The sequence below is a fragment of the Dipodomys spectabilis genome, unplaced genomic scaffold (assembly GCF_019054845.1).
Source record: "Dipodomys spectabilis isolate Male_0828 unplaced genomic scaffold, ASM1905484v1 ptg000213l, whole genome shotgun sequence".
NCBI classification, from domain to species: Eukaryota; Metazoa; Chordata; class Mammalia; order Rodentia; family Heteromyidae; genus Dipodomys; species Dipodomys spectabilis.
The window spans coordinates 180,770-324,528 of record NW_024870890.1 but is presented as its reverse complement, the minus strand read 5'-3'; the positions used below and the strand labels follow the sequence as shown (position 1 = coordinate 324,528).

The 143,759-nt window shown below is 48.8% G+C and overlaps 1 protein-coding gene across 1 annotated transcript; it reads left to right on the top strand.

The window, feature by feature from the left end:
- Positions 1–27,215: 27,215 nt before the first annotated feature.
- On the top strand, positions 27,216–113,874 carry Bmp5 (bone morphogenetic protein 5). Its single transcript, XM_042696954.1, has 7 exons — positions 27,216–27,844; positions 72,590–72,782; positions 82,332–82,480; positions 106,442–106,636; positions 111,697–111,773; positions 113,087–113,197; positions 113,648–113,874. Exons 1-7 carry the CDS (start codon positions 27,355–27,357, stop codon positions 113,795–113,797), a joined length of 1,365 nt encoding a protein of 454 aa, XP_042552888.1. The 5' UTR covers positions 27,216–27,354; the 3' UTR covers positions 113,798–113,874.
- Positions 113,875–143,759: the final 29,885 nt, after the last annotated feature.

The window sequence follows — 143,759 nt, the reverse complement described above, 5'->3', positions numbered from 1 at the left end:
CCACAGCCCCCCACAACCCCCACAGCCCCCACAGCCCCCCATAGCGCCCAGAGCCCCCACAGCCCCCACAGCCCCCATCCCCACAGCCCCCACAGCCCCCCACAGCGCCCAGAGCCCCCCACAGCGCCCCACAGCCCCCACAGCCCCCCACAGCGCCCCACAGCCCCCACAGCCCCCACAGCCCCCACAGCCCCACACAGCCCCACAGCCCCACACAGCCCCACAGCCCCCACAGCGCCCAGAGCCCCCACAGCCCCCACAGCCCCCCACAGCCCCCACAGCGCCCAGAGCCCCCACAGCCCCCACAGCCCCCACAGCCCCCACAGCCCCCACAGCCCCCCACAACCCCCACAGCCCCCACAGCCCCACAGCCCCCACAGCCCCCACAGCCCCCACAGCCCCACACAGACCCACAGCCCCCCACAGCCCCCCACAGCCCACACAGCTCCCCACAGCCCCCACAGCCCCCCACAGCCCCCACAACCCCCACAGCCCCCACAGCCCCCCACAGCCCCCCACAGCCCCACACAGCCCCACAGCCCACACAGCTCCCCACAGCCCCACAGCCCCCACAGCCCCCCACAGCCCACACAGCTCCCCACAGCCCCCACAGCCCCCCACAGCCCCCACAGCCCCCCTCACCCAGGGACGTCAGCTGCATGTTCAGCCTCCAAGTTCCCCGCCCTCTGTCTCTAGCACCGATGCATCATTTGCTTTCGCAGGGTCTCGGCTCCTCGGGGAGGGAGCTGTCCCCTGCTGGCTCCCCAGAAACGTTGGTCTAAGCGTTTGCCACCAATGACAATGGATGGCGCTGCTAGTCCCGCGTGAGGATAGGACTTGGTCTGGGAACGGCTAAATAACCTGCTCTGTGTTATTCAGACACAAAGCCCTCGCAGTGATTTAGTTCTCATGGCAGCTGCAGCAGGTTGGGCTGCCTCTCCAGGACCATGGTGACGAGTGGACAGACGGCCTCTGCCACCGCCTGGCCTCCACTGCCCGGCCTCCACCACCACCCAGCCTCCACCACCACACGGCCTCCACCACCACCCAGCCTCCACCACCACACGGCCTCCATCACCGCCTGGCCTCCACCACCACCCGGCCTCCACCACCACCCAGCCTCCACCACCGCCCAGCCTCCACCACTGCCCAGCCTCCGCCACCGCCCGCCTCCACCACCACCCAGCCTCCACCACCGCCCAGCCTCCACCACCGCACGGCCTCTGCCACCACAAGGCCTCCACCACCGCCCGGCCTCCGCCACTGCCTGGCCCCTGCCCGCCCACCGTCTGTCTTCATCCCCCAGCTCAGCCTCCCACAAGGAGCGCAGGTGGCGTGGTGGCAGTGACAGCCGCGTCCATCGCCTGCATGCACCGCTGCGTGGACCGGCCTTCCCGCTCAACAGGGAGCCCACCCTGGTGAAGACAGCCCAGGCCTGCCAAAGGGAGGGAGTGTCGGGTAAGGAGTTCAAATCCTGATCTTGGACCTGCAAAACAAGTCCAAGTCTGAGGAGGGGCTGAGAGGCAAACAAGGCGCTCACAGGACCTGGGCTGCCACGTGCAGATTTGTCTTCCATCTGGACGCCAGGGATTGGGTGACGTCCACGGCCGCACACACTGTCCACGTCGGCACAGTGTCCACGTCTGCATGCGCCCCACCCACGCATGCTGTGCTGGCCAGGTGTGCGGTGTGTGCACATAGTGCAGGCTGGCCCAGCATAATGCCAAAGCCTACTTGAAACAGGAAAGGCCCACACTGACCCTCATGGACTGACACGCTCGGCCGAATTCCCTCTGCTCGTGGACTGACACGCTCGGCCGAATTCCCTCTGCTCGTGGACTGACACGCTCGGCTGAATTCCCTCTGCTCGTGGACTGACACGCTCGGCTGAATTCCCTCTGCTCGTGGACTGACACGCTCGGCTGAATTCCCTCTGCTCGTGGACTGACACGCTCGGCTGAATTCCCTCTGTGCAGCCACCTCAAGGTGATGGAAAAAAGGGGAAATGACAAAAACACACAGAAAGGCCGGAGACATGGTTCACACGGGAAGCTCCGCGCTCGCAAGCAAGAGACCCCAGTTCAAAGTGGAGTGCTGCCCACACAGCAGAGAACGACCCAACCCAGAGACAGGCGGCAGGCCAGGCAGCTGCCCACCGCAGCCACCTCCTTCAACAGCTGGCCTCACAGACTCCCACGCGCTCATTTCCATGCGTTTCTCGCGGGAAACTGCGCCAGGGTGGCTGGAGGCCTGCGCGTGTAACGTGGGTTCTCAGAAGCCCACCCCCGCGCTCTGCGCTCTCCTCCATTCCTTCCCCTGAGGGGATGGAACTCCTCATCTGCCTTGTCTTTTCCTCCTTCTCTCCAGGAGAGGCGAAGTCATTTGTTGAACTAATCAATTAAAGAAAGAAGAACATGGAGTGAGGGTACAGAGAATTCAGAGAGCTCAGCTCAGCTCCCGTCCTGCCACCCCAGAGAGCACACTTCCTGGCCTCCACTTCCTGGCCTCCACTTCCCATCCTCCACCTGCTCTCTTCCCATCCTTCACCCCTCTCTTCCTGTCCTCCACTTCCTGTCCTCCATCACCCAGTGTGAGTGGACAGGTCTGTGTGCTGCAGTTTTGAGTAAGAAGACGTGTTTTGAGTTTCTCACTGTAGCATTTGTTGTACCATCTGGCAAACATTAGGAAGTAAGTATAAAAAAGTTGAGGTTACAAATTACACATGGCATGATAAAGCTTGCTTTTAAAGCCAGTATTTGGAGTGTTGGACTTCAGTGTGTGTGTGTGGTTTTGGAGAATTTACTGCTGCTGAGGCTGGACAGGGGTAAGGCTGGGCAGGGGTGAGGCTGGGCAGGGGTGAGGCTGGGCTGGAGGCCCCCGTGCCGTGCCTGCACACCTTCTGCCCAACCTAGGAGGGCCAGGTCCATCGCCTCCAAGCCCCACTGGGTGTGGGAAGCTGGGGCACTGTGTGGCCAACCACTGGTCTCCTCCTCCTGATCTCCACTGCCCGACCTCCGCTGCCTGACCTCCACTGCTGACCTCTACTGCTGACCTCCACTTCCTGACCCCTGCTGCCTGACCTCTACTGCCTGACCTCCTCTGCCTGACCTCCACTGCCTGACCTCTGCTGTCTGACCTCCACTGCCCACCCCCTGGATGCACAGGTGCTGGTCTGTGGTGTACCCGAGGAGCATGCACACCTAAGCAGTGTCTGACATTGAACGTGGAGGTGAGGCCAGCCTCCAGGAGCTCAGGACTCAGCAGAACACACAACACAGCGTCTTCTCCAGCAGCCTGTGTCACCTGCTGAAGAGACGTCCTGCAGGAAGTGTCCACTTGTCCTTGAGACGCCGCACAACAGCTGCTTCTGCTCAAGCCCTGGCTCCTCACATGACTTCCCCCGGAGGCACTGGAGGGCTAATGTAAGGCCTCAGATAGAAAGCTAGGTGTGGTGGCTCCTCCTGTAGTCCCCGCTGTTTGAGAGGCTGAGAGGAGGAACATGTGTGCTCCTGTGTGCAAGACTGGATCGGCCAACACAGTGAACCTGGCCTCAAAACCAAGCGAAAGACCCCAAACCCACACCCAGTCCCTGGGAGTCACCGTCCACAATGAAACAAACTCCCGAGTGAGTGTGAAGAAACAGGAATCCAAGAAGGCGTGCTGCCATCAATGATCAGCTAGAAAGTGAGCCGGATGAGCGAGCTGGAGAGGAGCCAGAGAAACCTTCTATAGAGAAAAACGCAAACTGTGAAGTAGAAAGTGGTGGGCAGCGGACTGTCACCCCAGACGCCTTCGGTGCTTGGTCGGCTCTATTTGGTGCGTTTCTGGGGGCCGTGTCCTCGTGGGCAGCAGGTGAGGATGCCCTTCCACGTGCGGTTCTCAGACAGCCTCTGGAGATCTCCCACAAGCAGTGCGTGAACCCAATTTGGTAAGTATCGCCAATCCTGGTGAACCTTTATTTGTGTTTTTAATACTGACTTTGTTAGTCTCCCTTAGTGATCTTGATACATTTTTTTGCAGGATGTGTTTCAAAGATAACATTTTTATAGGCGATGCTCAGTTGGAACGCCTTGCTCCACCAAATTCTCAAGCTGCTAAGCAAACAGGGAATTCCAAGGTGACCATCCCAGGACAGCACGGTGCTCCAGGAGACATTCCCACACACCGGGGGCAGACTCTTAGCGACTGACCGTTTCCATGTTGGTCTGGTTTGGGTGCATTGGAGTCCATTTGTCTAGTTGTGCAATGTATTGACATCTGAGCCTGAGTCTAACCTCCCTGGCCTAGATTTACCATCTTCATTGCTCAGAACAGGAACGACATAGAATAAGAGTGAAAGGCTCTGGCCATGCTCACCACAGTGCTTACCAGACTCATTCTTAGAGGACATGAGAATAGAAAGTCAGGATATGGAGAATTGCCATACAATACGAAGAAGAAGGAGAAGAGGAGGAGGAGGAGGAGGAGGAGGAAAGAAGAAAGGAGGAGGAAGAAAGGAGAAAGAAGAGGAGGAGGAGGAAGAGAAGGAAGAGGAGGGGAAAGAAGAAAAAGGAAGAAGAAAGGAGGAGGAGGAAGGGGGGGCACTTGGAATACCAATTTTGTTATGCTTTTCTTTATAGTCCAGATCTGACTTGCATGGAAGGTTGAAGACTCACATGTTGTGGCCCCCGAGAAGGTTTCTCTGAGTTGTCAAATGCTGGCTCCCCATTTCAGCCATCGCTGCAGCAGCTCTTTCTCCTGAGCCCCCGTTCCGTTTTGCTTGAGTCCTGGTGACGGAAAGGTCTGCGCAGGCTCTTGGAATGGTTTTCAAATTGGGGCAAAGCTGAGAACCATGGAACTCTCACTTTGTATTTGGTTCTTCTGAGTTTGTTCACTTTTAGTTTCAATAAAATGTGAAACAGAACAGAACTCTCTAGGGTACAAGCCTGTTTATTTTATTGTTCTCTGTTTAGTTATTCAAGAAAAAGAGTTACAGAAGTATAATGCTTGCCATCTGTTGTACTTGAGCCGAATCTAGCCCCAAAGTCAAAAAAGTCATGGCAACAACTCACAGAACAACTGGAATAATATCAGCTCACTATGGTTACTGGCGACACTTTATTTTTCTCGCAAATGAAGTAAGCTTCCTTAGAGGGTTGTTTTAGCATTTGATTTATATCATTATTAAATGTGCCTCCAAAATCATCAACATCTCTAATAACATTGTTATTTAACTCCCTGTCTGATAGCAGATTAGCAGACTTTTCTGTCAGTCTCTTGTCAAACCTCACCCACACTCTGTCTTTGGAGAATATTAATTTTAGGAACTTCTTAGCATAAGATTTTAAGGAAAAATTCATGTGTGGATGTAGACACATTTTCCCATAGTATTAAATAGCTACTGCCACCCACAAAATCAAAAAACTTGCATGTAAATTAGGTCAAATAAGGGTCTGCTTATGGCCCCAGAACTTCATATTGTTTTTGTTGTGTTTCCTTTAGAAGTTGTAGTTATAAAGAAACACTACATGTTCTTCAAGATAGACAGGTTTTATATGATTGCCTTCTCTGCTGGGAACAGAGTGAAATACATTGGCTCCTGTGAAGTCAGCCGGGCTAATGTGCAAGGCCACCATTGGAATCACTCTTGCGTTCACCCGGTTTTCTGAAAAGGGGCTCTGGTTACCTCCAGTCAAGGAGAATGGAAGTTGTGCTGCATTCATACACATGTATTTTTACTTCACAGACTTAACTTTTCTGAAGGAAAATACATGAACTGTGTCGTTTAGTGATTTAGCTTTTTTCTCTGCTATTCTAGGAATGAAATAGTTATAGACATTGAAAAACTAAGTGATCCATGAGATTTTCACTACAGACATGAAATTATGAAAAATTCTACTAGCAAGGGGAAAGCAGGAAGATGTGTAAATAACAATGCAAACTAAAAGCAGTTAATCCTTGTCTGGGTAGACTGTGGTTTGTTTAAACGTTCTATGGCTGTTCGATATACACACAACTTCTCAATCTTTATTATTAGAAGTATCTTTGTGTACAAAATTCTGAGTCACTAATGTGCTGCAAAACTTTAAGCATGTATTTACTTACAAAAAGAAGTAGCATCTTAATGTTTTAAGTAAATCCTTTTCTTTTATATAATTGCAAAGAGGATTCCTTGTGACGGTTTTGCAGACACGCGTGACCTGACATCGTGGTGCTCAGTCCCCCCATTCTGCCTTCTCACCACTTTTCCCAGAATAGTACCTTACGTAATCCTATGGTTGTAAAATCTGCATTATTAAGATCTGAATTAATATGATTGATTGTATTGGCAGGATTTGCATGCCCGTGTGTGTGTGTGTGTGTGTGTGTGTGTGTGTGTGTGTGTGTGTGTGTGTGTGTGAGCTAGTAGCAAAGAAAATGTATAGGAGAAAAAAAGTATTCATTTGCTTAAGTCACATAAGAATTCACAGTCAGAAGACTTTGAAGAAGAGAAAGAACACCTTTGTCCAGGAAGGTTTCATCAGCGGAGGTGGTGTTGGATGATACTTGGAGCCTGGAGGTGGCTACGCCGGATATGCAGGACTGAACCCTGCCGAGTGGGTGGTGGATGCCAGCAGAGCATCTGGGTGACAGATTTGCAGGAGACAGGGCTTCACGTAGGGATGAGGGCCTCCCAGGGTGCAGGGGCGCATGGGGTGCTAAGTGGGACCTTGGGGATTCGGAAGCATTCAGGGTCCTCCCAGACGGCAGAGTGGTGTAAGGAAGGGGTCAATTCTCGCGTGGCCCTGCCGAGGCTTTGCCCGGCCTGCATCCCGCTGTGGTAGTGTGTTCAGATGTGAAGAGGAGAAGCAAACACTGGAACCAAGTGACTGGCGCTCAGGGGTGCGCGCGGACTTGCGTCCAAGGCCTTTGTCACGGAATCGGAAGGAAGTCGGAGCGGGCGCAGACCTGTGGGAAGAGGTGACCAATGTGGCTTGAACTGGGCGGGTCTCGCAGGGGCTGCTCTGTGCTCGTTGGAGGCGCAGGCCTGACTGCAGGCCAGGACCGAAATGCTACCCAAGGTGGGACAAGACGACGACGGCAGGAGAGCCCGGGCCCTCCAGGAGCAGTGGGGGGGGGGGGGGACGCTTGTCACAGGCCGATGATGAGCACCTGGCCAGCAAAGGCAGGAAGGAGCAAAGGAGCGGGAAAGCAAAGCAGGAGGCGCGTGCAGTAACAAGGAAGGCTGCCGGGTGGCTCCACTCGCAAGGGAAGTTGGCACCGTAGGCGTTGCACAGCACTGGAGGGAGAGCCGCCCGGATTTCCTGGCATAACGGATGCAGGATTCAAAAGTCAGCAAGCCCCCGGGAGGATGGAGGTTCACCTCCGAGGCGAGGGGAGGCAGGCCCTGGGGGAGGAGGAGTTCATTCTCAGTGGCTGAGTCTCTGGTAAGTGGCCAGGTCAGACCCAGCTTCACAACACTCCTTGAAGAAACACTACAGCAGCGTCCCAGTTGAGTTCACCACGTTCTTTACTCTCAGTGCAAACCTTGCAGGTTACCCTGCCCAAGATACTGTGCTCTTCATAAGTGAGGCATGTTTATCAACCAAACCTGCTTCTGAAGAAAACATCCTTTAACTTGTATTTCTTCTCTTACTATTGAGGTATTTTTAAAAATCATCATTAGTGCTCATCTTCTCCATGATGGCGGGCCCATATTCTTCATAAATTTCCCACTGAAGATGTGTTTGTGTATTTAGCAAAGCTCTTAGTATGCTTTGATGGTTGATTTTCCCCGTGTTTTCATGATTGATTGTTTAAGCATTAAATTCAACAACCCCTTTCCCACTCTCCTAAGTTACAAAATCATAAATAAAAAGGTGTGTGTGTATGTGTGTGTGTGTGTGTGTGTGTGTGTGTGTGTGTGTGTGTGTGTGTGTCTCCCGGCCTTTCTTGTCAAGAACAAGAAAACACGGAGAGGCTAAGAAAGGGAAGCCAAGCCTCCAGTTCTAGAATTTCAGTCCGTGTAAAAACACCTCCAGAAGTTCCCTGCTGATGTTCCCAAGTAAGTCCTCTGTTTTGGTATCAGCTCCCAGGAGGGCTAAGGCTGAGGTCAGTGGTCAGGCCTGGTTGTGGGGTACCTGGGAGGCCGAAGGCCTGGTGAAGCTGGGTGGTGACTGTCACCCAGTGGTGGCCGGGAGGGCTGCGTGGGAAGCTTCTGAAATCCTGGGACCAGAGGAAGCCGAGGTCAGCCCTGGAACGCGAGTGGGAGCTGGAGGGTCTCAGCCTGTCGCCGTGTTGAAGCTGAGACGTGGCCTCTGCTGGCCGATCTCTTGCCTCTGCCTTTCGGTGGGGACGGGAGGGGAATTCCGGCGCGGTGGGAGTGCTCCTCACTCCCCGGCCTCTCTGCCTGCTGGCGTGCTGGTCTCTGCGCTTCCCTGGCTCATCCAGGGCTGAGCGTGTGGCGTGCTCCGGCTTTGCCCTGTTCCTCTATCCAGTCCCTCCGGTGTGCTTGTCAGCGCGTTCCTGACCAGCCTCCTCTATCCTGCAAGCATCGGCGGGCCATTTCCCCGAGAATGTTCTCTCATTGGTACTGGACAAGGTTTATGTGTAGTCCTTGCATTATATGTGTTTTAATGTTACTTTATTTATATTGTCATTTCTTTGTTGACTCATGATTTAAGATGTTTAATTTTTGAATAAAATAAAAAATGTTTTTTTATTGATGGATTTTTTAAATCTATGGAATTCTGATCTGAGAAGTGTGTGTGTGTGCACGTATGTACGTGTGCATGAGTCCTGGGGCTTGAACTCAGGGCCTGAGAGCTCTCCCTGAGCTTGTTTGCTCAAGGCTAGCACTCTACTCACTTTTAGCTTTCTGATGGTTAGTTGGTGGTGAGAGTCGCACGGACTTTCCTGCCTAGCCCGCCTTGAATTGTAGTCCCCAGGTATCTGCCTCCTGGGTAGCTAGGATTACAGGTGTGAGCCACCAGTGCCTGCTTGAGAAGTTGTATTAAACCAACTTTTTGAGATTTGTTCAGTCTTGTATATGGATTATTAAATGTTCAATCACCTGTAGTTAATTTAGTCAGATGTGTGTTTCTTAATTGCTAGTTCAAAATTTTATGTAATCTCATTAGTTGAATATTGTTGAGTTCTGCTGTTCAAATATTCTGCATGCTCACTGACTGATTTACCCATAAGCCAGAGCTGCATGCTAACTGTTCCTACCAGTGGTGATTGCCTGTGTGCATGCTCACTGACTGATTTACCCATAAGCCAGAGCTGCATGCTAACTGTTCCTACCAGTGGTGATTGCCTGTGTGCATGCTCACTGACTGATTTACCCATAAGCCAGAGCTGCATGCTAACTGTTCCTACCAGTGGTGATTGCCTGTGTGCATGCTCACTGACTGATTTACCCATAAGCCAGAGCTGCATGCTAACTGTTCCTACCAGTGGTGATTGCCTTTGTGATGCTCTAAATTTTTGACTACCCTTTTATTAAGTCCATAGAATTCTACAGCTATTTTACCTTCCCTGTTAATTAAAATATTATCATGTGGCAAGTCTGATTGTACATTTAGCTTGAAACTTCATTACAAATAGAGTAGTATCAAAATTTCACAATAGATGCATGATTTTTTTTCTTTTTTATTGCCAATCTTTTTTGTTTATTAAACTTTAAAGTATCTCATATAAAATATTTAGCTTTACTCTGTGCGTGTGCGTGTGTGTGTGTGTGTGTGTGTGTGTGTGTGTGTGTACTAGGGCTTGAATTTAGGGCTTAGGTCTCTTAGCTTTTGTTGCTCAAGGCTAGAGCACCACCACTTAAGCCACAGTTTACTTCTAGCTTTTTGGTAGATAACTAGAGATGAGAGAGTCCCATGGACTTTCTCAAGTCCCATGCCATCTTAAAGCCACGATCCTCAGATCTCAGCCTCCTTAAAGACCACGAAACATCCTTGGAGACCATTAGCATGGTTTCATTCTTACCTTTATTACTGTTCTTTCAAGTTAAGCATTAAAGTTTCTCAAGATCAGAAGTGTTTCATCTTAGTGTTGTTTGGGTTCGGGTAGTTCTAAGGCCTTCTTGACACCCTGGACAGGACCGCGTCCAGGTATGAGACTGTTCTTTGGGCCATTAGCATACGCTTCCTCACCAGTTTTGAGTTGTTTCTGGTTCTCAGTTCTCCTTGCCCTCAGGATCCTTGTTTGATCTACCATCAGGCAGGTCTCAGAAAACCCCGAGAGCCCGGCCGGCGGGGCCTCCTCTCCGCACCCCAGGCCCGGGCACCCTCGCCCCTATCTCTTTGGAATGGGACCTTCTCTACACAAATAAGTCACGTGTATTGAAACCTTACCTTTCGGCCTTTTCTTTCTTCTTTTGCTTATTTGAGACCTCATGAAATCTGAGCTGAGGGAGAAGAAAAACAAATACTCTGAGCTTTCCTTCCTAAGAACGAGTTGGCCGTCTTCTGTGCAGACACGACGGCGTCATGTCCGTGTACGGAGGCCTCTCCCCGCCTCTTCTAGTCCAGAGTGAACCGAGGTGTTTACAGCCATCCCTCATTCCAATGGGAATGCACTGCTTCCTACTGTGACTGCGATTCTCTTGTTAATCAATATTATTCATTGTATCAGTAATGCTCACTGTTGCTCTCCTTTTATGTGCGGAGATGAGTGGAGCCATTTGCGTAATTCTGTAGGAGATCTGGACTTGCCAGTGAATAACCAAACAACTCCTCTAGGTTTGTCATTGCTGTCTTTGCAGTCAGTCAATACGCATATTTGAGAGAGGGGACACCAGATGGGAGACCAGGCTTATTTCTGTGTCTGCCAAGTGTTGTGTGTGAAGGTGCCGAGCACCACTTCATCCAGCGTGCTAAAGTAACATTTTATACAATTACATGTTGATCGCACAGATTTCAGAATCTAATCAGCAGGGATGTCTAACTCAGAGGTACTGTGGGGAGAAATGGAATTGTACATGAGAAACTCAGCTTACTTCTTGAGCCACACTGCAGTCAGTGAATGGCATTTCTCTTAATAGTCACAGAAAGCTGTACAATTCCTAGACGATCAGCATGTAGGTGTGACAGTATAACGTGTAGCGTTACACTGACTAGGCAAAAATAATGTAAAGTCACGATAAAATGAACAGTGCATGCCGATGCATTGAACAAGCTCGGAGCATCTCCTAGGTAAGTGGTTGCTTTTCCTCTTTCTTCCTTTCTTCGTTTTGACACAAAGGCTCCCTGTGTAGCTGGGGCTCTTGGGAACCCACTGTCTGCCGCCTCCAGGGCTGCGATTACAGGGGTGTACCCCACAGCCCACTCACTTTGTATTTTTATGTAAGGTGAGAAAAACAAAAGTCTATTTAATTTTGGAAATAAGTGAACGGATTCTTTCAGAAAAATATTCAAGGAAAATGCACTTGAGACATGGAATGACCATTTCTGTTTTCCTCAGTGTGCTAATGTTTTTTAGACAGCAGAACTTACGAGCTTAGAAAAATTTGAGAAAAGTACCCTTAGAAATGTATAATTTATGTTGAGTTATAATGAATTACCCACTTCTAATCTGTCAAAGAAAGATTAGGAAGTTTTTGTGTTTGGCAGCCTGCACGTACGTATCTTGGTCAGGACTGACTATGTGACTAGTGGATTCAAGACCAGCCTGATGTCCATGTTCCTCTGTGATGTGCTCCATGGCATACAGAGTGCGCCACCTTCTCTTCCATGGTTCTATCTCACACATGGGTGCTTTGAACTGTTGCTCTTTGCACAAGTTCACCTCTATCAACATCCTAGTCTTCTTTCAAATTTTAACTCAGGTCCAGGAATCTCCTCTTGTCCAGGAAATGATACAGGAGACAGTGCAGCACTTTGGCTGTTGCCTGTGATCAAGTGCTGTGCTAAATGAGGAGGTTGGGGTTATCCAAGGCCTGTCTGAGATGAACAAACCAACCAGAGAGAAATTATATCATTCTGTTCTAAACACAACTCTGCTTCAAATGTAGCCAGGATGGGAAACTCAGCTTTTGCTTTCCTTTTATTCCTCATTTTTTTAATATATAAAACTGTTATTTCAAAGTGTGTGCTGCTTTCCAAATGTTTTGAAATCTGCTTTTCATCCAGACTTCTCCACCAGAATTTTTAAGACAAAAATCTTTCCCAATCTCTCCTGGCTACACGTGGCCAATCACTCCTAGCTTTTATCTTAATTGGCCTACTTGATAAGGGTAGTCCATCCACCCTTTTGAACTGCTTCTGTCTTTGTTTCTACTCCTAGCACTCAGGATCTGTAAAGAACAATATGCATTGTGTACACTACAGTTTCCTTTCTGTTTTCGGCCCTTAGAACTCTAATTCCACACTTACACCTCATTTCTAGGGTTCTGTAAAGAAGTTTTTGCTGAGCTCCTCCCTTGGCTGGGAGTCTTGTTGGTGAACCTCAACCTTGTTCTTCCTCCTGAGGTCTGGATCACAGATCCACCCTTCTGTGAGTCAGATGCTTTCCTGATTGCCACTCGGTCTGTACACAGCTGTTGCTCCTTGTTCTCCCTTCTCCTGGAACCTGCTTTGACTCATCTGTCTTCTGCTTTGTTGTTTTAGTTTTTATGTTCTTCCCACCGTAGTGAGAGCACTCATCCTGGGAGTCAGGCTGGATTCTGCGTTTCAGCCGGTGAGGGCCAGGCAGCTTCCCATGACACCAGGTGCCCCTGGCTGTGCTGTGGAACTAAACATCTGTGATGAAGGAGTGCAAGGAAAATCTTGAAATCACCTTTTAGCAGAATTGGCTGAGATACCATGATGACTGCCTGAACTGAAGTACACTGCAGAAAATGGATGTTTCATTTTTGCTCACTGGAGTGTAAAGCTGAAAGATATGGTGTAAATTGGTCAAATTTTTTAACTTACTTCTAAATATTTTTCAGAAGTTTCTTATAATCTTCAAAATAAGGTCCCAAACTTACACTATGGGAACCAAGGCTCTTACACCCTGGTTAGTGGTCGGCTCTCCAGCTGCTCTCCTGGCCAGAACCACCCTTGCATCTGAACTCTGAGTAAATAATGCTTTCTCCATATTTACTCTTGCTTTCTCTCTGTTCCTTGGAGAAATTCACATGGATTTGTGACTATTTGTGGAGATACAAACATGTTGTCTGGAATGTTGTCTCAAAATTGTCTGGAACTGAAGAAGACAGAAACGCCTCTGTAGTCAGTAACGATGGACACCAGAGACCAGGCTATCCACAGGACACTGGTGGAGACACAGGTGCAACCCAGGAGTGGTGGGGAAGCGGGGAATGAGAGAGCCGTGAGTCAGAGCGGAATTCTGTCCATGCTCAGAGCGTGTTGCCCTGTGTTTCATCTGGGGTCTCTTCACTGGGGACCGGTTAGTAAAATTCTAAATCAGTGCCAATGTCTGAAGTGGGGAACTTGGGAAAAATAAACCCAGCTGAAGTGGGTCCTTCAGCAGGGCCCAGGCATTCAGTTCTGAAAAGACCTAGAGATCACTGGGCATGAGGTTGAGTTGTGTGGCTAGGAGTTTGGGAGCACACAGCAAAAGCACCAGAACCTGGCTGGTGAATTGTGTTTTCTTCAGGACCTAGCACAGACATCATTCTTTGAGAAAGTCTTCTAGAAAAAGCCCTTGGGTTTGCTATAGGCACAGAAATCTGGACTGTCAAATGACAGTTGCAATGAATATTTCTTTCTTCTAGGCCTACGGGAAGGGGGGCACTGTCTCCTGGGATGACAAGCTTATCTTAGACGTTAATAGTATCCTAACAGCGCCACGGCAACTGCCGTGCCTGCAGCACCCACTGCAGAACTCAAGGACTCAGAGTCTGAAAGGAAACACGTTTAATTTTGTACCTGTTGACATCCAGATGCCCTCTGGTGATACCTTTTTAAGATCCTGGCAAATGGCTAGGTACGTGGGACTTGGGGCTGAGGAAGAAGTCAGGACTAACCTCCTAGTTTGCTAATACATTTCAACGTGCCATTGGTTACAGTCTGAGAAGTAGATTTCACTTGACTGTGTACCCTGGTGTACAACACACATGGAATAGGTACTACTTTTTTTGGATATTAGAAGAGCAAAGGAGGATGAAGAGCTTATTAAAAGACACAAGTGAAGAGGGAGAGTTGAATAGTCTTTCAAGAGAAAAGTCTCCTGCCAGTGTTGTTAGATGTTGTAACTGGGGTGTGGAATGCTGCTGACAGAGATACAAGGAAACCCAAGAATAGAGAAAAATCCCATTGTATATTGTAATTAGGAGACCAGAGCTGCTAGGTCAGGAAATAGTTCTCATTTAAGTTTTGAAGATAGAAACTTAACTACGTACAGTTGACAAAGTATATGGCGATAAAAATAGTAGAAGTCTATTTATTTTTAATAGAGCTGGGGTTCAGCTTTGGTCCTAAAATGTCAGAAGGTTGAATGATGAGTTAGGAGCTGGCGGGTAGAGCTGGCGGCATGGCTGTCGGTGGCATCCACAAGGGATCTGGCCCAGGAACCCCCTGCACCCCTGCACCTCGATAGGCAGCAAAGTCTGGGCTCTTAATTTGTGTACATCAGATAACATAGCGTTTGTGCTCCTGTGTGTGCTTAAACATCCCATATCACTTATAATTCCTTCTACAAGGCAGATAGTTGAGATTCTGTACTGTTAGGGGAAAGTGGCCTATGGTGAGTACAGCTGCTTGGGTTTTCCTCAGCATTTTCCAGTCCACGGCTGGCTGATCTGTACTCAGACGTTGGGGAGGAGGCAGAGGGAGGGGAGGGAGGCCTGGTGGGGATGGGTCACTGGGACCAGACGCAGAGATGACAGTGATGGTGTGGTGCTGGAGGACTGGACTGGGCCCTGGTGAGGTGGGTCGGAGCACTTTCCATCCACACAGTGAGCAACACGCTAGTGAGCAAATGGCCTGAGAAATATGCATGTGACCCACACTGAACACAGGAACAAAGGTGAATTTGGTGGCCATGGTCTTGTTTCAATAAGGATTCCCCTATTTGCTGGGAGCGGTGGGCCTTGGGCTGCCGCAAGTGATGTGCGGTGTCTGTGCTGCACTTGCTTGATGGGGTTAGGACTCAACCTTAATTTCTAGGCTTGGGGGATTTATTACTGCTTGTAAGGACAGTGTACCGTGATGATTTCTGTCTCACTTTTTGTATGTGTGTGTGCCTGTCCTAGGGCCTAAACTCTGGGCCAGGTTGCTATCCCTGAGCTTTGTTGTTAAAGGCTAGCACTCTACCAGTTAAGCCACAGCTCCACGTCTGACTTTTTAGTGGTTAGAGATCAGAGTCTTACAGACTTTGCTGCTTAGGCTGGCTTTGAACCGTGATCCTCAGATCTCAGCCTCCTGAGTAGCTTGGATTATGGGCATAAGCTACCAGTGCCCTGCTCTGCCTTATATTATAAGGGAATTCATTTTTCCCCATTGAGATCCTCAGTTCAACGCCAACATTGCTGTTTGTCCCTGGACTGTTCTGCGTGATGATTTCTAGTCTTCCACTCATCATTAAGGAGTCTCTTATTCTTTAAGCCTTTCGTAGAGATCACAGGTTCCAAATCTAAGACCGCGTATGTGCAAGGCTATGGTTTTACATGCCCACATGGCTGTGGTCCCTACACACGCGGCTGCTGTCGAGTAAGTGTGGAGTTTCCATTTCTTCAGCTCCCTGTCTCTTTAAGTTCATTCATACATGTCATCTTATTGAGTGCTGTTTGCCACTTGTTTTTGTGAGTGCTGCTGAGCTTCTGGCTTGTAGAACCAGGAGGTGGCAGTGTTTTATCGGCTTTCCTCTGGAATTTCATTTTTCTTGAGGTAAAAATTTCAGAACTGTATACCGCTGATTGACTTTTAATAAACAGCAGGAAATGCTGAGCAATAATTGTAATTGCATTTTTTCACAATGAGGACATTATGGGATTTCCTGTAAGGAATCCGTCCAGCCAACACAAATAAACACATAATATTTTTAAAAAGAAATTTAAAAAATCAACAGATGAGTGTTTCACATCAAAGATGTTTTCCAAGTAAAGCCTCTCTGGGGTTCTGCTTTTTGATACCAATTGATTCCTTTTGTAACCCTGTACATGCTGTGACTTGCTTCTAGCTGAACGAATTAATAGAAGGAAGCATTTCCATCACTGTGATTGCAGGTTTTCTTCAAGAAGCAGATAGTGAATATTTCTGGAGGATGAGAAATTGAAAATACATGCAAATACATTTCTAAGCTATCAGCATTATAACGAAGGCAACAAAACAAATAGTTGAAAAAGAATTCAATCCTAAATTCTAAATCTGTTCCAAAACTTTGAAGAAGAAAAGTGTACTTGAGGCAAATATGCTTTTACGGTCTATTTGAATATGGATTTACTGAACAGTCAATTATTAGGTTTCTCAGTTAAACATCGAAGCTCCCGGCTCCCCTTTTTACCCTGAAATCAGCCACGTCTCAAGGGCCCTGCAGATCTGGCGGGGGCCTGTTCCTGCTCATGGGCAGAGAATATTTGTGGAAATACTCAGTTGTCTTTTTTTAGAGCTTTGTGAGAGTGAATTGTAATTGTGGATTGTTACTTGCTTTTGGCTTCCTTAGCTTGACATCTAGCTTCAGCCAGAGCGGAAGCTGCAGGACTTTGGATTTGCATTTGGTCTGAGCACCAAAGGGCTTTCAGCTTCACTCCCATAAATGTGTGAACAAACGAACTCTTCCATCTATCACCATGACATGTTTGAACCTGGAAACTTGATCCGTGCCCATCTACTTACCATATAGAAAATACATCTGGCAAATTGTAGAAAACGTAATGAATTCTGCATAGCAATTTTAATTTTAATTCAACTTTTCACAAAGACTTTGTGGATGAACCCAAATAAGCTTTTTAACTGATTTTATGCAAATGAAGAGCAGGGCATTTATCTCCCAGTCATCCGTGTGGACGCAGTGGCAGTCTTTTTAATGACTCATTCAGTTAAAATTCTGTTACCCCAAAACCCTACCCAGAACAGATACAAGTAGTTTAATTTCATCTTTCATCTACATCTTTGCCTCCCCAATGAAAGAACTGTCAGTGAAAGAAGAAGCGAGTCTTGAACTGTTTTAATGCCTTGCACTGCTGTAATTATAATGTCTTTCTTGTATTTCTCACGAATTACAAATACGCACACGTGAAACCAGTATCTTTTCAATGCAAGGCATCTCCTACCAGCATCTGTTTCTGGTTTCACATTAGTTACACGTCAGCTGCTCTGCTTGAATAAAACACGGTTTAGTGCTGTTAACGTAATGTTGGTGGAGGGAAATATTCTTTAGATGTTTTGATCTGTTTAGCTATACATAGGTACTCACATAGTATTTTCTAAACAAGTCAATGCCTGTACGTTCTACTGGCATCTATATACCAACTTAGAGTTAGGCTTGGAGATTTAATAGTTCATGAGAAGACTGTTCTAGCCTCTAGAAAAAAGCAAATCTAGTGGCAACAGACATTTATTATTTATTAGTCAAGCTCCATATTGCATATTTGTCTTCCTAGTCCTATGGCTGGGTCCCAGGGCCTAAAACTTGCTAAAGAATTACTCTAGCAGCAAGCTATTACCCACCCCCAACCAGCCAAAGTCTACAGCTTGTTAATTCACCTGGTCTTTATACGCACTTACACAACAAGACCTACCATTCTCCTGATTTTGCAGTCCAAGAGCTGAGGAGGAACACAGCTACTCAGCTATGAACGTAGGTCCAGGAATCAAAGTCAGGCTGATTCTGGGAAGACTCGCTGGCCACCCTGTTATCTTGCCTCTCCAGTTGTAGGAAGAGGGGCCAGCTGGTGCTGACTGTTGGCTGAGATGTTGTGTGCCACAGCAACCAACCCTGACCGTCAGCAAATGCTTCATGGTAAGACTTGCTTGGGAAATGCTGCATCCAAGCTCATTCTTCTCATGACCATCTTGAGCTCAGGGCCTTGGACAATCTTCCTGCAGAGGTAGGGAAATTAAGTACCTCTCAGCACTTGAATAACATATTTTTAAAAATCAGTATCACTCTCTAAAATACATTATTAATATCCACTTTCCAAAGAGAAGGAACACACACAGAGATGTTAAAAGAGTTTTGTTAAAAACAAAGGAGTGACAAAACCAGTAGTTCAATTCTTTGACCTAGGACCTAATCCTCTCAATCATGTACACAAGCCACACCCTCCCAGTGTGGTGCAGACGCTCTTTCCCAGTGTGTGGCTGGGTACTACATACCCACCTGACTCAAATCAGACTGAATCAGCTCTCTCCACAGCCCCATGTCCCTATACCGCCTCCCTCCACGGGAGTGTAGTGCTCCAGGGGAAAGCCACGCTGAGTTTGCTTCCTTGTGACTTGAGGAGCAGTGAGCAAGCCAAGCCCGTTCCTCCTTTCTAATTCTGCCATGGCTGTGAGACTGTGGCATGGGACAGAGTTGAGCTAGACCCATGAAACTGTGAGGGGCATCACCGCAGAGAGAGTGCAAAGATGCCAGGAGACTGTGAGTAAGGGAACAGCGCTAAGTCCCTGGTCTTGTCTAACGTTGCAGACATAACAACCAACGTTTTCTTTTTTGTAGAAGAAAGTCCTCCACAGGCATGCTTGGATCTTTCTGGCCCCATTAAGTGACTGCACAGAAACACAGGCATCAGGTCTCCCTTTGCTGTGCGTGTGGACCAAGAGGGGAAACTTCAATTTTCCTAGATCGTTTATCTTTCATGATAAGTTATGAAATACTGACATATAAGAGGCATTTTCTCACAACCACTTCACAGGTGGAGGTTCGGTTCGGGAGGTGACTGTTTCTGGTCACTGTGAAGTTGGGTGTGACTCCACACCGTGTCTCCCAGGTCAGACAGGAAACGGTGAAAGACAGGCATCGTCCTAGGGAACGGCTGCTGTAAAGTCCATGAGTTTCCATGGGGTTCACAGGGCTCTGGGATCCTCGACCTGTCTTCCATAACATGGAGGTGCAAAGACTGCAGGCAATAGGCCTGATAGATTTTCACAGACAGGAGCGCGTGTGTTACAGCGTCGCGAGCCTCCCCTTCATGTGTCTGGCCATGCTTCGATCACCTCTGAGCAGCTGTTTCTGGCACACACGAATGGTTCATGGTTCCATTTACTGCGGGATCCTTCCAGGGTATTCTTGGACTGGTAAATACAGGGGCCAGTCACCTGCTGAAATCTAATTTGTTCCAGAACAGGCTCAGGACATTTGAACTGCTGTCTGTTCCCACGGAAATAATTTTTGCCACCTAGCATGTTGACATGCATTCTGTCCTGCTTATTGGAGAATTTCCAATTGGTCTTTGTCTAGTGATTCTTTCTCACTTATTTAGCAAGCATGTTTGAATATAAGTGAAAATGACTATCATAACTATAGATGAGAACCTCTGAGTTAAAGTGGAAATTGTAGACACTTTGTCTTTACCTCCCTAAAAATGATTAGAAGATAACATTCAGTCCATAAGCATTTTATTTAGAGAGTTTTTCTAAGAAAAGCTGGTTACATAAAAAGCTTAAAATGTATTTTAGAAAACAAAGTATATTGGACTAGACACTTCCAAATCAAATGTGTCTTAAGACAGATTATAAAAATACTAAAAGTGAAGAGGTGTTGTTTTGGACAGAAGGATAATTATCCATCACACTAAGTATGGCTTGACATGAGGATCTAATTTTAGTGGTAATAATGTACGCTATTTTCTTGCATTTTTATTATGATACTATTTCATTAAAATTCATGTTTTGTTACTGCCATTACTTTGTTTTCTCTATGGATGCCCCTTTGGCTAGAAGTATTTAAACATTTGTGAGTACACTGAGAATCCCTGCCTTCTCAAGTTGGGTTGCCAAGCGATGATAAGCATCCAGTTCCTCAGCAGCATCTAAGAAGTGGGTGAGCACATCCATCTGACACAAGAATGTGGTCAGACTGCTGTTCAGTGTAATCACCACCTCGACTGCACAGCAGACACAAGCTTTCTCTCAGGAAGAAGAAAGCTCCAGAGATTAGGAGGGCCGCTGGGTAGGACAGGGTGGTGAAAGGGGAGAGATAAAGAGAGCAGTTACATAGCAGAAAGAGAGTTCTAGATAAGAAGACAGACTGGGTGAGGCTTTTAAGCACAGAGACACAGAGATACAGAAGCACTTTGCAGTGGAGGAAGAAAAAGGAGAGAAGCGAGATTTCACAAGCAATAGATTGTGCTTGTGGAAGGCCAAAGGGAGGAGGGGGAAGAGAGGCAGATAAACGTGCACACACGGTACACAGCACACAGGGAATACACACTACAGGCACACATGGCACCCCCCCACAGGACACACACACACACAATACACTCCCCTCCACACACACACACACTGCACACCACACACACACTGCACACCACACACACACACACACACACACACACATCCAGAATTGTTTGAAACTTGTTCTGAGAGGAGATCATCATATTTTTGAGTTGAACTTTGAAGTTATGGAATGGGAATCTTTATGATTCACATTGTATTGTAACACCAACAGTTCAGCAAAGATAAGAAAGCCATGTAAAATGTGAAGGCCATTTTGAAAAACATATTTCTGATATAGCAGCACTTTGTGTTTAAGACACTAAATTTTAGTCAGTGCTCAAATACAAATATCCTAGCAGTTTTCTAGAAAGAACTGGCCCACATTGGAAGTGACTACTGCTCGATGTTGAACTAGTACTTAATATATAAATAGCATGGAAGGCCAGGCGCTGGTGGCTCACGCCTGTAATCCTAGCTACTCAGGAGGCTGAGATCTGAGGATCGCGGTTCAAAGCCAGCCCGGGCAGGAGAGACCGTGAGACTCCTATCTCCAATAAACCACCAGAAAACCGGAAGTGGCGCTGTAGCTCAAGTGGTAGAGCGCTCGCCTTGAGTTGAAGAGCTGAGGGACAGCGCCCAGGCCCAGAGTTCAAGCCCCACAACCGACCAAACCAAAAAAATAAAAATAAAAAAAATAAATAGCATGGAAGGTATTAAGGCATTTAGCATTTGCTTAAAAAAATCATTTATTACATACTGTAGAATCTGGCCAAAATCAAAGAGAAATAAAAAGAATCTTGTTCTAATTTGGAAATCATTATGATACTGAAAGTCGTCTTTTATGTGTGTTTATCTACAAAGTGCCCTCTTTGTTCAAATGATAATCAGTACTTCTTTTTTAATCTCTTTCCAGCATTTCTTACTTGATTTGCCTTGTGCGTGTGGCCTGATGATCAACAGCTCATAAAATGCTCCTGTGATTTGCATTTCTAATGTGCTGCCAGGTCTGAGGTCCGTGTATCATAGGGATGCTTTATGCTTGTGGTCAGATGTTAACACCGAGCCCCATCTTCTTCGTTATTTGTTGTGCATGCTCAGTCCATGATGTGTTGGAAACACTGTAGTTCATCCACTCTCGTACTATAGAACATTTGTGGATCATTGATCATACTAGCATCAGTCATTTTCATTGCAAATGGACAATGTCTGTGACAAATCTGAAGCTGATTCATGAAGCTCCAACTGTATCCTAAAGATGTTTGAGAGGAATCTTAGTTTCCTGGGACAGAAGGTAATAGGAAACTTCAGGGGCTTTTAATGAAAACAATACAAGCATGTCATACCGCTGACAGTCATTCTGAGCACAGAACTAGTGAAACTGGTAGAGTCATTTTCCATTGGGGATTGTTTTGATGTTGTTTGGAACTAAGAGGATAAATTGGCATGCATGTCTTTTATTGAACTTTCTCCATTTGTCTGTCTGTCTCTGTCTTTAACATACACACGCAGGTTAGGAACTTGTCCATATGTAGATAAGACACCTCTAATTAATCAGATGTCTAAAAATATGAAGTATGAAAAATGTGTTTCCAAATGTTTCTTTGGTGACGTCCTCAGTGCCTTCATTGGTGCCTTGTTTCACACCCATCTCATCCCAGGGCCAGAGATGGGGTGAGGGCTGAGGCTCTCAGCTGAGCCTTAGCAGGTATCCTGTTAACTGTCAATGTGAATCTAACAAAAAGTAGTCATTTACACAGTGTTTTGCATTGTAACAGGGGCCATAGGAAAAAAATGCCACCAAAGCAAAACAGAGCACATAGAATAAGCTACTGTCATGGGAAAGAATGAGGAGCAGACATGGAAGTCCTGTGGGTGAGGGCAACTTGAACCCAGCCAGCCTCCTGGTAATGACAGAGCAATGGTTCTTCAAGTACAGATGCTGCTCTTGAATTCCTTTCCTTCTGCTTCTTGGTAAGAGGCTGACCACCGCACAAGTCTGTCTTTAGATGCATAACCAGAACTCAGGTGGTAGGCAAAGTTATTTTAGCACAAGGGAGTTTTAGTAGCAGTTTCAGGTTATATAATGGGAGTCTACTATGAAATACAGCATTTCTTCAATGACTGAGCTTAGTGAATCCTTCTAACTGTACTTCAAGAAATCCCACGTAACTGTTCATCTGTGACGGATGTGTTATTCAATGCATGTTGAACTGCCAATGTGTGCTATTGCACTTGATAACAAAATTAATGTGTTCCCGAGTTTCAGCTTGTGTTCTAGCTAGTGTCTCAATGTGAAAATAGAACTATTTCTTGGTAAATAACTCCCTTTAGGTAGTAATTTTACGCTCTTCAATTAACTTAAGTATTAGTTCTATACAATTGTAAACCCCATGGAAGACAAGAGCCATATTTGAATAGTTAGATTGTATCAAAAGCAAATATCACACAATGCTTACTTCGCAATCGCACAATCAATATCTGTTGATAGTCCAAATGATGGGTGAATGAATTTTAAATAATAGTAATCTTCAAATAAAGACTTTTTCATAGTTGACTATATCATTGGATATTGACCATTTACCTAATTATTGAGCATCTGCCAATACCGATGATGGGTGAAACACATGGCCCAAAACTTAAGTTGAACCAATGTTGGTCTACTAGTGTCTAGCTTTTCATTTTTAATGAGCATCTGTTGCTTATTCTCACAAGGTCATATGCAAGTTTTAGAAGCAAAGCCTATTCTAACTTCCTTTACTTAGAACTATTCAGCATGTCACCGTTCACTAAAATGGGATTCCAAAGATGACCTTCTTCCTTACTCACGCCGACGTTTTCCTGAGCACTTGGCGATCCAATCGATCCAATCGAGGGCCGGCCGCCTCCCTGCGGAGGCTCCCGCTGCGTTTCTGGCCCAAGGCGAGGCGCCATGGAGACCCCCTCCTGGAAGGCGCCCACCTCGGGGCTCCTCGGCCGGAGGCCGGCCTGCCTGTCAACCTGCCCCGGGTCCGCGCTTCTTCTGCTGCAGAACTGCGCGTGCGCAACCCCCAGGGGGCCTGCGCCCCGGGCCGGACTGGGCCCCGGAGACCCCGGGCCGGGCCTGCGCCCCGGGACGGGCCGGACCCCGGAGCCCCCGGGCCGGGCGGACGTCCGCTCTCACGGAGGACGTGAGACGGAGACGGAGCTGAAGGAGGAAACCGCAGCGGGGAGGAGACTCTTCCAGAACCCGACAGACTAGAGGCGCGTCCAGCCCCCGCTGGTCAACGTGGAAAGCAAAACCGGAACCGGAAGTGCGCTGCCGGCGGCCCCGGTTCGCTCCGTCCTTGGCTCTCCGGGGTCACGTGCCGTCCCACGGGCCATCTGCGGCGTCAGGGCGCAGGCCCGGATCGGCCCCAGGGCGCATGCTCAGAGGCCCAGGGCGCAGGCCCGGATCGGCCCCAGGGCGCATGCTCAGAGGCCCAGGGCGCAGGCCCGGATCGGCCCCAGGGCGCATGCTCAGAGGCTCCACGAAGACACGCTGAGGACGCGCAGCGTTCTTGGCGTCTTCGTTAAAGGCCAGGGCCGCGCGGGAACCGTGCCTCTGACCGGCCTCAGGCGGGCCGCCCGCACGCGGGCACCAGGCCACGTGGGCTGAGAGCCGAGAAGGAGCAAACGCGAAGCCACGGCGAGCGACCGCAGCCAGAGGACCCGTGGCCGGGCGTCGGGTCAGGGGCGGGGCCAGCGCGGGGCGGGGCCACGGGAAGCCCCGCCCAGGAACCGCCCAGCCAGTCCCGGCGCGCCTCCCGGGGGTGGGGCCTCCCTCCCCGCCCGCCCCGGCTCCGCCACGTGGCCGGGCCCAGCCCTCTTCCTGTCCGCGTGCTCGCGCAGGCCCGGCCTGCCCAGGCCGCGGGGCTGTGGGCTTTGCGGTGAGGCAGGCTTTCCTGTCGTGGCCAGCCCTTCCCCTCGTTCGTTTTTCTCTCTTATGTGTTGATCTTGAAAAGTGCGTGTTTGCCAATTCCAGACGGAGTTGGAAGCGAAAGGAAGGGAAAAGGAGGGTGGGCGGAGGGGGGGGCGGGTGGGAGGGAGGGAGGGGGGACGGAGGGGAGGGCGGAGGGGAGGCGGAGCGGGGGGGGGGGGCGCGGAGGGGAGGACAGAGGGCGGAGCGGGCGGAAGGGAGGGAGGGGGGACGGAGGGGGGTGGAGGGAGGGGTGGGGGGCGGGCGGAGGGGAGGGCGGGCGGAGGGCAGAGGGGGGAGCAGGCGGAGGGGGGGACGGAGGGAGGGGTGGGGGGCGGGCGGAGGGCAGAGGGGGGAGCAGGCGGAAGGGGGGGACGGAGGGAGGGGTGGGGGGCGGGCGGAGGGGGGAGCGGGCGGAGGGTAGGGGGGACAGGGGAGGGCGGAGGGAGGCGGAGGGGAGGGCAGAGGGGGTGCGGGCGGAGGGGAGGGGGGTGGAGGGGGGGGGCGGAGGGGGGGGGGCGAGTCTATGGCTTGACCAGTGACGGTAGCAAAGGATTTCCAACATAAAGGAACGATGGAAGCCTGTGTAAGTCGTTAGGCACGCTCCCACTGTGGGGATCATAAGCCATCCGTGGGGATCGTGACACCTAGTCTCATTTCTATTTTTCACATGATTAGGAGAAAAATTGGTCTAGGTGAAAGAAAATCAGAATCGTTGTTCCTCTAGTGCAGCCAGTTTAAGCTTTGCAACTGCGCTGTAAGGGGTGGGGAGTAAACTCCTCACTTTCTGGGTTTGTTTTGTTTTTTAAATCAGTAGATGGAAATCACAGCCTGCTGGGTCTAAGGGTAAGCTTGGAGGAGAAGCTTTCAGTTTTAAGAAAAGGAATTGATCTTAAATCTGCACAGGAGACCAACACTTACCAGTTTGTCTGGATATGATATAAACAAGGCCAATAACTTCGCGGGCATAAACCATTTCTTACGAGGCTATATTGCTTCCCTTACGGATGGTCTTGGTTTTGCAGAGGTTTTCAATGTATGCCACCATTTAGATCTGTTACTGAGACATCCTGCAAGGTTCTCCATCAAGAAAGACGTTTTAGCAAGGCCCGTAATGAAAAGCATCCTTGAATTCTGCTGCAATGAGTTTGCATAGGAAAAACGATGTCTACAGTAAGATTTCACAGGTCCTCTCAGGGCCTGGACTGCACAGAGCAGCTGAAGACTTGGGAGGAGGAAGGCTTTGCTTTGTCCGCTCAGAGGGGGCGAGGGGGGCATGGAGGAAGAGGTTAAACACAAAACCAAGGCCTCTAGGTAAGGAAAAACAAACATTTCTGAACAGTTCTAGAATTTGCTCAATGAATTCACATTGGTATCAGAAAGCTTTCCCAGACAGGGGCTGGACTGTGGAGTAAGGGCTGAGTGAGGAACTATGAGGAGAATGATAGCAGCACTGAAACATTGGAGGCTTCTAACCTTGAAAGGAATTAAACTAGAAGGATAAACACGTACTTTGCTCATTTCCTTGGATTTAGTCTGGGGTTTTAGAAAGGTGTGTGCACTTCCTCATTTTATCCATCCAGTTTCACAAATGCAAATCTCAATTTGCATGTAGTCACAAAGAATATTTGAAAACCAGCCAGACCTGTGTTTACTGGTATGGGTTACAACAAATCAAAAGTGTTGAGTACAATTCATGGGAAATATCTAATTTGTGATTCCATCTACATTCCAAAGAGCCATGATAGCACGCCTTCACATATTTGTGCCTCAGTTGTACTGACTTAATAAGAGGAGGATAAATATACATTTCTGCTTAAAATTTTGATATGTAATGACATTTAAAGCTAGGTTTTCTAATACATTATATTAGAATTATTGTAACTAACACTTGGGGAACTGAAATATATTTACTGGTGGTCAATTCTCCATGTGTTTGTTTATACTGGCTAGCCTGAAGAAAGAGTGAATGAACCCTAGTTTTCAACGTGTCCTTTCATTTTCCAAGAAGCAAATTTTAGTGACTTCAAAAAACTAGAAACAATATCAAATATAGGAAGGAGACATGTCATGCTAACTTAGTGTAACCTGAGACTTGAAATAGAAGTGTATTAAAAGCTTGCCATTAGAGAGAGAGAGAGAGAGAGAGGGAGGGAGGGAGGGAGAGAGATCTGAAAGAGCCCTATATAAAATGAGTGGCAAAATATCCAGGCTGCTACTTGAAAACCGACTTTTATTCCCCCTGCAAGTTGTATGCTCCATACATCACTGTTCTATGTCAGATGTGTGGTTATAAAACTATGAACATGGAGGCCGTGCTGGCACCACAAGGGTTAAGTTCTTTTTGCTTTTCCAGTCTCAAGTTACAATGAGAAGCCTCTTCTTCCCCAGCAGGGTTGCGCTTACATTTCTCCTTAGATCTCCCTTGAAGAGGGCGGTGGACTTGTGCCTGCTGGAGGTGGAATCAGCAGTGAGAGGAGGAAGGATTGAATGGACTAACAGGAAAGGTTTCAATGCAGGGACACACATTGACTTGCCTGGTACAACGTTGGGTCTTGCTTCACACCCAGAGGACATAAAGGATGCTCAGGTGATCAGCTGCTGGACAAGCGCAGAGGTCAACCCCCAGGGGCAGATCAGCATAGACCGGGAGCTCAGAAATCAGGGCTTGTCCTGGAAAGAGCTCAAGGGTTGAGAAGAATTCAGGAGCACTTGAAGAGAACTTGGGAGACTACAGTTGAGGAGAAGAGAAGATCCGCTTTCGTTCATTCCAACCCCAAAGGCCTGCTTATCTTCATTTCACATAGGAATGCCTGGGCCATCTGGTCAAACAAGATTAGCCGTTGCTCGCTACGTGGGTGAAGCACAACCTCTTCACAACTGTGGATAATTGGAAGCCCGAGGTTCAGCTTTCTTAGAAGTGACTACTCCTGACACATTCCAAAATACTTCAAGTAGGACCGGAAAGCCAGTGAGGGTGCTGAGCTCGGAGAGGGCTCTGTCATGAAGAATAGGTAACTTTGTCTCTGCAGCTACTGACAACGTGTCTCCAAAGAACTTAGAATTTGTTTTTTCATATACTAAGTGGACAAGAAGGATTGAAATCTCAACTTTTGCTTTTGGACAAAAATGCATCTGCCTGTGTTTTTACTTGGGGGCATTGTGGGTTTCCTGGGGAGCGGCTGGGTTCTGGTGGCCAGTGCAAAAGGAGGCTTGGGAGAAAATCATGTTCACTCGAGTTTTATTTATAGAAGACTCCGGAACCATGAAAGACGGGAAATACAGAGGGAGATTCTGTCCATCCTGGGCTTGCCACACAGACCACGGCCTTTCTCCCCTGGCAAGCAGGCATCCTCTGCACCTCTCTTCATGCTGGACCTATACAACGCCATGGCCAGTGAGGAGAACCCCGAGGAGCGGGGGTACTCGGTGAGGCCATCCCTGGCAGGGGAGAGCAGAGGGCCGAGAACGGGGCCCACGGCCTCTGCGAGTGGGTGTCCGGGCCACACGCAGCTGTCCCGAGCAGCCCCGCTGACCACCCAGAGCCCCCCCCTCCCCAGCCTGCACGACACCAGCTTCCTGAACGACGCAGACATGGTCATGAGCTTGGTCAACTTAGGTATGTTGTTCTTTTATTTCTTAGTCTGCCTTCTTACCGCACCGATGGTTTCCTGATGGCAAAGTAGCTGCCTGGTAGGTGGTCCTGTTTATATAAAGTCATTTTCTGTAACTCTCCTCTCTAGCTTCTGTTTCCTTTCTTTTACTGACATCATGTAAGGTTGTTTTTGTTTTTTTTGTTTTTTTGCTTCCGGAAACCAAGTCTATACTAATTTATATATATATATATATATATATATATGTATGTATGTATGTTTAATGTGAACAGCTAAAATCAAACAATCATAGTGTGACAGTGTGGGTAGATTTGGGTCTTTTCAGATATTGTAAAACTTTCAACCTCACTTAAATATATACGAATAAAAAGCCAGTGGTCTAAAACAGGGAAATTTATGAGGATAACAGTGCTTTGGGCAAAGAAGAAAAAATACAAATGAACACTTAAATATAGACAGCCATTCCTACTTAAAACCTCTCATGAGGAAGCTGCTACTGTAATAATATTGATACGAAATTTACCAAGCTCATCCAGTACAATAAAGTGTGATCACCAAGGAGTCCAGGATGGGCTTCTGGAATCACATGGAAAAATATGTTAGAGAAGAAGTCTCAATCTAACATTTCTTCACTTTAATGATGAAGGGATGCCGTACCTATTTGCTTTATTCCACAAGCAAGAGAAAGCTAAAGCATGCTATGATGGTCTTTGCCTACGTAGAACTTACTTAATACTTGAGATGGTATTTTTATGTTGAGGTTTAAAGTAGCAATGACAATATTAGTGAGTAATTTTTAAAGTTGAATTTTACTCAATGCCTGGTTCTTTTAAAATACAACATCAAATGATATTTAATGTCTAGTGTTTCCTTTCTCAATGACATTAGGGGCTTACCAACTTAAAATGATTTCACCAAGGCTGTAAGTATTTTAGTACAAACTGAAGGTGAAGGTAGTGCCTTCAGACATTCAAAGGAAAATAACACTAGAACATACCTAATTTTGAAGACTAAAATTTTTACCCACAAACTGAACCCACGGGAAGGAACTGAGAGTTTAATAATGTGCCGTGAGTTTAAAAATGCAATCTGCACTGGCTTAAAGTTAATGTGCTTTATTATGTATTTCAGTTAAAAGTCTCCTCACCTATCGCCTCTTAGTCTTTCAGAGGAAAGTTAGCCCCTGATCTTAGTGTCACGCGGATGTTTTTGCAGTATTTGCTTAATATCCCCTCTTCATTTTTGTTTACAGTGCTGTCCTGGGGTGCGATGCGTAGCCAGCCGCTGGCTCCCATGGTTGGGAGGCGCTCCGAGCGCAGGGGCCGGGCTATTGGTTGCACCCATCAGGTGCTGTGGACCTTTTCTCTCCACGTAAATAACAGGCTCAGTGGGAACTTCTAAATGTAGTCAGTTCCCAACTAGTTTCATTGCTTCTTCCTGCTGTAAGAGTGATGGAGATGTGGCTCATGGAACATTTCACTTTGCAGCATTTCTGAAATACTATTTGCGGATTTCAGTTAGTTTCACTGTCGTCATAGAAAAAAATCCAACTTAGTGTAATTTATGCATTCAAAAAGAAATCACAAGGAATGCCATCTAAAATCTGACAGCAGAATGTGCTATAGTTCAGCCCTGCACTTGTCCTGATAAAATTTTATTTTGACCATTTATAATCCTCTATGTTGTAGAAAGGTTTTAAGTACAATTTTTAAATTTGTATGCCATTCTTTCTGATATGAGTATATAATAAAGGACATTGATCAAGATTCGTTGTACCCATAAACTAACACGATAAACTAAAAACCCAGAGAACAAAGAGTTTTATTCAGTAACGTTTAGAATCTTTTTCTTAAAAAAAAACTTGATTAAGTACTTGCGCTTTTAAATCAATACATTTTCTATTGTTCATATTATCACATAGCGATTCATAAGTTTATGGCTTATACCAAGAAATACAGATTTCCACTGTGGCCTTGAGAAGTAATATTGGTTCTAAACTTTAGAAAACATTACTTCCACCTTGCCCATGTAATTTTAACCCCTCTGTACAGTATTTTCACAATAAAAAAGAGAAAACATTACTTCCTTCTATCATGCTTGCTGAGTAGTGAAATTCTACAAGAAATGTCTGACAACAAAAATGACTGCAAAACTGAGTCTGAGAGTAGGCAAATGTCTGCTAGTAGAGTGGGGGAGAAATGAACCCCGGTTTTATGACCCTAGAAGAAACCTTCACAGAACTCACAGCCAGTCACTCTTGAGAAAAAACAAAAAGATTTAACCTTTGCGTTTCTCCCAGAGTAAACTAGAGCAGAAAGAGGAAGAGGCAGCCAGACTCCCCGAGCCCTCTAGTGAGGCGTCCCTAGCCAGCGAAGGGCTTCACGCTCCAACAGGACTCGGGCATTCTGCTTTCTCAGTGTCTTAGGCGAGGTGGCTGTGGGGGGGACCTAGTGGAGATGAGCCAACCAGCTAACAGCCAGTCGGGGTTTGCTCTGAGGGCACGGAGCTGTAACTGTGAGGTAGGGGTCTGTGGACATCAGCCATCACTGGAGGAATCAAGTAGAAAGGATCTCCTAACAGCCTTTTTGAAGAACGCCTGTTTTCAAGTCAAATGACAGATATTCTGCATTTATTTCCTCCTTCAGGAAGACTTTTCTTTTCCCAGCCTAAGTTTTGCAGAACAAGAACAATCGGCCTTAATCCAAACTCGCATTCGTATTTACTAAGATGTCTTCTTAAAATTCAAGTGAGATTGATTTTGTGTTCCTAAGTAAAAAGAATTATAATTCACTAAAGGCAAAATAAGAGGCAAAGAAACTGACCTAACGCATATAAATATGTAAATATAACATCAAACATGTTACATATTTTACCTTAAAACTACTTTAGTCTGTTTTAAAGAAATCATATAAATGATGAATTGTGACTAGAAACTTTCCACTCTCTCATACATAATTCCTAGGCCAAATTTTGGCAATCATGTATTATAGGCTGGCAGACTGAGCTCTCTCTCTTTTTTAAACTAGAGTTACTGAATATCAGTGGGCTTTTTATTTAGTCACTACTACTTAACTTTGTTAATGATAAAAATAACGTGGTAACTTTTTTTAACAGCTCTTTTTCAAGTGTCTAGTTGGTTGGTGTATTAAACACGTATGCAGATGAAGAGAAGGATTAGATTACATGCCTTTCATACTGAAGTATATTTCCTGTTTACCTAAGCATGTTGTGAGTTTCAAAGAGTCTTTCATAATTGGAAAATAATTTTTTATTAACGTTTCCTGACACTGGAAGAAAAACTGTGCTCATGCCTTAGGTTGACAGATATTGAAGAGGAGTTTGTGTAGAGATCCACCAGGAAATGCTCATCTCCGTAACGTCTCCTGCAGAGCCAGTAACATGCATGTGACATACACAGACACACGTGCAGCATAAATACACGCAAGGCATTCTGGGAGGGGCTGGTTGACTAGGGGTCACCTGACTTTATTAGACAGTGAGTTCCTGGTTATACCAGCAAGGCCAAGGTAACAAGGACTAGTGCTGAGTTCAACAGCAATCACTCTTTCCAAACCTGTGCCTTTTGCAGAGAAGGATGTCTCTGAAGGTAGAGAGTGTGCCCGCCTCCCAGGGACCCGTGCATTGTAAGTGTGAGCAGGAGGTCTGTGGATATACTTGAGGTCCAATAGCTGGCATGGATCCCAAAAGTTAACCATCATTGTTTAATAAATTTTTTTCTTAAAGAAAATTTTAATAGTCATAGGTAGGCAGTTTCAAAATTGTAATAACAAACAACAGCCGGAATTAGAAAGTATGAACACAGAGGCCTGGCCACGTGGGCCTCCGCCCCCGCCCCAAGCCTGGCACCCTGCTGTGTCTCGCCATCTCCCCTCCCTCTGCATTCCTGCCTTCCCTGCTCCACACCCCTGCCTTTCCTGGGTGGCTCACAGAGAACCTGGCACCCACCTCCCTCCCCCACCCTTCCTGGGGTTTGCCTTTGGTCTTCATTTCTTCATGGCCAGAGGCTTAGACCACTTGAAAATCAATTTGTAACAGTTTGAGACTTTGGGTACCATCTCCTGCCTGTTCTTCAATGGAGAAGGTTGGCCAAAGGCAGCCTCCACCCACTGGAGAGCATCCCATACCCATCCCTTCCCCTCCCATCCCATCCCCATCCCATAACATCCCATCCCATAGCATCCCCATCCCATAACATTCCATCCCATAACATCCCATCCCATAGCATCCCAACCCATCCCATCCCATCCCATCCCCATCCCATAACATTCCATCTCATAACATCCCATCCCATTGCATTCCAACCCATCCCATCCCATCCCATCCCATAACATCCCAACCCATCCCATCCCATAACATCCCATCCCATAACATCCCATCCCATCCCATAACATCCCATCCCATAACATCCCATCCCATAACATCCCATCCCATAGCATCCCATCCCATCCCCATCCCATAACATTCCATCCCATAACATCCCATTCCATAACATTCCATCCCATAACATCCCAACCCATAACATCCCAACCCATCCCATCCTCATCCCATAACATCCCATCCCATCCCATAACATCCCATCCCATCCCATAACATCCCATCCCATAGCATCCCATCCCATCCCATCCCCATCCCATAACATCCCATCCCATCCCATAACATCCCATCCCATAACATCCCATCCCATCCCATAACATCCCATCCCATAACATCCCATCCCATAACATCCCATCCCATCCCATAACATCCCATCCCATCCCATAACATCCCAACCCATCCCATCCCCATCCCATAACATCCCATCCCATAACATCCCAACCCATCCCATCCCCATCCCATAACATCCCATCCCATAACATCCCAACCCATCCCATCCCCATCCCATAACATCCCCATCCCATAACATAACATCCCATAACATCCCATAACATCCCAACCCATCCCATCCCCATCCCATAACATCCCATCCCATAACATCCCAACCCATCCCATCCCCATCCCATAACATCCCCATCCCATAACATCCCATCCCATAACATCCCATCCCATCCCATCCCATAACATCCCATCCCATAACATAACATCCCATAACATCCCATAACATAACATCCCATCCCATCCCATCCCATCCCCATCCCATAACATCCCATCCCATAACATCCCATCCCATAACATCACATCCCATAACATCCCATCCCATAACATAACATCCCATAACATCCCATAACATAACATCCCATCCCATCCCATCCCATCCCATCCCCATCCCATAACATCCCATCCCATAACATCCCATCCCCATCCCATAACATCCCATAGCATCCCATCCCATCCCACCCCATCCCATCCCATAACATCCCATCCCCATCCCATAACATCCCATCTCATAACATCCCATAACATCCCATCTCATAACATCCCATAACATCCTGTCCCATAGCATCCCCATCCCATAACATCCCATAGCATCCCATCCCATCCCACCCCATCCCATCCCATCCCCATCCCATAACATCCCATCCCATCCCATCCCATAACATCCCATAGCATCCCGTCCCATCCCACCCCGTCCCACCCCATCCCATCCCGACCCGTCCCATCTGAAGCAGGGCAGAGGTGCAGCCAGGGGAGAATTTGCTTCCCCGTGGGTGGAGACACCGCCACCCCTGCTGTCTCCGCCTCAGCCCCCCAGGGCACAGACCTGTCTCTTTTTTTTGCCTTCATTACTTTGTAACATAATAGGAAATGTGAAGGGGGAAATTTAAAAGGGGAAAATGGAAAGAAAGAATGCCTTCCTAAACATAAATAATACAAATCAACCCTTCAAACAATTGCCCTCCAGTTGATCGAGTTACTGAGGTCCTCGGTTTGACTTTGTTAACTCTCTTCACTTCCCTGAAGAAGTCGTGTCTTCCATCTTTGTGCTGGGAGCAGAGGATGCCAGGATAGACGCATCAGGTAGGATTGTTGGAGGCAGACACAGGCGTGAGGTGGAGGGAGACGGGCGGTCAGCGAAATGCAGTGAAATGTCCTGGAAGTCCGGCCTTCGAGTCCTGCCAGTGGAGTGTGCAGAGGCCTCAGTTTGCCGTGTAGCCGTGTGTGTGGTGTGTGTGGTGTGTGATGGTGTGTGATGTGTGGTGGTGTGTGGTGGCGTGTGAGGGTATGTGGTGGTGTGTGTGATGTGTGATGGTGTGTGTGGTATGTAATGGTGTGTGTGGCGTGTGATGGTGTGTGCAGTGTTTGATGTTGTATATGGTGTGTGGTATGATGCTATGTGTGTGTGTGGTGTATGATGGTATGTGGTGGTGTGCGTGGTGTGTGCAGTGTTTGATGTTGTATATGATGTGTGGTATAATGCTGTGTGTGTGTGTGTGTGTGGTGTGTGTGATGGTGTGTGTGGTGTGTGATGGTGTGTAATGGTATGTGGTGGTGTGTGTGGTGTGTGATGGTATGTGGTGGTGTGTGATGGTGTGTGCGGTGTATGATAGTGTGTACAGTGTTTGATGTTGTATATGGTGTGTGGTATAATGCTATGTGTGTGTGTGGTGTGTGATGGTATGTGGTGTATGATGGTGTGTACAGTGATGTTGTATGTGGTATGTGGTACGATGCTATGTGTGTATGTGGTGTGTGCGGTGTGTGATGGTGTATGTGGTGTTGTGTGTGTGGTGTGTGCCAGGGGCACACAGAAGGCTGCTCGCATCCCCAGCCATAAATCATGGAATAGCTAGCTGTAAGTGCCCTGCAGCTTAAGGAGGAGGCACCCTGTGTGTGCATGGAGGGCTGGAGGAACAAGGGGTCCTTGTTCTGAGCAGTGTCTGTGGGTGCGCTCCGCACCTCCGCTTCGTGTCTTACGGCTGAGCCGCGGCATTTCCCGCTTGCCCATCTCTTAGAATAATAGCCTTGGCCGAGGCACCTGCCGGAGCGCCTAGCTGCTCTGGCAGTGGCTGGTTTCTTTGGAGGGAAGCGGCTTGCTTGGTCTCTGCCCTCAGGTGGGGAGTGTGAGGCTCGGCTCACAGAGCTTGACAGTGAGGTCCAAGTGATAGCCAGTCACCTGCTTCTCCACAGCCCCCTGTAGAAATCACTCTTGGCTTGCACGTGGTTTACCCAATCCAGGTGGAGAGATTATATTCTAGAAAGATAGAAACAAAAACGATTAAAGTAGAAAATGTTTAGAAACCACTTTTAGATCAATTAGAAACTCTTTAGTAGGTTGAGAAGCAAAGAAAACAGCATCAATCAGCCTCCCTGTCCAGAAAGACCCGTCCAGAAAGAACTTTACTCTCTGTTCAGCGTTAAACCACCATGATGCGATGCTTAGATACGGAAACAGCGCATCAGTCTGGAGAGTTTATAGAGATCCTGCCATTTGACAGTTTCTGAGACAGTGACCACCCTTGTTTTCATAATGATAAGTCCTTTCATTTTTCTGCTCATAAGCCATGGGGAGTTGGTGTTGGCTTTACAAGAAATAGTCCTGTATTTTAGAAGCAAATGAACCTAATATATCTTAGATATTATGTTTATTTAATTTCTCTCCATAAGTAAATGTTGACAGCCTATCTGGTTATTGTTAGCCGGGTTTTCTGGAATTGTTAAGAAGAAAATAGCTTACAAAGGTCAGAAGTGACAGACAGAAGCCTGACTTAAATTGTATTCGGAACTCCGGGATAAGTCCAGGTTGGAGAAAAGCCTTGATTTTTGTAAGGTTGGTAAAATCCATCATCTATTGTGTGACATCATGATATAAAGTGTTCAGTGTTCCTTAATAGGTGTAGATCTCATTCCTGGCTCTCCAGTCCTTTCCAGCATCTAACGCTGAGAATGCTTGGCTCCTGCCCTGTCTTCCAGCTGTAAGTTACTATTAAACTGAATTAATTCCTTTTCTGTGTCTTCAGTACGGAAGTAGATTGTAGAGAGGAAGCCAGGACGCCAGATTAGAGTCCTCTATCCTGTTCTTTCTAGCAGTGTGACTTTGAGAAGGAGACTTGAGCTCTCTGTGCCTCTGGCTCTTCACTTGAAAAGTATGGCTAAGGCCAGCCCCTTTCTCCTTGGCTGTTGGATGTATTGAATGAAACACAGTAAGACCCAGTAAATATCTGTTATTGTTGTTAGAATTGTATTTATATCCAACATCTGCAGCACATTTACAGGAGTGGCTATATAATCTGTGAAGCCCAGTGCAGAATAAAAATGTGAGCCCTGCATTTAGACATCATTAACAATTGCAAGACAGTGACCAGGTGTGCAAGGCCCCCTCGCACAGCCTGCTCACGCCACCCCTGCAGGCCTGCCCGTGTGCGGTGTCGGCCGGGCCTCTACCCTGTGGTGTGCAGGGCCCCCTCGCACAGCCTGCTCACGCCACCCCTGCAGGCCTGCCTGTGCGCGGTGTCGGCCGGGCCTCTACCCTGCGCCTCCCGATTTGCTAGCAGGAACCATGTCTTGCTCTTCCTCTCCCTTCTACCACCCTGGCATTGGTTTGTCGTGGCCTGGAAGAGGTTACAGGCACTGATGAAGTCATCTGAGGAGAGTTTAGCTAGTACCGTGATGCGTCTGTTGTTGTTGGCTCGACTTTATAGCAAGCTGCAGGGACAGCGTAGGCCCTGGACCATGGAGGCTTCCGTCTTCCGCCCGGCCAAGGGGTAGATGGGGACCTGGGACCTTGAAGGAGACATGTCTACAAAGATGTCTGGATGGGAACTGTGGCTTTGCCAGACGCCATGCAACCAAGCTGTAATACTCAGCAAGGGGGAAGACCAAGGACAGAGCCTCTGTCCTGCTTTTCTGCCATATTTTCTATTTGTTGACCTTCACAGACAGCCACAAGGTCAGAGACCCCCTTGGCACAGCTCCTGAAGGCCTGCCTCTGGTTCAGAGGCAGAGTGGCGAGCAGTGCAGGGGGGACTGTGAGACCCAAGTTACAAATGTCCAGCAGAAGTGGGTGCATGTGAATCAGACGCTCAGTCAGTAAGAGTTCTAGACTGATCCCAACATCAGTGCAAATAAGGGATACATACTTGTACTCTTGTCTTACTTTTATGCTAAATTTCAAGAGAGAACCACAATTTATGATAGGAGATAATTAGGAATTGAAGTAAAATGATTTTTTAAAAACGCACCATAGTTTACTGAAAAATTATGTAATTTATATGAGTCAGTAATTTCAGTTAATACAGTGTGTGCATATATATCTATGTGCATATATATGCACATATATACACATATATACGTATATATGTGTATATATACATATATAGGTATATATACATATATATGTGTGTGTGTATATATATATATATATATATATATATATACACACTTAAGTCTTTAGGACTGGTATAAACTCTGCACTACCTGAAATGATTCAGTACTCCAGGTTAAAGCTCTTGAATGCTGGGAAGAATTATAGGATGTTCTAACAGGCATTCTTTATATTCCACAGTTAGTGCTGCAAGTAAAAATAATGTTAGCGTAGGGTGAACTGGGATTATTGTCTTTCTTGTTTACTACCTTCGCTGTCTCCAGGCACTTTTTGTGAGTCAGGAGACAAAATTTAGTGGAAGAGCAGACATGCCAGCTGTTTGGCTGTCATAAATCAGCCGCCGCTGGACCTCCAGGCAAGCACCATCTCTGCCCTTTGACCCCAGAGGAAGCAGAGGCTTGCATCCACGCAGGGTGGCTTACCTTCTCCCTCAGCTGCCGGCGATGAGCCTCCACACTCTCCTGTTTCCTCTGTAAGTGTTCAGAGCAGAGGCAGGGAGAGTTCCACTTGAAGATTATGTGGTTCCTCTGTCACGCGGGAGGGAGTAGGAGCCGTGGATTAAGTAGGTGCTGTGTGGACGGGGAGGCCGGCTGGTTCATCATCACCAAGTGCTCCAGTGGGGTTTACGTGTAAGGGCTGCAGAGTCCAGTTGTGCAGCACATCAGGGTTGAATTAGACAGAAAACTGTTTTGTCTCACACACACACACACACACACACACACACACGGAGATTATGATAGAGAGATAGTGTGGGTATGTGATGAAGCATTTCGGAGGCCTGCAAGCCTACATTCAAGGAAGGGAGAGGAGATCTCTGTTGAGGTCCTAGGCCTTGGCTAACAAACACCTCACGTTTGGAAGATGCACAGGACGTTCCTCTACCCAAAAGCAAATGAATCCTGAATTTCACTGGTGATCTCCAGGTTGGCTGTGAAGGGTTCTCCCGGCTAGCACCAAGTTGCCAATAAGAGCAGGCTTTGGAAGTAGTGGCTGGGGCTGGCCCAGGAGCACGGGGCCGCCAGGAGCAGGAAGGTTTCTCACCTGTGGTCCACATGCAAGGCGCGCAGGAAGGTCATTCACGGCTGCATCTTACCTTCCCTCACCTATGCCCAGAGATAAACAGTTTTCCTCTGTGTGTGTGTGTGTCTATGCACACATATGCACCCGTTGGGGAGAGAAAAGGGTAGGAGACAGAGGCAGGGCAGACAAACTAACCACCAATGCTTAGCATGAATGATACGGTTGATAACATCGAAAAAAATGACACCCAAAACAAACCTGGTGCCGATTCGCTGATGGTCACCACCAGGACTGGGAGTTCTGACAAATGCTGCAGATCTCCACTGTGGACAGTTACCATCCCTACGGCTCACCTAGAAACTGGAAAAGTTACCAAAAGACACTGATAGGACTAAACAAGCAGAAATAAACCCGAAGATTGAGACAACAAATCTCTTCACCTTAAACCTCCACCTAGCGAGGAAGAGGAGGAAGGCCGCACTCCAAAAACAAGCACCACAATTATAGTGTAAGAAGTTAATTGGGGCTTCAAAAATGTAAGACTTTCATGACTAAACATTATATACATAAAAAAGTATAAATCAATTCTAAGACCAACCAATTCCTCAAGAAGAAGAGAGATGTCATCTACAGGTTACCACCAATCTGACTAGCTCTCACTTGGCTCTTTTTTGGGTCTTAACCAAAACACAAAAAAATTGAATTTGAAATAAAAAAGTAGTTAATTACTAAAGGAACAGGAAACTTACTAAGCTTTATACCAAGTCATAATGTAGATGATAAGACTCTCCAAACTGTTACAACAGCTTGTAATGCTTTACTAGTAAAACAGGATAGAATTTGGGATGAGCAGCATTGATGTCCGGACGGAGGGTATACAAGCAAGCAGTTCAACCACATACAGTCACCTGGTTTGCTGTAAGTGCATGCTTCCAAATGAGAGCGGAATCAGCGTTTAATTAACCATCATCTTTATTTCAAAGCACTCACGGGAAAATATCTGTTCTTGGAATGGAAATGGAAAATTCTTGGAAACAAGATAGCTAGATTTAGCTAGATCACAAGTGAGGTAGCTCTCAATTTGTTTTAAGAATAAAGGAAACAATTTGAAAGCTAACAACCAATTTGATTAAGAATGTTTACTGGACCGAGTATAAAACATAAATACTGGCTGACAAATGTATAATGAGCTTACATAAATTAATAAAGTCGTAATTCCTTATTAGATAAAAACATCAAGTCTGTACTGACATTTGCTTGAGCTCCGCTGAAGGCAGGGATGACTTTCACATCTGTTTTGAGAATGAATCACAAAATGCCTGAGGAGAAATGAACCAATATTCCTGTTAGCTTAGTATCCGGGAAGAAACTTTTTTCCTATCCTTCTTTGTATGTTTTCCTTCAGTATTTTTGCAAACCATAGGCATCAATCTACGTATCATCAGTCTATAAATCTATCAATCAGTATTTTTAAATGTCTACACCAGTATTTATTTTGTAAATTTCATGTAAGTTCTAGAGTTTTGCACTGATACTGTTTTTCACTTATTTTTAGATGTAGCACCTACAATTTACCAAGCTAGTTTTAACCTTGCATGCTTTCTGAATTGGGCTGATTTCAAGAGTAGGAACAAACGTATACACAGAATAGCATTTCTAATTTATTTATTTTTAGTATGAAATGCTTGGCACATTAAACATTTCTTTGTTTTTTGAGCAAAAGAAAGTGTAAAAGTTAATACCATTCCATCTAGAATTTACTGAAAAGTTAATAAATCTTCGCCTTTCTTCTAGACTCATGCATTCAAGATATCTTTGTGATGAAGTATACTTCTCCAAAAATGGACAGTCCAAATCTAAACAAAACAAGGCTTTGCATAAATCATGATAGGAAGTCACAAGAAAAGGCAGAAATTCCCTGCAAACTCCAGGCTCTGGGAACCCTTTGAAGTCAATGCTTTGGTGCCCATCCCCCAACCAGCACATTCCAGCTCCCTGGGGCCTGAAGCCCATGGTCCCACAGATGCCTTCCACCTAGGGAGGACCCCCAGGACTCACCCAGGGCGTCTCCTGCCCTGCCTGTCTCTCAAAAGCTCTGACCCCCCCCCCCCCCTCCCAACACGCACAGCACAATCTCCAAACAACATTACGCTCTCTGCCCAACCTTCACTCTCTGTCTTAACACAAGGTCAGCCCCTGCAAGAAAAAGTAGCACCAAGGATGGCTTCCGGGCTTAGAATGAGGAAGGAAAGTGGCAGGCAAGGCCCATAGCTTCCTTTTTCCTTGTTCTATTAAAATAGTGCACAGTTCTAACATTTCTCTAAGCTTTGTGCTGTAAGGAATATTAAAGATAAGACAGAAACGCCTTTAAGATGTGCCTCACTTATCCCAAGTTCAAAAGATAGTGCTGGAAATAGCCACCTTTTATTGGTCCTCAGCTATGCAGGCTCCGAGAGCCTGGTCACTGTGCACCGTGTGATCATTTAAGCCATCCTGAAGTCCTGCGTCCTATCCTGATTTGCAGATGAAGGATTTGAGCCCTGGGATGCTGGGATAAGGAGATGGCTTCTTCATGGAGCCAGGCAAACTCTGCATACATCGAATAGTGACACATACATGTCCACAAAACAGTCGATGGGCACACAATCATAACTTATAAAATGTGGGAGTGCCATGTCAAACAAGCACAGGGGCCAGTACTTTGTGGGGGAAGAGCGGGAATACTAGAGTAGGCAGAAAAGCACACAAAATGAAGCCTCCCATGGCAGGATGTATGGCATTAGTAGGCAGAAAAGCACACAAAATGAAGCCTCCCATGGCAGGATGTATGGCATTAGTAGGCAGAAAAGCACACAAGATGAAGCCTCCCATGGCAGGATGTATGGCATTAGTAGGCAGAAAAGCACACAAGATGAAGCCTCCCATGGCAGGATGTATGGCATTAGTAGGCAGAAAAGCACACAAGATGAAGCCTCCCATGGCAGGATGTATGGCATTGGAATTGTGTGGAGGGGTGCAAATTTGAGAGGATGCATTTGGGTGAGGGTTGGGGGGGTCGTAGCTCTGTGTGTCGTCTATCTTCGATCCGTCTATTTAACATCGATCTAATCATCATCTCCATCACGTCTAAAAGTGTGTAAATGCATGTTATAAACATGCACACTTATACATGCATAAGCATACAGACATGTGTGCACTCCTTGACTTTTGCCATGGTCATTCTAAGCCATTAATAAGTCATCTCATCCTGCAGCAACAATGATAAACATCATTAGTAATCTCCATTTTAAAAACAAACACAACAAAGCATAGGTAAGTCCAGGAAGTTTGTAAAGGCTGTGCAGCCTAGATAAAACCAGGCAGGTAAAACCCAGATGTATGAATCCTGGTTATCCAAGAAAAGGTGTTGCTTTTGGGGTAGGCTTGAAGTTCGGTCTAGGTTTAGGTCCAAAACAAAAAGGGAAATACAGCTCTGTCAGACTGTAATTAAGAAAACACATGCAACAAACTTTCAGGACTGCAAGCTCAAGGAAGAATAAACATCAGAAAATGTACTTCAAATTTGGGGCTTTATGGATAGACCAGTCACAATCAGGAATAGACAGATGCAGTTCCACGCATGCCGAGAAATCTAGAATTATCTTTGTTTTCTCCTTGTGATTTAAGAGATGTCTAGAGAGCCATCAGGAGCGTGAGCGCAGGCTGCCTGTGTTTGAGCGTAATTAATGAGCGCGTCCCGCACTAATTATCCGGGACTCCCGGAGGGACTCTGGATGCTTCCTGTCGTCCAGAGGACAGAGCCCCCAGCTCCTTCCCCGCTCTGTCACACAGGCCCTCCCTGTGACTGCTTTTCTGGCCAGCACTCCTCCTTTTCTCCAAGCGGCCCTGCAGATCAGCAAGTCCGCCGAAGGTGGGAGCCAGGGACACACCAGGGCTGCTCTCCCTGCCATCCGCCTGCCACCCGTGTCCTGCATGCTCACGCCCTGTGTGTGCGCGCGTGGGGTGTGTGTCACGCATGCAGGGCACAGTGTGGTGCGTGTGGCGTGTATCTCGTGGTGTGATGCGTATGGTGTGTATTGTGTGCATGCTTGTGCTTCGTGTCGTATGGACAGGACCCTGTCTTACAGGTGTGCATGCTTGCACGCAGAAGAAGGCACTTAGGAAGCCTGACCTGGGGCACACGCGTCTCTCTTCCCAGCCCCGGGCATTACACTGCCCAGTGGAGCATGAACTCTTCCCGAGCAGGGCCGTGGGCGCTGCAGCCGCTGGCGTGTGGCAGCTCACAGCGCGCAGTCTCGGAGGCAGCACGCAGCTGGCCGGAGCTCGGAGAAGGGGAAATGCAGCGGACAAGCGTTGCCTGCAGAGGGGTGCGGTTAGTCAGTCTGCAGGGAGCCACAACCTCGTGGCGATGTGTAGGTTAAAGGTGAGCCGGAGTGAGCCCGCGCCTCCGATATCACATGTCTCCTCTCACATGTGAACGAACAACAGTGAAGGACAGGCAGGCAGGGGCTGTGGGGGGCGGAGGGGTGAGGGGGCCGGGCAGGGAGAGGCTGTGGGGGGCGGAGGGGTGAGGGGGCCGGGCAGGGGGAGGCACAGGGGCTGTGGGGGGTGGAGGGGTGAGGGGGCCGGGCAGGGAGAGGCACGGGGGGTGTGGGGGGGGTGGAGGGGTGAGGGGGCCGGGCAGGGAGAGGCACAGGGGCTGTGGGGGGTGGAGGGGTGAGGGGGCCGGGCAGGGAGAGGCACAGGGGCTGTGGGGGGTGGAGGGGTGAGGGGGCCGGGCAGGGAGAGGCACGGGGGGTGTGGGGGGGCGGAGGGGTGAGGGGGCCGGGCAGGGAGAGGCACAGGGGGTGTGGGGGGCGGAGGGGTGAGGGGGCCGGGCAGGGAGAGGCACGGGGGCTGTGGGGGGGGCTGTGGAGGGGTGAGGGGGCCGGGCAGGGAGAGGCACGGGGGCTGTGGGGGGGGCTGTGGAGGGGTGAGGGGGCCGGGCAGGGAGAGGCACGGGGGCTGTGGGGGGGGGGTGGAGGGGTGAGGGGGCCGGGCAGGGAGAGGCACAGGGGGTGTGGGGGGGGGGTGGAGGGGTGAGGGGGCCGGGCAGGGAGAGGCACAGGGGGTGTGGGGGGGGGTGGAGGGGTGAGGGGGCCGGGCAGGGAGAGGCACAGGGGGTGTGGGGGGGGGGGTGGAGGGGTGAGGGGGCCGGGCAGGGAGAGGCACAGGGGGTGTGGGGGGGGTGGAGGGGTGAGGGGGCCGGGCAGGGAGAGGCACAGGGGCTGTGGGGGGTGGAGGGGTGAGGGGGCCGGGCAGGGAGAGGCACAGGGGGTGTGGGGGGGGTGGAGGGGTGAGGGGGCCGGGCAGGGAGAGGCACAGGGGGTGTGGGGGGGGTGGAGGGGTGAGGGGGCCGGGCAGGGAGAGGCACGGGGGCTGTGGGGGGGGTGGAGGGGTGAGGGGGCCGGGCAGGGAGAGGCACGGGGGCTGTGGGGGGGGCGGAGGGGTGAGGGGGCCGGGCAGGGAGAGGCACAGGGGGTGTGGGGGGGGCGGAGGGGTGAGGGGGCCGGGCAGGGAGAAGCACAGGGCTGTGGGGGGCGGAGGGGTGAGGGGGCCGGGCAGGGAGAGGCACGGGGGCTGTGGGGGGGGGTGGAGGGGTGAGGGGGCCGGGCAGGGAGAGGCACAGGGGCTGTGGGGGGGGCTGTGGAGGGGTGAGGGGGCCGGGCAGGGAGAGGCACGGGGGGTGTGGGGGGGGTGGAGGGGTGAGGGGGCCGGGCAGGGAGAGGCACAGGGGGTGTGGGGGGGGTGGAGGGGTGAGGGGGCCGGGCAGGGAGAGGCACAGGGGGTGTGGGGGGGGCGGAGGGGTGAGGGGGCCGGGCAGGGAGAAGCACAGGGCTGTGGGGGGCGGAGGGGTGAGGGGGCCGGGCAGGGAGAGGCACAGGGGGTGTGGGGGTGTGGAGGGGTGAGGGGGCCGGGCAGGGAGAGGCACGGGGGGTGTGGGGGGGGCGGAGGGGTGAGGGGGCCGGGCAGGGAGAGGCACAGGGGGTGTGGGGGGGGCGGAGGGGTGAGGGGGCCGGGCAGGGAGAGGCACGGGGGGTGTGGGGGGGGCGGAGGGGTGAGGGGGCCGGGCAGGGAGAGGCACAGGGCTGTGGGGGGCGGAGGGGTGAGGGGGCCGGGCAGGGAGAGGCACGGGGGCTGTGGGGGGGGTGGAGGGGTGAGGGGGCCGGGCAGGGAGAGGCACAGGGCTGTGGGGGGCGGAGGGGTGAGGGGGCCGGGCAGGGAGAGGCACAGGGGGTGTGGGGGTGTGGAGGGGTGAGGGGGCCGGGCAGGGAGAGGCACGGGGGGTGTGGGGGGGGCGGAGGGGTGAGGGGGCCGGGCAGGGAGAGGCACAGGGGGTGTGGGGGGGTGGAGGGGTGAGGGGGCCGGGCAGGGAGAGGCACGGGGGCTGTGGGGGGGGTGGAGGGGTGAGGGGGCCGGGCAGGGAGAGGCACAGGGGCTGTGGGGGGGGCTGTGGAGGGGTGAGGGGGCCGGGCAGGGAGAGGCATGGGGGGTGTGGGGGGGGTGGAGGGGTGAGGGGGCCGGGCAGGGAGAGGCACAGGGGGTGTGGGGGGCGGAGGGGTGAGGGGGCCGGGCAGGGAGAGGCACGGGGGCTGTGGGGGGGGTGGAGGGGTGAGGGGGCCGGGCAGGGAGAGGCACAGGGGCTGTGGGGGGGGCTGTGGAGGGGTGAGGGGGCCGGGCAGGGAGAGGCACGGGGGGTGTGGGGGTGTGGAGGGGTGAGGGGGCCGGGCAGGGAGAGGCACGGGGGGTGTGGGGGTGTGGAGGGGTGAGGGGGCCGGGCAGGGAGAGGCACAGGGGCTGTGGGGGGGGCTGTGGAGGGGTGAGGGGGCCGGGCAGGGAGAGGCATGGGGGGTGTGGGGGGGGTGGAGGGGTGAGGGGGCCGGGCAGGGAGAGGCACAGGGGGTGTGGGGGGCGGAGGGGTGAGGGGGCCGGGCAGGGAGAGGCACGGGGGCTGTGGGGGGGGTGGAGGGGTGAGGGGGCCGGGCAGGGAGAGGCACAGGGGCTGTGGGGGGGGCTGTGGAGGGGTGAGGGGGCCGGGCAGGGAGAGGCACGGGGGGTGTGGGGGTGTGGAGGGGTGAGGGGGCCGGGCAGGGAGAGGCACAGGGGGTGTGGGGGGGTGGAGGGGTGAGGGGGCCGGGCAGGGAGAGGCACAGGGGGTGTGGGGGGGGTGGAGGGGTGAGGGGGCCGGGCAGGGAGAGGCACAGGGCTGTGGGGGCTGTGGAGGGGTGAGGGGGCCGGGCAGGGAGAGGCACGGGGGCTGTGGGGGGGGGTGGAGGGGTGAGGGGGCCGGGCAGGGAGAGGCACGGGGGCTGTGGGGGGGTGGAGGGGTGAGGGGGCCGGGCAGGGAGAGGCACGGGGGGTCAATGGTGTACTCTGTCCCTACACAGGAATACGGATAGCAAAAGGAGAGGGCCCACGGGGAAGGTGGAGAGAGCGGCCTGCCCGGCCGCAGGATCTCACAGTGAGACCCCGCGGTGTTACTAATGGGTGCCCAGAACATGGGAGCGTGAAGCAAATGTGGAGCACGTGTGTCTCCCCGGATGGAGCAGGGCATGTGGCAGCGGTCTGTGCTCTGATACAAAGCGTGGTCAGGCGGGACAAGGTGTGCCCTTGATGAGCTTGGAGGAGCTTGCACGCGGGCGCCGTGAACTTGGCTGAAGGGGCTCTCACCTCTCGCCTTTTGCTTTCTGTGGAAAGGGAAACCCTCGGCCTCCTGGGTCACGTGATGCCCAGGTCACGGTCAGAACCCTAGTGTCGTAGGGCCAAGAGACCAGAAATCACACAGAAAACCATGTGGAAACGAGGAAGTTATTTTATCTCCAGGCAACGAAGCCCACACAGCCTTTCACAGACCGCAGAGTGAATTCCAGCGCCCCCATCACCAGTAAATATTTAGGAAACTCCCACGACATCCAGGGCCTGTTTTAAACACTGGTGTCACAGCAGCGCACAAGGTAAACCAGTCTTGTTTCTTTCTCACTGTGGTGCTGTCCTTCGTCTTGCAGCTGGACTTACACAGGTGCGTATGAACGTTACGGTGTGTACGTTGGATGTATGAATTGGATGAAGAGATGGAAGTATGAGCCACTTGCCAGCCTGTGCCCCCTCCCCCACCAGGCTGTGGGGCCTGGCTTTTGTGTTGGTTATGACTTCGCCGTCCTTTGACCCTGGAGGCCAGACAGCAGTGACGAGTTGGTCCGTCAGCAAGTGGGAGTCAGCTTAATTTTTTTGGGGGGATATTTATTCTTACATTAGGGTGGTCTTCCAGGAAACAGAACAACAAACAGGACATTTTATAAGCAGTGTTAGCCCAAGGATACACAAAGGAAGCATGCTGGTTCACAGCAGAGACTTCTGACCTCACAAGCAGGAGCTGTAAACGTAACCCAGCTACAGGAAGAGTTTGGACAAGGAGAGCAAACAAGAACTTCTAAGATTGTCTTAAGAAAATAATGATCGCTAAAGAACCCAACTGCACGTGTTGGAAGCATCTGTTCTTCTTAGGAAGAGTGACTGGAACATAGTAAAGTGTTCATGGTGAGGATGCAGCCATGCTGCCGCGGCCTGGAGACGCCATCTTGCCTAAACTGCTGTGAGCGTGGCCCTTCCCTGGGTGACGTGCGTGTGTCTGCAGTCAAACCCGCGACTGAATCTCCTCTTCTACTCCACTGTCAGCATCCAGTCTCTGAATAATACATTGACGAGTGAAACGGAGGCAGGAAGTAACTTCAGGACAGACCTCTCAGGTCACTGCCGCAGGTGGCCCTGCCCTTGTTGAGTTCGCATGATCTACTCGTATTTCAGCTAAGTTCCTGTGAAGCTTCTTCTAAAGAATGAACAATTTACCTTCAATAAGATCTGGTCTGCTGGGCCTTTCAGATGCTGTGTTGGGCCTCAGATTAGTGGGCTTAACTCATTTTCACGGAATTCCAAGGCCCCACGAGTTTCCAAACTCTGTGGGATCATACCACTGCCTCCAAGGTCTTCCATGCGTAGGAAGAGGTGTTGGGAAATAGGGAAGGTTCTGGAATGAGAAGGGCCGCATTTGTGTCTGTGTTCCTAAATACCTTCTAAAAACCTAACGAGAATGAGGTTTGAAAAGTGGTTCAGTGCACATTTTTTCAAGAATACTGACCTGGGAAAGCTTGATAAACAGAGTAGGAGGGCTTACAGCAGCACAAGCTCCATGCCACAGATTTGCAGAAGGCCTATCCCCTCTACGCGCAGGAGAGAAGCCAAGCCTTGCTGCATTGTTTCTCAGGAGTTCCGTGGTCTGGTCTAGTCATGAGGCCCAGCCAGAAGGGGGCTGACCAGCCAGCACACTGTGTACACTATCAGGAAGTTTAGGGCAGCCGGGCATCTGTCCCTGGGGCTGGCAAGAGAAGAATTTGGGCAAGACATGAACATAGTAAAAGTGATAGGAATTCGATGGCGGAGAGCGAGAGCAGGTGGTGTAGACAAACCACAGGCAAGGCAGCGGGCCAGCATACCCGCATCTTTCTTGTCACAGAGCTTGGCTTTGGCTCAGACGGAGAGGGAGAGCCTTGAAGATGGCTTTCTGATTGGCGGGTCTCCTTTCTGTTTCTTGTAAGGCTCGGGTGCCGAAGACTCAGCGTCCATCCTCAGCCCCTCATCCCTCTGTCCTTTGCACTTCCTTGTGCTTTTGTGGCCCCTGGCTGCTTTTGGTCGTGGGTCAGGTTTTGTTTTATCAGCACATGACATCTGTCAGCTGTGGAGGCCAAAATTCCAGCAGCATTTTCTACTAAGGACCGTGCATCCGCTTTCTAGCAATCCAGCCTCTTGTGTTAATGTGGATTTACATAGTGGGCTGGCAGAAAACCTGAAAACCCCAGCACCCAAGGACATGCATAGTAGATGGGATACCAGCCCGGCTGTGGGAAGCCCCGTTGCGCACGGAGGAGCAGCGCTGCGCACGCACGCCATCCATGGGTACCTCACACCACCAGCCTCCCGGGGCCTGGCTACACTCACAAGGGAGACCAGGGCTCGTTTTAGGTTCCAGGTGAATGCGGTGTGTCGTGATTCATGCACTTACAGATGGAAGGTCGTTTGTGTGGTAGACAGCTTGCTTTTCATCGTCTCAGCCTGTCGGTTTAGTTGGGAAGCACAGGTTCCTTGGCAAAATCGAACTCTCACGACTCAAGTCCGTTGCGGTAAATATGGCAGCCCTGTTTCCTATTCCGCCCATGTGCGGGCAAAGAGAGCTGCGTAGCTCTTGCTGCATGTCCTCTGGAGGATTTCAGGTTTTAGTAAGTTTCAAATCACAGGCAGAGCAGCATTTGTTTATGGTTTTGCACACGCACAGGAAGTACTAAATATAAGTGACAGTCAGTGTGTATGGTGAATTACGCTTGAGTTATCTGATATACACAAGGTGCCATTTTTTTCCCTCTGCTTTTGAAATGAACTGAAATGAATTAGATGTGACAAAGCCAATACGACCAAAATGTAGATTTTTAGATAAACATGTAACTCTCGTAGGGATATTTGGCTGGTGGTGAGCTGCATTACTGCTTTCTAGGTAAGGTTGAATTTTTGAATATTTCATCTACATAAGATCATCAGAATTATTCTGGAATGTTTCCAAAGTGCTTATGGCAAAAGTCCAACTGTACTTACCAGATTTTAATGATCAAGAAATGAAATTTTCACAAGTAAGGCGGTGCTACCTACTCTTCCGGTGGTAAACTCAGCTCTCCTGCAAGGATTCTACCACTTGGTCCAGGCCCTTGATCCTTTTGCTTTCAACCTGTTTGTTCAGAGAGGGTTTGGGGTTACTTTTTTCTGAGCTGGCCTTGAGCAGGATGCCTTTGCCTATGCCTCCAGAGCTGCTGGCGTGGTTTGTAAGACACTAACTTTTCCCCCACTAACTTTTGTCAGAACTGTCCCCGATCTGCAGTCCCCGGTGCTTCTGCCTCTGAGAAGCTCAATTACAGATGTGGACCTCCACATCTGTCTCAAGAGGATGTAGCTTATTAATTTTTTAAAACAAAGGTATTGACCTGTTGAATTTCAATGATGGGCTGTAAGTTAGAGTCTCAAGTTTGAGGAACAATGCAGTCCTTGCTGCACTAACCTTGAGCACAAAAGTTCAGGGACAAGTTTAATTCGAGTCCTATGCTGGGCACACACACAAAATAGAATTTAAACATTCGTAATTAGTAATGCGATTGTTTAATTTCATGATAGTGTATCTGACCTTTATTATTAGTCTGTGCTTTTTGTGTTTCAAAATCTTGCTGCCTTTTCATGGACGTCCTAAGGAGGCAAATTTGGCCATGTTTTTATGTTTTTATTTGATTAACCAATTGGTGATGAGATTAGTAAGAGACTGGCCCCGGACGGCTGGGAGGAGGGCAGGTTGACCAAGAGCCGTCTGAAACTCTGCTTTTCCTCCTCCAAGCCCTGGCCTTCTCCGTGAGCTACTCCCTCACTCTGGCCCTCCATGTATGTTTCTGTGGAAATGCAAATGGAGCTGTTTCATGATGGGTACTTCATCAAAGTTTAAACAAAGTCCCCCTTTAATTAAACAAAAGGGTTCATCTTAATGCTAAAACTGCTCAGAGAATTCAGCTTCTCTGTGTAAGACAGAGTAGTAAGAGTACAAAGTTTGGAGTCAGGAGCCTTGCATTTGACTGTGGTTCAGGAATGACTAAAAAGCCTGGTTCATTTGCTCAATTAATACCACAGTGTGTCATACAATGTACTTCACATGATAATGCACTAGTCCCTCCTCTTCAGATAATGTTTCCCTTTTAAACTCAGACTCCTTAAACTCCACTGTCCAATGGGTATTCCCTTTATTCTACTTTGAGATACAATGATTATTTAAAGCCTTACCTCATAAAGGACCTACTTTTTAAGTTATCGTGAGAATAAAAAATCTGCCAACATAGAAACAAGCCCAACAGTGATGTGCATTTTCAGTTACTAAAATGAAAGAGAAGAAGAGCGAGCCCTCAGATAGAACAGGTTTACTCATTGCTCCTTCATATAGTGACTTAGCCTATCGTGGGCCTTTCACCAGAGTATGTTGGTAGCATATTTTAAAGTCTATTCCCAAATGTCTTCTCTGCTCGTAGAAGATGCAGCTCATTCTTCAGGGATAAGGAAGGGCAGACTCAGCAACGGGAGATTTAGCCCCCTCCCAGGTTAGATTAATGCAGATAGTTATATGTCCTAGCTAGCAAGAGATGCTGCAGAAGAATTAACATGTGTTTCTACATGGAGTAACCATGCAAATCATTCTTCCTTTTCTTTAATTTTTTTTCCCATTTTGAATATTCTTTAATAGATTGGTTCTCCTACTCATGAGGAAATCTATTTTTCTAAAATCCTATGTAGTCAAATGAGAGCAATACAAGGCATCATGAAAACATTCTACAGGCAGTTGGTGTCAAAATAAAGTATCATTTCTAAAAAATGATCTTTAAGTAGTTGTACAGAGTAGTTCCCGTGTAACAGAGCAGTTTATGAATACGGTGCGTCTTGATCTGCGTTACTCCTTTCTGCATTCCCTCCCCTCCCCCTCCTCTCGCTCTTCTTGATTTTGTGGGATGTACCTGGATCTTGACTGCATTCCCCTCCTCTCCTCCTCTTCATTCTTCTGCCTCTTTCCCCTTGGCCCCACTCCATCCTTTTTCAGGTTCCAGCTTCCTGCTGCTTCTCTTTGCTGAGCTTTGACTTTGCCTTCCTAAGGAATTACCCTGCTAGAGATCTCCCTTGAATTTCAGTTGACACATTCGTATGCACTTGCATACCACTGGTGTATTTACTTCTAGTTTGTGACCTAAATCTAGCTTCCACGTATAAGGGAAAGCACGCACCCCTTCTCTCTTGGGGCCTGCCTTCACTGCACCCATTTTTTTCCAGGTCTTTTCATTTCTTTTCCAATATCAGAGCCTTGTAGGTGGTAGCAAGAGCCATACTACTGAGTAATGTCCTCGGCCATAGTCTTTTTAAAACCATTTACCAGGGAAAAACTAAATTAGGAAAAATTGTTGCTACATTTTATTTATTGATTGGTTGATTTGCTTTAATGCTTCTGTACGAGTCTGCATCTGACCAAATGGTGGGGTTAACACTTCTCTACGAGTCTATCTGACCAGAGGATGGATTTAATGAGGCATCTGATGTAGCACAGTCCACTCTCATAGCAGGGAAGTGAGTGAAACACCAACTCACAACACATATAAATTATTTTGGCTCATCGTCACACATACACACGCACACACACGCACACACACTCACACCTTGTCTGTGACGACTGACACTCTTCATTTTAGGAAAACAGAATCAGTGCTTGGGAGGCAGATGCAGGTTCTGGGCTGCGTCCCCCATCAAGGTAAGATCACGTGAAGTGAAAGCCGCAAAGGAAAACACAAAGCCTCCAGGGAAGCTGGGGATACGAGGCAGGCCTCTAGCCCTGTCAGGGAGGACAGCCTCACCCTGGGCCCGCCGGCCTGGCCTGCGCCCTGGGCCCCACCAGCCTGGTCTGCAGGGTGGAGGAAGGTGCTACAGAGCAGGAGCAATGAAGAAGACGGAGTCCAGGCGATGAGCAGAAGTGAGAGGAGCAGCGGGAGGAGACGGGAATGGGCTCCTTGGGCAGGTGGCATCTCCAATCTGGGGCTGTGGCTGAGGAAGCCAGGGAAGGCCCTGGCTCCCCACAGGAACCTGCCAACAGTCTGAGCCTTGGTGAGGTCTACAGAGAGCAGCCACACCAGGAGCACAGCGCACAGGCCACCGTGAGTCTCGCACAGGGAGAGCCTGCAGATGCCCTGGTGAGGGCCCCAGAAAGCCTGCTTCTGGGGTGAGAAGACCCCGCAGGGCCAGGCCCTAGAACTAAAGGAAAACCAAACTAAGCCCCGGCAGGACAGGAGGATTCACCAGAACAAAGCCGGCAGCTCTGAAGGCGTTCTGCAGCCGGCCGCGCACAATGCCCGGCCGAGAGGAGCACGTGTTCCTGCAGGGTACCGGGGGGAGCGGGCTGATTCAGAGGACACACAGAGACACCTCATATTTCAGCTGTTGATAACCACAGACGAAGGAACATCTCAGAGGTAGCCGGAGGAAAACAGACAGAACATTTAATAGAGCCATGATTCAAGCCATGGCCGACTTCTCATCTGGCTCAATAGAAAACAGATGACAAGAGAAGAATATGACGAAATAAAGTCAACCAAGGATTTTACAACAAAAACATGGCTAAAATAAATACGGATTTACTGTGGATGAGTGCACATGGAGACATTTCAAAGCAAGGAAACCTGCTCTGTAGATGCGCTAGAAGAAAAGCACAGGGTGTTGGTAAGCTCACCAGAATCATGAAAGACGTTTACACACGGGGGACATTGACAGACCAGAGGCTCAAATAAAATACTGAGTGGCTTCATTCTAAGACAAGGAATAAAACAATGATATTCTCCACACTTTTGTACTAACTATTGCAATGGAGGGCTTGGTTTTGTTTTTCTGCGAGTATTATGACCACTTGCTTCCACTGAGTTGCTGTTTACTATTCTCAGTTTTCTTTGTTGAAAGAGTTTAATATATATAACTATGTCTCGATTTTAACCACTTCTCTAGAATTTATAATCAAAAGAGCCTTTGTGTGGCTTCTGTAGAGCTGTTGGTTAAACATTTTTGAGGTTTGGATGAAATTACCGAATACTACTAGATTGAAAAGAGGTGTAGAACATACTACTATTTACATTTACATGTACATTTTTAATGTTCCACGTAGGTACAGCAGCAAAAATATCATGGAAACATCTTCAGATGGTTCCATAATAAAGAACTATCTATCTATCTATCTATCTATCTATCTATCTATCTATCTATCTATCTATCTATCTATCTATAAACCTTGGAGAAAGTCCAGGTCTAGAAAATACTTCTTAACCTCCTTCACGGTATAATCCGTGCTTTCACTGTATTTGATGTTGGTATAATTTGTGGAGGGGAAGGGGAAAAACAAATCATTTAAATAGGGATACAGGTGGACCCATTGCAACAATAAGATGTACAAGTCATTATGTCGAAAACAAACTTTACAACTTTGGTGCGGGTGGGGGTGGGGGAGGGAGGGAGAGGGAGAGGGCACCGATGACTGGGGGGGCGGGGGGGAGGATGGGAAGGGATGGGAAGGGGAAACAAAGGAGGAGGCTACATTGCTTGATAAGAAATGTACTCATTATCTTGCCCATGTAATTGTAACCCCTCTGTACAGTATTTTCACAATTTAAAAAAAAAAGAAAATACTTCTTAAGGTCTTTAAGAACACGCTTAATGAAACAGTGTAAAAGATAGGTGTGAAAACAAGAGGCCTCCATTTCTTTCTCCCACTTACTCGCACCATCTTCTTGAAGAATATAAAAAGTTATCTTGAAATTTGTTTAGACATGATCTAAATTAATTAACATTTTACAAGGGCATAAAAAGTTACTCTGAAACGTGCCGATGACCCTTTTCTTTATAGCTCCCGCGCCCCAAACACGACGTGGTAGCCGTCTTCGTGCCGCACAAGCTCAGGCTCGCTGTGCATGCGCGTCTCCGGATCCTTTGTGACCAGTCTTTTGCTGGGTTAGAGTGAGGCAGCAATGCAGACGGAGGCCTTCCAAGAGGAGCTGCGGGGCGAGGGTGGTGTGAGGACACTGGGCACGCTGTGTCCGGGCCCGGGAGGGCAGCGTCTGCGGAGCGGGTGTCTCCGTGGGGCAACGTCTGCGTGTGTGGGTACTCACGGGCATGCTCATACCCTGGGGGCGGTCAGCAGGCCAGCCGTAAAGTCAGTAGAGAAAAGTCACTTCACCAGGCCCTCAGACAGCTTAAACCAGGCCCTCAGACAGCTTAAACCAGGCCCTCAGACAGCTTAAACCAGTCCCTCAGACAGCTTAAACCAGGCCTTGCGCGGTTAGATGTGGTGGGGAGCAACGGAGCCAGAGCCTTCCATATCTCAGTTTCTTGCCCATCATGGAGGTAAAGGCTTTTTGTTGTCAGGTTATGCTTTTGAAACTCATTCTCCAATCTTTAAAAAGAGTTATAGGTATGTGTGTGTTGTAGGATTCAACTTACTATTTACCACTTAATGAGGTTTTGTTGCAAACACCTAATAATCACTTTTGAGTTTATTTTTTTAGCTATTGGTAGGCCTTGATAGTCACTAATTTATTGTGAGCACTCATAATTGTTTCAGACTTTTTCTTTTTTGGTTGGTCATGGGGCTTGAACTTGGGGCCTGGGCATGGTCCCTGAGCTCTTTTGCTCAAGGCTAGTGCTCTACCACTTTGAGCCATAGTACCACTTTTGGTTTTTGGGTGGTAATTGGGCTTTCCTGCCCAGGCTGGATTTGAACTGTGGTCCTAAGATCTCAGCCTCTTGAGAAGCTAGGATTACAGGCATGAGCTACCAGTACCTGGTTCATTGTTTTGGATGTTTTTGATTTTTTTTTTTCCAGTCGTGGGGCTTGAACCCTGGGCCTGGGCACTGTCCCTCAGCTCTTTAGCTCAAGGCGAGTGCTCTACCACTTGAGCTACAATGCCACTTCAGGTTTTCTAGTGGTTTATTGGAGATAAGAGTCTCACAGACTTTCCTGCCCGGGCTGGTTTTGAACCGTGATCCTCAGACCGCAGCCTCCTGAGTAGCTAGTATTACAGGCATGAGCCACCGGTGCCCGGCTGTTTTGGATATTTTTATGAGCCTTTTGTACATCTCCACTTCACCAATTTGTTAATTTTTTTGTTTTGCTTTGATTGGATGAATTAAGACATATTGCTTTCAGTTAAATATTTATATGGTGCTATAATTTTATTTAATATTTAAGAAAGAAGAAAGCCAACACTTCATTATGCTAAATCAAAAACATATTGAAAACATACCAATAATAGTATAGATTTTATGCCTATTTTTTTAAGTTTTAAACTCATGCTGCTTCACTGTAAATTCATCTCTTGCTGTAGTTTTAAATTTAAACTGAAAAGCGTTTGTAACTCTTTCCCCCAAATTGCTTCTGACAGAAAATTCCTCTCGTTGTCCCTTGCCACCCCAGTGATTTCGTGTTTCAAATCTGCTCTATCTGTTGCCTTTCCTCTTGAACACCACACATGCTCTGCTTGGCATCCTAGAAAGGAAAAACGGGTTCCTGGAAGCTGGACATAATCCAAGCCTAAGACGGAGGGAGATGGAAAAACCGAACTCTATACCCCTGAGCACCAGGCAGAGCAGCTTAGCACAAGACCCCAGCGGCGTGTCTGCAGTGTGCATTCTCCACCGTGCGAGTTCTGCCCTGCACAGCCTCGGCTCGGCTCTCCACTGCGTGCACAACAGGTGCTCAGGAAAGGCAGGCAGCACTGCATGTGAATCCACGTCTCTGCGTGCTGGTGTCCACTGCATCCCTAAACCGAGTTTGTACTCGTCCGTCTGAGCCAGACTTGGTCCCTGTTCAGTGGCTCAGGTAGGGTTCCCCCCCCCCCCGCCGAGCACCCCATACAGTTACTATTATAAGCTTTTGATAAGATCTTATCTTGAGTGTTATCTTTTCCCTTGTTGGGAATTTCATCCGGGAAATTTGAGACCAAGGTCTTGGTTCTCATAAAACAATTTGTCGATAGCATCTTTAGAAACCAAGTAAGCATTTTCCCCTGGAAGGAGGCTTTCCTTAAAGACCAGCCAGCCGGTCTTCTCAGAGTCTCTGCACGCGGCTGAACTTCACGTCTGTGATGTTGGGAGCACCCGAGCTATCCGTTTCTGCCGAGCTGGGTGTGTCCTGATTGTAAATGAGTCACGGTCCTCTATCCCTGCCGCCAGGCAGCCGGGCACCTGCCACACGGGAGGAGTGGACGCAGGGCCGCGGGGGGTAGGCCACACTTCCACACCCCTGAAGCTCATGTGCTAGACGTGTCGTGGATATGACTCATAAAGTCGTTGGGATTCCACGATTAGATATGGGATCTCCTGCATGATTTTTAATAACAAAGGAGACGGCTACCTCGTTATGTCTTTGCTAGTGTATTTTCTTGGTTTTGTTGAAGCAAATCCTTAAGGAATTCCTGAGAAACATGTTTTGAGGCTTTAAAGTTTTAATATCTTCCACGTGTGGAAGGACTGTTGTTATTTTTAATATTCGATACTTTGGTTCAATTTCCAGTTCAAGGTTGGACATTGAATCATTTTCCAGCACAACTTTGAAGGCCTCACCCCGTGTCCTGTGGCCTCGTGTGGCTGGCTGTGGGTAGGGAGTTACCGGGGATTGAGCGCGAGGCCCTGGGCTTGCTAAGCCGGCACTCTCCTGCTTGAGTCTTGCATCCAGTCCCTTGTGCTCTGGTTATTTTGAGATAAATCTCAGTTTTTGCCCAGGCCAGCTTGTACCGTGCATTTCCCATTTGTGCTTTGCTGGTCACTGAGATGACAGATGCCACCATACCAGCTTTTCCATCGGTTGCAAGAAACTCTTCTGCGTTTCCAGGGAGGGCCTGGCATCCCGGGCCTCCGGATCCCAGCCTCTCCGGACCTAGGTCTCCCTGTCATGATGCCTTGAGAAATAGAAATCCACGGTATTCCTGTGCCCTACCAGTATAAATTTGCTTCTTCAATGGCATGTGTCCGCTAAGCTAGCACACGGCAGCCATTTTCAGTCTTGCAACTAATGCGTATTAGAGCAGTGAATCAGATGCTTTCTTCTAATATGCATTCTCATTGTAAAAACGCTGTTGCTTTGGCAAATTCTAAGAATGACTTTTTCTTCCTTTTCATGGTACTCTCCTGACTTCTACTCCTTTGACTATTTTCTTTCCTTTTGAAAATTTCTTGAATCCTTCAAACCATGCTTACTTTTCTGCTTTACTTCTAAGTTATTATTTTAGCTTTTGCTGTTCCTTTCCCCTCCTCTCTCCCCTCCTCCCTCCCCCTCCCTCCCTTCCTCTCTCTCCTTTCTCCTCTCCCTTACCTCCTCTTTTACATTTTTTTCAGTATCTCATGTTTCTTTCATGAATGAAACAGTGTCTCTCAGCACTCAAAAGATATTTGAGTGTTCTTTAGAGAGTTTCTTCAAGTTCATTTTTTACAATCAACTGTTTACTTACCTAGCAAAGTGCTAAAGATTCTTGGCTGTTTGGCGATCTTTGGCATCTGCTTGTATTTGATGGAGGTTTTAAGGCAGTTTCGAGGGCAGGCCTGCGGCTCGTGGCTGCTCCCCAGGGATTGGGAGGAGGTGATCAGATGGGCTGCAGGCTGAGGCCAGTGATGCACTGGAGTTGGGCAGACCATCTCAGCTGGCGTAAGGGCCCAGGGGGTGTGGGTAGGGGGAGGGTTTGAGGCCTAGTTATCTAAAAGATAACTAGCGTGAACTAAACAATAACTGGGGGGGGGAGCTGAGGGTGTGGCTCAGCAGCATTGTCTGCCTCCCCAATGCAGACTCCCCATGCCAATAGAAAAGAAAAGAAAAAGACTGATTTACAGTTCTTAGCATGGGGCTGGGAAGGTGGCTCAGGAGTAGAGTGCTTGCCTTGCTTGCATGAGGTCCTGGGTTCGATTCCTCAGTACACATAAGCAGAAAAAGCCAGAAGTGGTGCTGTGGCTCAAGTGGTAGAGCACTAGTCTTGAGCTGAAAGCTGAAGGACAGCGCCCAGGCCCAGAGTTCAGGCCCCATGACCTACAAAAATAAAATAAAGCCAGGCACCGGTGGCTCACACTTGTAATCCTAACTACTCAGGAGGTTGAGGTCTGAGGATCTCGGTTCAAAGCCAGCCTGGGCAGGAAAGACGGTGAGACTCTTATCTCTAATAAACCACCAAAAAACTGGAAGTGGCGCTGTGGCTCAAGTGCTCGCCTTGAACTGAAGAGCGCAGGGACAGTGCCCAGATTCAACAGCCCAGAGTTCAAGCCCCACAACCAACCAAAATAATAATAATAAAATAAAGTTCTTAGCATATGGATGGAGCCTGTCAGCGTCTCTTCCCTCCCTCCTTCCCGTACACTGTCTTTAAGTAGTTGTCCGTAGCAGCTGTAATTCAGCACAGCGCTCTGGTGTCGGGGTGTCTCCATCGGTGCCCCCCCTTCTGTCTATCATATCCCCCCCCCGGGTGACCAGGCTGCTTGTTCACATGTGGGCATTGACTATGGCCGCCCTCTACACACACACACACACACACACCCCTCCCCCGTGATCCGTGGCTTGCTCCTTGTGGAGACTTGTGTGGTCTCTGCCACGGTGGGCATCAGAGGCCCGTCCTGGGGACGGAGTGAGGAAGGCAGCCCAGGCCGGCGCCCCTGGAGGGGACGGCCATCCACCTATCCAGTTCCCCTGTGCGCCCACTGCTCACCCCACCGCCCCGCTCCCGGGCCCACAGCCCGGAAGAGTGCCGTGCGGAAGCCCGCAGAGCGCCCACAGAGCCCCAGCGTGCCCTCCCGCCTCTCCTTCTCCTTTGGGGTCAGTCTTGGAGGCCTGAGGCCTCACCCGTCCCTTGACCAGCTCCTCAGGACCACATGGTGTCAACCAGGCTGGTTTTCATTGCTGTGTTGCCAGATCCAAGCCTTCAGGCCACACGGTCCAGTCGGGGTCGTTGTTAAATAACGTGAAGAACAAACGTCAGCAACAAACGCGAGAAGACTCGGGAGATTATAAAATGGGAACCTAAACCGAGATGAGCTGACACGGATCTCGTCAAAGCCGTTTCCCCTCCCGGTGGCTGTCTGCCTCAGAAACTTAGAAAGTTAGTGGATTTGGACATGCAAAGGTTCATTGCTGAGCTTTGCTGAGTTTTGTGGTCGGTCTCGCGTCCCGAAAGGAAGGAAGGGCCCACACATATACAAACAGCAAGCAGACCAGAGGTCAGTGGGCGGCCCTGACTCTCGCTACATGCGGTCAGTAAAGCCGAGGTGCTCATGGGCGTCTTCATTGACTGGGACCCCTGTTAATGCTTTTTATGAAGTCTGTTCAGCTAGGAGCCAGGTCTCTAGTTACAGAAGCCGTCACCTTAGCATGATGTAGGGATTTCCTAACTCATAATTCCAGGAACATGTCCTGCAAGGTGTCCTCCACTTTCTGTTTGTTCACATAAAAGTACATCTGTCGCCTTCAAGGAGCATGCCGATGGAAGCCGAGCAAAAGCATGCATGCAGCAAAACAGCCACCATGCACCTGCAGGACGCATCACCTTGCAATATTGTCTAAAAATTGTGACTTAGTTGCAAAAGATCTGGATGCATTACATATATATTCTGGAGAAAATAATATAGGAAATGATTTTTAAAAAATGAGCATATAACTTGCTGCCATGCATCATTTATTTCGTAAATGATTTTAAATAGAATTTCATTCATTACCGTAGCTTAAAAGCAATGCTATTGATTTGTTCAATTAGCGTTTTACTCCTTTCCCAAGGGTAGTATATCCATGAAGCAACCACAGAGAGCCTATTAGGCTAGCCTGAGTTTTGAAGTACCGGCTCTGTGAATGTGGGACTGACAGGATTCCGTGAAGCAGCGCGTGGATCCTCACCTCCTTCGGGAGGGAGGGAACAAGGGAATCGCCTGGTGAGCACCACTCCACGGTGCTTCGCCAGACTGCGCGCGAGTCCAGGGCCAAGGGGCGCCGCGAATGAGTTAAGAGTCTCGGGGTTTGGATTTGCACCCTCCAAAGAGCCACAGCAATGCCCAGCAATGTCAAACCCTGAAGACTCCAGACAAATATTCACATATCAGTGTCATGCTTTAACACGTTACACCTGTGTGTACACCCACGGAGCTCATGCCTGCGCTGGAGGCTGACGCGAGCGTTGCCGGGCGCGACCTTCCATTCTGCTGCAGGACAGGGTGAGCCGGGCAGGGAACCGCCAGGCCACCAGCAAGGCTTGAAACCGGCCCCTGCCAGCAGCAGCCCCCAGCTCTCGCGAACACGGGGGCTCCTCAACTGTCCTGTTCTGAAGGTGTCCCTCGGTGTCACCCCTCAGCCCAGACACTGTAAAAGCCAGTTACTGTGTCACTATTACCGTCATCTGCCAGTAAGCGTAGTCACAGTTTTCTATGGCTTCCTTCTCCGTACTGATAAAACCACTGGGCAGGAAAAGAAAAAAAATATGTATATAGTTTACTTTTGTTTCAAAATGACAGATTGAACTGCAAATTGAACCTGAGTGAACTCTATAAAAGTGATCATACCGACTTAAATTTAAAGCAGTTAATTTGAGAGTGACGTTTGTTTGTTCAGCTACAGAAATTCTCCTGTTCTTTAAACTGCAAACTGTCTTCAACCCACTTCCTATTTCTGCCATGGAGAAAATTTTGGAACAAATTTAATGTGATTGCCAACTTTTTCTTTTTTCTTATTTTGAGGATTCTTTCAATTGAGTAATAAGGAATTTTTTCCCCTGAATAAGATGTTCTCCAAATGCCCCAGGTTAGCAACGAATGCATTCAAATGTATGGGGGGAAAACATCTTTGCTATACAACTTATGCAGACCTTGGCTTTGGACAGAGTTGGTGCTTTACTGTGGTGCCACAGTTAAAGGGGCCTGGAGATGGTCTTTGAATCCTCACCAAGGGAAGTGGCCAGGCCACAGCCGGGAGGAGCAGCCGGCCTGGGAGACCAGGGGCGTCTGTCTTCCCACAGCAGTCAGTAGCTGACCAGCCTCCCAGACTCATCACAGCGTGGTAGTGTTGAGCGGCTGCTTATCTGTCACCCACCGCATCGGACAGCTCCAGTCTCTGTTCAATTATCAGTCATTAGAGAAGGCACGGAGCAATTTCACACACAACCCCCACCCCCCAAAAAAACAACCGAAAAGCCCTTTGACCTGCTTTTGTGAGATGACTGCAGTGTCTGCTGCAGACAAGCCATCCTTGTGCGGGGCTCACGGTGTCGAGGAAAGCTCTTGGCTGGAGACAGGCCGTCACCCCTCCACCTTTAAGTGCTTCAAATGCACTGTTCTATTTTCCTGACGGATCAGAAGAGTCCATGGGTCACGGAGATTAGAGTAGTTGACCTCCGGCCTGCGGGCCATCTATAAAAGGAACAGACTTTTCTCACACACAAAAGGAGCTACGTATTTTCCAAAATGTGACTAGCAGTTATGCCTGTAGGTTGGCTCTTCACAGGCAAACATATAATTTCTTCAAGTATTTGTGCTCAGTGAGATTAAAATCCATTTCATAGCAGATACATTCATTCCTCATTAGGAATCATTTTCACTATACACAGAATGAATTAATCAGGAACAACCTTCAATATATATTCTAAGCAAAATTTCTGTAATTCATACTAACACTCAACTCATGCAATATGATTAATGGTTTCTACCTTCCAATTAGTAAGTTCCTATTTAAATGCTCATGATAAAGACTAACAGAAGCCTTTTTGCACATAGAGCACATTAAAAAATAATGAAATTATTTAAGTGTCCTTTAAAAGTCCCATTAGATGTAGGAGAGTAATGTCTGCGGCCTGGACATGTTAAAACACTCGCACGCTGCAGGCTTCTGCCGATGGAAAGCATCTAAACAAAATGTCAAGTGATGATAATTAGATCTGTCTATCCACAGTTGCAGAAATCTGGTCTGAAGATTTTTAAACTCCATAACAACTTTTACAGGCCATGATAACAGTGTCTTTTTATTAATAAACCTATTTTCTAGATATATAAACTAACGTTAGGGGCATCAGAATATCTGGCTTGGTAGGCCAGTTAGCAGGGAAGTGGACCTAATGAAGCGTGGGCTGACCATTATTTTGATTGTTTGAGAACCGTGCAGATAAAACACCAAACACAGACAATATGTGCATCCTCTTAGCACCCTACTATGTGACCCTGTAACATGGCATCATGATTGACTGGTGCCACAGCAACTGGGCTCAGAGTTTGCCAGGTTTCAGGCTGCATGCAAAGATCTCTCTCCCTCCCTCCCTCTCTCTCTCTCTCTCTCCCTCTCCCTTTCCCTCCTTCTTCTCCCTCTCCCTCTCCCTCTCCCCCCTCTCCCTCTCCCTCTCTCCCTCCATCTCCCTCTCCCTCTCCCCCCTCTCCCTCTCCCTCTCTCCCTCCATCTCCCTCTCCCTCTCCCTTTCCCTCTCCCTCTCCCCCTCCCTCTCCCTCTCCCTCTCCCTTCCCCCTCCATTTCCTCCTTCCTCTCCCTCTCCTCCTCCCTCTCCCTCTCCCTCTCCCCCCTCTCCCTCTCCCTCTCTCCCTCCATCTCCTTCTCCCTCTCCTCCCTCTCTCCCTCCCTCTCCCTCTCCCTTTCCCTCTCCCTCTCCCCCTCCCTCTCCCTCTCCCTTCCCCCTCCATTTCCTCCTTCCTCTCCCTCTCCTCCTCCCTCTCCCCCCTCTCCCTCTCCCTCTCTCCCTCCATCTCCTTCTCCCTCTCCTCCCTCTCTCCCTCCATCTCCCTCTCCCTCTCCCTCTCCCCCTCCCTCTCCCTCTCCCTCTTCCCCTCCCTCTCCCTCTCCCTCTCCCTTCCCCCTCCATTTCCTCCTTCCTCTCCCTCTCCTCCTCCCTCTCCCCCCTCTCCCTCTCCTTCTTGCTTCCTTTCAAGTTGCCTTCCCCCCCCCACTCATCTTTCTTTCCAGCCCGCGTGAGAACACTGCGCACAGCCTCACTATGCGGAAGGAGGACTTTTCTTCCTCACTCTCGGCTCATGTCTTAAGTTACTTCTATTCCACAACTACTAGGGCTTGTCTCAGAGAATGAGTCCTGCAGTTCTGTCTAGACTACATAGATACAGCAGCAGAGGTCTTGCTGCCAGGGCAAGCAAGGCCGAGGGGTGAGTAGCAGCTGGCAGCCCGGAGGAGGCCTGGGCTCAGGGCTGGGCCTTGAGTCTGCTCAGGAGGGCAGGCCTGTCCCCTGCTGGAGACAAAACCAAACCAAAACTATCAGATTCAAGCCCATATTAAAAGCATCAAAGCTGTTTAACTCTCAAAAATCAGCAAACATCTCATTTCCCGGATTGTGATATAGATGGACACAAATCAATAACGCTGACTGGGCTCATTTGCAGGGCCGTCGGTGTTCTGCTGAATCCAGGGCTGACCTAGGATGGGGGAAAAACTGAGTCCACGGGTGGAGGGAGAGGGCAGAGCGCACTGAGCGGAGGACTAGAGCGAGACACATTAGAGCGCCCCTGGAATGAGGAATTCTCAGTGCACTGGATTAGCATTGTAAGATGGAGGAATTATTCCTGCGTTGTGACCGGCCAACTCACGAGAGTGAAGAGATGAACGGCTTTTGCCTATGTCACAGGACAATAAAAAGAATCCACCTTCCGGGTCAAATAGGGGATAAGAGGAAAATGTGTGACACATCAATTTGTCCTTATCCATTAGTTTATTGATGATTAATCTCTCGCAGGTCGATGGCCGGAGCTCAGCACCGCCCACCCCCACCTCTTCACATCAGATACCATAGTGTGTGCTCGTAGGTTATTAGTACTCTAAAGCAGCAGGCTCTGATTTCTTTCTTCTGCTTCCTTTCTTCTCCTTCTCTGTGTGGTTCCTGGGGTTTTAACTCAGGGCTGGTCACAGCTTTTCTGCTCAATGCTAGTGCTCTGCCACTTGAACCATCACTCCACTTCTGGCCTTTTCTTTTTGATAGTTGAGATCAGAGTCTCATGGGCTTTTCTGCGCGGGCTGGCTTTGAACCTCGATCCTCAGATCTGTGCCTCCTGAGTAGCTAGGCTTACAGGTGTGAGCCACCGGTGCCCGGCCAGCACATTTCATCCCATTTCTTAAATTTCGAAAGTATGAATCTTAAAAAATGGACTTTGGCAACCTGTTTGATTATTGTGTTAGAGTACTTACATAGTTCATCCTTCCCTTCTTCGCTTGACTCTCTCCCTTTTTCTAACGCTGTACTCATGGAGCGAGCAGGGGTAAGAGTGTTGCAACTGCAGAACTTTGGCGCATCAAATGGAATTGTTCTTTGAAGCCGAGCATTCAGGAGACAGTTGGCTCTCAGTCAGGTCGCACATGGCTGCGGTATTCAGCGGCTCCAAGGACTTCTGGAATTTGCAGTTTACCGCACTCTCTGGGGTGGTTACTCATTCACAGGCAACATGAACACATGCATTCACCGACCAATAAATAGGTCTTTATAGAACCAAGTTTATGTTTCTCCCCGGGCCAGTCAGCGAGGGGCGTCTTGTGAAGTTACACATCCTGGTGGTCACACGATATCTTTGTGGGTTTTTTTCCTCCTCCCTTTTCATTTAAAATGCAACACAGATAAGTAATAACTCCGTGAGTAATGTCTTAATGATTTTTTGCACTCAGCAGCAAACGATGATGTGCGCGCTCTCCAGCTGGCTGGGCTCCTGGGAAAATGCTATCTCTCCATTGCAGCTACCGAGTGTGTTGGTTGGTGTCTTCTGATTTCCAGCCTCAGATGGGAGATTGGGGTGGACTGCCCTTGGAAGCACCCTCTCTAAACTGCAGATAAATCACAAACTGGATAAAAGCTTAGTGCTCCGTTAATTAATTCTGGTCTTCAGATGCGGGAGACTTGAAACTATTTAGCCCAGGATAGTTCTGTCCAATTTCTAGTAGTGATAAAGTGGTTTGGGGAGGTATCTGTTTGGGGGGAAGAAAGACTTTTAATCATTCATTAATTTGTGTTATGTCTCAACAATGCTGAGTTTGTCTTAGAGGAAGTTCAGTCCACAGTGTTGTAGCATTTGCTGTTCATCATGGAAGGTGAAACTCTCCATTCATATTTTATTTCCTGGATGTTTTTCCAATACCACTTTTTAAACCAAAGCAGAATAATAATTAATCTTGCTTTCTCTGCCAGTGGAGTTAGCTCTCTGCTGCTGCTATAGATCACTTTACCATTCTGCTCAGATGGAGACCTTTTGGCGTGTAAATAAAAATCTAGAAACCGAAGGTAGCAGATTCACCACTACTGCCATAATTGTGATTCCAGTAGTGGCATGTAGGTTCCCCTGAATTTGTTTGGATGGGTTGTTTTCTGTGTTTTTTTTTTTGCACATGCACACATGCACCTGTGTGTGTGTGTGTGTGTGTGTGTGTGTGTGTGTGTGTGTACAGTTAAACATGATCTTTAAATTTGGGTGAGCTTGTTGGCCATCATAGGCTCAAATGCAGAGTGCCATGTTGAAGGCTGCATGCAAGGATGATTTCACTGCTAAGACGTGTGCTTGTGCACACAGAGTTGTCCCAGAGAGCATGCGGGGTAGCTGTGTACGCGCACCACATGGCTATCTCTGTTCTGTTGTTGTTAGTTGTGGGGCTTGATCTCAGGGCCTGGGCGCTGTCCCTCAGCTCTTCAGCTCAAGGTGAGTGCTCTACCACTTTGGAGCCACAGCACCGCTTCCAGTTTTCTGGTGGTTCATTGGAGATGATAGTCTCACAGACTTTCCTGCCCAGGCTGGCTTTGAACCATGATCCTCAGATCTCAGCCTCCTGAGTAGCTAGGACGACAGACGTGAGCCACCGGTGCCTCGCTTTGTGTTCGTTTTTATTTCATGCCTGTGACAAAATGACAGTGAGAGGCTCACAGGCATGACGGACGGCCAGGCTCTGCAGCGCTCATGTGTCGGGTCAGCAGGAGTGAGCCTGCAGGCCCGACGGCCAGGCTCTGCGGCGCTCACGTGTCTGATGGGTCAGCAGGAGTAAGCAGGCCTGTGCTCATTACGTGAACTGTTGGGTGCCGTGTGTGCTTTAAATGTGGTTATATTTGTTTCTTCTCTGGCTCACCTGAAAGAAACAATGGTGATGACCTGATATGGTGAAATGATCTCCATTAGAAGAAGCTGCTAGCTTGTCTGTCTTGTGTCCTTCTATACAAATCTGAGTCTGATTAAACAAGATAACTGCCATATTTTTTTCCATTATACTTGGGAATAAAGAGATTTTTCCCCCCAATACCACCAAATAGAATTAGGGTTTTTAGGGAGTCTTGCACATTTTTGTCTAGTGATAGTGATTTTATTAAGAATTATAGTAAAGAAGATTCAGGAAATGCCTGGTGTTTAGCTATCAAAGATGTACACTGATGGAAAGAATTCAAAGGGAAATATTTAATGCAGCACACTGTTTTTGTGAGTTTTTCTAGTTTGCCTGTGTACCATTTCACCTTCTCAAGCCATTTACTGCTGTGGCGGGTGATGAGACATTGTAATGTGTAGGTAAACAGATTGCTTAATGCTTGCCAAACTGTCAGTAGATTAAGTACCTCACCTATTGTAAGGAATATTGTGTGTCTATGTTTTCCATAAGGAATATTATTATAAAGAATATAAAGAATATTATTTCCTTACATAAGGAATATTAATTATGAGAAGGAATAATATAAGGAATAGTATAGAAATATTACTATCAGGACTATTAATTATGTGTATTTGTTATTTTCCGTCTATTTGGGGAGTTTTGATGTGGAGAGGATCTAGAGAAGAAAAGGTTGGGCGTGGGGTGGTTCAAGAGAGAATTACAAGCATTTCAAAATTGAACGCTACCATTACCTTACAAGGCATGGCTGTCGTAAAAGTGTAATGTTTCATACTGATGCTCATGTCTGTATCATAGCAATTCAAATTGTGAATACAGTCATTTCCTAATTCATAAATATTTCCTTAGATCAGGAATGAAATTGGTAGACTAGAGCGCATTTAGTTTGTTCAAGATCACAGATGTTTTCTGGAATGAACAGAAGCTACAAATTTTGTTACTGCTTATATTGAAGAAAAGTTGTAGAGGAAAAAGTTCTTTGAAGAGAGCAGAATAAAAACATGGTGGACAAAATCAATTTTTCCTAAAACAATTGTAGTAATAAAATAAACCAACCAAACCTGTTCCAGAAAATCCACACAAAATTGTGTTGATGAAGGCCTGGGAATAGAAGTTTTGACTCGGGAGAGTCTTTTATCTGCAGTGATAAGAACTGGAATCTTGAGCAAGTTATACACACAGATGACACCCAAATAAATTATTGCATACAAATGATATTTATTTATTTTTATGTTTTTCCCTGATTCCCTCTAGTTCTGTGTCGTCTTCCTGGTTCCCCTCTGGTGTGCATATATATACCATACATGTGATCAGCAGCATGGGGTTATTTAGTAGTGATTCAACCAGATGAGTGGAAGTCCTTTGTTTCTTAAGCCTTGTCAAATTTGTCATATCACCTTATGTTTTGGATTTAGCATCCACTTATCAGGGAGACCATGTGCCGTTTGTCTCTTTGCTCCTGGCTTACCTCGCTCAACATGATTCCTTCTAGCTCCATCCATTTCCCTGCAAATGCTATTATTTTGTCATTTCTAATGGCTGTATAATATTCCTTGTGTATAGATACCACAATTTTTGGATCCATTCATCTGTGGTGGGGCATCTGGGTTGTTTCCATATCCTAGCTATTGTGAACAGGGCTGCAATAAACATGGAGGTGCATTTGTCCTTGTATCCTGATTCCTGTTGTTCAGGATAGATGCCTAGAAGTGGTATGGCTGGTCAATATGTAGCTTTCTGAGGACCCTCTAGACTGCTTTCCAAAGTGGTTGTATAAGTGTACATTCCCACCAGCAGTGTAATAGGGTTCCTCTTTCTCCACATCCCCTCCAGCATTTGTCTTGGCTGACTTTACAAATGATATTTAAATAAGTCACTGCATGCAAGCAAATGTTATTTAAATTAGCCATCACCCCTCTCGTGTATGAAGGAATGAGGCAGGAGGACAGAGTGGAGGGTGGACCGGATTTCAACTTTTTTACGACATTAGTTGACATTAGTTGACATTAGTGTCAACTAATGATTGACAGCCTGGGTTACCTTAGATGCTGATGACATATTCGCAGTCAAAGTGGCCATCCCCAACCCGTACTTGTGTGTATATATATTTTTTTTGTTGTTGTTTTTTTGGTCAGTCAAGGGACTTGAGCTCTGGGCCTGGGCGCTGTCCCTCAGCTCTTCAGCTCAAGGCGAGCACTCTACTGCTTGAGCCTCCATGCCACTTCCAGTTTTTTGGTGGTTTATTGGAGATAAAGCCCAGACTGGCTTTGAACCAAGATCTTCAGATCTCAGCCTCCTGTGTAGCCAGGATTATAAGAGTGAGCCACCGGTGCCCAGCATGTGTGTATTGCTTAACGGCCTTGAACATACTAACAAGAACCCAGCTTCTGCAGAGCATGAGGAAGTCGAGTGCACGGCGAGAGGAGCGTTCAGCCAGGATTCGTGGTGAGGTCCGCCGGACAGACCTCTGTGGCCGCCCGGCTCTCTTTCCCCGGCTGCCCGTTCTCAAGTGAGGGTATTAACATTTGCCGCCTCTCCAGCCAGGCGACCGCGCTGCGAGGGAACTGAGAGGAACTTGCTGAACATGTGCGGGCATCATGAAGGTGAAGGCCACACAGGGGTTTGAGTCACTAGGCAGATCTGCTGCAGACCTTGTGAGGCATGTTTAAGACGAGATTTTATTAAAGCCTTTGAAAACGTGTCCCCTTAAGGGGTTATGTTAAATAGCCTGGATAAGAAAACTGAAATTTTATAACAATGCCTGAAATTCTAGCTTTCCACTTTATTATACTCACATCTCACCAGAGATTCGAGACTGGCGGATGACTTTACAGAAGGTGAACTTAGCAGTGCTCCGTGCTGTGCAGGTGTGCGCGTTAGATTGGATTCCGAGAGGCTTAGGTCCCAGCTCTTATTTCTAGAGCTAGAGTTTTGTTTTGATTTAGGGTTCACGAGCAAAAGCTGTAGTTTGTGAACAGCTGAATAATGACTCTTATCACTTGGAACTCTGAATATTGCTTTTTAGAATGGAGGAAATATATTTGTGCTTCGCTGGTGCAAATACCATTGGTATGTGCAGATCCCTGGTGCTGGGGTGGCGCATGCGTGAGCAGTACTGCAGAGAAGCAGGAGCTATTCACAGTGCGAGTATCTCACCCACCAGCGGATTCCCAGCTCACCTGCCGCGTGAGTGGAAACCCAGCTTCATATCTCCCGAGCTTTCAGAGCGTAGCCTTGCGAATGCAGGATGGAAGACGTAAGTCATAGTATGTCTACCGTCAGACAGGACACACTACTAGAATGTATGTGGCAGCCGTACGTCCTGGCCTGGCACACGACACCCAGAGACCAGATTCTGAGCATCATACCCTTCACTGCACTGTGGATTCCCTGTTTCTCCTTGTTGTTTTCATCTCGAGAAAATAGTCACAGTGAATTCAATTAAGTCCTCTCAAAGCAGAACTTGGACATCGAGTTGTTAGCTGTTCAGGTAGGAAGATTTTCTACCTTCAAACTTTCCTTCCCCCCGCCCCCCAGTATGTATTAGTGTATTTGAGTTTCGCGAATAGTTCCGTGATGCTATTTCCATATACGCGTAAGCTGTGCTCTGATCGGTTTCACCCATGTGCTGTTCCTGACGCCTTCCCTTCCCGCCTCTCTGAACAATGTCGGTGAGTTCTGTCTTCTGTTTCCATTTCATTACATTCCCCCCGCTTCCCCTCTCCCTTCTCCCTCCCACCTCCCGCTGTCCTGTTTGCAGTGTCACAGGTCATGGGGAGCAAGTCTCCACGCCGCATTATTGCCGCAGAACCGCATGCTCTTTGCAGACTCGCCTCCTCACGTGTGCAGATGGAATTACCAGCTTGTTACCGCAGGGGAAATGTCCAGCAGGCCCTCTGGAGACAGGCCTTTCTTAGGAAAAGGATAATGACATTTTAAGAACGTCACAGTTTCATAACCCCGTGGGTCGGGGTTAGTGGGGGGCGTCCAGCCGGGGTGCCTGGGGCTTCTTCTGCACCTGCCCCCACCTTGTGGTGGAATCATATGGAAACTGTGTGTGGGGGCGGGGGGCGGGGGGACGGGGAGGCAAGGGCTGTGGGAACGGGATCCGACCTCAGGAGCCTCCTCCCGGCAGCCACCCCCGCAGCACGGCCCGCCTCACAGGCTCAGGCCGTCCTGTGGCCCAGACATCCACGTTCCCACACAGTTCCGGCAGTGCTGACACGATACCAGCGAATCTTCTAAAGATGGTTTTGTAGCTGAATCCAACTTCGAACCTGGTAGATCCATTTATACCTCGAGGATATTTTGTGAATCTTTTCGTAACAAGTTTTAGCAATAAGCCATGTCATTGAAAAAAATTCTTTTTTTCTTCGTTCATTTTTATTGTTACTGTGAAGGCGATGTACGAGGGCTACAGTTACGTAAGTCAGACAGAGTGCGTTTCTTTTTGGATAATCTCATCTCTGCCCTCATGGTCCCCCGGTTTTCCCCTCCTGCCCCACCCATATCTTTACAGTTCATTTTCAGTCTAGTCAGTGTCGCTGCTACAATTGTTCATCCTTTGTCCCGCTATTTCTGTGTCCCCTTGCCCTCCCCAAACAGATAAGTGAACAAACAAGACAAGAAGGAAAAAAAGTGAAAGAAAACTAAAACAGCAACAAAGAAAAAAAAGCACCGTATTTCCATTTCCTGGGGTTCACTTTGATAAGTATTATTTTATAGAGCAGATGCACATAAATATTGCACCTTGTGTTTCTGTGTGCAGATACTTTCACAGGTCCCAGTGTTTGTTCCTAACCATTCAGCCTGTTCACTTGAGAGCTTACTCTAATAGTCTTCAAACTCTTCAATGACATAGAAAGGGAAAGATTGGTACCACTCATGCTATGAAGACGCTCATCCCTTAACCAGATAGGAACTCATCAAAGAACACGGATGCAAAACGTCGCAGTAAAATTCTGACCAATGAAATTGAACCATGAACCCCCAAAATCTTACACTATGATCAAACAGGATTCACTCCAGGGTGCAAAGCTGGTTCAGTATACCAAGTCAATAAATGTAATCCATCACAGCAACAGAAGCAAAGACAAGAATTCCACTGTGAAGATGTTTAAACGTTACTGCTGTCGGCTGCAGATGCACAGGGCCCTGGACATGGGGCCTTGCAGTAGATTTCTTGGTCACTCAGCACTGTGCTGTCCAAGGTAACTGAGAACTGGAGAACCAGCGAATACCCAGAAACTCGCCAGGCAGGGACAGAGCCCGCCTGCTCGCACTGCTGGTCTGGAGCTCACTAACGACGCTTGAGCATCTGCCAGAGACAGAAGGCGTCTGACAGTACGCGATTCTGCACAGCTCTATTGTGTAAACCGATACCTCAAACTTACTGTCCTAAATTAACATTCAAAGAATAATATCTTAGCTAAAGAGATTGACTTCTTTGACTCCATTTGTTGGGACGACCGGGAAGGGGAGAGCCGGGTTCCCAGAGTTCTGAGTGAGAGGACAGTCCTGAGAACGGGGCAGCACACGCACTCGTGGAGTGGGGATGGCATCCCTCCCGAGGGCGTGAGTCAGGAGACAGGCTGGGCCTCTGTGCACAGTCACACGGGGCGGGAGAGGACAGCCCTGCGTCACACGGAGAGGGCGAGGACAGCCCCGCGTCACACAGGGCGAGGACAGCCCCGCGTCACACAGGGTGAGGACAGCCCCGCGTCACACAGGGTGAGGACAGCCCCGCGTCACACAGGGCGAGGACAGCCCCGCGTCACACAGGGCGAGTGAGGACAGCCCCGCGTCACACGGAGAGGGCGAGGACAGCCCCGCGTCACACAGGGCGAGTGAGGACAGCCCCGCGTCACACAGGGCGAGTGAGGACAGCCCCGCGTCACACAGGGTGAGGACAGCCCCGCGTCACACAGGGCGAGTGAGGACAGCCCCGCGTCACACAGGGCGAGGACAGCCCCGCGTCACACAGGGCGAGGACAGCCCCGCGTCACACGGGGCGAGTTCAGCCCCGCATCACACAGGGCGAGTTCAGCCCCGAGTGCTCCCTGCAGGCATCACAGCGGCAAGAAAGGATTTGCATGTGCCCTTGGCAGAGGGCAGAGAAGCGCTGCATGTCGGGTCTGAGCGCCGCAGACGTCTGCGCCCACGTAGGGGATGCCAGCTAAAGAGCAGTAACACTCCCCGTGAAAACGAGGTCTCCTCTGAAAGCCTTTATTTGCTGGAGCCACGCGGAGGCGCAGACTCCATCCTGTCACATAGGTGACGTCGGCCTGCTTCCCCGGGAAGCAGGGTGTCCCAGCCCTGGGAGCGCGCTGGACACGGCGACCCTCACCTTCAAGAGCGCCCTCGGGGAGCGCCAGCAGGCTCCCCGCATCCTCAGAAAGCCGCGGAGGCCGGGCGGCTTTGGAAGTAAAGTTCCGCTGGTTGGTGGGATTTCGGGAAAGGCGTAGAGACCGGGCCGTGGCTTTAGTGTTTTCCGGTTACCGTGTTTGTGTTCATTTTCAGGGGGAGAATTGACCGCTCCTTCCCCTGTTTCCACAGCGGGCTGACCCCCTCCTCTATTCCATTTCCACAGCGGGCTGACCCCCTCCTCTCTTCCTTCCCCTGTTTCCACAGCGGGCTGACTCCTTCCTCTCTTCCCTCCTCTCTTCCCAGTGGAACGAGACAAGGACTTTTCTCCCCAGCGAAGGCACTACAAGGAATTCCGCTTCGACCTGACTCAGATCCCGCACGGGGAGGCGGTGAGCGCTGCCGAGTTCCGGATCTTCAAGGACAAGAGCCACGAGAGATTTGCCAACGAAACGATCAAGATCAGCATCTACCAGATCATCAAGGAGCACGCCAACAGGTACGGCCTGGCCTCTAGCTTGGCAGCCGGGTGTGTGCACGCTGTTGACCCCTGCATCGCCACGCCTGCTTACTCTGGGGCAGAGATGCCCTGCGCCGGGCGGGACTCCGGCGAGCAGATGACGTGGAGTTCTTTCCCACAGTCCACAGATGCGTGCGCATCTTGCTTTTCCATGCAGGCCCGTCTCACTCTTTCTACATGATCTGTGTGGGGTTTCTCCGTGTCCGAGGCTGGGGTTTCATGAGTTAATGTGGCATTTTCAAGACACCGCCTGACCCATTAACCAAATGGCCTATGAGTTCTTTGCTCTGTAATCAAGTTTAAAAACTTACAAATCCATTGTGTCATCCCTTTTCCCATGTATTTATCTTAGCAAGACTTACAGCCCTTAAAACCACAGTTTTTCTTCCCTCCATCTCCCGCCTTCCCCATTTGTACCTATGCGTGTTTAAAATGTGCGCAGGTTAAAGGAGCGTTCTGATGGTATCCAATCTTTGCTTTTCTTGGTTAAAAAAAAAAGTTCACACATTCTGTATCATTTCACATATTTAATCTTTTCATATGAGCCTCACACCCCGGTATTCTACGTAGCGGGCCATTCCTCAGTCACACCTCATATATCTGGCATTACTGGCAAATGAGGTTTCCACATGATTGAGTTTTCCAGATAATTCAGCTGCGTTTGGCTTGCGTGCTTTGGTTGAGCAAGCACAGAGGACATATGCCCAATAAATAAGAGCTCGAAAGCTCCTAGCCCCGGGCTGGGCCGCGGTGGCCCTGCCTCCCACAGACTTTAATAACGGCAGTACAACGTGCTAAGCGGGATGAGGTAAGCATGCACGGGGAGTGTGGAAAGGTGGAGGAAGGAAAATTAATTCTTTAGGTGGGAGGGGGAGACGCCCGAAGAAAGCCTCGAGAGGGGGCTACCTTTGACTGGAGCCTTTCAAGACGAATAGAAACTTGAGGGAGAAAGAGAGAGACAGAGACAGAGAGAGGAAGAGGAGAGGAGCGCTCCTAGAAGAGCTACTTCTAAGTAGTAAAGCTTCTAGCTATTAAAATGCTCTCACAGCACTGTGCAGATGTGGGAGGTGTACAAATCAAGCAACGGCTACTGGCCGCTAATGAGCATGGTTGCTGCCACTTTGCATTTTGTCAGCACCCACTGTGTGTCCGGAGCGTGCCGAATGGCCTCCCTGGAATTAAACATGTTCACACCCATGTGATACACTCTCCAAAGAAGAGTGCTGTGCACACGTTGCGCGTCGTGAGTGCAGGTGTCTGAGCTGCTCTCTTACGTACCAGAAGCCCGGGAGCCGGCCCCTGGGCATCAGAACCTCTGCCCCGAGGAGGGACGCGGTGACTGTCCTCGGTGTCCCCACGGGCCGCCCCGGCCTGCTCCTCTCCCGTGGACAGGGCCTGGGACACATCCACGCAGCCATCTCCCGGGCTGGGGCAGCCCCATGCCGGAAGGAGCCCGTTGTCTCCTCTCCCCAGGACGCAGCGCAGTCCTGAGTCTGTAACTCACAGCAGCGGGTGATGCTTGCTACACATGGCTCACAGGGGCCTCAGGAAGCCTGGTGCTGGGGCTCTGGGCCCACGGGCGGATGCACACGGTGTGCTGGGGCGTCTGGAGGACCGGAGCAGCGGTGCTGAACTTCCACACAGCCCGGAGCGGCTCCTCCACCCAGCGAAGAGTGCACCGCTCCGAACCCTGCCTGCAGGCCTGCGTGATCCTACACTGGACAGCTGCCGGGGGCGGGTTTGCGTCTGTTACACTTTCCGGGAGCCTCACGTGTAAGGGTGTGTGGAGCTGGTGCTGAGCCCGTGCCCGTGCCCTGGGCGTGGCAGTGGCTGCGCTGTCTTTGGATTCACCCTCCCGTCTTCCGCACTGGATGAGGGGTCTGTATACTCACTGCTCATACGTCTTTGGTGGTCTTGGTAGTTGAAAATAGGGGACAAGGCAATGCCAGGAAACCTGCTAAATAGTTAAAATGTCTTAGGAATTGAAGAACTTTTGCACAATGAAAAACAATTGATTTTTTTTTAATGAAATTTAACCTAAAACAAAACCCAAAAACTTCTACAAAGTCTTCATTTTGATGTCAGCTAATATTAGTTTGCTGATTTTTATCTGAGCCTTTTGCATACAGCTTAGAATCAGAAATTCTGTAAGAGCAGGCTCAGAGAGCTCTATGCAGTTTTATATGTTCCCATTTGTCTTGTCTTTGATTTACTGGAATGAGGTGGTCCAAGCAACCAGGACGCCCATTTCTACTTCAGACCTCGTAGAACCGTTGCTGTGGCCATCGGTGACATGGCCATTGGCGTGGTGATGTGGCTGTCGGTTACAGGGCCATCAATGACAAGTCATCGGTGACACGTCTATTGATGATGTGGCTGTTGGTGACAGATTTGTGCCAGTGGGAAGGAGGAGCTCTGGGAATCAGAAGCAAGCAATTGAAATCAGGCTGAGTAAGTAGAGGAGAAGATTCTCCACTGGTTTTCAGACCCAGGAGACATCTGGCTATGAAGGAAACAGTCACAATATGGGGCCTACTGGTTCTTTCTTTAGGCCAGGCCAAGCTTTCTGAAGGATATTAGCTGATTCTCATAAGACATTGTTGACCAATTTACAACGTGACTGAGAACTCACAACGACCACTTAGGCCCGCTGCTTCCAGGGTGGGGCTAGCTCTGGTTCCCTGTCCTTCACACACTCCACCGTGAGCCGGGAGTCAAATGTGGTGCCGTGTCTAATCCTGAGAACGAGTGAGAGCATTCTGCAAGCTGGTGGGTGGCGATCTGGGAACTGAAAGCAAATTCAGATCTGCACTGCCTGCTCGGGGGGTAGGGCAGTGGGGTGCCATTCCAGATCGGAAGCCAAGGGCCCCAGATAACCAGCAAACGCCCTGTGGCTCTCGGGTCCCTGGGAAGGGTGTGGTGCAGAGATTGGACCTGTCAAGATGGTGGAAATAAACGGTCCCTGTGAGCCTTTTGCTGGGTAGCAGGTCCGTGGGAGCCAGTCAGAAGGGAAAGACAGAAGTGAGCTGGAGAAAACAAGATCCTGGAGAATCTGGACCCCATGAGAACAGGCTCCCTGGCCACCAGGCTTGATCGCCACCAGCCCAAGCAGCCTCCCCGAGACCACATCCTTCTTAGCACTGCCCCACAATCGGCCCCAGACTCCAAAGAGCAGAAAAAAGGAAAACCAGTAGGACCAGTAGGGAGCTGCAGGCCGAAGCGCTGTCCACACCGAGAAGCTGGGCCAGCAGGCCCCCGAGATCCACGCCTCCTCCTCCCTCAGCCCTCCCAGCATAGACCGGCCTGGGCTCACGTCCACGTCCCCAGTGAGTTTCTTTTGCGGCCATTCCAGCCTTGAGCCACCCAGAGGAGTTCTGGCTTCATTGAATCACCATGTGGGCACGAAATGGCTGTGTGTAGTGAATACATACCACATGGAAAGGGGAAGGCAATGAATGAATGAATCAGCGGTTGGATCCAAGAAATGTCTCCAGCCATTCTCTGGCTCCCTCTGTACCGTTGCTCAGCTCAAGGTTCTGGTGCACCAATCCCAACACTAACAACGTCTCAGAATAAGTAAATAAATTCAGGTATGGTTTGGGACGAGCGTTGTTATTTTATAAGGAATTGCCCCAGACATGGAATGTGGAATCCTGAGCTCTGTCCCTCTGGTTGGCAAGTGACCAGGGGAAGTCACTTGATTTGTCTTGAAATGTTCTCATGAATGAACGGTTTGGCTGAGTAATTCCTATGACCACTTAGTTCTAGAATTCCTGACCACCAGAACCACCGTCAGGGAAAATCAGACACTGGACTCCTTCACATTAGACATTTTCAGTCAGAAGTTTTCTTCCCACCTATGATTATGAGACCAACTGCTTCGTGTATTTAGCTGGTGATGTAGAGGGAGTCCAGTAGTGTCACGGTACACTCAATACCACCGTTTTCAGTGGCACCCCGGTGACACGCAGCTTGTACGTTTTGCATTCCTCCCCTGGCTGTTTACTGGAGAATGGATTGCCATGGTAAAATTGCACAAGATGGAACAGTTTCAAGCAGAAAGTACATATTTACACACTTGGGTAGGTGAATGGTGACACTGAAGTACTCACAACTATACTAGGTAATTAGTATAATGAAGAAGACCTATTTTGAGTCCCCTATAAAATGAGTCACTAACACAGCCGTGTTCTTTGTTTTACTAGAAGCTCACCTCATGCATCTGTGGGGTTGTGCATTTTCCACTCCAGCCACATGTTGAATCTCATGGCCGAGTGTGAGAACACCCCCCCCCCCGTCCCCCCCCCCCCCCAGCTCTGACAGACACACTCTGGAATCCGTCAAGGAAAATACTGTTATCAAGAAATTAACCACGGGGATTTTTTGTTCTTGGTTTTAGCATTTATTTGGATGGCTGGAAGTTATAGATCCACCATGCAAAGTCTGAAGCTATGCTTTTGAAAGGGAAGAATTTCAACGACAGCTAATAGTCTCAGGAATTACCCCGTCTTTTCATGCCTGTGTTTACCCTACCTCCTTTTCTCCTCGCTCTCCTTCTCCCGCTCTCCTTCTTTGTCTTCTTTAACAAGTAGTGTTCAGAATCCAGATAATTCTTGGCTGACCATGCAGAGAGTCAATTCTAGATTGTCTTTAGTCACCACCTCTGTGTGTCTGTCCATCCATCCATCCACCCACCCGTCAGCCTGCCCATTCATCCTTCTGTCCGTCCATCCACCCATCCATCCATCCCTCCTTCCGTCCATCCATCCATTCATCCATCCATTCGTCTGTCCATCTGTCAGTCCATGTGTACATCTGTCTGTCTGTTCATCCGTCTGCCTGTCCATCCCCTGTCTCTCTTTCACTCTCTCAATCATCTATCATCATCTGGCTATCATTCACCTCAGTACCTGCCTATAGATACAGATGCATAGATGTGATATGTGTTACACATCTATAATATTATGTTATGTGTAGTCTTGACACGACATTTCAAAGAAGAGATTATTATGCCATTTTATTATTATGCCATTTTTAATATGCACAAGGACACTGGGATGGAGGACTTGCTTCATTACCTAAGCTTTTTAATTGCTCCAGTCCCTGTTAGTTTGTGCTTCAATGGTATTGGTAAAAAGATGATGAAAGTTAACCTCTAGCTCTTCCTCCCCCATCTTTTTAGACAAATAGGTTCAGTGTCTCATTCCACAGTCTGTATTTTCCATGAGCTATGGGAGTGTGGTAACTCAAATTATGGCTCACGCTGCTTAGTCTTACTGCTTTTGGGTGTTTATACTTCATTTCCAAGCAAAGCCGTTTGAGTACTTCAGAGCCTCCATCTGCTAAACAGTCCTCCAACATCTGCCCTAGGACTTTTGAACTGTCAAGAAAATTATTATGCTGGCTTCTGTCATACTGCAGGGAAATCCTAAAATTTGACCTGAAAAGTAAAAATTGTAGTAATTGCAAATGTCTAGCAATATAAACCTACTTTCACAGGTCTGAGTTTGAAGCATTTCAGCACCAGTAAATGCCGCAAGGCCACTGAAGATTTACTATTCCACGTCCAGTTTTCCCCCCTTGCTTGAAAAATACACTGTCCTCGTGTTATAATTTGCTGGGTCTTCTTGCCTCGTGCCCTGAGGTTGACGTCCTGGCTTCCAGCAATTGAGAATGAGGCCTTGCGTGGAGACCGGGCCTTTGTAGTGGCAACAGGTCACATGACATGGGGAGCTGGATCCTGGCCCCACTGGCTGGTGCCCTGTGCAAAGGGAAGTTGATCACAGACCTGAGTGAGGGAGGACCATGTGAGGACCACAGGGAGGACCGCCAGCTGCAGGCCAAGAACTGGCCCTGAGCAGAGCTCTGCTTAGAGTCTGTGAGGAAAGCCCTGTGCTTCCTTGTTGGTTTTTTTGCCTCCAGATCTGAGACATATATATGTCTTTTTTGTTTGTTTGGTTTTTTTGGTTGGTCATGGGGCCTGAATTCTGGGCCTGGGCGCTATCCCTCAGCTCTTCAGCTCAAGGCTAGCGCTCTACCACTTAAGCCACAGCACCACTTCTGGCTTTTTCTGCTCATGTGGTGCTGAGGAATCGAACCCAGGGCCTCATGCATGCAAGGCAAGCGCTCTACCACTGAGCCACCTTCCCAGCCCTGTATGTCTTTTGTCTAAACCCTAGTCTATTGAATCCTGGCAGCTTTAGGAAACAAACACAAATATGACTGTGAAATGCTTGCTTACTGACGCTTTTGTAGATAGACTTCATTTCCTTTGCTATGAAGCAGACATTATTTTTTGTTTTATTATTTTAATTGAATGAAATACAAGGATTATAGCATCATTTTAGCTACAAGTAAGTGTATCTTTTTACATGCTTCCCTCTCTTATGCATTCTTCTTAGATGAATATTTGAAATTTCCGTTTATTCAGCATTGCAAGCATTTCTTTGCATTTGTTTGTTTTTGTCTGAGACACTGTCTTGCTATGTTGCCCAGGCTGGCCTGTGCTCTTCCATTCTTCCTTTCTCAGTCTCCTGAGGATTGAGATTACAAGCGTGCACTACCACACCCAGCTCGTAAGAATTTCCTTTAAAAGTCAAATAAAAATAGTGAGACAGGGCAAATTTAACAAGTTTATTTTATACTCTTCATAGGAAATACTTAGGACATTTTACTATTCCCAGTGACAGGGGTATGGTGTTTAAGTGGAGAAATGTTATATTAGAAAAAAAAAAAGAGAGAGTCACGTGTAGTTTTCTACAGAATCAGTAGGATTTGTTTTTAAGATATGACCATGGAAAGTATTATGTGAGTAAAAATGACAGAATTATTTTCATTTTGTTAATTAGTAACAGACAATTTTCCCAAAGAAAATTCTGATGAGAGTCAAAGTCTTATGTAAAAGAAGAGAGGAAAAATGGAAGGTATATCAGCCAAGAATAAAATAGCTTTGCCCAAGTGTAGAAAACCATGGTGGGACCCAAGAAAGAACTGAACTTCCCTAGTTCTTCAGTTAGACTAAAAAGAAATGGATTTCTGAAACCTGACCGCTCCCCAGATTTGAATGACAATAACAGTGTTTGTATCACTGTAACTCAGATATTTAAAAGGTTTCTTGAGTCCCTTGGATTAAAAAAAAAATACTTATCAAAACTGTACTTGTTTTCATCATAGAAATGCTAGAAGAATTTTGATCATAACTATGGATAGCTTTGGAATTTTCTTTTTTCTAAAACAATGTAATAGTTAAAGAATAAGAGAAAATACCACTGAAAGATGGTTGTTAATTGGTCCTCAAAGTTTAAATTTTCTTTTCCTTTGTTTTGTTGTTTCTGCTTTATTTTTTCTTTATTTAAGCAGCCGTACAAAGAAGTTACAATCCAACATGTCAGCTCATGAGCGCAACGCATCTTGATCACACCCACTGCTTGTATCACCCTCCCAACCCCAGCCCTCCCCTCAATTTTCCCACTTTCATTGGATATGCATTGAACATTACAGCTGCATTCTCCTCCCTCCACTCCTCTGTCCCTATCCTTTCCCTCTTTCAAGTATCATTTCCTGGTGTTCATTTTGTTGGACTATGAGTCTTTCTAAAAAAATTACACTATTTGAATTCTCACTGGTGAGTGCCATCCTTTGGTACTTTTGTGTACACTTGCATATGACCCCATGTGTGTACCTGTATATTTATAAATTTGTTCTAGTTTCCACATAGGAGAGAAGGTGCATCCTTTGTCTTACTTCACTTAACATAATTTTTTCGGTTCATCCATTTCTTTGCAAATGATGCAATATCATTCGTTCTAATGGATGACTAAAATTTCATTGTGTATAGATACCACATTTTTTTTGATCCATTCATCTGGGCTTTCCATACCTTGGCTATGGTGAATAGTGCAGCAATGAACATGGTTGTGCTGCTAGCTTTACTGTGTCCTGTTATTTCCAGGGATGACAAGGAGAGAAAACTAGAAAAGCACTCAATGTCTCAGGACACTGGGACAGGAGTTACCTCCAAGCAGGATTGCAATTTCAGAGACATTGATCAAGTATCTCAAAACTAATGGAAATAAGCTAGGTTCCAGTGGCTCAAACCTGCAATCCTATCTACTCAGGAGGTTGGGACCTTAAGATAACAGTTCAAAGCCAACCCAGGCAGAAAGACTTGGAGATTCTTAGCTTCAATTAACCTAACCACCAAAACCTGGGATTAAAAATATGGCTCAAGTAGTAGAGCACCAGCCTTGACCAAAAAAGCCCAGGGACAGTGCCCAGGCTGTGAGTTCAAGTTCCAGGACTGGTCTCTCTCTCTCTCTCTCTCTCTCTCTCTCTCTCTCTCTCTCTCTATATATATATATATATATATATATATATATATATATAACATATATATGTTATTCAGTAGGTAGATGTCTTAATCATATTACAATTATTTTAGTTTATCTAGGTTAGTAGGAGAGTAGTATGTGTTAAGTTAAAGAAATGAAGATGTAGTTTCTAAAAGATAGCCACAGTCTTTCCAAAGGATTTACATAGATAGACACATTCAGAATGTCCTTTTACACTGTGCAAGTCCCCTCTGACGAGAGTTGGATGATACAGATCGTGTGGTGAGTGCCGTAGAAAGTAATGTGACAAAATTATTCGGACAGCTCTGACTCCCTCTGTGATCGGCTCCCAGCATGGCATGGATGGCTACAGGAGGGCATGCTGGAGTCCTTCCACTTTACCTTCAAAGGAGCTAATGCTTTGCAGTCAACCTATCCAAGTTTCAGTTTTATCAGTACAAAATGGCGTCTGTTCAAAAGTCAGAAAAGAGGTGCCTTTTTGCAGATGTCATTGTTAGTAAAGAAATACGACGCGCTGTAATTGCATAATACTCATATACACTAAACTTAATACTGATACTGTTTCAAAGATAGATTCACAAATATCAATAGCATCTATGTTGTGGTTATTGTCATCAAGTTCTTCTTCACAGCTACTCCTGTCTCTCAGGCCTGGGATGCACAGAAGATGTTCAAACAAGCTGTGGTTGTGAGATCACATCACGCAAATCGTGGGGTTTCTGAATCCAGTGGTTTGTTGGTGACCTGCTCTTGGCTTTAGGCCTCTGCAAAACTATTGTAATAAAAATGCACGCTGTGAGAAACTAATGCAGATGCTTGATCGAACCTGCCTGTGCTTCAGTCTTGTGGGAATCCACATGCATCCAGACCTGAGCAGTAGCTTCCTGTAGTCTACTATTTATTTTAATTCTTTGTTCTGAAGGATACTACCAGATGTTGGTTTTGGGGAGCACCAATGTCCAGGATCAAACAGGAAGGGCGGGCAGAGCTGGGTGAGGGGGTGAAGGGTTATGGGCTCCGTCGAGCCCCAGTCACCTGCGGCAGGCTTGGCTGGGAGGTACAGAGCAGCCCACGCTGCGTCACCATGTCCGAGTCATGGTGAAGAGCGCGTTGACGTGCCTTCACTCAGGCACAGAGAACCATGGTCTTCACCCCTCCCCCTCCTTTTTCTCACTAGGGATGCAGATCTGTTCCTGTTAGACACAAGAAAGGCCCAAGCTCTCGATGTGGGTTGGCTTGTTTTTGATATCACTGTGACCAGCAACCACTGGATGATTAATCCACAGAACAACCTGGGGCTGCAGCTCTGTGCAGAAACGGGGGAAGGTAAGCACGGAGTTTACTGTGCTGTGTGTGTGTGTGTGTGCATACATGCGCATGGGTGTGCGTGGGTGCTAGCATGTGCTGACACATTGAATCAGTGGTTTTTGTGTGATTTCATTAACAGTGTTTCATACAATGTGCGAGGCGCAATACATTCTGTAAGATCATGCAACAAATGAGTGAATCGACTTTCGAAGACGTTTATGCACTGTCCACTCCTGGGCAGGCCTCCGGGTTGGAAGGAGGAAGAGCAGACTCTGATCCTGCTCTCGTGGGTGCTTGGTCTGGTGCTGAAGTGCTGAGCCCGAACAAGCAAGGCTGGTAGAAAGCAGCAGCACCGAAAGAAAGCTGTCCATAGCTCTGGTGACAGCGTCTTGATTGTGACGATGTCCGCCAACTCTGGCTTTGTCAAAATGGTCCAGTTACACATCAACAACAAGTGAACATTACCATAGGCAGGTTTTATCTAACACACGCCTAAATGATGAAAATATAACAGAAAGGGCTGGAGAAGGTGGAAGTGGAGGGGGAGGTGAGGAAGGGTCTCCAAACGCTGCTGTGGACGATGCTGCTGGGCCCCGCTGTCAGAGATAACACCGGAAGTGTGTGTGTGCCGGGTCACGCAGGGGTCTTCCCTCTGCTGAGAGCTGGGTGAATGGTGAGGCCCTCCTCATGCTCAGCGGGCTCCGCGCCCTCTCCCGGGCTGCGGGGGATGCGTGGTGAGCACGTGCATGGGCGGCGTCCGGGGTAGCGGCCATCTGTGTGTGTTGCTGTCAGCCCTGGCATCGGGGAACAGCACCACGAAGGCCGAGAAGCCAGAGCACGTGAGAATAGAGAGTGTGCTTAGATCTGAGCTTCCACGAGGACACAGCCAGGGAAGGAGGTCAGGGGAGGAACTTCAGACAGCCAGAACGCAGGGGTGAGTCGGGGCTGCCGTCCCACACCACTGTTGTGAGGGTTGCCACCGCCGGATGGGTGACTTTTCACCTATTGAGGGATAGACGGTGTGGGGCTAGCCTGTGCCCAGGCCTCCTCCTCACACATGTCCCAGGAGGCCTGAAGATCGGGATCTTGCAAGGATGACGTTTTAAGTTTCACCGCCTTCCTCAGAGTCAGGCAAGAAAACACCAGTCTTGGAGTTTTGTCTCGTGTGTTTTTCCTCGCTGCGTGACACGCAGACCTTGTTTGGGGAAGGCTGGGGTCAAAGCCGTGGGGTCCTTCCAAGAGGTCACGCTGCCGCCTTCACCCAGGGCGGGGACCACAGGCAAAGGTCACCCCAAGGGCTGTGTGCGTGGACTGAGCTTGGCAGACCACAGAATCTGTTTAGTGCAAGTTTTGTGGGCTCCAAATCCTGGTAGAGGAAAGGAAGCATTTTGCGTGGAAGTTATTGGATATTGGATGACGTTCCAGACTTTTCTTCTGCCCCTTTCCCCCCACCCAACCCAGACTTTTTTTACTGATCTTAATTGCAAAGCTGAATTTTTATTTTTATTTTTTAAATGAAAACTTGGAATATTTAGGATGATAGGTTATTTTCAAATTATGGCTTTGAGATTTCTGTTAAGGATCCTCAGGGTTCAAGCATTTTATAAATGTAGACTGGAAGGAACACATATTTAAATAATCCCCCAGGAATTCCTACAACATGAGACTACTGTGCATTTATGGTCAGCAGTAGGGCTGGGAAGTCAGCTCTCCGCCTCGTCCTTGGTATGTGCAGCAAGCAAGGAAAATTAGATTCATGGTGTGTTCTCCTCCTCCTCTTCTCCCGGGAGATGTGCTGGAAAGGTCTAACTAAACAAACCAAGAAATCGAGGAAACACCAGCAGACCGCTTGCTTTCGTTCCTGTGCCCGCGCCCCCCTCCAGTTTCTGGAGTTTCTTTTCCATTCTTTCAGTCTTGTATCATTTTCCTCTTTCTTCTCCTATTTACACAAGTGTAACTTCTGTCCGGCTGTGAATTTGACTTTTGCTCCCTGAGAACTACTTTGTCTATTTTGAGCTTCTATTCATGATTTATTACTCTGAGATTTTATGGGTAAATTTTAAGGCTCTATTGTATTATTTATCCCCTTTGAGCCAAAAATAAAGTGGACACTACGTTTGTTTCTTAAAGATTTCACAATTTTTATTGACAGGCTAGGCTGGAAAGACACCACTTGTTTTTGACTTTGTTTCTCTAATATTGTTTAATACAAAGAGTATACGAAGAGTTCAGCTTCCCGGGCTAGCTGGGATTTGTACTTCAGCAGCCCTGGAAACCAAGGGCAGCTGGGCCGGCGCGTGCACGGCTTCGGAGGCCAGCACGCGCCGGCCCTCCGCAGCTCGGCTCATCAAGAGTAGCTTCACGGGGAACACATGCGTGGCATTGTTCACAAGCACGTGGAAGGGAGTATGCAGCTCCACCACCGCCCTGTTCCACACGGTAATGGTGTCAAACGCGACGGGCCGGTCCTGCTTTGTCTGCGTTCTGAAAATTCACTTGGAAGCCAGCGGTGCTGGAAGTCATCCATGGAGCTGCTCGGGAGACTGCGTCTAAATGCACGTGTTGTCTGCCTCTGTCTTCCCAACCTGGACTGAGCGAGTGTCCATGCACGTTACCAGACGCCTGTGACGGGAGGGAAGGAAGCTGAGAGGCAGAGACCTGCGGTGGACTTCTGCCAGAACCAAGGGCCCGGCGCCAGCCGAGCTGAGCACACAGGATTGCGCCCGGGAGCCGAGGGAGGCCGCGGGAGGGAGCGCAGAGCCACACCGGGGCCGTGTCGGCTGGGTGGGAGTGGAAGGGGTAGAGATGGGGAGGAGGGTGTCTCGGGGTGGGGGAGACGTGGCGGGGTGGAGTGGGGGTGAGAGAATGCATTTCTGGGTGAGGAAGCGATAGAAATGCCCGGAATGTGGGTGGCAGGCCGGGAGGTGGGCGTGAGGAGGGCGCAGCGCCGAGGCTTCACCTCGAGTCATACGCCAGCAGCCGGCCTGCTCTGCTCCGGCTTCCCGGGTCGCTCACGGCTGCCCAGCCACGACGGTATTTCTCAGCTTCCTGGCGCCGGGATGTGATCTCCTCTTCTCGGTTGTCGCTCCGGAACCTGGAACCACACCAGGCTTTGCGTGTTCAAGACCTTTCTAGAATGATCTGGATGGGTGCTGAGTTACCTAAGGCTCTGAATAGAACGCCCTACACAGACAGTCTGAACGCTGACTTTGCGGGGGACATTACCAAAATCAGTTAGATGGGGTGCGGCAGCACGATTCTGCAGACCACACCACAGGGCAGCGTGAAAGCGTTTAAGTCATCAGGCCAGGAGAGATTCGGTGATGTACGCTATTAAATCCTGCAAATCCCGCTCCGGCGAAGACAAGGAGAGCGAAGAGATCTACATGTATTTTGGAAATCAAAATGCTGTTGAAATCAAAAGCAACGCTATGAGTCCTCGGAGAGCCTGCGGAGGTGTGTCAGTGTGTGAGATAATGCTTGTAGAGGCCTGACGGAGGCGCTGCTGCGGGCCCCGTGAGAGCTAAAGGAGGTTTTGTTGCTGGTTCTCCATGCTGAGCAGATAATTTCCCCTCACCATATGCCTGCTTCAGCAAAACAAAGCGCACTTGTGAGCGAGGGGTAAGAGAGAGAGGCCGAGTTGCTGCCTCCCCACCGCAGGGCCTGGCCGGGCAGTTCTGCGCGGTGAAGTCCTCCCTCACGGGGAGACAGAGCTACGAATTCATGTCTCCATGCTTTATTCTCATCTTCAAGTAGTTGTACCCAGGGGCTCCCATGTAACAGAGCAGTTGATGAATGCAGTGCATCTTGATCCACGTTCCCACCCTCCCTCCTCTCCCCTCCACCCCTTCCCTCGCTCTTCTTAGTTTTGTCGGAGTTGCATTGGATTCGTGCACTTCCCCTCTCTTCTTCATTTGTCTGCCCTTTCTCCTCCACCCCACCCCTTTCCAGTGCCCTCTTCCTTTAGTAGCCAATAAGTAGGCTTAGATCTCGGTTCCAACTTATTAAGATTTCATCTTCCCTAAGTTGGAAACATATTAATTATCTGACTTATTGGGTCTTCGTTAGTGTTTCTCATCAACTCTGGGTAGTGCGTTTCTTTTTTCCCAGCACCCATATGTACACACTTTATTACAAAAATAGTAATTTAATCTGGCTTTTAAGATTTTTAGTGTTTCCTCATAAACACCATGGTTTTCCATTGTTTGATACTTTATATAGTTTAGATCTTCCAAATAAATTAATTTTTTCTCTTTCCAACATGGGTTTATAGAATCATTTAAAGATGGAAAAACAAGGACCATGTTTTGGGGTTCATTAGAATGTCTTTTAATATGCCTTATGCGTTCAGGCATTTTAGGTTTGGCAATACAGAGAATGAATTTTTGCCAATCACTTTTTTCTCTTTATTCAAACCCACTTATATGTCAAGGAAAATTCAATCCGTATGTTACAGATGCATGTGTATTCAAGTCATCAAAATGCTGTTTTGTCAGAGTATTGTTTAATGGCCAAGAAACAGTATGTGGGTCTTTGAGAAACAAGACTGTAAGAGTCATATTTCTTTGAACCCCCATGGTTGTAGCTTAATTTCCAACTGTATCCAGGTAAAATTTCAGGTTTAAATTCAGATATTTCCCTAAGTTTGGGGTACAGCTCAGGAATAACCATTTCAGAGATTTTAAGCTATGAGAATAAATTCATGAAAAAAGATTTCAGAGGTGGTATGAAAGGATCAAATTAAATTCTGTTGTGATTGACATTTCAGTATCAAGGGAAGATAATTATAGTTTCCATTTCCAAATAAATTAGTTTAAAGCTTTGGCATTTAATTTAAATGTTGTAAATAGAATGATTAGCTCTGCTCTAAATAATAAAAGAATATAAGAAAAGACATCAGAAAAACAAAGTATTGTGTCTAATTAAAAAAAAACCTCATTACTAGGGCTGGGAAGGTGGCTCAGTGGTAGAGTGCTTGCCTTGCATGCCTGAGGCCCTGGGTTCGATTCCTCAGAACCACATAAGCAAAAAGAAAAAAGCTGGAAGTGGTGCTGTGGCTCAAGTGGTAGAGTGCTAGCCTTGAGCTGAAGAACTGAGGGACAGCGCCCAGGCCCAGAGTTCAGGCCCCACGACCGGACCCCAAAAAAAAAAAACCTCACTACTTTAATAGCTACAGTAAGATGGGTATAGTAGTAATTATAAAGTTGCACTGGACAGAAGGTTCTAGCTCATGGCAGGGCAGGATGAAGGTCTGTGTCTAGGACTGGCTAGAGATTACGCTGTGGCTTTTTAGGCTTTGTAGCTCAGGATGGCACATCATTCTTTTAGGACATGTTATTTTGTGATTACTCTGTAAACATGTCTTAAAGAGTTTAAGATAAATTTGACAGTTGTAGTCTACTTAGAAAGGGTCACAATAATGTATGTTCTGAAACTGTGGCTTGGCTATTAAGTTCATGATTAACAAATTTGGCTGATAAAAAAATCATTGACCAGAACCATTTTTCCGTGTGTGTGTGTGTGTGTGTGTGTGTGTGTGTGTGTGTGTGTGTGTGTGTGTGTGTGTACCATGGCTTGAACTCAACACCTCACACTCTTACTCAGTTTGCTTGCTCATGGCTGCTGTTCTACCTCTTGAACCATGCTTCTAACCCTACTTTTTCTGGTTAATCAGAAATGGAGTTTCATGGACTTTTCTAATGGGCTGGTTTTGAACCACAGCCCTCTGATCCTAGCCTCCCGGGGAGCTGGGTTACAGCTGTGAGCCACCAGTGCCCAGGAGTGAAGTCAGTGGGAATGAACACAAAGATGAGAATTCTGGTGAATGGATGTGTATATTGGTCACAATTCATTGGCAACACAAGCTGTATGAAATTATTAATGCTTCATTTGATAGTTTTCCTAAGGTCCCACTGTCTTATTGATGGACAGATAGCAGTCATTTTGGAGGGGGACAAACAGCTGCACCAATGCAGAAGAATGAGACAAACTCATCACTCAATGACAATACAAAGCTAACCTACCTTCATACCAAAAATGAGCTCCACCCCAACATAACTAGTGTTAGACTTAACAAACTTTTTAGCCAGCCTTGCTGTCAAGATGGCTTCTCATAAAGAGAGCAGAATTTATAAGTAAGAGTTTAATTGTTATAGAAAGCTTGGTTCAAAAACACCCTGATAGTCCTTGTAAGATGTATATACATAGGTACATGTATATAATATTATTCATAATATAATATAGATAGCAGACTACAAAAATCATTACTATAGAAGTGGCATTTCCCTTGGGAGACATGGAAGAAACTGGAAGGGAGGCACGTCTGTGTCAGATGAGACCCCTGGGTGCCTCCAGGGTGGGGCCTTTGGCATGGACCTTCCCCCGGGTGCGGTGACCTCCAGGGTGGGCCGCAGCCAGGGCCATGAGGCCTTTGGCATGTCCCCCGGGTGCGGTGACCTCCAGGGTGGGCCGCAGCCAGGGCCGTGAGGCCTTTGGCATGTCCCCCGGGTGCGGTGACCTCCGGGGTGGGCCGCAGCCAGGGCCGTGGGGCCTTTGGCATGTCCCCCGGGTGTGGTAAACTCCGGGGTGGGCCGCAGCCAGGGCGTGGGCCTTTGACATGTCCCCTGGGTGCGGTGACCTCCAGGGTGGGCCGCAGCCAGGGCCGTGGGGCCTTTGGCATGGACCTTCCCCCGGGTGCGGTGACCTCCAGGGTGGGCCGCAGCCAGGGCCGTGAGGCCTTTGGCATGGACCGTCCCCTGGGTGCGGTGACCTCCGGGGTGGGCCGCAGCCAGGGCCGTGAGGCCTTTGGCATGTCCCCCGGGTGCGGTGACCTCCAGGGTGGGCCGCAGCCAGGGCCATGAGGCCTTTGGCATGTCCCCTGGGTGCGGTGACCTCCGGGGTGGGCCGCAGCCAGGGCGTGGGGCCTTTGGCATGGACTGTCCCCTGGGTGCGGTGACCTCCGGGGTGGGCCGCAGCCAGGGCCGTGAGGCCTTTGGCATGTCCCCCGGGTGCGGTGACCTCCAGGGTGGGCCGCAGCCAGGGCCGTGGGGCCTTTGGCATGTCCCCTGGGTGCGGTGACCTCCGGGGTGGGCCGCAGCCAGGGCGTGGGGCCTTTGGCATGGACTGTCCCCTGGGTGCGGTGACCTCCGGGGTGGGCCACAGCCAGGGCCGTGAGGCCTTTGGCATGTCCCCTGGGTGCGGTGACCTCCGGGGTGGGCCGCAGCCAGGGCCGTGGGGCCTTTGGCATGTCCCCTGGATGCGGTGACCTCCGGGGTGGGCCGCAGCCAGGGCCGTGGGGCCTTTGGCATGTCCCCTGGATGCGGTGACCTCCGGGGTGGGCCGCAGCCAGGGCGTGGGGCCTTTGGCATGTCCCCTGGGTGCGGTGACCTCCGGGGTGGGCCGCAGCCAGGGCCGTGGGGCCTTTGGCATGGACCGTCCCCCTGGTGTGGTGACCTCCGGGGTGGGCCGCAGCCAGGGCCGTGAGGCCTTTAACATGTCCCCTGGGTGCGGTGACCTCCAGGGTGGGCCGCAGCCAGGGCCGTGAGGCCTTTAACATGGACCATCCCCTGGGTGCGGTGACCTCCGGGGTGGGCCGCAGCCAGGGCCGTGAGGCCTTTAACATGTCCCCCGGGTGTGGTGACCTCCGGGGTGGGCCGCAGCCAGGGCCGTGGGGCCTTTGGCATGTCCCCTGGATGCGGTGACCTCCAGGGTGGGCCGCAGCCAGGGCCGTGGGGCCTTTGGCATGGACCGTCCCCTGGGTGCGGTGACCTCCAGGGTGGGCCGCAGCCAGGGCCGTGAGGCCTTTGGCATGTCCCCTGGGTGGGGTGACCTCTGGGGTGGGCCGCAGCCAGGGCCGTGGGGCCTTTGGCATGGACTGTCCCCTGGGTGTGGTGACCTCCGGGGTGGGCCGCAGCCAGGGCCGTGAGGCCTTTGGCATGTCCCCTGGGTGCGGTGACCTCTGGGGTGGGCCGCAGCCAGGGCCGTGAGGCCTTTGGCATGTCCCCTGGGTGTGGTGACCTCCGGGGCAGGTCATAACCCAGGCTCTTCTCTTGTCTGCTTCCCAGATGTCTCCTGGTCGCAGCTGCTTGGGATTGTTGGGTAGAAAGTGTTGTATCCAAACCATTTTAATAGTATCAAGAATATTGTTCTTTTTTTTTTTTTAACCAAGATTCTTGTGAAATCTCTGAGAAGTCTTTGGCGTTCTCCACGACTGTGTAGCTAGCATGGGCATTTTGAAATGTTAGCGCCCAGCTTTCCACCACGTTCTCCATTCTTCATTCTGTTATTATTATTGTTATTGTTTCCATTCTTGGACAGCCTCCAGCTGCATAGCTATACTAATAGAGGTTAGCCCCTTTTCTACAACTTTGAGTTGATTTTTATTTTCCAGTACACCTGGCTAGGTGCGATGATACATTATACTGATATAATTCATTCAAAGTTGCAGTAGCCTTTATTTCTTAAATGTGCAATGAAAACCAGATTTTTCTAAAGTTTCATGATGTCTTTTGATACAAAGCATCTTCCTAAATAGAAGAACATCTTGGTATCTAATGTTTACATGTGGTTAAATATTAGGCCAGTTTGGAATTTTTTGACTCTATATTCTTTTAATCCTTACTAAGCACAAATGCGTGTGTGAGAGAGATAAAGAATTTTTAATGCGGTATTGATTTCATTTTAATAAGTCCTGGGATCTGTTCTCTTAAATGAGAATTTCTGGCTAAGTATGCTTCTGAACTTGGCTTAATATCCCTGGACATGGACTAACACTTCAGGGAAAAGTATCTGAAGTACTCCTCTGTGTTGTCAGATGGTTGTTTATCTGTGTCACGGGTCAGAGGATCTATGTGGCTGGTTAATCTGAACATCAGCTGGCAGTGCTAATAAGTAGCAGAAGAAATTCTGAGATCAAGGGTGATATTTTTCTTTTCCCCCAGCTGTTTTGACTACAGTTTCTCACTATTATTTATCCAAGTTCACAAAGTTGAATTATGTCCACTTATCAGAAGAATCTCTTAAACATTTATGATTTGGTAATATTCCCTTCTCTTATCTGAACATTATTTTATAAGGCAATTAAGTACTTGTATTCTTAAAACCATATGGTTCCTTTTCTGCTGAGTTGATGGTGGAGACAATTGGGTTCAAGTAAATAAATGAAAGAAACTGCAAGAACCACAGATCGTGTTATATATACATATATATGTGTGTATATATATATATATATACACACACACACATTCATATATATTTAAGTGACTTTCTTGTATTATCTAGTGCTGAAGGATAGAACTTGGATTTTGCGTAAATTTTTGAGAATGAATGAGGAGAGATGAACAACAATCATTTTCAAATACTTCATGAAATGAAGGGAATAGATTAAGGTGGGTATTTTCTTCATGGCCGAGAGCTCAAATCAGTGTGTATAATGCGCCGATTTAAGGCCCAAGTGCAGGAAAAATAGGGCCTGGAAGTGAAGCTAAGAGCCATGGAATTATTTGTTCTGCAAGGGAAGCAACTAAATGTGACTGCAAGAATTTATCCTTTAGCTGGCCTTTGGTCTAGAGACTATTACTTCGGGAGAGATGTTTTAGGTCATTTCTAGGGTCACACCATAAAACAACAATTTATAACCTAATTGTATATTTATTCTTTACGCTTTATGCATATATAAATACTATGTCCACAGAGAAAGCAGAAGAAGTGTGTATGCATGTGTGTGTGTGTGAGGGAAAGATTGACAAAGAAAAGCAGAGAGACAGGGAGCAATAGAGAGGAAGAGAGGGGGGGGAGAGGGGGGGGAGGGAGGGAGGGAGGGAGGGAGGGGGGGGGAGGGAGGGAGGGAGGGAGGGAGGGAGGGAGGGAGGGACAGCCAGAGTCAGAGGGACAGTGAGATCCATTGTCTTAAAGGGAGCAGTTTTAAGTAACTGCCTTCCGCGCCAGAGCTCAGATATTGATTGCCCTGTGCAATTTCAGAGATGGAAAAACTGGTAAAGGAATCAGAAAGGCCGCTGCGCCTTCATTGTGTCCACAGAGTGGACATCTCTAGACACACACACGTGCTGCAGTGATTATGTATGAGGTCAAGCGTAAAGTCGCAAGTGCACCTCTGTGGTAGTCAGGGTTTCTAGAGAGTTCCTACAGGTCTACATGTCACTTGATTCAAGTGCCACAAGAAGTTTTATAGTATCTGAGCAAAACATAAAACTCGACCAAACTGTTTCTAGATCACTCTAGAATATAGAATTTCAAAAAGAAAGAAAAGGAAGGAAGGAGGGAGGGAGGGAAGGAGGGAGGGAGGGAAGGAGGGAGGGAGGGAGGGAGGGAGAGAAAGAAGGAAGCAAGAAAGGAAGGAAGGAAGGAAGGAAGGAAGGAAGGAAGGAAGGAAGGAAGGAAAGGAGGGAGGGAGGGAGGGAGGGAGAGAAAGAAGGAAGGAAGGAAGGGAGGGAGGGAGGGAGGGAGGGAGGGAGGAAGGAAGGAAGGAAGGAGAGAGGAAGGAAGAGCAAACGTAAACGCTCCATGTCTGCCTCAATCGTGGGGAAATAGCTGAAAGGTGACCGTGGAAAGGAACTGTCTTGGTCACTTCAACGTGAAACTTCAGGGAAGTGCCCATTGCGAAGAACGGCTGTGCACTTGTGGTATAAGTGAATAGATTTCCACTAAAAATAAGCACGACGCAGATTTCCCTGAGGGTTTGAAGTCAGTGTCTGTGAACTTGGCTTCTTCCCCGTTAGTTATGGAGCAGTTGGGGACTCAGAGCGCCCTGTGAGGCAGGCGCGGAGTCAGCCCCGCCTCTCCTGCCCGGGGGCGTGGCCTGCTGTCGCTGTCCGGAGTGGTGCCCCTCTCCTCCCTGCTTGTCCTCAGTGGCCCTTGGGTTTGAACTCAGGGCTTGCTAGGCAGGTGTCATTTTGCTGAGCCATGCTCCCAGCTCCCAGCCTCCCCACACCCCTAGTTTCTCGCTGTGGTTATTTTGCAGTGGGCTTGGCTTTGGTGCCAGGCCCTGCTGAACCACGATCCTCCTATCTGCTCCTCCTCTGCCCGGATGACAAGCATGGGGCCAGCGGTGCCCAGCTGCCTCCTGCTGCTAGGGAGCCTCCCATCCTGCCCAGCTGGGCTGGCCGCCCAAGCCACTGGGATGACAGGTTCAAGGGGAAGGAAGGAAGGAAGGAAGGAAAGAAGGAGGGAGGGAGGGAGGAAGGAAGGAAAGAAGGAAGGAAGGAAGGAAGGAGGGAGGGAGGGAGGGAGGAAGGAAGGAAGGAAGGAAGGAAGGAAGGAAGGAAGGAAGGAAGGAAAGGAGGGAGGGAGGGAGGAAGGAAGGAAGGAAGGAAGGAAGGAAGGAAAGGAGGGAGGGAGGGAGGAAGGAAGGAAGGAAGGAAGGAAAAAAGGAAGGAAGGAGGAAGGAAGGAAGAGCAAATGTGAACGCTCCATGTCTGACTGAAGCCTGGGGAAATGTCTGAAGGTGGCTGAGGAATCACAGGGGTCATTATTAGCGCTTTTGTCGTTCCTGCTCTGGACAAATGTAGCAATGACAGGAATTCACCGGCCGAACGGGTGACAGGGTTCCTCAGCCCCAGGGCTCATGTTCTCCGCTTGAGTCAGGCGGCCCTGCCTGCTGATGCTGCCCTCCGCCCAGATTGCTGCCTTTCCCAGACGCTGTGTAGTTGTAACCCGGCACTGTGGTCTTTTCTGACTGGCTCCTTTCCGTAGAAGCTTCCTCTGTGTCTTGGCACTGTGGAGGCTCACTTTTGGTGATGACTGATGCCACTCTGCCACCTGGGTGTGTCTCTGTGGCTGTTCTGCGTCCCTGCAAGCTCTGAGTGTGAGCTCCTGGCATTGGTTTGTTATTTCCTGTGTGAACTCCTGGCATTGGTTATTTCCCATGTGAGCTCCTGGCATTGGATGGCTATTTCCCGTGTGAGCTCCTGGCATTGGTTATTTCCCGTGTGAGTTCCTGGCATTGGATGGCTATTTCCCATGTGAGCTCCTGGCATTGGTTGGTTATTTCCTGTGTGAACTCCTGGCATTGGTTATTTCCCGTGTGAGCTCCTGGCATTGGATGGCTATTTCCTGTGTGAGCTCCTGGCATTGGATGGCTATTTCCCATGTGAGCTCCTGGCATTGGTTATTTCCCGTGTGAGCTCCTGGCATTGGTTATTTCCCATGTGAGCTCCTGGCATTGGATGGCTATTTCCCATGTGAGCTCCTGGCATTGGTTATTTCCCGTGTGAGCTCCTGGCATTGGATGGCTATTTCCCGTGTGAGCTCCTGGCATTGGTTATTTCCCGTGTGAGTTCCTGGCATTGGATGGCTATTTCCCATGTGAGCTCCTGGCATTGGTTGGTTATTTCCTGTGTGAGCTCCTGGCATTGGTTATTTCCCGTGTGAGCTCCTGGCATTGGATGGCTATTTCCTGTGTGAGCTCCTGGCATTGGTTATTTCCTGTGTGAGCTCCTGGCATTGGTTATTTCCCGTGTGAGCTCCTGGCATTGGTTATTTCCCGTGTGAGCTCCTGGCATTGGATGGCTATTTCCCGTGTGAGCTCCTGGCATTGGTTATTTCCCGTGTGAGTTCCTGGCATTGGATGGCTATTTCCCATGTGAGCTCCTGGCATTGGTTTGTTATTTCCTGTGTGAACTCCTGGCATTGGTTATTTCCCATGTGAGCTCCTGGCATTGGATGGCTATTTCCCGTGTGAGCTCCTGGCATTGGTTATTTCCCGTGTGAGTTCCTGGCATTGGATGGCTATTTCCCATGTGAGCTCCTGGCATTGGTTGGTTATTTCCTGTGTGAACTCCTGGCATTGGTTATTTCCCGTGTGAGCTCCTGGCATTGGATGGCTATTTCCTGTGTGAGCTCCTGGCATTGGATGGCTATTTCCCATGTGAGCTCCTGGCATTGGTTATTTCCTGTGTGAGCTCCTGGCATTGGTTATTTCCCGTGTGAGCTCCTGGCATTGGATGGCTATTTCCCATGTGAGCTCCTGGCATTGGTTATTTCCCGTGTGAGCTCCTGGCATTGGTTATTTCCCATGTGAGCTCCTGGCATTGGATGGCTATTTCCCATGTGAGCTCCTGGCATTGGTTATTTCCCGTGTGAGCTCCTGGCATTGGATGGCTATTTCCCGTGTGAGCTCCTGGCATTGGTTATTTCCCGTGTGAGTTCCTGGCATTGGATGGCTATTTCCCATGTGAGCTCCTGGCATTGGTTGGTTATTTCCTGTGTGAGCTCCTGGCATTGGTTATTTCCCGTGTGAGCTCCTGGCATTGGATGGCTATTTCCTGTGTGAGCTCCTGGCATTGGTTATTTCCTGTGTGAGCTCCTGGCATTGGTTATTTCCCGTGTGAGCTCCTGGCATTGGTTATTTCCCGTGTGAGCTCCTGGCATTGGATGGCTATTTCCTGTGTGAGCTCCTGGCATTGGTTATTTCCTGTGTGAGCTCCTGGCATTGGTTATTTCCCGTGTGAGCTCCTGGCATTGGATGGCTATTTCCTGTGTGAGCTCCTGGCATTGGTTATTTCCCGTGTGAGCTCCTGGCATTGGATGGCTATTTCCTGTGTGAGCTCCTGGCATTGGTTGGTTATTTCCTGTGTGAGCTCCTGGCATTGGTTATTTCCCGTGTGAGCTCCTGGCATTGGATGGCTATTTCCTGTGTGAGCTCCTGGCATTGGTTATTTCCTGTGTGAGCTCCTGGCATTGGTTATTTCCCGTGTGAGCTCCTGGCATTGGATGGCTATTTCCTGTGTGAGCTCCTGGCATTGGTTATTTCCCGTGTGAGCTCCTGGCATTGGATGGCTATTTCCTGTGTGAGCTCCTGGCATTGGTTATTTCCTGTGTGAGTCCCTGGCATTGGTTATTCCCCACTCTCACTGGCGTTGGTACTGTAGGACTGTGGATTGGGGTGCATTTTGCCAATGATGTCGGATGTGGAGGTTTTCCCTGGGGTAACTTTTCCATCTGGGCGTCTTTGTTACTATGTAATGTTTAGTGAGGTCCTTTTTTCCCCACTGATTTTGGGGATTAAACTGAAGGCCTGTTCTGTCCCCTCTCCATGCTCCAGCTCACGCTCTGCCACTTGAGCCACAGCGCCACTTGCAGCTTTTTCTGAGTAGTTTATTGAAGGTAAGAGTCTCATGGGGACTTTCCTGCCCTGGCTGACTTTCAACCATGATCCTCAGATCTCAGCCTCCTGAGAAGCAAGGGTTACAGGTGTGAGCCACCAGCACCTGGCTTTAGTTATTTTTTTTTAACAAAAGTGTTTTGCCTCCTTTCTCTCCTTTCTGCCACATGTTCTTTTCTTCTATGTCTTCTTGCCTAACCTAAACCCTAAAAATACAATTTTGCCTCTCTTCCTCTTCCCTTCCCTTCTGTCTTATTTGTAAAAGGGTCCCGCTGATGCCCAGGCTTGCCTTGGACCTGCTGGGTGGCCTGACTGGCCTCATCCTCCCTCGTGCTGGGGTTAGAGGGGTATGTTCCCAGGCCTGGTGTGACTTGTTCAGTTTTGAGAGTTTGTTGGGCTTAAGCCCTCTTTGTAGACTCTGAGTCTAGTCTTTACTCGATATGTCTTTGGCAGACGTATTTTTCCTGTCTGTAGCTTGTCTTTCCATTCTCTTGAGAGAGAAGATAATTTTAAATGGAATGAAACGTGGTGTGTCCATCCCTTCTGTCCTGAATGATGAGGCGTGGCGTGTCCATCCGTCTGTCCTGGATCATGAGACGTGGTGTGTCCATCCGTCTGTCCTGGATCATGAGACGTGGTGTGTCCATCCGTCTGTCCTGGATCATGAGACGTGGTGTGTCCATCCGTCTGTCCTGGATCATGAGACGTGGTGTGTCCATCCTTCTGTCCTGGATCATGAGATGTGGTGTGTCCATCCATCTGTCCTGGATCATGCCTTGGGTGACCTCAAAATGTCTGTGGGTGCTCTGGAGCCAGGAAATGTCAAGTTCTCCCTGAAGCTCTGGAACTTCCTACTGTTACATAAGAGGTTCAAGTAACATCCACCCTCTCCATGTCACTGCCCTGCTGCCCCTGCCCAGCCACGCCGACAGCCGGGGCCTCAGCCCTGAGGGGGTGGTGCCACGCATGCAATGCTGTGAGGGCTGTTCTGATCCCAAAAGCGGGGAAGAAAAATCAGTGTGGAGGGAGCAAGTGTTGGCTGACACGCACTGTGCTTGGCTGTGTCTGTGGCCGCGGGCAGAGAGGGCGCCTGCGCTCAGGTCTTGAGCAACATGGCTGCAATCACACCACCACTACCGCAGTTTAACTCCATATCATCCGTGCCTGTGTTATATTTTTCTCCCACTGCTACTCTGACGTGTATTGGGATTCTGTGGATTATCACACAAAGCCTCCTAAGTAAGCGTGATAAACCGAAGGCTCCAGTTTGTTATTTGATCGATCTGTAATATTTTAAAACCATCTTTCAAAAGTGGGTTTCTCCTGTATTTGTCTGTAGCATGCTCATATTTGAAGGGGGCTGCATGGCGAGCATCATCTACTTATCCAGAGTTTGGTATGCCAGCTCAAGAATATACATCAACATGAGTTTAAAAGAGCGATCGAAACCAAGCGCAAGGAACAGGATTAATTGTGACACGATCTGGTGAAAGACACAGGCTTTTTGCTTTTTGTTTTTTGTTTTTTTGGTTTTGTTTGTTCTTTTAGATATCTCTTAGTGAAATAGGAAAATGCTAGCTGCATCTGCATGTCTGGTTTTTATTTTCCCTAACGTGTTTCAGGCACTGTGAAGCACCAGCTTTGCCAAACAAATGCCATGTGAGGAACGTCTTCCAGTTTTTGTTGAGGTCCCGATTCCTCACTGCTAACTCTGGCTAAGCTAATGATCTGAGCTGTAAATATTCTTTGTGGTAACATCTAGTTATGGCCACAGAAAATGTGAAGTATTGCTTATTACCATTGCACACTGGATTTAACTCCGTCCCTTCTGTCCTTTCCGCTGAAGTTCAGTTGCTGGAGTAGAGCTTCTTCCCCAAGGGGCCCTGCCAAGGCTGGATCTGGCACTGGCCACACCCGTGGACGAGGAGAGGGCTGCCGGTGGGCGGGTGGCAAGGGCAGCCTGCCCTCCGTGCCGCGTGGTGTTGAGGCCTGATGTGCTGGGTACACGGTCAGGAGAGAGGGGAATGCGGGGGCACGCACAGGCAGACCCCAAAGCCAACAGTGCGGGCTGCAGGTGGGGGCGCACCCTTGCCCGGCTGTGAGAATGGCATGCTAGTATCTCTGTAGTGCGGCAAGTCTCACTCTGAGTGAAACAGGAAGGGGACCACCTGCCTTCTACCACCGCCCCAGAGCCCCGGGCCTTTATTCTCCTATTCACTGAGGAAAATCTATAAATCTACTGACTCGTGTGTGTGTGTGTGTGTGTGTGTGTGTGTGCGCGCGCGCGCGTGCGCACGCGCGTGTGCTGGTACTGGGACCTGAACTAGGGCCTTGTTCTCCACCTTGGCTCTTTTACTCAAGATTAGTTCTCTCTCACCTGAGCCACACCTGTCCTAGCTAGGAGCCCGGGCCGGGCCTCGGGCGCCGTCTCCGTGTGTGGGCCTCCGGAGGCTGAGGGGACGGCGGCCCTGCTTCCTCCCAGCGTGGGGAGGGTTTTTATGGAGCCCGAGTGATGATCAGTTCCTCACAACGTAGCGCGGGAAGCCCGCTGCAGCGGCTTGACCAGATCGGCACCATCGGACCATGTGGTGGGTTCTTACTGCAGTCAGAGGTTCAGCTGTGACGTCGTCTTGCCGTGAGGAGTCAATGGGGCGACACGGGCGAGACAGCAGCAGCCACCCGATTCCAGACGCGGCTGCTCCCCTTCCCTGCTCCCTGCAGACACGCAGGCTTGACGCGTGACCAGAGACACGAGGAACCAGAGCACAGAAAGTGCCTTTGTAATAAAACCATCCTGTAGGAAGAATTACCTTAAACGCCAAGTATCCCAAAAGTCGAGACATGTGCCAGGTACCTCAGCACCAGTGCACATTCTAGAAAGTACTCTTTATTTTCCATCATTCCTCCTCAGTTGTAATAAAATAATTTTGTTCCCATTTGGGGGCACTGCCATATTCCCAAGACTTTGGAAGTAATTTAGGATTAAAGATTCATTTATCAAGTGCAAAGGGAGGGCCAAATAGTTAATGAACTATGAGTTTCTGTGTGACAAAAATTTAGTAATACGTAAACTGGTAAAAAAAAAAAAAAAAAAGTGTTTCCTTTAGATACTCATAAATTTCTCAAGTCACGGAATTAAGTGCATTTACGACAGCTTTCACCACCATAGATAAAATGCCAAGAATTAAATTAATTTCACTGCTGTAAAGTAAGCTCAAGTGAGTTTGAGGTTTAAAAGCTTTTTTTTATTGATATCATAACACATGGAGTTTTTAAGGACTTTTGATTCCTGCCGAAACTGCTTCACTCTAGTTTTATTTAAGTTTCCTTTTTTTTTTAAAGAAAGAATTTTCTGTGTGTCCACTATTTTTATTTTTATTTTATTTTTTAAAAGCCTCATAATACAAAGGAGGGGATAGCAATGGTCCATAAGAAATGTACTTATCACCTTACACATGTGACTGTAAGCCCCTCGTACAGCGTCTTTACAATAAAATAAAATTGCCTAAAAAAAGTCACATAAGAACTGGAAGATAGACTCAAAAGAATAGGACTTTGTGAAGAGAACTTTTCTGCTTTCTTAAAATAAACGAGGGCTGTAAAACCAAGGGCTCTCCAGCCTTCCTGGCCCAGGTGACAGACAGTGTCTGTGGAGCTCCTTGGCTCTGCGGAGAGGTAGCGACACATAAAGAGGAGAGTTACTGAGAGTGCAGGCGACGTGCAGCTCTGCGCGAGGCTCGGGCCCCACCCTGCTGGAAACCGGGCCGAGGGGAAAAAAGCATTTGTTGGACTTGCCACGTGGAAGACGGTCCGAGGGGCCTTGAGTCAGACCTGGAGATCACTTCCCACCGCCTCGGCTCTGCAGCCCGTACAATAAAACACTGGGACGTGTCGGACAACTTCCATGGCCGGGCAAAGCCTCCAGCTCCTCTCCTGTGCGGGTCCCAGCCTTCCACTGTCCCGGGCACTTCTTCCTGGAGTCCCACAGCAAGGTTCTTCCCCAGCCAGCGTGCTGTTCCTGTCACTGCCTCCTGCAGCCGAGCGAGGCCGAGAAACCCCTTCTGCTGCGGACAGTCCCAAGAACTGGGGCTTTATGTATATCACTGAAAACTCTTGACTCACATTCATGCAACATTTGCTACAAAGCCAAGTGGTTAGTTTTAAATTGCTCTTTTAAATGTCAGTGTAAGGGGAAAAAAAAGCAAAGAGCCAGCAAGGGCATTGATAAATGTTTGTTAACCAGAAAGGGAAAATTTCTCTGAAGAATCATTTTTACCTCTTACCCTGTATTCTAAAATTCATAACAAGTGTCTCACAAACGCTCCTTCACCGCGACTTTCCGACATCATGGAAGCAGTTTACAAATTCCAAGTTTCCTTTAATTTTCTTGGCGTTTATAAGGTCATGGAAATCATTTCAAAATTTGAGAAGGAATGTGGAGTTATGGTTGCGGTTCTTCAGATCTGCGCGCTTCTATCTGGAAATAGGTTGCGTTTTCACTCTGAAGCTGACACGCCGCACCTTTTCACGAATGGAGGAGGAAGTCGCAGCACGCCTCCCTGCCGGGGACACGGGTGACAGTGCGTGCAGAGTCCAGCAGATGGAGTCCAGCCTCCCCGCCTCCCTCAAAATCAGATAGAAACTTGATTTAGTAGACAATGCCGCACATTTTAACTCATCTCTTTCCCCAAAGGGTAAAGTTCTAGTGTAATTTAGAGTCAGGGGATCCCTACGTTAAGAGTAGCAGAATCAAATGTAACCACAGGAGGAGAGGAGGCTCAGCTCCGCGGCCGGGTCTTCCCCGAGTGAAGTTGTCTCTGTGGAGATGCTCACCGCACCCGCTCCACACGGAGGCCAGATTGTTCCTGCCCAGGTTTCCTCACGTGGTTTTGGGGTTCTAGAGTCAGTTGCTGTGGATTCATGGGAGAAAAAAGCAAAGTGGAGTTTGTGGGAGCATCCGAGAGCCTGTGGGTGGTTCCACTGGAACTCCTCGCAGGACCGTGCGCACCAGCGTGGCGGAGGGAGCTCACGCCTGCTCTGGCACGCCCGTAAGCCGGCCGCTGGCGCGGCTTCTCCAGAGCACCTCCCTGCCCCGCGCGCATCTCGTTTTTTAAAAAATAAATACTAGGAACCTTGTCTTTTTCCAAAAGGCCCTGTTTGAAATGCAAACCTAGCAACGGCCAGACATCTTTGGGCATTGGCTGCCATCCCTCTTACTAGAAATTGAAATACTCTCAGTTGTGTTCCTGGGTAAATTTGACCACAACACTTCCTCAGTATTTTCACGAATTATAAAGAGTCAGAGAGGCGGAACTGGAAACCTGGCCAAAGTTACGATGACGTGTAGCAGATCTGAGTGTCCGGTTCCGAGTCACCCCTCCTCAGAGGGTGCTTTGCCCATGAAGTAGATCAGTCTTCACTGAAATGCAGGCCTGCTTGATTAAATCTACTGACATCGTAGCTCTAGACATGTCTGTATCCCAACTTGCTGACATTTGGGATCGAGTTGCTCTCTTCCCACTCTTTTATTTAAGTCTTCATTTCCTTACATCATACCATTTTCATTTTTAATCTGTCTGTCTGTCTGTCTGTCTGACTGTCATCTCTCCATCATTTATCTATCTGTCATCTATCTCTGTCATTTATTTCTGTCAACTATCTGTACCTATTCATCCTTAGTCACCTATCTAGCTGTCATCTGTTTATCTGTCTATCATCGATGTGTCATGCCATTTTCATTATCTATCTATCTATCATCTATTTATCTATCTATCTTATCAATCATCTCTCCCCTCCCTCCCTTCTTCACTCAAAAATGAGCATCAACTTTGAAATGTAAGTCAATTATATTGATGCACAGACATGTACATTTCCCTTAATCAAAATGCTTTAAGCTTCTTTAGTGGTGCACTTGTAATACCTAAGCATACTACACATTCAGTAATAAAATTCACCATGTTCAAATAAGCGTCCATGAAAGATTGTGTTTTTAATACACACGGTGCCGCGTGGAAGGCTTCGTCGGCAAGGTCGGCGTGGGCAGAGTGAGTCCACTCTCCAGCAGATGGGCAGCCATGCTTCCCCAGGAGCCCAGGACCAAGTGGTAACGGACCGAGTGCCGGCTCCAGGCATCTTACCCAGCACCTCCTTGCTGAAGGGAAAAGGAAACCGAGAGGAAACTGAGCACCATTAAAGCCTGTTTTAAAGGGCGTCCCGCTGATCTGAGAACTGTTGTGTTTCACATTAAGAAAACCAACCCTTGTGAAGCCCAGGAAACAGAGTTTGTAACACACGTCTTTAGAGTGTGCAGAGTACACATTTAGAGAGCCACCTTGTTTCTCCACAGATAAAAATGAAAACAGTGAGAGTCTTTGGAATAAGACTAAAAGAAACGATCCAGAAAACCAGAGGAAATCTGGAACGCTGAGCTAAGTGCCGATTTAACTATGAAAGGGCCAGTGTGTGGTAATGAATGAAACCCGAGTCTCCTGCGTTCAATGTCTGAGCGTCTAGCAGCAACCCAGCTTGCTATTAGGAAGATCATATATTCCAAGCAATGTCTGCCGTCATCATTGTGTACAAGGAAAAATTTAGTTCCTGTTAAATTAACACTTCATTAAAATATCAAAAAATAAAAGCTTCAACAAACGCTTTCATATGCTGTATTCCAAGTCACAGAAAGGTTCGAAGAACAGATTGCTATTCTGTTCCGTAACAGCTAAGTCTCTTAAGTTCCATTTTCCCCCTTTTCTTTTGCTGAGTTCTCTGTCACTGAAAACATCTTAAACCAATTTCAAGTGGTACACCTGAGTAAACATGTTGTAAAAGTGTTTATGCACTGAAGTGGGTCAGCTCAAGGTATGGTATTTGGCTTGAACTTCTAATTTCTCTTTTTACAGTGAAAGGCTGCCAGAAGGAGGGAGTCTGAGCTGAATTAATACATTTGTTACAGTGGAAGTAGAATGGAAACTGCTCCAACCACAAATCAAACTGCCTCTTTCATTTATGCCAGTGATAGAATTTTTCTAAGAAATACAGGCGCTGGCGGGCAGCCACCGTCCGTCTGCATGTAACAGAGAAACCTGTATTCTTCCTCGCTCTAGCTTTGGGTTTGCCGCTCGGCGGTTTGTGAGTTCTTTTTCTGGTGAGGCCGCGTGTGGCGTGGCGTGTGCATCCAGCGGGCTTCCCCGCGCCAGGCCGCCAGGCCTGTGGAGGTGCAAGCTGCCCCTCCACACCACCTCCCCACACCCACCCAGGCTCCCGGCAGCCACTCCTTCGCACGGAACGCCGCGCAGCCTCATGTTCTGCACAACACAGAGGTGCACAAAAGTGCTTTTGAAGCCAAGATAAACGCTGTGAAGAGCAAGGGGTGCAGCTGCAAGCACACCACGGCCGACCCTTCAGGACTGCATCCCCTTTGCGTTCCTCCATGGGGGACCAGGTCACTCGTGGATGGAGGAGCTTGCTCTGCAGTCTTTACTGAGTAAATGTTTTAAGAAAGCATGCCTATCTCGGGGGGCCAGCCAGCGTCAATCATGCTCGGATTTCAGATCACACTATATACATACTGCCCTTGCGGGACCCTGACTTCTGTGTGTGGAGTGCTAACGTGGCCTACGCTTTGAACAATTCTCTACATTTACAACAGAAGGCTCAGTGGTCCACCTTCTGCTAGCAATTTTCACGAGCCACATATAAGTTAAGGGGTTTCCTTGTGTGCATCGGTACGTGATACATAATGTAGCATATATTTTGCATGTATTATTCATTTCTGTGTGGGACATAAAACTTCAAGGACAGTTCTTTCTTTAATAAATTGTTTTTTTTAATTATCCCGTGATAGTGTGTACAGGGGTCTCGGTGGACATATCCGTTAGAGCTCTTCTTGGTGTTGCCCCTTCCAGCCTCCCAGTTCCTGGCCCCAGCTGTTGATATCATGACTGAATTCACATCCTGCCTCTCGCTCCTTAGTGACAACGATTTGAAATTAGGAGAGCCGAACAAAAGGAAATTTTAAATGTGGCATCATCGTTCACGCACAATCCTTCTAAATAAGGCAGGGAACCACCATGGAAGACTTGCTGCCCCTCCGTGGCAGGCACCCTGAGCACACAGGGCAGGACCGTGGTTCTGGGTGTTGTTCCTCATTGCTGCGTGTCCCCGCCACCCGAGCCCTCATGGACGCGGGTCCGGGCTCCGGCTGCAGCTTTAGTCTTCATTCTCCGTGCCAAGGCTCGTTGAAAGCTTTCCTGGGAGTTCTTTTCTGTTCTGCGTGGCCAGGTCTGGTGGTCTCTTCTGAAGTTGTTCTTCCATAAACAGTGATAGAGAGCTGGATTTTCCATGCTTCTTTCAAGACCCCTTGTCATTGTACTGCACGGACCTCAAAAGACCTCTAGATTCCCCGGAAGGCCTTCCGGAATGACCCCGTGCGTGCAGCTCGGTGGAGTGTGCGGGGCGCTGGCAGAGGTCAGGCGCTGGCGGAGGTCAGGCGCTGGTGGAGGTCGGGAGCTAGCAGAGGTCAGGCGCTGATGGAGGTCAGGCGCTGATGGAGGTCGGGGGGGCTGATGGAGGTCAGGGGCTGATGGAGGTCAGGCGCTGATGGAGGTCAGGGGGCGCTGATGGAGGTCGGGTGCTGATGGAGGTCAGGGGGCGCTGATGGAGGTCGGGGGCTGATGGAGGTCAGGGGCGCTGATGGAGGTCAGCGGGCGCTGATGGAGGTCGGGGGCGCTGACGGAGGTCAGGGGGCGCTGATGGAGGTCGGGGGCTGATGGAGGTCAGGCGCTGATGGAGGTCAGCGGGCGCTGATGGAGGTCGGGGGCTGATGGAGGTCAGGCGCTGATGGAGGTCAGGGGCTGATGGAGGTCAGGCGCTGATGGAGGTCAGGCGCTGATGGAGGTCGGGGGCGCTGATGGAGGTCGGGCGCTGATGGAGGTCGGGGTGCTGATGGAGGTCGGGGGCGTTGATGGAGGTCAGGGGCTGATGGAGGTCGGGGGCGCTGATGGAGGTCAGGCGCTGATGGAGGTCAGGCGCTGATGGAGGTCAGGGGCGCTGATGGAGGTCAGGGGCTGATGGAGGTCGGGGGCGCTGATGGAGGTCAGGGGCTGATGGAGGTCGGGGGCGCTGATGGAGGTCAGGGGCTGATGGAGGTCGGGGGCGCTGATGGAGGTCAGGGGCTGATGGAGGTCGGGGGCGCTGATGGAGGTCGGGGGCGCTGATGGAGGTCAGGGGCTGATGGAGGTCGGGGGCGCTGATGGAGGTCGGGGGCGCTGATGGAGGTCAGGCGCGCTGATGGAGGTTGGGTGCGCGCTGGGGGCCCTGATGGCGCCGCAGAGTTGCCCTGGCTGGAGGAGCCGGACGCAGCGCCAGCTTCCAGCAGCCCGGTGAAGACCAAGAGGCACTGAGGCCAACAGCCCCGCTGGCTGCTTTGCCCGCGCTGCAGCGCAGTGTCCGGGCTGAGTTGGATGGAGCAGCGCAGCGCCCCTCCCGTGCGCTCCCGTGCGCTCCCGTGCGCTCCCGTGCGCTCCGCGGCTGACCCCGCGTCGGCCCGCGCCGCGCCTTCCTCCCCGGCCGCGGGCCTGATGAGGGGCGCCGGGCCTGGTGAGGGGCTCCGGGCCTGATGAGGGGCGCCGGGCCTGGTGAGGGGCGCCGGGCCTGGTGAGGCGGAGAGCGCGGGATCGCTCACCGTCCCTGACCTCGCTGACCTGCGCGAGAACGCAAACAAAGCCGCAGCCCACGCCAAGCGCCGTCTGTCTGTCCGTCCCAGGCCTGGAAGGAGCAGACAGGTCCTGCGGCGCCCCCTCTCCTCGCGCCGGCCACCGCGCCGCTCTTCACCAACCGCCGCGTGGCGGGCTGTGTTCCAGGGCGCAGCATCAACGTGAAGTCGGCGGGCCTGGTGGGGAGGCACGGCCCCCAGTCGAAGCAGCCCTTCATGGTGGCCTTCTTCAAGGCCAGCGGCGTCCTGCTCCGGTCCGTGAGAGCAGCCAGCAAGCGGAAAACCCAGAGCCGCGGTAAAGCCAGCCCTCACCAGGACGCGGCCCGGGCGGCGGGGGCCGGAGGTAAGACACCCACGGGGCGCGGGGCGCGGGGCGCGGGGCGCGGGGACCGGGCGGCGGGCGCCGGAGGTAAGACACCCGCGGGGCGCGGGGCGCGGGGCGCGGGGCGCGGGGCGCGGGTGCCGGAGGTAAGACGCCCGCGGGGCGCGGGGCAACGGGCCCGGGGCGCGGGGCGCGGGGACCGGGCGGCCACCTCCGCCGACACCTGCCCTGGGCACTCCAGGGCTCCGCGAGGGGCTCCGGCGGCCCCCAGACACCTGAGCAGCGGCACCTGAGTCAGTGGACTCGCCTGTGTGGGGCGAGGCTCAGCCCGCGGTGAGACGAAGCCTCCCGGGGCCAGCAGAGCCTAGCTCCCACCGAAGGCCGCCCCGGGCCAGGCCCCAGAGCCAGCTGGAGCCGCCACTCACACCCCAGTACCAAAGAAAGGCCTGTGGCGTGTCCCCCGAGCACAGAAGGACAGACGGTGTGCGAATCCCCCTAGTACTTGTATGTTCAGTAATCATTTGGAGAGCTAATTTCTGGAATCTTCTTAGGACATGTGTCTACTCAGATAGATAGTCTCAGAAAAACGTTACAAGTGCACAATGATATCAGTAAGTTGGATTTTAGTCCATTTTGTCACAAAATGGTGAAAACCTTGTATTTGGTCCCTGTGTTTCCCAGACTGGAGATACCGAGCCAGCGTCCGTAGCACTTACATGAAGAAGCGCTGCGACTTAGTGAGACCATTCATACCCACTTGCCGTAGCACTGCATCTGGTTACCCAGGCTGCAGACTTTTTAATAAGCTAGGCTTAGATAAAATAGACGGCTATTTTCTGGCAGGAAATCCTTTTTCTCTATTAGAAAGAGAAGTCTGAAGGTGGATTCTAAGCCAGAGCTGCCCCGCTCCCCTGCTGGCACCTCCAGTGGGTCTGCGTGTCTGGGGGCTCCCAGTCTTCCGGTCCACTGCATGGCCCCTGCACACTCGGTCTCTGCCCGAGGAGAGGCGGCTCCGGCGGGGGCATTTTTGTAAAGTAGGATTCTAAGGCCCCTCAGGCCTTCGCTGCTTTTTCTCAGCGGGCTTGACATTGTGAGCTAAGGAACTGTGAGAGCACGGCTCTCTCCATATCTGATTCTTAACACCACCAAAGGGAACTCCGCAGGCCCCCGCTAAAACGCAGGCCATGGGGCACACGCGTGAGACACAAGCGCACGTGCGCCTGGCCACAGAGGCAGTGGAGAAGTGAACAGGTCTGCATTATCCTGAAATACAATCCGTGCGTCAAATGACGCTTTAAAAGAATTTTCCACGGAAGACACTTTGTGACCTTCTTCTCGGGAAAGTAAAGCCTGCTCCTATCACATTGTGTCACAAAGCTGTTCTGGAAAGGTCTTCAGAAGCTATTTAGTGTGACAAAAAGGTGTAACTGCTTAATAGAAGATGGAGAAAAATAACTTTCTTAGGCCCTTTCTTCCTTGTAAATACTAGCTTGTCAAAATTGTATATTTTTCCTTTCATGTAGCATGACTCTGACTCCGGCTGAAGTGTTTTTAATTTCACCTAGCAGCCCGTATGAAGGAGAGGGTTCACAGATGTTGAATCGAATGGCAGCTGGTTATTTAGGAAATTACAAAGGGAAAGCGTAAGTCGCAGACTTCCATCACAGCTCACCTGGCGCTGACAGAGGGCCGTCAGCGTCCTTCCCCCGGAGGGCTGGCGCTGTGTCTCTTCTCCTGACTGCAAGCAACAACGGCACTTCTGTATCCACCGCTGGATAAAACACATGCAGAATAGTCAGGAAACTGTTCGCTGGCGTCCCAGCGCCACTCACGGCACAGAATTATTCTCATAGAGACCAATATTTTCTTTTTAAAGGTTTGGTCGTTGGCAGCCATTTCTGTGAACTATGTGGTTGATGGTTTTGGAGCATGTTCCTATTTTGATAGGGGGAAGAAAGAAGGAAAGTAGCTGGTTTGTGTCTATGAGGCGACCTTTCAGAAGGCAGTAATCAGCAGACTGGGGAAACTCTCCCAGGATGTGCCCTAGAAGCTGGCCGTTGAGTGAAAGGGAAGGCTAATATAAACAGAAAACTCAATCCCTGCTGGGCCTGACATGCCAGTGAAATTTAGAAATTATCCAACTATAAATAATAAATGTTAAAATAGTACCAGGCTTTTATAGTAAAATACCATAGGAAGAGGGGAGGGTGGAGGTTAGAGAGTTGATAGATGTGTGCCTGATTTTATATGTGTGTGTATATATACACACATATATATAGTGCAAAGCATACCATCAGATATTAAAAGTCTGGAAGATCAAAATTCAAATTTAGGCCATTCTTGTTCTCTTTAACCCATTACTATTTTAAAGATTTTGGTGCCGAATGTGGTGGTTCTCATCTCTAATCCTAGCACTTGAAAGAGGAGATCAAGATCAGTTGGGGAGAAAAGACTCTCCTTATTCTCTGACTGTACATAGAACCCTCGCCCCGAGGGTTTGTACGGGACCATACAGGAACACCCCTCCTGCTTCTCTGACTGTACATGGAACCCCACTCTTGGTTCTGACTGTAGGTAGAACCCCGCTCCTTATTCTCTGACTGTACATGAAACCCCGCTCCCTGTTCTCTGACTGTACGTGGAACCTCTCTCCCTGTTCTCTGACTGTACGTGGAACCTCTCTCCCTGTTCTCTGACTATACGTGGAATCTCTCTCCCTGTTCTCTGACTGTACGTGGAACCTCTCTCCCTGTTCTCTGACTGTACATGGAACCCTGCTCCCTGTTCTCTGACTGTACATGGAACCTCTCTCCCTGTTCTCTGACTGTACGTGGAACCTCTCTCCTTGTTCTCTGACTGTACATGGAACCCCGCTCCCTGTTCTCTGAATGTACATGGAACCCTGTTCCCTGTTCACTGACTGTACATGGAACCCTTTTCCGTGTTCTCTGACTGTACATGGAACCCTGCTCCCTGTTCTGTGTATATTGAACCCTGCTTTCTGTTCTCTGACTGTACGTGGAACCCTGTACCCTGTTCTCTGTACATGGAACCTTGTTTCCTGTTCTCTGACTGTACATGGAACCCTGTACCCTGTACCCTGTTCTCTGTACATGGAACTCTGCTTCCTGTTCTCTGACTGTACATGGAACTCTGCTTCCTGTTCTCTGTTTGTGGAACCCCGCTCCCTGTTCTCTGACTGTATGTGGAACCCTGCTCTGTTCTCTGACTGTACATGGAACCCTGGTCCCTGTTCTCTGACTGTATGTGGAACCTCTCTCCCTGTTCTCTGACTGTTTGTGGAACCCCGCTCCCTGTTCTCTGACTGTTCGTGGAAACTTGTTTCCTGTTCTCTGACTGTACATGGAACCCCGCTCCCTGTTCTCTGACTGTTCGTGGAACCCTGATCCCTGTTCTCCGACTGTTTGTGGAACCCTGCCTCTAGGTTCTAGGCAGAACCTAATGTGCCTCTGCCATTCAAGCTCTGGCCTGGGCTGCACAGGGGCCAGGGTGGCTGTGCCCAGTCCCTGGGTTTGGATGGAGGGGAGGAAATGAAAGCCTAAGCTTAGGTTGAAGCAGCTGCTCCTGAAGATGCAGAGGCAGAAGGGTGGAAAGGCTTTCTTCTGTTTATTCATTTATTTGTTCATTTGTTTCCAGACAGGTCTCACTGGCTCTGCTCAGGCGGGCATTGAATTCAGCTCCTCTTGCTTCTCTGTCAGAGTGGCTGCAGTATAGGCATGAGCTACCTTGGCTCTTTTCTTCACGTGTTTTTGCCTCTTAGAGCTCATTCACCCTTCTCCATGTTCTGTGGGCAAATCGGCGTCTTCTGTGCCCTGCTGTGGTGCTGGCCTCTGAGCACTGGCAGTGAGGACTTTCACTTCCCTTTGGTTTTGAAATAGCAGTGTTCATAGTGCTTGGCCGGTGGAAGCCATGGCCGTGCTCACATGCTACACTCCACTGTGGACATGACCCCAGCTCTCACACCATGGGCAGAATCTCATCTTCTGCAGCTGCTCTGTCCCAGGGAATATGCTGTGGGCGCTGGAGGGCGTGGGATTCGCTCCCTGCACTAACCTGGGTATTTGATCTTCAACTACCTGTGTATTTGAACCGTTGTGAGACTATTTCTTTTTCTGGTACTGGGGATTGAACTCAGGGTCTTCTGTTTGCAAGATGAGTGCTCTACCACTTGAGCCAGCCTTTAGCCCAGGATTTTTTTTAAAGCCATTGAAGACTTTGCTACTCTGGCACAACATTTGCTTCTCTCAGGAGCCATTAATGTTTATTTCTGACAGTAGGATACAGTCCTCATGCTACGTGAAATCAGACCATGATACCAGCTTCCATTATAAATTTCTTTGCTCATGGCTTTTATGTGATATGGCATAGATTCATCATTTAGCCTGCATGAAAGCTACATTGGCAAAACAGATATTTGGCCTTTTAAGTTGTATTTCATTTTTTTATAATAAACATGGAATTCAAATAGCCATGCACTGAGTTTATGGCTTTCTATATGTATTTGTCTACTTCGTGTCCCTTGCCTGAGTAAAGGTAAATCTTTGTGCAATTATTCTGATTAGAGAAGTTTTCCTGAAGGACAAGAGGCCTACTCTCAAATCAACCCTTCATGTGCCACGATTTGATTTAGTGAACTTAATTGCACTAGAAGAGTATCTGGTTAACAAGTAGGAAAAAACAATTTGTACCCAAAATGGATTGCTTCCTTTTTGTAGGCTGACATGAGGCAGAGGAGAGAGCAGCGTCAGATGGGCCTCCGGTCTCCACGGGGCCCCGGCTCATTGGAGCTCCCATTATGACACTGGACGGTGACTTACCTTAACACAACTTTCTTTAGAAAACCATTTTGCTCTCTTCTTCCCTCGGTCATGTTTCAGATCGTAAATAGAGTGAGTTATCTTGTCGTTGCTGTTGTTGGTTGTGGGGTTTGTATTCAGGGCCTGGGTGCTTTCTCTAAGCTTTTTTGCTCAAGGCTGGTGCTCAACCACATTGAGCCACAGCTCCACTTTCCGTTTTTTAGGTGGTTAATTGGTTTAAAATATGATTTCTTTAAACTTCAGATTATAATACAAGTGAACAAAAGCAAGCCTGCAAGAAGCATGAACTCTACGTGAGCTTCCGGGACCTGGGGTGGCAGGTAAGAACATAGGATCAGCCTGGGCGCCTCTGCTTTCTCAGAGATCGTTAGCCAGTCCGCAGTCATTTTGACAGTCTGTTCACTATATCGCTTAATGGCTGTGTATATAATTTTCATGTCCCTATACTACTTACATGATTAGTATATTTTATAATGCATAAGAACTATCTGAAGAAGTATGTAGGAAATGAAGTAAGAGTCCTTTCGTGTGGCTGTCCTTTAAGTATCCCACGCTGTTTTTTATTTTCTTTAGGCCGTGCCGGGGTTTGATCTCAGGGCTTTCCGCACTTGCTGTGTGAATGCCCTGTCATTTGAGCCACACCCTAGTGACCGGGATTTTAGCTGTTATGAACAGAGTTGTTCAGATTGGTATAAAGACCTCTATGAGCGCATTTCTGTCCTCAGATGATCAGTCTAGGAATTAGAACTGTCACAGAAACTCCCTCCATCATGAAGAAGGCAGGCGCATACCTTTTTTCACTCAGAGACCATAATTTTGTCTCCCAAATAAGCTTCACAAATAAGGTGAGGGGGAGAATTTAACTGAACTCAGTTTGAATGGCTTCTGTGAGAACAGTTTAAATGAAGAATTCAGATGTCTCCTCGTCCAGTGTAACGGATTTCCAATGTGTGAGCTACTTACTGAAAAATAATATTGAAAAATGTGAATATTTGACTTCTTTCAACAGTTGAGGAATCTACTAAGTGTCCACCAAGCTTTGCTTCCCGGGGAGAAAGCCAGGGCCGCCATCCCGTGTTGAGTGTCTGGCGTCCTAAACTGTTCAGCAGACAGTTTTCAGATTTAATTTGTTTTTTCAAAAGGACTGTAAGGTTAATGGAAGGATGGGAAGAAAAGCAGCACATGGAACACATATCAAAGCCTTAGGAGGCCTCGGGCTCCGAAGTCTGGGCGTAACCGGGGCTGACTCGGTGGAGTTAGCCCTCCTTCCTGGCTCACCAGACTTTTCCTGAGTTTGTTCTTGCCTGTTTAAACACTATTTAATAGAATGCGACTGCACGATTGTGGTTTTATTCTTGATTATGTATACATATCAGTGCGTATTATGGATTTCTTACATGGTAGCCTCCTGGGAGGAACCGGAGCAGGTAAGGTCTTGTGAAGATATTGATGCTTTTGCTATGAATGTCAGACTTAAAGTGGAAGGGGAGAGGGGGCCTTCCATGGAGAGTAGTTGTTGGCTCAAGAAGGGAAATCGGTTGGGATGGAACACGTCGGAGTCGTCTTGATCTGGCACTGTTGTTTCCGTGTAGAGGACACTGCCTGTTGTGTCTCCTGTCTTTGTGCACCGCAGGACTGGATCATCGCGCCAGAGGGATACGCGGCATTTTATTGTGATGGAGAATGTTCTTTCCCGCTCAACGCCCACATGAACGCCACGAACCACGCCATCGTGCAGACTCTGGTACGCCCTGCTTTTGTAGGATTGCAGGGAGCGTGGAATTCAAACCCAACACGGAGCTGTTTTGCGTAAATGCACTCGTTTAGCTGACCCAGTGAGACGCCATCTCAGACGTGATGGTGCGGCGGGGCAGGTGGGTAAGTCAGGGCTTTAGAGAGAGGTCCTGATTGCAGCATGGAGACCCATTCTGCTGGGAAGACAGAACTCAACAGGGAAGTGCTCCTTCTGCAGGGAAGCCTGAGCCCTTACCCCCTCCCAGACCCGCCCTGCAGGGATGGCCTGTGTTAGCAGTGGTGGGCTGGTTCTTGGCAATCTTGACTACTGACCTCTGAAGCCACCGCCGCCAGCCGTTGGGCAGGGTCATCAGATCAAAGGCAGAGCAGAGGCATCACCGCAAAGCTGTGAACACAGTGTCGTTTCGTCCACTAATGAAGACAATTTTCTCTTTCCCAGGTCCACCTCATGTTTCCTGAGCATGTGCCCAAGCCTTGCTGTGCCCCAACCAAGCTGAACGCCATCTCAGTACTCTACTTCGATGACAGCTCCAACGTCATCTTGAAAAAATACAGAAACATGGTGGTACGTTCCTGTGGCTGCCACTAGAATCAGAGGATTGCAGCAGTAATGAAAGATCTGTATTAGTTTATGGCTGCAATAAAAGCAGGCAGAGGGGATTTCCTGACATTCATTTCATCTTTCCTTCCACATACACTATCATGTATATAGTCATTTTTATTTATTTAAAGGTACGTATTCTATGTAAAAAAAATCTGTGTCACTATATTATATAATACATCACCTAGTCCACCTTTCCATGTGTTACACCGGGGCCAGTTTAATTCTGTGTCAACATTTTTCCAGTATGATTGTTATATCATTTTGGAGAGTAACAGAGCTTTTTCCTTTTCTCTCCTACCCTTCCTCCCTCCCTCCTTCCCTCCCTCCCTCCCTCCTCTCTTCCTTCCTTGTTTGGCATTATTGAAGGGAATCATACACATTTGGTTATATGTTGCCAGTGGAAAGTATAATGGGATATATATTTAGAAAGAGTTTAAAAATAATAACCCAAACAAAAATGCTTGGATCAACACATTTTTTTGTTCCAAGGCTTCTGCTTCATGAGGTGCAGTGAAGCGTTTAGCTGGATTGTAGTAAATGAACGGTGGGCAGGAGGTAGGAGCGGAAGGTTGCCACAGTGGCTTCAGCTCTTTGGTCTGGCAGAGCTGTATAATTGGGAGCAGGCTCCTCTTTGGCTGGAGGCTGTTTGTTAGTTTCTCAAGGCTATCACAGCTTGGGGAATCTGCAGAGGCAGGCTTGCTGGAGCCTGTGTCCATTACTTTCCAAGTTAACACCATAAAAATACAGATCGCAGTACGACCACCTTACCCCGTTCAGTCTGTCCGGCTGTTACCTAGAACACTGCTGCTGAGGATTTTTGTTTTCTGATTGGCAAAGTGAGTCCAAAATAAAGACACACTTCAGTGTGGTGTTCACTGCCCTGTGGACAAGAATCCCTGCACACTCCCGGACCTGACACACTGGCAGCGCTGCACGCTGTTGTAACTGAGTGTGCAGACTGAGGTTTTTATTTAGGGTCAAGATACCAAAATGACGACTCCTCTCTGGAGGAGACAACCCGAGTCCCAGAGTGGCTTGGACAAAGTTGCCATTTCAAAAGAACACTGGACACCCACGTTTCCTGTCTTTGAGAATTAGCTCCATGAAACGCTATTTTGTAAAAAGATTGTGTAAACTTTCCTTCAAACAACAATAGTTCTGGTGTGTGTGTGTGTCTGCATGTATGCGCACATGTATGTATGGTATGTATGTGTTATGTAAGTATGTGGTGTGTAGTATGTGTGTGAGTGTGAGAATGTGTGTGGTGTATGTGTGTGGTGTATGTGTGTGTGTGTGGTGTTGATGTATGTGTGTATGGTTGTGTTGGTGGGGTATGTGGTATATGTAGTGTGGTATGCACATGTGGTGTGTGTGTATGGTGAGTGGGGTGTGGTACATTCGTGTGTACGTGTGCGCATGCATTTTCTTCCCTCTGAACTTACTCTCTTCTCTCTCTGTGGAAAGCCCTCTGGCCCTGTCTCTAACCCACACCAACACTGAACAATGACCTTCAGGGAAACAAAATATATCCAAATATATATTATATTCCAAAGCATCCACAATACACCATTTATTAATTACCCCTTTGGATCCTTCACACAAAAATATATCAGGAATGGCTTCAAGATTATTGTGGATTGTGTGGAATTCAGGCATATTGTGATGATTTAAGACCTATATTGGGGGCACATTAGTAATATATTTTCAATTAATAGTGTACTATTGAGAGAGTAAAAATGGACATCTATTATTCTTTAAATGTACTGTTTAAATATATTTCTACATTTTGCAATGTGTTAAAGTTGTTTCTGCTGTGCTTCTTGTGGCTCTTTATTAAAGAAATGCTAACTGTAAGTATCTCATAAATGGTGGGTGTTTGCCAGTTGTAGCGTGTTGCTGAATTATATGATTTGTTTCTTGTCAATTTCTAAACTTTTTCCTATATGGAAGAATCAATATAAAAGGGACCAAACTCTGATCCATGAATCACATTTTTTTTCTTTGGCTCAAACAACAAAGAATTAGAAAAACAAAAATTATGTGTTCTTTTTCATGCAGGAATAAGAATGAAAGGAGGGAGATAATTACCATCAGGGCTTTTGTTCATTTTGTAAATTTATGTAAGCTTATACCAGTCAGTGACTTATTCACAAATAACCACCTTTATACATTGTAGTGATACTTTGCTAATAATCGATTACCATCAATTAGAAAATACTTTGGTCTACTTCACAGGTGATAGCCGTCTTTTTAGTTAGTATGTTGGCTTTTTTAAAATTGGTGTGTGTGTGTGTATGTGTGTGTGTGTGTGTGTGTATGTGTGTGTAACAAAACTTTTCTGCCTTATGTACGTTTTGCCTTCTTCTCTTGTCTGCCAGTTGTACAAATAAAAAAAGGAACAGCGCCTTTGTGTTTAGGAGGATTCTTCTGTGAGCACTGTACCTCCCTGCTACCTGGGAGTATATACATTGTTGCCTGCTTTTCCTGCAATAGCTCATAAAGTAGTGTCTATAGAGACATTTAAAATGCAGGTCAGAGTAAATTAAGACCTTTGTCTTAGTGTATGATCCTAGTTTAAATATTATTGCTAGGCTGGTTGGTTGAAATCTACTTGTCTTTAATATCAATCAAGAGTATTGTCGTAAAGCATACCTGTGCATGCTACTAAGCATTTCTAAGCATTGTTCCATGTAAGAAAATGAAGTTTATGTGAGAGGGGAGATTTTTCTTGAACACCCCTGTGCTAGAAAGGGAAAAACACTGGGGAAAAAGACTTTGGTGTTAAATGTAAGTGCAGCACACCTGTAAATGGGAGGCAGGTTGAAGAAGACTCTGGCTTGGGGCCAGCCCTAGAATACACAGTGTAAAAACACAACAAAATGAAAACATCCGAGAGCCCTCCTCGCAACAAACTCAGCCTCACAAATAAAGTGTGCATGGTGGTGTTCACTGTAATTCCTGCAAGAGTCTAGGCAGGAGGATTGTGTCTGAGGCCAGTCCCAGGCCAGAAGGTGAAATTCCACCCCCCCCCCCCCACATGTAAGGCAAGCGGCCTGTGGTGTGGCACTCAGGTGGAAGGACGTTTGCCTAGCCACCATCATTGCCAAAGACAAGTGAACAAGCACATGATCAAATAAAACAGGAACACACACACACACACACACACACACACACACACACACACACACACACACACACAGTTGCTGAATGTCACCAGACATCTAAAACTTCTATTATGAAGGGCTGTCATAAGTTAAACCACTTTCTGTGTCTGTACTTGCTCATCTCTCTGACTCACTGTGGAGGCCTCTGGGCACAGCCTACCTTTCCCACCGAGTCCCAGGCATGGCCGCTTCCTCCCGATGCCGGGTACCGGCGAGGGCTCCAGCCAGCCCCACTGCCAGCCTGGAGCTGCTCTCGTTGCTGAGCCCCGGACAGGTCCTTACCAGCTGGGGGGCTTTGTTCTGGAAGGCTCTTGCACATTGTCAGACAAACCCTACCATGAAGTTATTCCAAAGGTATTTTCAGAGCTGACGCTTGACAAGTGTTTGGAAATGAATGGAGAGAAGCCTTGTTTGTTAATTTAACAGAGTATGTTGCACACATCAGCACTGAGACGGCACGAGAACCAAATTCTTTATTTTAAAACCAGTGGCCCCAGAGTATCTTTGGCTTTTATGGCCCCCTGCCTGGATGAAAATAACAGAGAGCAGCCTTGAGTTACAACTGTGGTGACTGAGAAAGTTTGGTTGGAACACCATACCTGTTTGGCAGGAACATGAAATGCAGGCATTTGGTCGTTCACGCCTCCCTGTGATCTGCAGCGAGAACGCTCACTGTGCTGGTCGTTAAGTGAGACGGCCCAAATGGGCAGTTTGGGAGAGGATGTTATTTTCTGAGTGTGGTCTTTATGGACCGAGAGCGAGGACTGATCAGATTAAGGTTTGCTGTGAGTGACTATGCACGATGCTCAGGAGAGGAAGGATGTTACCTGTGTCTAAAGGTGGAGAGGCAGACACGCATGCGTGTGAGCCGCCGTGGGCACAGCGGCCGCGGCTCACTAGGAGACCTGCTGAGCACATCCACACTTGGATTTTGGCCTAGCATTTTCCTCTTGTGTCTGGGGTGAGTTGACTCTTGCTCCTATAGCACATCACACATGTGGATTTCCTCTGGGTGAATTCCTTCCAGCTAAGGCCGGTGATGACAGCGGCGCCTCCCTCTGGAGGTGGGGAGTAATGACCGCCTCTCCTGTCCCAGGCAGCTGCACGAGGCTGAACTTGGGGCTAGGCTCTGTGGCCTGCTACTTCCTTTTCAAAGCCAGACACGGAGCATCGTCAGATCTCCCTCGTCATTTCCTTATGAAGCTCCTTGTGGTGACAGCCGGCTAAGCCAGGGTCCTGTAATCTCTTAACCAAGTTCTTACTTGGGGTCTTTTGAGCCAGGGTAACGGGATTGGAGCGTGGACCTCCTTGAGGGGCGGCCTTTTGCCGGTTGTCTGGCACCTCTGCGGCCTGGTCTGTCGATTCTGCAGTGAGGTTTTCCAGTCGGTCGTTTGTCCGGGAGCCATTGTCTCTGGACACGCTGTGAGGGAGCACTGTGTGCACGGGGGTTTCCACAGTGCACTGGAGTGTGGGTGTCCGGGGAAGCCAGGATGATCCCAGGGCTCCCGTTCGCAGGTTTAATTCTCAGCCCCACATGCTTTTGTCTAAACAATGGGTTCACATTGTCGGCGAGGAATGAAGCCACAGTATCGCTGGAAAGCAGAAAATGGAGCGGCCAGCGGACCTGAAAGTTGAAACAAACTCTGGAAGTTAAAAAGCAGGCAGGGGAGGAGACTAATGGGGAAAACAGAGGGGGAGACGCCAGGCAGGAGTCCAGATGTGAGAGCACAGGTCCACGGGCGGCAGCGGGCTGGTGCGGGGAGCCGGAGGGTCCCGGGGGCACAGGTCCACGGGCAGCACAGGTCCACGGGCAGCAGCGGCCTGGTGCGGGGAGCCGGAGGGTCCCGGGGGCACAGGTCCACGGGCAGCACAGGTCCACGGGCGGCAGCGGGCTGGTGCGGGGAGCCAGAGGGGTCCCGGGGGCACAGGTCCACGGGCAGCACAGGTCCACGGGCAGCAGCGGCCTGGTGCGGGGAGCCGGAGGGTCCCGGGGGCACAGGAGAAATGAGTCACGGCATGGTGTGAGCAATGCCGGCCTGGGGGCCCCCTCCCCCCTCCCTCCTGTATGCAGTGCAGGTGGCTCACACCCAAACTCCTTGCCTCCAGGCTGGACGCCCAGCCTGCTTTGGGTGAGGACAAGTCCAGTGGGGCTTGACCTCTACACGTGGTTGAGAAAGTATCAGAAAAAAAGGAGGCAACGGAAGGCAAGTTGGAGGTGGTAGAACTCAGCGCAAACGCGCTTCCGTTTGATAAGAAAGGCCGGCCGGCCCGTCCGGTCCGCCAGCACTCACCTGCCGACACCACCCTTCCCCCAAGGAGGCCAATGTTCCAGGCAGAACCTGCAACAAAACAGGAACCACAGAGGCAAAAATCTGAGCCAACTGTGTAGTCTTCATACAGATGTGAGATCATCCCCTGTTTGAAAAAAAAGGCCACGTGAAAGCGACATTTCATACCCAGAATCCTCTTTATTTATTTTGTTGGTCAGAGGGCTTGAACTCAGGCTCTGGGTGCCATCCCTGAGCTCTTTTGCTCGAGGCTAACATTCCAACACTTTGAGCCACAGCACTACTTCTGTTTTTCTGGTGGTTCATTGGTGATGAGTCCCCTGGACTTTCCTGCTCAGGTTGGCTTTGAACCATGATCCTCAGACCTCAGCCTCCTGAGTAGCTAGGATGTCAGGCATGAGCTACCGGTCCCCGGCTAAGAATCCCCTTTGGAAAGTTGCCATCTTGCAAAGGCTACTGGGTAGTGCCAGGCCTCTACCTCTAAGTACCAGTAGCAAGTTTCACTGTGTGGCAAGGAAAACACCTCCAGATGAAGTCAAATATGACGGGGGAAAGGTTCCTAAGAAATACTGGGCTTATCCAGAGAGATTTAAAGGAATATTGTATAAACTAATGGTTACTAAAACCAAACAAATACACATCAATGCAGATGTGATAAGAAATGTTATTTCCAAAATGGAGAAATAATATAATTATATCTCATAATACAAATCCCATGTGTGGACTAAAAAAAAAAACAGAAAGGACTAGTCAAAACCCCAAACCTAGTGATGCACAGCATAAAAGCCACAATGGAAGCATGAGAGCAAGTAAGAGGCACAGAAGGCCTCGGGGTCGTTTGCTAGGAGTCACAGAGCCAGAGTGGTGGGAACAAATGAGTAACGAAACGCAACTTCCCCGAATCACAAGGCACAGTTCTTGCAGTGGAAGGACCTGCGAATGCACAGGGGTAGGGGAGCGGGGCGCTTTGCATAGGGCGCGTGGGAAGGGAGGGGAGGGAACTCCCAGCGAGATGGCCCTGGAGTCCCTCCCGACACAGCGCCCCCGTGGCTGCACGCGGCGATTTTCCTTGCGCGGTGCTGGCCTTCCCGGGGGATAGGGACTTCCGAGTGAGACAGCAAGGTGCTGGCAGCCTGGCTTGACTCCATTCCTTGTGCGTCTGTTCTCCTGTGGCATGGCTGCCTCCTGCGGAAGGAAGGCAGCTTCATCTCCTCCTGTAGGAGAGGCCGTTGGCTCCATCCCCAGCCCTCAGTGGTGCCCCCACTCCCAGCCTTCCGCCCAGGTCCGCTTTTCATGTCTAGAACGGTGGGGCCCCGTGGGGTGCGACAGTGGCGTGGTGTCTGATGGCCTGCTTTCCTCAGGAATTGTACGCGCTTGCACCTCAGTGCTGGCTACAAATTTAAGACAGTATTAGAAGAAAAGAAAACTCCCACATCTCTTACCAACAATGAAACAGTTTACAAAGTCTCCTCTCTACTGAGCGAGAAAATGCAAGCGAGAGCACCCGTGAGATTCCCCGGTGCCCCTGTCATAATGGCTGCGTGAAAGAAACAAGCAACACTACCGGCGTGTGTGTGTGAATTACTACAGCCACTGAGGAAAGCAGCACACGATTCCTGGAAAACATAAAAATGGAAGGAGCTCACGGTCCCACCTTCCCTGTCCTGGGAATCAAGACATCAAAGCAATCAGGGCACCTGCACGGAGTCACGGACTCGGCACTGAGGGGAGGGACACGCCACACGGGAGTGAAGCACGTGGCTTCCAAGAACACGGTGGAACCCAAGAGCCTCCTCCTGTAGGCGGAAGCAGCCACGCCCAAAACACAAATAGGACACGTTGTGTCTCACACACGGAATCTGAAAGTAGGCCAGGGCAGGGCAGGGGCGGGGTTCAGGAAAGGGGGGGAGAGAGGAGAGGGGCGAGCTGGGGGCCGGGCGCCTTACACGCACACAGCAGATGTCAGGGTCAGACCCATCTCCACACAAATCAATACAGTAATACTGGGGGGGGGGGGGACAGGTGCATTTAATTTCTTTAAGAATACACCGTGTTCAGAATTCTCTCAAAATGCTTTTGTATTCAGAAAGCATTTGTATTCAGAAGATTTCCTGCTCATATATCACAAATGAAACAAGATTCTCACGGGACTGGGGGGGGTTAAAGCTGGGGAGGGAGGGGGGTAAAGCTGGGGAGGGAGGGGGGTAAAGCTGGGGAGGGAGGGGGGTAAAGCTGGGGAGGGAGGGGGGGTAAAGCTGGGGAGGGGGGGGTAAAGCTGGGGAGGGGGAGTAAAGCTGGGGAGGGAGGGGTAAAGCTGGGGAGGGAGGGAGGGGTAAAGCTGGGGAGGGAGGGGGGTAAAGCTGGGGAGGGAGGGGGGGTAAAGCTGGGGAGGGGGGGTAAAGCTGGGGAGGGGGAGTAAAGCACTCAAGAAGAAATGTCTGGACAGAAGAAGAGTGCCTCAGGCTAAGAAACCAGAGGTGGGAATTGTATGAAGAGTTCCTGTTGGATCTCAGTGTCTGGAGTGTTCTTGAGGTGGGAATTGTATGAGGAGTTCCTGTTGGACCTCAGTGTCTGGAATGTTCTTGGGTTTGGGATGAAGTGGCAAGTGGACATTTCCTGCTCTGCAGGTATTCACTTCCATTTCTCGTTTCCATGAAGGCACCTTTACTGCTTGGTGTTGTGTAAGGTGGATCGTCCAACAAGTCAGAAAGGGCAAAACCCACCTGTGGCTAGAATGCTTGATAGAATGAAACGTGATCAATCATGCCACAGAAAACAGAAATGCCACATTGCCCATGCTGACCTCTGACCCCAGACCCGCTGCCCAGCAGTGGCCACCGTGTTGCCCATGCTGACCTCTGACCCCAGACCCGGCTGCCCAGCAATGGCCACTGTGTTGCCATCCCCTTCATCGGCCTGCGATGGCTGGGCTGGCCTTCCGGGCGCCTGGTGGCCGGGCCTGGCTGTCCTCTGGGAAGTGAGCTGGAGCTGCTGGCCGGAACCCAGGGTGTTCTCTGGCGATCTGGGTTTTCTCAGAACATGGAGGCGCTGTGCCAAGAGGGAGTCTCCCGAGAGAGCCTCGAGAAGCCTGCTTTGTCTTCCTTTTATGAGCCATCCCTGGAAGCCAAGCAGCCTCACCGGGGCACCGTCCACAGCCGGGAAAGCCGGGGCGGGGGGGGCGGGGGACTCCATGCCTGGTTGAAAGGCGAGCAAGCCCCAGGGTGCGTGGAAACACTCAAATCTGCTCAAGAGACAGGGGGACAGGCTTGCCACGCCTTCAAGTCCTGCCTTGGTGTGGCACCTGCCACGCGCGTCTCTGTTCTTCTAGGAGAGACGGGAGAACATCACATCATTCCCTCCTGTCCCCCGCGTGGGTTTCCTCACTGCCGAATCTCCTAGCAGAAGGCGTGGGTGAGGGGCGTCCGCCAAGCAGCCTGTGCCCCTCAGGCCTCACCGGCACTGCCAGCCTGCTGTGGCCGCCAGCGCAGACCCCACGGGACCCAACGTGCTCCTTCCGCCGCGCCGCGCCGCCTCCCAGCTCGTCTCAGTTACAAGTGCATTGCCTTGTTCAAGTTTTGTTTTCAATACCTATGACTGAGCACGCATGCATTCGCTGCATAAATGAATCCTCTTCCCTGCACCAATGATATTTTATCAACTATGAATATAAATTTTCTCCAGGCATCAGATTATTTCCTAAAATTTCCTTAAAAATATTTTAACACATACAAATGAAACAAACACAAAAAACAAAACCACCTCTAAATTTAACCCCAGATGAACTCCATCATATCTAGTTCTTACATTTTATAAAACTGAAAATTTCCCCCAGCATATCCATGGGGAAATGTTTAGCATGTTCTTGGAATATTATAAAATGTGTGCGTGTGTGTGTATATGTGTGTGTATGTGTATAGATATGTGTATGTGTGGGTATGTGTGTGGTATGTGTTTATGTGTGTATGTGTATGTGTGGGTATGTGTATATGTGTGTGTGTGTATATATATGTGTTTGTGTGGGTATGTGTGTGGTATGTGTATGCATGTGTGTATGTGTATATGTGTGTGGTATGTGTGTGTATGTGTATAGATATGTGTATGTGTGGGTATGTGTGTGGTATGTGTGTATGTGTATGTGTGGGTATGTGTACATGTGTGTATGTGTATGCATATGTGTATGTGTGGGTATGTGTGTGGTATGTGGGTATGTGTATGTGTGGGTATGTGTATATGTGTGTATGTGTATGCATATGTGTATGTGTGGGTATGTGTGTGGTATGTGTATGCATGTATGTATGTGTATATGTGTGTGCCTGTGTATGTGTGCGGTATGTGTATATGTGTGTATGTGTATATGTGTATGTGTGCTTGTGTGTGGTATGTGTATGCATGTGTGTATGTGTATATCTGTGTATGTATATATGTGTATGTGTGTGTATATGTGTGTATGTGTATATATGTGTGTATGTGTGGCTATGTGTGTGGTATGTGTATGCATGTGTGTATGTGTATATGTGTGTATCTGTGTATGTGTGTGGTATGTGTGTGTATGTGTATATGTATGTGTATGTGTGGGTATGTGTGTGGTATGTGTTTATGTGTATATGTGTATGTGTGGGTATGTGTACATGTGTGTATGTGTATGCATATGTGTATGTGTGGGTATGTGTGTGGTATGTGGGTATGTGTATGTGTGGGTATGTGTGTGGTATGTGTGTATGTGTATGTGTGCTTGTGTGTGGTATGTGTATGCATGTGTGTATGTGTATCTGTGTGTATCTGTGTATGTGTGTGGTATGTGTGTGTATGTGTATGTGTGGGTATGTGTGTGGTATGTGTATGCATGTGTATGTGTGTATATGTGTGTATCTGTGTATGTGCATATGTATATGCATGGGTATGTGTGCTTATGTGCGCGTGTGTGTGGTATGTGTATGTGTGTGTGCTCATGTGTATGTGTGTGTGCATAAATTTTTAGCTCTCGCTTTCCAGTAAAATCACTGCTTGATTTAGAAGTTGGAAAACTTCCTTTTCCTTTTTCTCCCTCTCTCTCTTTCTCTGCACTTCTGCAGTGTTGAAGTCTGATTTGTTTTCTCTGAAATGCTAAGAATGTTTTGCACAGAGAGCAACGTTGGGCCTCTGATAAGCGCACAAGGATGGAAGATGCTGGCTGGCAGGCTGGGACGTGCTCCGGAGTCTGCGGCTGTGCAGCACGCAGGCCTTCAGCCACTCGGCCTGGGGTGGCTAGGGTCTGTAATTATGTTTCCCATTGATCTGTACATCAAAGGTCATTCCTAGGAAGTCAGGGGAGGGCAGCGGCCTTGGCTGGGAGACCAGCACGAGATTTATCTGAGCCGTCCTCTGACCCCTGCTCGGCAGTGACCCCAGGGCTTGTGCACATGCAGGACCATCGCGATGTCACCAGCATGGACGTGCATTCATCATGATGGGCTAAAAGTAAGCAACCCCACGAGCGTTGGGGCTCTCAGCCCTTCCTTCTGCCTCTAAACATTAGAAAAATTGACTGCAGTGACGCCCATCACGCTTACCAGGGGCGTAGGCCATCCTGTGAGTCCTCCCTACCCGCCTCACTAAATCACTGCACACTCCAAGGTCCTACTTTCAAGGGCTTTTGTAAGTGACTTTAGTCTAATTCTTAAAGAGGCTGTATCACTTAGGAACTCACTGAAAAGCTTCAGCATGGAAGGAGCCAATATTGGTATTATTTTTCTTCTTAGGGAGGAACTTCCAGGAAGAAAGTAACTCATAAAAATGTTGCTCATCTCCTTCCTGCTGCCAGCTTTCTCTCCATCTCTGCCCCTGGCCTCTCCTAGGAAATCTCCTTCCATTTCTACCCCAATAATGTATCGCATTGAGTATTCTAGATTATTGTTCAAGACTGGGGGCTACTGGTCTCAGGTACAGATTTAGTTGACCACTTCTAGCAAATTGCCTTCAATTTTTACCCCAAACATATTACACTATTCCAGATGATTCTATTGTTCAAGATTGGGGAGCTATTGGTCTCAAGTACAGATCTGGTTTTTTATTTGCCTGCCAGTCATAGCTACTCCTATTGGATGCTAGACACTAGCCATTTAATAGACACTGTTTACTCCAATCTCCACGAGCAACTGTGTCTTCTATTATCTGAATTTGCATATTGTCAAACTGAGACTCCCTAATGACATGTCAAGTCTGAGCTACAAAATATGTCTTCTAAAATTCAAAGTAAGTCTTACAAGCTAAGCAGTGTGGTCCTAGCAAATAATAATGATAACAGCAATGAAGACTTCAGTGCCGGAAGCTCATGTACGCATGTCCCTCGCAGCCATTTGCCCAATGCCGGTGCTCCTTATCTACAACCAACGCGATTCCCGGGTGCCTCTGAGGAGTCGGGTGGTGCAGAGCCGCTTGGCGCCCTGTCTGCAGCGCTGCCTGCGGACGCAGGGCTTTCCTCGAGTGCCCCGTGGTTTGCAGTTTTCATCTCTCAGAGAGTCATCTTAGGAGGTTCTTGGATTGTTTTTGAGTCGGGAACACAGTAGCTTCAAAAGCGATCCCACGTGCGGCTGAGATCAGGGCGTGTGTGGACGACGGTGTGCGTGGACGACGGCGAGTGTGGACGACGGCGTGCGAGGACGACGGCAAGCGTGGACGACGGCGTGCGTGGACCACGGCGTGCGGGGATGACGGCGTGCGTGGATGAGGGCGTGCGGGGATGACGGCGTGCGGGGATGACGGCGTGCGGGGATGACGGCGTGCGGGGATGACGGCGTGCGGGGATGACGGCGTGCGGGGATGACGGCGTGCGGGGGATGACGGCGTGCGGGGATGACGGCGTGCGGGGATGACGGCGTGCGGGGATGACGGCGTGCGGGGATGAGGGCGTGCGTGGACCACGGCGTGCGTGAATAATGGCGTGTGGGGACGACGGCATGCATGGACAATGGCATGCATGCACAATGGCGCGTGCGTGGATGACGGCGTGCGTGGACGACGGCGTGCGGGGACGACCATGGCGTGCCGGGACCAGTGGTGTAGGCAGAGCGAAGCGGCGATGAGAAAACAGCGCTCAGCACGACGCTCATTTCCCGGTGCAAGGACTGACCACCGCGAGCGGACGCCACGGGCGCGGCCCGACGCCGGCCCGACGCCCTCGGGCGTCTCCTCCTCCTGTTAGCCGCTCAGCAGTGGAGTCAGGCCCGGGGCGCCTGTGCGTGCAAACCCTTCGCCGCCTCTGGTCTCCCAGGACAAGGGGAGAGGCCTCACTGCGGCGGGCCCCGCCCACCGGAAGACGGCCTCACTGCGGCGGGCCCCGCCCACCGGAAGACGGCCTCACTGCGGCGGGCCCCGCCCACCGGAAGACGGCCTCACTGCGGCGGGCCCCGCCCACCGGAAGACGGCCTCACTGCGGCAGGCCCAGCCGGAAGACGGCCTCACTGCGGCGGCCCCCCCCCACCGGAAGACGGCCTCACTGCGGCAGGCCCCGCCCACCGGAAGACGGCCTCACTGCGGCAGGCCCCCCCCACCGGAAGACGGCCTCACTGCTGCGGCCCCCCACTTCGCCGGCAATCAGCGGGCAGCGCGGTGTCGGAAGGTCAGCGTGAAGGTCACGCCAAGGGCGTGGGGCTGGTCCCGAGGTAAGTGATGAGTGCGCACGACAGCCTCTCCGCAGAGCCGAGCCCCAGGAAATACCAATGTGGGTGCGGTGCTTTTCAAAAGAAGCAGCGGAAGTTCCTCCAGCCTCAGGGGCACGGGAAAATGGGCCATGCACACATTTCCCCCAGCTCTGTGGAACAGCGAAACGAATGGTATCTCTGGTGCTAACACTAAACAAATTCCAAATAAACCACTCTGATCACCTCTAACACAACTTGGAAAAGGTGGAAAATCATGGTTTTGTTTTTTGTTGTCGTTTTAGGGGAGACCCTTGTAAACCTTTTACTGCCGTGCTGTGGAGGCCCAATGACAGAGTTTTAAGAGGAAGATGACATGTGTAGTTAGGGTTTTATGAGCAACTTAAAATTGTGCTTCATCTAGAAGCACCGACGTGTACGTTGAATGTCAGCTCTCCAGGTACCACCATTGGTGTCAGGGAGGCCTGCGGGGACTTCATTTGAGGAAGGCACAAGCCAGATGTGGGCAGGAAGGGCGGGAACGCCTACACTCAGCCAGTTCAACAGGGCCACTGTAATAGCCTATTAATCTTTTCTAGTATCAACTTGATACGTTGCTTCCTAAATTCCAACAGTGAAAAACAAATAAGCAAAAAACTCCAAGTTATGTGTGGGAATCTCTTAATTGTCTAAACAATACACTTAAAATTATGTTACAAGGATAAATTTTCTCTTTTCCTCAAATAGGAAAGCATACAGAAACTCTCTATAGACTGCTAGAGAATGACATTTTTACTACTTGAGTTTGGTAAATGGAATAATATTCGTCATGAATATTTATAGCTGTGGTCCTGCCAGATTCAGAAAAGAAAAATATAACACTCCTTATCTTTCTGCTTCTTATTTTTAAAAGACAAATATTTTTTAAACAGAGAAAATTGCTATTCTGGAACACATTGAAAATATTTGTTATAATAAAATAAAAATAGTCCTGTTAAATTTTACCTTATTTACTTATGCAGAAAGAAATGGCATAAAAGTCTACTACTTTCATACAAAATATATACATCTTTCTTAAAGTAAGTGATTATCTTTTTAGAGGAAAAAGCTAATAGTCTACCAAGAGTAAAATGTTTTGCAAATGAATATAAAATATTAGTTTGCTCCTAAAGGTATTTCTAAATTTAGTGAGAGTGAACCAGGACAAGCGCTTTAATAAGAAAAGGCAGAATATTGGAAATGATATTTAGTGCTTGCTCCCAAAACAAGTAATTTTAAGAATGAGCTTTCCTTCTTTTCTTTCTTTCCCTTTCTTCTTTCTTTCTTTCTTTCTTCTTTCCTTCATTCCTTCTTTTTCTTTTTTGTGAGAATATCTGTTTTCTTCTAATATAATTTTACAAGGTTATATGGATTCACAAAACTATAAAGATGGAAGAAGTGGGGATCTGGGCTTAACTATGACTATAAGGAAGAAGCTGAAGAGAAAGACATGGAGGACAAGGAAGCAGGTGGCAGAAGGGGACATTTCCCATTCAGAGATGAGTGCTGCCCAGCTGAACATGGCCTCTTCCTTTCAGCTCTGCATTAAATGAGCAATTAAAGCATCCTTAAATAAATGTACTTCCTGCCTGTAGAGAAAAGGCTGAATTACAGCCTTCTCCGTGCTTATACAGGGTTAGACAACGGCCCAGCAGAATGAATTACTTGAAGACTTCAAGTGTACTGTGTGTCTATTTTTCTAAGGTGTTGCCCTCTGTAATTTGTCCTTTACAACATGACAGAAGGTTCTCAGCAGAGTCTTAGAGAGGAAGAGAGCAGGAAGAATTCTGCAGTTGTGAAGATCTGGAAAGGGTATATTTTTGTTCGTCCTGAAGTTGCCTCCAAGGTCTCTCCTGACTCTAGGGACTATTTGCAAGCCTTTATCTTTTTTTAAAAAATAAGTTTTTATTGTGAAAATACTGTACAGAGGGGTTACAGTTACATGAGCAAGGTCATGAGTACATTTCTTATCAAGCATTGTTGCCTACTCCTTTGTCCCCTGCCATCCCTTCCCTCCCATCTCCACAACTGCACTCCCCCCCCAACCTAAATTGTAAAGTTCGTTTTTTGACATAACATCTTGTACATCTCATTGTTGCAATGGGTCAACCTGTATCACTATTTAAACAATTTGATTTTTTCCTTCCCTTCCTCAAATTACATCAGCATAAAATACAGTGAAAACAGGGGTTATACCATCGGGGAGGGACATACAACGCAACAAAAAAAATCACATGGTACCTTATAAATGTGTTAGAAACATTAGCAAGAAAGAAAAAAAACACTGTGTCCCAATCTGGGGGTTCATTTCACCTAACATCATCTTATCTGACCTTTTCTGCTTGTCTCAGACATACACTAGTTATTGCAAATAAGGGAAACCATGGAGCCTATGTTTCTTCAGGCCTGGTTTAGTTCACTTAATATAATTTTTTCCAAGTCTTTCCATTTCCTAGCAAATGGGGCAATGTCATTCTTTCTGACGGAGGCATAGAATTCCATTATGTATCTATACCATATTTTTTTGATCCATTCATTGACTGAGGGGCATCTGGCTTTATCTGTCTTATAAGTACTGAGTAGACAAAGTATTAGGCACCAGGACATCCTCTGAGTTCAAAGTTACTAGCCCGGCATGGTGGCTCAGGCATGTAATGCTAGCAGCTTGGGAGACAGTGATGCAGGTACGGGAGCCGCAGGCCAGATGGGGCTTCGACAGTGAGGAGACTCTCTGTGGAGCTATCTGAGCTACCAGCAGCATACACCTGTTACCCCAGTGCCTAGGGGCATATGTGTGGGAAGACAGGAGCATAAATGCAAGGCCCTACCCCAGAAATGAGCCAGACAAAGGAGGGTGGAAACATGGTTCACAGGGCAAAGTGCCTGTATTGTGAGCTTGATGTCCTGAGTTCAATCCTAGTATCTCTGAAATATAAACCGGTAAGCAGTGGCTACCAAGGAGAATGTTCATGTACTGTCCGAAAAGGAAGATAATTCAATGAGGTTCAGAACTCAATTTTGCATCAGAAGACACTGAAAACATCTAGGCCAAGGAACCGTTTGGTTCATCAACAGGCCATTGAGACTTGGCTCTAGTGCAGCGGCTGCAATGGGAGAAAGAGGAACGGGTTTGCCAGTCCAGAACTGCGTGCTTCATTTTGTAAACCAGCCTCCTATCAGGCAGATAAGAAACTAGCAGAATCATTACAACTTTCCTGCGAGATAATTTTACTCGATGACAAGATTCAATTGTTCAGTAATTGTCATAGTCATCCGATCTTGTTGTTCTTCACCATCTGAGATTTATGCATAGCAAGTGACATAACATTGTCTAGCAGTTTTGTCCATAAAACTTCAAGCATGCTAACAGCTTCTGTTTTCCTTTTTAAATCTGTACACTTTTTCTAATGTGTCTTGCGCAAAAGTAGGCCAAGTCTTGTGCTGAGCGAGTTTCTCTGTGGAGTTACAAGTCTTCTTAATGCTTCTCCACAAATGGGCTTCAATTCTTCCAGCCTGGGGGAGGAAGCCAAGAAATTAAGGGGTAGAGATCAAGTGCTCCTTTTTCTTTATTGACAGATGGAAGGATAGCATATTTTCAGTGAGTCTTTCTAACTTCCCGGTCTTATTATGCTTGGGGAAATAAAAAAGAAACTTGTATTGGCATTCTGAATGGGGGTAATTTGGCTCCTTCATTTTCTGGCTTTCATTTGCGTGCATGCTAAGGATTTGGCCCAGACTCCTGGCTTCCGAAATACTGGGTGCATTGTGCCCATACTGCAAGAAACCTTAAAGACCTTGCTTTCGTTATAATTTGAGCTGTTAGAACAATTCTGTAGAAATCCTGTTTATATCTTGGTTTGCTTTCCCCACTATTTCTTGGTAGGAAATCCATATAGTTCTATTTTGGAGGCAACTGGAAACATTGTTAAATGAGATCAAGATGCACTGATATCAGCAGGACATGGAAGCGATGGGATCTGAGGAGCTGAAGCTGGGCTTTGTTCTAGCTTTGTCCAGCTGGCTGCTCGTCCTGCTGGTGCTGGACACCTTCCATTTGTGGCCCTGCAGTGAGGAGATCTGGCCCTCAGGTGTGTGTGTGTGTGTGTGTGTGTGTGTGTGTGTGTGTGTAGGTAACTTGTCAGTGTCAACATTTTGATAGAGAACACAAGGCAAAATAAAGAATTAAGTGATAGCTGGGCCCCGGTGGCTCATGCCTATAATCCTAGCTACTCAGGAGGCTGAGATCTGAGGATCGAGGTTCAAAGCCAGCCCAGGCAGGAAAGTCCATGAAACTCTTATCTCCAATAAACCACCAGAAAACCGGAAGTGGCACTGTAGCTCAAGTGGTAGAGCACTTGCCTTGAGCTGAAGAGCGCAGGGACAGCGCTCAGGCCCCGAGTTCAAGCCCCATGACCAACAAAAAAAAAAAAGAATTAAGTGATCACAAAATGCACATATATGAGATGGATTTGTATATAATTAAAATGCTTATTACAAGGGAAAAAGATGATGAATAAAATATATCCATGAAATAGAATAATCCACAATGCTGATTTGTTTGCACCGTTTACTGGATTATGTGCATCACAAAGGTCGAGAGTTTGGAGGCTCTGGTTTCTCTTTACTCACCAACATTTACTTCGCACAGATTTCACAAGAGTAGTGGGTTAAAATACGCTCCAGAATGAATTCGTTATGAAACTCATGGTTGAAATTCTGGAGAGAGAAACAGATATCCATGCTGGGCTGGACTAACATACTGGGAGATAATTTGGTGGTTTATTTTTTGTTGCCATAGAGATAGAAAAACCCAAGAGATGCATGGCTCCTAGAAGGGGTCCCAGGTATGTCTAGATCTGCATGCAAAATTCTGGGCTCCCTTTTCCATGCAGTGGAAATAAGAGGTCCTTTGATTCCTGTGCATTTCTTGGTAAGAACCCTCAGGGAAGTTATACCTTGGAGGTGTAGTCCCATCTGCTCCTCAGAGCTGGTGGAGAGACAGCTGGAGAAACACGTTTCTACACAGGAAGCTTTGATACAGAGGACTGCAGTTCAAAACCAGCCCAGGCAGAAACAACCCTGAAGACTCCCTCTCCAAAATGACTAGCAAAAAGCAGGACTGGAGGCATGACTCATGGGATTGAGCAATAGACAAACAAGAGGATTGAGTACAAGGCTCGGAGTTAATAACATAATAAAATAAAAGAGAAGATACTTGAAGAAGAGCAGAAAGTAGAACTCTAGGGAAATAGGAGAGCATAAACTGGAAGGGAAGCAGTTTGCTTGGTTTTGGTTCTGAGTGTAGTGTTCTTACCGTTTTGCCAAGTTAGTACAAATTAGATCATGGACCAACAATTTAGCTATATTAGCTACTTACTCGTGTAAGGAAGAATAACTTCTGTCACCTTAGCTCACAAAGGCGAGGGGTATTTTTACCTCTGAAAGATAAAGATTCTGCCTTTCAAAGACAACAGAAGATAGAAGAACTTGCGGGGTGAGTGTGGCTTTTGCTGCTGTCTAGTGTAAGTCATCATTGCGCATGGTGGATGTCTCTGCATTCACATTTCGAAGGCTCTGGAGTGGTGGCTGACGCAGCTGTGAAGTGACTTGCTTCAAGTGATCTGATCCGCGGGCTCCGCGTTGAGGACCAGGACGTGGCTCCCACAGGAGGAATTACCCTGACTCTGGTGCTTGCTTTGTCTTCAGGCCGCAGAGAATGACTTCATTTCACAGCCTGACACTCTGCACACATTTTAGGGTCATCTCCCAGAGAGTCGCTTTGAAATGGTCGCTTATGGTTACCCCACAACTCCCTCACGCAGACGTATCTTGGAAGTATAAACTGCGGAATTGGAGTCAGCTGAAAGAATGTTCGTTTCTCTGCATGAAAATCTGGTCAGTCATCAGAAAGCCAAAGAAGTATGTTCTTTAAGACACTGAAAGAATGGAGGGAAAATTCTGTGAAACGAACACTCCCACAGCACACGCTACGCTGCCACACTGCTTTATTTATACATCGAGTGACCATGCGTACACAGAGATGGCGTGTGAACGGTGGGTTTCTTATAGTTAGGATCGCGGCCCAGCCCGTGGCCTGATCCATGGCCTGACCCGTGGCCTGACCTGCAAGTGGCTTAATCACAAGTGTTTGCAGCCTGGGCCTCCCCTTTGCATCCTGCAAAGGATGCAAAGAAGCGGGCGCTGAGCAGACGGCTGCTGACCACCAGAGGCACAGGTGCGGCCCTCTCCCCTGCTCCTCGGGTCATGGCTCCCAGCCATGTCAAGTCTCCGGGAAGCTTCTAGACAGGACACCTCTCTGCTGTGCTGACTTCAGCATGCAATGGCCGGGAGCCCATTCTGTGACCGCCCAGCTTCCCGTGCTTTCCCTTCATTTGGAGTCCGGATGAAACGTGTACAGGCTCCAAGTCACTAGCAGTTCACGTGTTCTCTCCTGGTGAGGGTGCTCCTCATGTCCACGGGAAGATGTGGAAGTGAAATCAGACCTCTGAACCCTGACTTGCTGACGCGGGGGTTGGGAGCCAGCTGCTTTAATGTCGTCATCCTTTGTGCTGAGATCTGCTCGGCATTTGCTGACCAGCCTCGGGGGATGTGGGCGGACGAGTCCCGGCCTTTGGCCTACGGCACCGGGCACCTAAAGAGCACCGAGAGGGAAGGAGGCTCTGGAATGAACTTGCCATGCTGTTGATTTCATGTTATTTTGAGGCCAGTGAACTTAGTGTTGTTGGCCAGGATGGATTTGGAGATTCACTCGGGAGAAACTGAATGACAACTTACATCGGCCAGCAGCTCAGGCACTGACTTCAAACGCTGAGTCTGAGTTTCTTCTGGAGAAGGAGTCTATCTTTGGATATTTCTATTGAACTGTGCACAGATGCACTGTTAGGAAATGTGTGCTGTAAATTAAATAAGCCCACATCTGACCTCTGATCTCTGCCCTGTGAGGCTGGAGGCTTCTTTATGCTTCATTTACTTCTTTGGTTTTGGTTTATATAGTGCCAGCCCAGCACACTGTCAGATTGTTTGGTTTCTGGAAGGATCGGGGTTGGAGTTTGGGTGGGTGGCTTGCTGTGTCTGCTGTGTCTTGGGTGGATCTGGCATGGGTGAGGACCATGAGGACAGTTCCCTGCAGAAGCCTGCCCTGGCGTCTGTTCCCAGGGTGACCTTGGACACAGCCGGGCTGTGCCAGTGGGGCCACGTGTCAGAATTGCTGTGGAAACTGAGTGAACACTGGAACAACACACCAAGTGTCCTAGTAAAGCACATGAGGTGCGGAATGAAGAAGCTGAGGTCGAGATGCCTGTACCGAAAGCCGCCTCAGACATAAGGCCTGTTCCTTTGTCATTATTCTCTTTTTCCTTTGTGTGCTGGTGTTTGAAATCAGGGTCTCTCCCTCTCCCCCTAGTTCAGCTTTTCATGCAAAGATGGCACTCTACCACCTGAACCATGCTCCTGCTTCTGTTTTTGCTGGTCAATTGGAGGTAGGAGTCTTTCAGATTCGTCTGCCCTGGCTGGCTTTGAATCGTGATGGATTCTCAGATCTCAGCCCCCTGGGTGGCTAGGATTACAGGCGTGAGATACGGGCACTCAGCTTGTTATTGTAAATTCATTATCTGACAGTATTTTTGGACAATTACACCTAAAATGTAATTTTAAATACCTTTTAAATAATCTTTAAAATCTAAATTTCCAACACTAAATAACTGACTAAAGAAATGACAACATAGCAGCACAGAGAAATAATTTTAGTTGCTCTGTATTTTGGTTGTTCTCTCTGAAAAATGTCACACCACTAAGTACTTTCCACTAAGTTGGGGTGAGTGTGACTTCCCACCAATCCTGGAGAAAGGCAGCCCCTCACTTTGCAAATCCTCATCCTCATGTGGGTTGAGCTACGCCGTTGTTAATGATATGTCTTGATAAGAAGTACATAACACTGCCAGTTTTTCTACATTGGGGATAAAATTGTGATTTTTATTCCTCTTCATCCTTTTATAATATCAACCACAGCAATTGAATGAAAAATAAACAATAAAATACTAAACGAAGAGAACTTGATATCCCCACTGAGCCCTCTCTGTGATTTTCACATTTTTTTCCATCCTGTTGTACCTACTCTAATAATGTTACTATTTGGTAATCTGAAAGTTTTCATTTTACATCTACTTAGTTCATATACAACAAACCTGGCCTAGTGATGTACAAACAAGCTAATTTGGAACACGCATTTTGATTTATTACTTCACGTGACCAAGACAGACATAGAACAGCAATATTCAAATGAAAATCAAACAGAAAAGAATCAAGTGCAAAAGTCTTCAAAACTAAAAAATAGTAACAAAAGTCTGGATACAAATCCAAGGACCCTTTTCAACGCTGCTTCAAAGAAAATTGTTTAGTGGGAGGGCAATGATTCTGAAATGTATTTCTTGCCAAATAGGTTGACACACATGCAACCTCAGCGTATTCCAAATTCCTTCAACCCAGTTGTGCATCTTATCATTTGGAATGACTTGTATTTCAGAGTAAGTTAGAGTCCAATGCTTCATTTTAATTTTAATTTTAATTTTTGTCAGTCGTGGGGCCTGCTCTGGGCCTGGGTGCTGTCCCTCAGCTCCTCAGCTCAAGGCAAGTGCTCTACTACTTGAACACCACTTCTAGCTTTTTCTGCTTATGTGGTGCTGAGGAATCAAACCCAGGGCCTCAGGCATGCAAGGCAAGCACTCCACCACTAAGCCACCTTCCCAGCCCTAATTTTAATTCTTTAACATTGTACAAACAAAATACTTGGCTCTTTCCTAAAGTGGTAGAAAGACTGCAGGTTTTGTTGAGCTGGAGAGTAGCATCAGAAATATGATATGGAAGCAAAATTACTTGTGATGATGTGGTCAATGGTTTGTAAAGGATGGAGTTAATAGAGCCGGAAACCAGGACCAACCAGCAGTGACTCGTTTTGGTTTGGGAGGCCCAGCCTCAGGTCTGTGTGAGGTGACAAAGCTGTTTTTACAACCAAGAGCTTTCCTGGGCATCATTGTATGCAGACGATATCTAGGAAATGGGCTCCCTTCCTATGAATCTGTTTCACTTGCACAGATCCAGGAAGGAGGAGGGGTCTGCTGAGGCCCATGTATTTTCATGCTGCACAGAGCCTTCTAGACTCTGATTTCAGCCCCTTGGTTAGAAGAGTGCTTTGTGGCTGAGCGCCAGTGGCTCACACCTATAATCCTAGATACTCAGGAGGCTGAGATCTGGAGGATGCCAGTTCAAAGCCAGCCCAGGGGGCTGGGAAGGTGGCTCAGTGAGAGAGTGCTTGCCTCACATGCATGAGGCCCTGGGTTCAATTCCTCGGCACCACATAAGTAGAAAAAGCTGGAAGAAGCACTGTGGCTCAAGTGGTAGAGCGCTAGCCCTGAGCTGAAGAGCTGAGGGACAGCACCCAGACACAGACTTCAGGCCCCACAACTGACTAAAAAAAAAAAAAAGAAAAAGAAAAAAAAGCTTCAAAGACAGCCTAGGCAGAAAATCCCCCATGAGACTCTTATCTCCAATGAACCACCAGAAACCAGAAGTGGAGCTGTGGCTCAAAGTGGTAGAGCACTAGATTTGAGCAGAAACAGCTCAGGGACTGTGCCCAGGTCCTAAGTTCAACCCCTAGGACCAACCAACAACAAGAAGAATGCTTTTGGAGCCGCCCAGCATTAGCCTCAAGTCCACCCTGAAGATTGCTGAAGGCCACAGCTTCTCACAGCTCAACTTCCCTCTGGCATTTGTCAGTCTGGTGTTGCTTCTGCCTAGCATGGGATCCTGCTCTTTGGGTTGTGAAGTCAGAAACTGGAAGCCCTGGAATGCGATCACAAAGCAAAGAAAGCCTGCTTCTCCTCACAGCGAGCGGACGTTTCTTCTTTCTTAGCATCGCCAGGCTTCTCAAATTACTCAGACACCACAATGCAATTTTACTATCACCCTACCTCCAGTTGGTCCTCCTAAGCCAGTCCTGTAAGACCATGAGTCAGTTTTGTTTGTAATTTTAAAGCAAGGCCAGGCCGCAGATTGACTTCCCCTCCATTTCCTGATATTTGGTGTTTGTGACATGCGTGGAAACTCAAATCCTTGCTGTCGTTGACCTTCGTCCTCTGTCCTTATGAAATTCAGAATTCTCGGTAACTGTGTCTCTACATTGTTTAGTGCACATTTAGTTTCTCAAAATCCTGGACATCTCAGAGCCAACATCCTGATGGAGAAAATGTCAACCACATGACCATTGTTGTATGCCATCTTCGCACTGCAGATTGCAGCATGGAACTGTGGGAAGGGTCTGGAGGTGGGGTGTGTCCACCGCTGGACCGATGAAATCTTCCCCAGGGCCTGCGGTTTGTCATCAGCAAGTCACTCGGTCCCTGGGAGGCGCTGATGTGAAAGCCTTCACACCGCAGACTGAGCAGTTGAAGCAGCAGTGGCACATGAAATAGAGTATTGTTTACCTCACCTGATAAATAAATGTGAAAATCAATTGAAATGAATGTGGGCAGTCTTTTATAAGACACGTTGCTCCGTGAATGGTTTATATGTGAGGTTGCTTTCAGGTGTATGCTCAGCAGACCGTAAAATTGAGCTGCAAAATGATTAAATTAGGTAATTTGGCACAATATAAGTACCTCTTTATCATTTCATAATTGTTTCAAGTCTAAGTAGAAATGGTAGTCTTCCAAGATATGTTTAAAGTAGATTTTAATTGAAGAGTTACTTTAGTGGAATCTTCTTCGTGAAAAATCTAAAATAGTCTTCTGCTCTTCTAAAATAGAAGCCTATATGTGTGAAGCAGTTTTAGTACTAGAAGAAAACAAATCCTGGGTTTCAGTAGTGTGGGTTTTAATGGGATGAGTTTCTTGTTATAATTTGTCTCTGGTTGCAAAGGTTTTTATGCAGGAAATATCCATTAAATTTCCTATTATCTGGGTTTGAAAAAAATACCAATTATGTGACATTTGTTACATTCAGATGGTATTTATTAGGATACCATCTGTCGGTGCCATTATAACGATGAGTTGATGGCCTTGTTTGCAAGCACAAACAAGTGGGCCCCATTTGTCAAGAAGACATAAAAGCAAACATTGCATTTGCCCCTAAATAGGGACCATGTCATGTGTGCCTAACTCTGTATAGGGTCATGTCATGTGTACTAACTCTTCATGGAGGTCATTTCCTTTGTACTAACTCTGCATGGAGTCATGTCGTGTGTGCCTATCTCTGCATGGGGTCAAGAGAGAGATAATCCAAACTACCCGCCTTTATCAGTTATGTATAAATGACATGACCTCCATGCAGAGTTAGGGACATACAACATGACCCCATGCAGAGTTAGTACACATGACATGACCCCATGCAGAGTTAGTACACAGGACATGACCTCCATGAAGAGTTAGTACACATGGCATGACTCCATGCAGAGGTAGTACACAGGACATGGCCCCATGCAGAATTTATTCCCTTTTAAATCTTGAACCCAAGCTTTCACTGTTGGTTCATCTATGGAAACTGCAGGCAATTAAAACATTTAGCCACTTGGGATTTGTTCCAAATGCATCTGGAAGAGTTTGCACAGGTGAATGGCTTTGGACAGTCCAAGAACTTCTACTGGTTGTCCCCACACTGGAGGAGGAGGAGGGAGAGGGAGGAGGAGGAGGAGAGGGAGGAAGAAGAGGAGGAGGAGGAAGAGGAGGAGGAGGAAGAGGAGGAGGACAGAAAGGGAGATTTAGGCCACGTCCTTCCAATGCCAGACTACTTAGTGAACTTAGGCCCGTGAATCCTTGCAGCTTTTGAATTTTGGAAGGCATGTGTTCAAACACTCACACTGTTTTACCCTACCGTGTCCCACCAGGAATGATTAAGGAGCATTTGCCATATCTGTCTTGCGCCGGTGTCTTACAGACGCTGAGATAGATGGGTGACACCTGGTTTTCCACTTGTCTTTGTTTGCATGCTGTCCACTAATCGAGCCTGGGGTATTTGCCCCTTCTCACTGGAATGAAGTCCGTCGTTTGGAGGTAAGTGGTGTTCAGCATTCACCGCTGGGGCTTGGGGTGATGAAACCTAAAAATACGGAGTGTGCCTTCTCAGAAGCAGAGGCCGGAAGTATGTAGAAGACATCAGACCCTTTCAGGCAAAGCTGGCCCACCGGTGGCCCGATGGAGATCCAGCTCTTGATTCTTGATTTGGGGACTACAGTTTAGCAACTGAGTTATATTACATACAAATCACACATGTGATGTTTGCATACTTGGTAGGTAAATGGAAAATGATTGTAGTGCAATACCAGTATTTTAGGTGAGCAATAAAATAGGAGCACAACTATTTTATCTTGTATTCGGGTATCATAAAGATGGCACGTGAATACACATAAAAATGATCTAACTAAGTTACAGTTCTAAATGAGTAGTGAAAAAAAACACACTCATTTTATTTTGCATTTAGAGATAGGAAAACTTAGCATGCACAGAGAACGACCTAATTAAATTATACCAATTTACATAAGTGCACGTTGAAGGAGTTGTAGATGTTTCAAAGGACAATTCATGACAGAAGAAAGAGCCAGTAACCATGACCTTATACATTTCCTGCCTGCATTTGTTCCCTGCTGGTAATTCACGCTGCCTGAATTCATTGACGCCAGTACCATAGGAGCCTAAGGCTTTTTGGAATCACAAGAAGACATTATAGTCTTTAGAAAACAATCAAAACTTTGATATTTCCACCAGTTTGAATATGACCACGAGAGCCTCCTCGATTGATCGTTTCTTCGGGGTTAAGTTCAGATAGACTGTTATACTTTGAGAATGTCCCCGGAGGCTTGGAATCTGAAGGATGGAGCATACTCCGCAGGGGGCTGTGTGGACGGGAGTCACGCGGGGGGGGGGGGGGGGGGGAGGGGGAGGGGGGAGAAGGGGCGGGGGGGGCGGGGCAAAGGCGAAGAGTGAGCAGGGAGAGAGAGCCGCACTTCCAGGGTCAGATGCTCAGGTGCTCCAGATGTGACGGCACCGCGAAGACTGGCGCGTGGTAACTGCTTGGTACAACCTTGTTAGACTTACATTCGGATCCTCCGAGATAACTAAAGAAAGACCTCCACGCTGAGCAAAAGGAAAATGACCTGTTCACCATGATGGTTCTTTTGTGATCCACAAGGCAGCCTCCCTGGGAAAGTGCTCAGTACACTGAAAGGCTTCTAAATTTAAAACCTTCCCAGCCTCCTGGACAGAAGTGGCCTTCATAAGCCACTGGATCTGGACTCTCTCCTCTGCAGGTCCACTTAGCTTATCACCCCAGGCCCAGGGCTCTTCAGAGCCAAGAGGGCAGGTCAGAGGTCACCGTGGACAGGGCTCACAGCTTGAATAGCCTCGTCTATTTAAGGGCCTGCTACAGAGAAGCCCAAAGTGTCCAAAAAAGAATTCTACAACATGTTGTGTGTGTCTCTTGGCTCCCGAGATGAAGTGCGCTAAGATCCTTTGGTTCCCCCACCCCCATCTTCTTGTCTGTTTAAGGGGTGTCTCGTGCCGTGTCAGCTGATGGTATGCCCAAAAATTTGGAACCTTTTAGAGCAACGTTCTAATCCGGCTGCTACCCATGCACAATGTGTTTCCTTTTTGTATAAATTGAACAGTTAAGATGATAGCTCAGAGAAAATAATAAGAGTTTTATTGCTTTGGAGAGAAGATCTGTGTGAGTCCTTCATGCTCTGTGAGTTAGAAAATATGAACATAAAATGAATGAGCCCTGCTTTGAAACTGTGAGACTCCATGGCCTGGTCTTTCGTAAGGGTAATCATAATCATAAAACGACTCAAACTGCAAATGTTTGCAAGCGTTAGCCTGTACTGTTAGGCATGATAACGCGCAGAGTCCTTTCCTGTGGCAAATGAGGAACGAACATATCAGCTTCTGCTCTGGGCTGGGAAGTGGCTACCCCGGCTTGTTTTAGGCACTTTGCAAAGGTCAGTACCTGATTCCCGATGCTTCCAGTGGATGGAGTGTGGTTGAGGTGACTGGGGGCCCCAGGGTAGGATCTGGAAGCAGGATGCGGGTTCTGTGTGCTGCAGATTAGTCAGTGCTGCTGTTAGGCTCACGGGTGAAATGACTGGTCCGGAGGTCGTGCCGGTTCACTTCCGTTTTCGCGTGGATGGGGGACCCGGTGCCCATGAGTAAACACGAGGCTGTGTGCAGCCCTGCGCTCCTGCCTGGAGAGCTGGAGAGCCAGCCGAGAGCTCGAGCCTGGCTGCCTCCACCTGGAGAGCCGGAGAGCCAGCGGAGAGAGCCTGGCTGCCTCCGCCCGCCTGGAGAGCTGGAGAGCCAGCTGAGAGCTTGAGCCTGGCTGCCTCCACCCCTGTCCCGCCTGCTCAGTCTCCGCAGGGAGCGAGCTGGCGTTTCTTACCCTGCTCCAGCCAGGCCACTCACGGCCCTTTTGCGGTTTCAGAGGTAGAACCCATGACTCGGAGATAAGTCACATTATTTTGCCTTTATAATCAAATAAACTTAAAGCCCAGGAAAAAGCTCATGTTTCTATAGAGCATCCCTCTGTTTGCCTTGAGAATTCTAGAAGAGGCTGCGTGGAGGCCAGTGACTCCCTTCTGTGCCTGCCTTGTTCACCACGGCCCAGACCAGAGACAGACAGACAGACAGACGCCTCGGCAGCAATGTTTTCATTCTGGTGAGGAGTAGAGCCAGGAGGAGATTTTGGGGACACTGAACCCCAGTCCCGCCTGTTGAAGCCTCACTAGCATCCTCTCTGCCTTCCCTCCTGGTCCCCCGACATTACCGCTGGGTAATTCGCTTCCTTGGCGGAAGCCACCTAAACCTTTCCTTTGACCATTGCCGGCAAAGCGGCTCAGACTCTGGTGCAGCCCCTACGGCACAGGGTGTGTGTGGGGGGGGGGATGATGGGGGGGAGCGGGGAGGAGGGAGCTGAGTGGGGACAGTGCATGCGCTTCCTCTATCAAGTGGCTGCTCCAGTGAGCGGGAACGTGTCCGTGAGTCACAGAGGTGCATCCTTCCCTACAGACACACTCTTATTTGGAACAAAATCCCTTGACCTAATGTGATTCTCACTGTGCTTCTCAAATCCTTCTTAAAAATAGATGTGCATGCTTCTACAAATCAACTAGCAACCAGCAGAGGACAGCCTCGAAGACAAATCCAACATGCATCCCCCTCAAATAAGCACTTCAGAATGTGCATCAGGGGGCTGGGAAGGTGGCTCAGAGGTAGAGCGCTCGCCTCACATGCATGAGGCCCTGGGTTCGATTCCACAGCACCACATAAGCAGAAAAAGCCATAAGTGGCCCTGTGGCTCAAGTGGTAGAGTGCTAGCCTTGAGCTGAAGAGCTGAGGGACAGCGCCCAGGCCCTGAGTTCAGGCCCCACGACCGACCAAAAAAAAAAAGTGCACCAAGCCCTTTTTGTCCAAAAGACAGTAATGTCTGCTTCCTTGTGTTCACACTGCAGCCTGACCCAGAACCAGCGATTCACTTCTAACCACTTGCTCAGGGGAGAAGTGATCCCATCTTACTTTCCAAAGGCCCAGGATTCCTCTGGCCTCTGTCTCCATCTGTGTGTCTCTGTTTTGTTAGAAAAACTGAGGAATAGTAATTAGAATCAAGAGCGCAATGCAGCCTGGAGAGCATGTGGCTAATGGGGATGTGTTTAGCATTTCCTGTAAAATGCCAGTGCTCAGAATGCATGTGTGCGTGCGCACGCGCGTGTGTGTGCCTGCCTGCGTACGTGTGTGCGGTGGGCATGCCAAAGACCACATGCCATGTGGGCGGGGCTGGGATTTCCTGACGACCAGCTTCGCCCTGGTCTGCTCTCCTGCTCTGAGTATGAGCAGGCTTGCGGCTGTGACTGCTAGGTGGGAAGTGGCTCTCGTAAGAGAGGACGGACAGGATGGGTGGACGGAAACACTCCCCTTCCCAGGCCGCGTAGTTGAGATCACAGGTAATTAACTGGAGGAGAGGGACATGAGCAAATGGTGTGAAGGATGGAATTTGTGAGGCTCAAGTTAGAAGATTTGCATTTCATAGCCGGAGCGAGCCCTGTGATCAAGATGCTAGTTTGGGCTACACAACCGAAGTGAGGTGTGACGAGATTTTCTGACAAGGCTGGGCAGCAGTGGCTCACGCCTGCAATCCCAGCTACGCAGGAGGCTAAGATCTGATGGTCGGAGTCAAAGCCAGCCGGGCAGGAATGTAGGAAACTCTTATCTCCAATTAATCACCAAAAAGCCAGAAGTGGAGCTGTTGCTCAAGTGGTAGAGTGCTAGGCTTGAGCACAAAGAGGCTCAGGGACAGTGCCCAGGCCCCAGGGCCAGCAGCAACCAAACAAACAAATTCTGAGAAGGTAGGAATGAGAGGACTGTGGAGCTGTACTGCTGTTTAGTCACGTGACGTGGGGTGGCGGAAGTTCCCGTGTGATGGGAGAAGATGGTGGGCCCCCCCAAAAGCTTCAAGGCTCCAGAGTCACTCCATAGATGATAGCAGGGTGGACTTACTCTGGTGTGCAAATAATAATTTCATTTATGCATGCAAACCACTTTTAAGTTTCACCTTCAAGACCTCCTTCAGTATGAATCCACACATTTGATAAAATAGGAAGGCGCAGACGAACATAACATTAAAATTGTTCAGAGGTAAGCGTCCTGACATTGGCAGGAACGCAGGTTTCCCCGTCACGGAGTTCAGAACCAGTTTCGTTTCCCCCCAAGTTCCCCTGTCCCTGGGCTGTTGCTTATCATCTGGGAGAGGCATTCCTCATTGGCTGGCTGTGCCCCCCCCAACTCAC

Coding starts and splice junctions, on each gene's coding strand:
- Bmp5 (XM_042696954.1), top strand. CDS start 27,355: ATGCATCTGCCTGTGTTTTTACTTGGGGGCATTGTGGGTTTCCTGGGG. Junction 27,845..72,589: donor CATGAGCTTGGTCAACTTAG/GTATGTTGTTCT, acceptor CTCTCTTCCCAG/TGGAACGAGACAAGGACTTT. Junction 113,198..113,647: donor ACGCCATCGTGCAGACTCTG/GTACGCCCTGCT, acceptor TCTCTTTCCCAG/GTCCACCTCATGTTTCCTGA.